Here is a 144,179-nt window from a genome sequence, read left to right as displayed (position 1 = left end):
ACATCCTTCTGAATCTGCCTCGTGTCTTCATCTCTTACTCTCCCTCTACGATTGTTACCCTCCACGCTGCCCTCCAGTACTAAATCCCTTCTTCTAGTCAAGTTGTGCCACAAACTCCTCTTCTCCCCAAATCTATTCAATACCTCCTCATTAGTTATGTGATCTACCCATCTAATCTTCAGCATTCTTCTGTAGCACCACATTTCGAAAGCTTCGATTCTCTTCTTGTCCAAACTATTTATCGTCCACGTTTCACTTCCATACATGGCTACACTCCATACAAATACTTTCAGAAACGACTTCCTGACACTTAAATCTATACTCGATGTTAACAAATTCCTCTTCTTCAGAAACGCTTTCCTTGTCATTGCCGGTCTACATTTTATATCCTCTCTACTTCGACCATCATCAGCTATTTTGCTCCCCAAATAGCAAAACTCCTTTACTACTTTACGTGTCTCATTTCCTAATCTAATTCCCTCAGCATCACCAGACTTAATTCGACTACATTCCATTATCCTCGTTTTGCTTTTGTTGATGTTCATCGTATGCCCTCCTTTCAAGACACTGTCCATTCCGTTCAACTGCTCTTCCAAGTCCTTTGCTGTCTCTGACAGAATTACAATGTCATCGGCGAACCTCAGAGTTTTTATTTCTTCTCCATGGATAGCCTACTCCAATTTTTCTTTTGTTTCCTTTACTGCTTGCTCACTATACAGATTGAATAACATCGGGAAGAGGTTACAACTCTGTCTCACTCCCTTCCCAACCACTGCTTCCCTCTCATGCCCCCCGACTCTTAGAACTTCCATCTGGTTTCTGTACAAATTGTAAATAGCCTTTCGCTCTCTGCATTTTACCCCTGCCACCTGTAGAATTTGAAAGAGAGTTTTCCAGTCAACATTGTCAAAAGCTTTCTCTAAGTCTACAAATGCTAGGAACGTAGGGCTGCCTTTCCTTAATCTAGCTTCTAAGATAAGTCGTAGGGTTAGCATTGCCTCATGTGTTCCAACATTTCTACGGAATCCAAACTGATCTTCCCCTAGGTCGACTTCTACCAGTTTTTCCATTCGTCTGTAAAGAACTCGCGTTAGTATGTTGCAGCTGTGACTTATTAAACTGATTGTTCGGTAATTTTCACATGTGTCAACACCTGCTTTCTTTGGGATTGAAATTATTATATTCTTCTTGAAGTCTGATGGTATTTCCATCAGAATTTCTAAAATCATTGGGGGAAGTGGCAACAAAACGACTATTCACATTGGTGTGTAGATTGTATGAGTCTGGTGACACACCATCTGACTTTCGGGAAAACATCATCCACACAATTCCGAAGACGGCAAGAGCTGGCAAGTGCGAGAATTGTCGCACAGTCAGCTTAACAGCTCATGCATCCAAGTTGCTGACAAGAATAATATACAGGAGAATGGAAAAGAAAATTGAGGATGCGCTAGATGACGATCAATTTGGCTTTAGGAAAGGTAAAGGCACGAGAGAGGCAATTCTGACATTGCAGTTAATTATGGAAGCAAGACGAAAGAAAAATGAAGACACTTTCACAGGATAGGTCGACCTAGAAAAAGCGCTCGACAATTGCGAAATGATGCAAGACGTTCGAAATTCTGTGAAAAGTAGGGGTATGCTATTTGGAGAGACGGATCATATACAATATGTACAACAGCCAAGAGGGAATAATAAGAGTGGACGACCAAGAACGATGTGCTCATATTAAAAAGGGTGTAAGACAAGGCTGTAGTCTTTCACCCCTACTGTTCAATCTGTAAATCGAGGAAGCAATGATGGAAATAAAAGAAAGGTTTAGGAGTGGAATTAAAATTCAAGGTGAAAGGATATCAATGATACGATTCGCTGATGACATTGCTATCCTGAGTGAAAATGAAAAAGAATTACATGATCTGGTGAATGGAATGAACAGTCTAATGAATACAGAGTATGGATTGAGAGTAAATCGAAGAAAGACGAAGGTAATGAGAAGTAGTAGAAATGAGAACAGCGAGAAACTTAATATAAAGATCGATGGTCACGAAGTAGATGAAGGTAAGGAATTCTGCTACCTACGCAGTAAAATAACGAGTGACGGACGGAGCAAGGAAGTCATCAAAAGCAGACTAACAATGGCGAAAAGGGCATTCCTGGCCAAGAGAAGTCTACTAACATCAAATATCGGTCTTAATTTGAGGAAGAAATTTCTGGAGTTGTATGGTAGTGGAACATGAACTGTGGGAAAACCGGAACAGAAGAGAATCAAAGCATTAGAGATGTAGTGCAACAGACGAATGTTGAAAATCAAATGGACTGATAAGGTAAGGAATGAGGAGGTTCTGTGCAGAGTCGAAGAGGAAAGGAATATGTGGAAATAAGGAGAAGGGACAGGGCATCTGTTAAGGCATGAGGGAATGACTTCTATGGTACTAGAGAGAGCGTAGAAGGCAAAAAGTGTAAAGGAAGACAGAGGTTGGGATACATCCAGCAAATAATTGAGGACGTAGGTTGCAAGTACTACTCTGGGATGCAGAGGTTAGCACAGGAGAGGAATTCGTGGCGGGCCGCATCAAACCAGTCAGAAGACTGATGACCCAAAAAAATGCGATTAATCGATCACCGAGTTTGTGTGGGTCAGAGAACGTAAGTGCGCCAGAAAAGTTCAAAATCTTACAGGGAAAGCGTAATTGGAGAAACACTGTGTCATGGTTGAACCAAGTATTCATGGATTTAAACTCTAGTCTTTCAAATGCAATAACAGAAATGAATACTATGAACGCTAGTATTTCAAGTAAGAACGAATGTGTATGATTCCATCAACGATGTCGAGTTGGAGGTAACGATGGATCAGTCTGAATTTAAAGGCTATATAGGAAAGCTTGGGCTGGAGATGGAGGATGCGATGGAGAAAAACCTAACTGATGTACAAACGGAAATTCGAAAACTTTCAGATGAAATGGGCACCGTACTGAGTAAAGTGAAATCAGTAGGTAGTTCAATAGATATGAGAATAAGAAAATTACAGAATAATTGGGTGACAGCGTGGGATAGGCCTAACGCGTACAAAAGTAGAACGAGCTTGAGGCCACGACTAGCAATGCTTTCGACAACTGACCCAAGAGAATTACCGAATGTAAAAACACCAACGCTCAAAGTACACTCCTGGAAATGGAAAAAAGAACACATTGACACCGGTGTGTCAGACCCACCATACTTGCTCCGGACACTGCGAGAGGGCTGTACAAGAAATGATCACACGCACAGCACAGCGGACACACCAGGAACCGCGGTGTTGGCCGTCGAATGGCGCTAGCTGCGCAGCATTTGTGCACCGCCGCCGTCAGTGTCAGCCAGTTTGCCGTGGCATACGGAGCTCCATCGCAGTCTTTAACACTGGTAGCATGCCGCGACAGCGTGGACGTGAACCGTATGTGCAGTTGACGGACTTTGAGCGAGGGCGTATAGTGGGCATGCGGGAGGCCGGGTGGACGTACCGCCGAATTGCTCAACACGTGGGGCGTGAGGTCTCCACAGTACATCGATGTTGTCGCCAGTAGTCGGCGGAAGGTGCACGTGCCCGTCGACCTGGGACCGGACCGCAGCGACGCACGGATGCACGCCAAGACCGTAGGATCCTACGCAGTGCCGTAGGGGACCGCACCGCCACTTCCCAGCAAATTAGGGACACTGTTGCTCCTGGGGTATCGGCGAGGACCATTCGCAACCGTCTCCATGAAGCTGGGCTACGGTCCCGCACACCGTTAGGCCGTCTTCCGCTCACGCCCCAACATCGTGCAGCCCGCCTCCAGTGGTGTCGCGACAGGCGTGAATGGAGGGACGAATGGAGATGTGTCGTCTTCAGCGATGAGAGTCGCTTCTGCCTTGGTGCCAATGATGGTCGTATGCGTGTTTGGCGCCGTGCAGGTGAGCGCCACAATCAGGACTGCATACGACCGAGGCACACAGGGCCAACACCCGGCATCATGGAGTGGGGAGCGATCTCCTACACTGGCCGTACACCACTGGTGATCGTCGAGGGGACACTGAATAGTGCACGGTACATCCAAACCGTCATCGAACCCATCGTTCTACCATTCCTAGACCGGCAAGGGAACTTGCTGTTCCAACAGGACAATGCACGTCCGCATGTATCCCGTGCCACCCAACGTGCTCTAGAAGGTGTAAGTCAACTACACTGGCCAGCAAGATCTCCGGATCTGTCCCCCATTGAGCATGTTTGGGACTGGATGAAGCGTCATCTCACGCGGTCTGCACGTCCAGCACGAACACTGGTCCAACTGAGGCGCCAGGTGGAAATGGCATGGCAAGCCGTTCCACAGTACTGCATCCAGCATCTCTACGATCGTCTCCATGGGAGAATAGCAGCCTGCATTGCTGCGAAAGGTGGATATACACTGTACTAGTGCCGACATTGTGCACGCTCTGTTGCCTGTGTCAATGTGCCTGTGGTTCTGTCAGTGTGATCATGTGATGTATCTGACCCCAGGAATGTGTCAATAAAGTTTCCCCTTCCTGGGACAATGAATTCACGGTGTTCTTATTTCAATTTCCAGGAGTGTATTAAAGCAAAGGTGAAGCAAAATGAACAACAGAGAGATGGCTGCAAAATTGTATGCGATGGCAAGTAAAGTTGCAAAAACAGGGTGTCTGCGAATTCCCGTTGCAAATTTCTGGGACTTGTACGTATTCTGATTGGTTCAAATGGCTCTGAGCCCTATGGGACTTGACATCTGAGGTCATCAGTCCCCTAGAACTTAGAACTACTTAAACCTAACTAACCTAAGGACATCACACACATCCATGCCCGAGGCAGGATTCGAACCTGCGACCGTAGCGGTCGCTCGGCTGCAGACTGTAGCGCCCAGAACCGCACGACCACTGCGGCCGGCGTCACGTATTCTGAATAGGAACCGTTTGAAAACAAAACAGGATAGTGACAGTGGGGAGTCGCTACACCGGATTAGCTGATGTCATTTGGCATTTGTCCCACCTCCGTAACGTGTTTGTGAGTGTTAGAGCAACATGGTTGAATTCACGTTCACAGAATACACCGACATGATCCTTCTGAATGGTGAAGCTCACGGTAATGGAAGAACTGCTCGTCACCTTTATGAAGATCGTTCTCCACAACGTCCGACTCCATCGCATACCCTTTTTGCCAAAATGACGCAACGGCTTCGAGAAAGCGTACCTTCATTGTCAGCAGGCGCGACTGCGGTACTCCACGGAGACGCCGCACACCATAATTGCAAGGGGCCACACTGCGTGACGTTGAGGAGACCCATCAACGAATGCGCGACCAATTTCTTTGCCTGTTAATGAGTAGAATTGTAAAACAAGCGATGTACTGAGTCACACATAGTCAATTACTTACGAAAGTGGTCGCGCTACCAACATGTTTTCAAATGGTTGTACCACGGAAACGATACGTTTCCGGACATGGGCTCCAATACAAAATATGATCTCCTCACTCCTCTTTACAAATGTTTGCGTAATAAATGTAGTATCGGGTGGTGTTTTGCAAACGATGGTAAATATCATCCAGCGAACTTTACTGCTGGATGAAGGGATGGATTTATGCCGGTTATGTTGGATGAGGTAAAGATCAAAATAGTGTAAAAGCGCAGTCCTGGGCGAACTTTTGAGTAGCACTTTTGAGAAGCACTTGAGGCGTGTGAAAAGGCGTTCTTAAGTAAATTATGTAGTAAGGACAGATAAAACCGACCACTGATCGAATTCTTGAATGGAACGAGTTATCGAAATGGACATATATTCTTCGGGAATTTTGCGTGCGAGAACTGGCAGAACTTGTTCGCGTAAGCGGGCAGTTAGGTACCTTAACAGAGATAACTACTCTTAAGAGGACTTTACCAGAATACTTGCAATAGGATTTGGTACATAGTCCGACTCAGTCGATCGACGAGTCTTTAGATTTTGTTGAAAATCTGTAGCTGGCACTAAAATACAAGCCGCAGCAAAATTACAGTAATTGGCAGGGAGGTGGATAGTAAGGAGAGATGCTGCGTGGCGATTGTCATGGACAGAACCTGAATAATAATAATTTTACTAGGCAGATAATTTTCGAAGGGGAAACTTCCAAGATTGAAACATGCTAAACAACGTAAGGGAGCGGAGAGCTTTGGGGGTAAATCAGCAAAGACCACAAATTCGGCAAATAAATAAAAAAAAATACATACCGCCTCGTCTCAGATCTGCAGATGGGAGTCTCACTGGACACTTAAAAAAAAAAAAAAGTCGAGGCTACAAAAATCAACGGAGGTACGAGAGAAGGGGAAATGGTGCTCGAATAATACAGCTGAACTTAATTAAAAGTATAAATAAGTAACGGAATAATGGAAAACAATACAGAAGGAAAGGAGGACGGATTAGAAGTAACAAGATGACTGATAAAGGTCATACGTGGCTAAATAATGTATCTTATACGGAAGAGAAAGTTGATTTTAAGGGAAATAATGTAGGAGAAGGTGGGAAAGTTTTTAAGAGGAAATCAAGAGCGAGAAATTGACAATTGTTCCAGTGATGAGAGAGAAAATCAAAACTGCCACAGGCGGGCTCAGCAAGCCAGTGAAATACGAGATGTTTTTAGAATTTAGGTGTAGTAATAGTAAGTTTAACATGACATGCTTCATTGTAAATGGCTCGACGAAAGAAATTTCAGGCACAGGTATTCTTTGTAAATATAAGTCGTAGCTAAACTGCCAGGAAAAGTGTTTCGAGTTTATTCTGGAGGATGGAAAAAATAAACGTTTGGCGTCATTGGCCGAGAGGCTCCTTACGTGGCAGGTCTGGCCGCCTTGGTGCAGGTCTTATTACATTCGACGCCACATTTGGCGACCTGCGCGCCGGACGGGGATGACATGACGGTGAAGACAACACATCACCCAGTCCCTGAGCGGGGAAAATCCCCGATCCAGCCGGGAATCGAACCCGGGTTCCTGAGGACGGCAGTCTGTCATGCTGACCATTCAGCTATCGGAGCGGATACTTCCGAGGATAAAAGGCATAGAGTAAGGGTCCAGGATATGTTCACTGGCGAGCAACAAGTTCTGCACACGGAAGAGTGGACAGCTGATGTGAAGCAGGACCTACGACAGAACAAATTAGAGATTAGGTGGATCTGAAAGCATCACGAGTGGGGAGAAAGACGAGCTTTGCAAGTTACTTGGGCGGTATGAGAATGTCTCCTTCGGCAAACATTGCAGAATTGTTGATTTTGAATACACTATCAAAGTAAAACAGCTCGATCCTCAACGTGTAAAGCCGTACTGTTTAAGGTGATACTTTTCGGACTCACCATATCTGTAGCAGTATTTGTGAAGGTATTAAGTCATATTGCGAGGTGCCGGGGCTAGCAGTGTATTTAACACTAAATTCTTCTAGAATCTACATGTGTAAACGATGCTCTAAGCCCCCCCCCCCCCCCCTATTCTAACTCCGACTTTTGCTGTTGCACATGGATTAAAAAGAAACGCGAACTGACTGTAATCGACCCTGCAAGTGGAGTAGAAAAGAGTTTGGCACCTGCAATAATTTCATTTGATAAATAAGTTAAATAAAGGAATGTTTCATTAACGTAGTGAGAAATGATAGGGATGCTCTACCGATTAACAGAATGAAAGTTCTGTCCAAAATAACAATATGATTTATTATAACTCAAAATAATAAACAAAAACACATGAAACGTTTACAATACATCAAATTGGCTCAAATTGGATACTCAAATAAATGCTGTGAAGGTGAAGTTGTCCCTAAACTAGATTGTGACATTTATGACGAAGTGGTATGTGGAGCCAATTCCTTGCAACTCAAGTCTTAAGAGAGACACACAGCCAACCCAGCATTAATTGCTGCCACATTAGTGAGAACTCAGACAATGAACACCCAAGACAGATCAAAGCTAGAAAAGACAAACAGGCGCGCTCTGCTGAGCTCGGATTATCACCTAGCAAAATTGCTTGCTTTGCTGGTGCTGCGGACGTACATTACCAAGCTGTCTTCTTAACTGCACGGACACGATCTGGCATACCGGAGGCGATGACTGGTTGCTTCGACGTCCCGTCGTGGTGATGATAATGTCGCGAGTATAGCCCGAAACAAATTATCCTAGCCTGGTTGTTCCAGACTAAAGACTTCCTAGCAATACAAATGCGCCTCTGAGGGAGACGAAGAAGGCTCGCCACACAATCACTGATGGTACAAGCGAAGTCACACAGTAACTCCGATACAGTCAACTTTAGCCAAAACTGCTCAAGACAGACAACATAGGCCTCTTGTACGCAGAACGCTCAATTGCCAATTGTACTCGGAAAGTTACAATTAAATAAAAGTATATTAGACAGCCAACGGAAGGCAGGCTGACCAGAGCAGCGAGAGCTCAGTCTTGTAACCTACTCCGACCGAAAGGCGAGAGCCGACTCCCCACAAGAGCACCCGTACAAACCAAATACAGAACATTCCCGCCACCACGACAGTGGCCGTGGTTAACCGTTCCAATCAGCAGCTCGAAAACCGGCGGAAAATTCCACTCTATTGCTGGAGCACTCTCATTCCACCAATGGAGATTCTTGGCGCCAATTTCTGCGCCGATTTTGCTACGTCACGGAGCTATGCCCTGAGCAAGCCAATCACAGTTACGATTTTGCAGAAAGCGCGGGAATTTGCCCGCCAAAACTGCCTGGGTACACAAGTCATTCCCACGCCTCGCTGGTAGCCCGCCAGAAAGTGTTTTCGCTAAGTTTCTGCGAAGTAACGGAACCTCTAGCCCAGCTGCTACTTCAGGCCCCTGCGAGCGTGTCTCCGCCGCTATTCTACAATGTTGGCGTCTGGAAAGCATTCACTCGACACCCTCACAACCCGTCGGCTTACCCATTCAAGATCAGCGGCGCCCGCCTGTCACCGGACCACCCGGGTGACGAGAGACGCTGCATGGGAAGTCCGCATGTGAAGGAATAGCAACTTTTCACCACATGCAATTACAGAGGAAAATCGTAAGATAGAAATATGAGAGGGGGCTCATGCCACCTCTCAATATGATGGGTGCAGAACTGATGATCAAACAGGTAGCATATGTCGACGCAAGTAACTCTTGGTGCGAGCGCTGTGAAGTAATGGAAGTGGTACTGATAGCTTTAAGACGAGGTGGAATGATTTTGAAACTAGGGAAATGTGAGGTTGTGAGCGATGAAATACAATTCTTCGAGCATAAATTGACATTTGAAGGAATCCTTCCAAGAAGTGGGGAACTTTGGCGATAGCTGACTGCAAGCGACACACCTCGAAAAAGCGGCTCATATTTAGGACTATGCCGGTTCTGTAGGAAATGTGTAGAAATTTTTTATTTCTTTTATGTAGCATAAGAATTGTATCATAGGTTAAGTTCTTCTCATTTTATCAAAGATCACACTGGTCACGCACCACTGAAGAGGAGCTTCACTATTGATCTGACGCTATTTCATACTTTTCGGTATTGCATTGCCTATGCTGTTAAGAGGAGCGATGCAATGTTTCTTGGGATATGGGTGCTCTGTTGTGTCAACAGCCGTTAAGAAATACGTGAAATGTATTCTCTGTTGCGAATACGAACAAAAATCAGCTGTATAAGGGAATGACGACAATTAAAATTTGTGCCGGATTGCGACTGGAACCTGGATTTTCAGCTTTACGCGAGTGATCGCCTTGACTTCTCTGGGTATCCGTGCACGACTCACTGCCAGACTCAGACTTCCATAACGTCATCGTTAATGTGGCACAATATGTACGCGTACACACGCTATGTAAATCCTGTACAGGTGGGGATATTTTAATTGAAAGTCGCTGCCCGATATTGGCGGGTAAATACGACATTGCAGTGTTTGGGTTGTTCAGAAGAACGGTCGTATTTATCCGCCGATATCGGGCAGAGACTTTCAATTAAACTGTCCTCGCCTGTACGGTAACTACATGATATGTGTACAAGTTGTGACGCAGGAACGACTACGCGACGAACGGAAGTTTGGGTGTCGACGTGAGTCGTGCGCGGATAACCAAATGTAAATTAACCGCTCGTGATAAGCGGGCAATACCAGTTCCATTCCGCCACATATTTTCATTGTCGTCATTCCTTTCTACAGCTGATAGTTGTCTATAGTCGCAACTGCGAACACATTTAATGTATTTCGTAACGGCTGTAGTCGCCGCAGTGCATGTTCTTTTGGACATGCATGCATGTCCAGAGGAACTTTGGATCGTAATCAAAAATAACACAGGCACTGCAATATCGTAAATTACTTTTCCGCCGGAGCGGCGACGGTCTGGCCATTAGCTGGAGCGGCACCGACGAATTCCTAATCCAGTGGTGGTTAGCTACCTGATGCAAAGGACTAGTCAGCACAGATAAAATGAGGGAAATTCCATGCTCATTACCAGGTGGAGAAGTATGAAAACACGAATTTCCCTAGCCATCAGTGTTGGGCCCGTGAGACCGCGTCTGCAGCGCCATCTGCTTCCTGTAATGGCTAACGACAAATGTCAACACACAGTAACCCAAGTTCCATACATCGGTATCTGTTTCAAACCCATAAACACGTCGAGTTTTGTGCCTACGAACTACTATTTAGGGACAGCATTGGTTTTCTGTTACCATTTGAAAAAAATTGCTGCAGAATCGCATGGAATGGTTGTGAAAGGTTTCGGCGAACATGGTCTTCGGAAAACACTGTATTTCGAGTAGTTCAAAAAATTCAAAAGTGGTAATTTTGACGCGAGAAACGACGAGCGCGGCAAACCACCGAAAAAGTTAGAAGACAACGAATTGCAGACCTTATTGGATGAAGATGATAGTCAAACTCAAGAGAAACTCGTGAATGTGACGTTGAAAGCCATTTCTCTTCGGTTGAAAGCTACGCGAAAGGTTCAGAAAGTGGAAAAATGGGTTCTACATGAAATGAATGAAAGACAGCAAGCAAATTGACAGACTACTTGTGAAATGCTGCTCGCCAGATACAAAAGAAAGTCGTTTCTCCATCGAATTGTGAGAGGTGATGAAAAATTGATATGTTTTGAGAATCCTAAGCGTCGTAAATCACAAGTGAATCTAGGCAGACCATCGACATCTACTGCAAGACCAAATCGCTTTGGAAAGAACACTATGCTCTGTTTCTGGTGGGATCAGAAGGGTGTCATCGATTGTCAGCTGCTAAAACCACGTCAAACCGTTAACACTGATCGATTCCTAAAGAAAATGATCGATTTAAATCGAGAATTACGTGAAAAACTTCCGGAAAATGGAAAAAAGGCAATACAAAGTCGTATTGCTCCGTGGTAACACCCCATCACACACAGCAAAACGGGCCAGGGAAACGATCGAGGCGTTAAGTTGGGAAGTACTAGAGCATGCGGCTTATTCTCCAGACTTGGCTCTGTCCGATTTTCATCTGTTTGCAACACTGGGACACGCTCACGCTGAACAACGTTTCAATTCGTATGAAAATGTACGAAAATGAATCGCTGACTGGTCCGTTTCAAAAGAAGAACTGTTTGTTGGCATGGCATTCATAGCCTGTCGGAAAGGTGGGAGAAATGTATAAAGAGCAATGGAGGTTATTTTGAATAAAATATTTTTTATCAGTTTCAAACAACAGACGTGTAATTATTGCAACCAAATTCCGGTTTCATACTTCTACGCCCGGTAAGGGAACAGCGAGGAACAGGATTCTTGACCAGAATTAAGAACTCAGGCTCCTGTTACTTTTAAAAGTGAACCAGTGTCAAAACATTAAAGACCCAATAGTAGGAGAGCCATTAGGGAAGCAATGTCCGATCGGTCACGAAATGAAAACCACTGGGAAAATGAAAAAGGTTTCATTTGCAACATTAGCTACACCTTCGAGCTACTTCTGTACACAGTCGCCACTCCGACTTACATGTATTATCGCAGCGTTGTACTATCTTTTCAATAAAGCCTATACTTTCCGCGAACTCTCTATGCTGGTTTACAGCTCGTTGTCTATGACCAATCTCAGACATATTCATTGCCCTGCAGAGTGCGGCCAAGAATTGTGATGAAGAAGGAAACGCATGCCAGTATGTAACATGGGCTGCATGACTTCAGGCGAAATCTGTCACCAGGCTCTCATACTTCGCGGTAGACACTTATTTATCCAGGCATCCTTACATTCTCACCGTACCCTCAGAACTGGGACGACATTATGCCTTGGGGAGATGATAAATTAGGTAATTATCTACACTACATGTATACAATTAGTGTTCTTTCTATCTTTACAGTTGTAGCAGCCGAGTTTATAACATGTGTACTTATACTCCTCGCGGCCTCGTTAGGCATGCCTTGCAATGCAGCTGTAGCTGTCTTTGCCCTTCCCTCTGTCCTCTCTCCCCCCCCCCCCCCCCGCCACCGCCGCTCTCACAACCCCCACCGCTGCCACCCCCATGGTCCTGCTCTGGCATCCGTGACAGACACCATCACTACCACCGCAGCAACAGCCGTCTGGAGTAGGTGTACCCCGCCTTTCAGACTCACCTTAGCCCATGTGATTCTTCTGGGCAGTGGAGACAGGGCAGCAGCCAGCTGGAGCATTGTCCTTCATGACCCCAGCTCAGGTGCTTGCGCTGGGGCAACGAAGACAGGCAGCAGTGTCCTGCTCAACCATTCCATAATCATAGTGTTTCTGTGAGTGGCAGCGTTATTCTCCCCCGTCCTAATAGCGATCAACACCAGGTTGGTAACGTCCAGAGTTAAACTACTTGGTGATTGACGATGATTTCAATGAGCGAATCGCATTTTCGCGAATTGAGAAGCCAGCAGGGGGGGGGGGGTATAAAGACCTGCTATGGTTTGTAAGAGCGTGCTTTCTCCTACTGAATAAAGAGGTCACTCAGCTTCTCAAGCATCTGCGGTACCCCTCTATTAAATGCAGAGCAGTGTTGTGCTCTGAGCTCATGCATCCTCTCAAACAAGTCAGTGCTGTAAAGGAGACCAGCATCGACTACATTTGGGGGAGAAATGGAGTGGTATCATGGAGCAACTCAATCGCTATGTGGTTTGAAGATCTCACCTTGAGTACCATACAAGATAAGTTATTAGTGCAAAAAAAAAAAGAGACGAATTCGTTTTGTTTTGCGAGGTCACTCCTGGCTTGCGAGAGAAATATTAAGCAGAATCCAGATGCACAACTCAGTATGGTAGAGATATTGACGTTCATGGGTTTTATCACTTTGACGGTTTCGAGTTCCCCATTAAACTCCAGGATATGCCTAAATCTGAGGCACAGAACATCAATATATCAATTCATGTTTATACCTTGGATGAGTGCAAGGCAGATGATGGTTAAGTTTTGAACAGAGTCGTTAGACCTGTCCATTGCTGAGAATTTGCAGGTCAGTGGAAGATGCATGTGGTCATGCTGTTATTCTCAGGTGAGGACAATAAGGAGAAAGGTAATCGTCATTGCTGCTGGATCAAGGATATGTCCCACCTTCTGTCCTCCCAATTATCAGAAAATCGTGATGTAAAGCGTATTTGCTTAAGACATCTGAATTATTTTTCCACAAATGATTTTTTATCAAAACATGAAACCAGTAAACTGTAATATGTTATAATGCCTACCGAGGAGAACAAATTCTATAGTTTAAGAATGTCCATTACCAGGAGCCATGCCCCTTTGTAATTTACTCTGATTTTGAATGCCACCTCGCCACTGTAAAACGCTGTGAAGGCGTCCCTACAATCTCACATACCACCTTCACAGAGAAACACGTACCACATGTGGCAAAATACCAAGTCCAGTGTTCATTTGATTCAAGTCTTAACCATCACAAAACATACTTTCGGGATAATCCTGTGATTTTGTTGCTCATTGAGCTTGATAACCTTTAATGGGAGTTTGATAAGCTTTACAGCACCAACATTCCCGTGACCAAGTCAAAGGAGAATAATGATTTGTACAAGGCGGTGGTTGACCATCATATATGCGGGCAGCCACTAGACTGGAAAGTGGAAACTGCTCATAGAGATCATTGTCCCCTAACTGGGAAGTTCTGTGGTGCTGCCCATAACAAGTGCAACTTAAAATATCAATTGCCACAATTTCACAATCTAAGTTGGTATGATGCTCACTCAATCACTGAGCATTTGGTAAAATTTCGTTGTTGAGAACAATCAGGTCACTGTCTTGCATGATAGTGTCAAGGAATATATTTCATTCGCCATATGAATGAAGCCTAGAATTGCCCTCCACTTCCTGGACGTGTTACACTTTATGCATTCACCAATTCAGAAACTTATTGCAACATCCCCTCAGAATAATATACACATCATCTGAGCTGCATATCCTGATGGTCTAAAGTTTCAGCTTGTGTCAAGAAAGTCAAATTACACTTTCTCGTTCAGCTCCTAATTTCCGTGTTATAAAGCCACGATTCTCACATGTGCTGTGGCAACATGCTTAAACTAGACTATTTAAGCCCAGACTAAATACTGATAACTGATTTTTTGAATTGTTCGGGCATGGAAACACGAGAACACGACAGTCCATAAATTGCATGACTTTGCACACAGTAATTAATTTTTGGATTTTCAATGTATTGAAGTAGCAAGAAAAGAAAAAAGGAATCACTGAATGTTATATGGGAACGCTAATATTTATTCTCACCAAGTCACTTCATAAAATACTACAAAATATAATACATTAACAACTCACTTTTAGTAATACTTCGAATAAACTAGAGTTATAATAATATAAATCATTTGTTGTGAAAGTTTTCAGTTCTGTAGTATGTACTGCAGAACATTATTGAGTTTTAGTCATCTCCCACTGTTGTGTTTTCAACTATTACTTTCCAGCTTTTCGGCCAAGATTTAGAGTTGCTTGACCAGTAATCAACCAAGAATGCATCAGCACCTGTATCTCATATGGCACAACAAGAGTACTCACAAAATAAATCTTGCTCTGCCCAAAAGTGACCATAATGGAATGTGCCTACACCTGAAACGAAGAAAATTCTCATAGGTCCACCAATTCATAGAGCAAAACTGGGTCATGAATAAAAGTTACTACACACTAAAATAAAAACATTTTCTAAATATTTTCTCACCTGTTAACAGTTGGACACTTTGGAAAGTTTGGTTGTTGATTTACTCGTTTTTGTTGTCTTAAGGTCCTTCCTGAGTTCCTAGATTTTGAAACAGAATCGACATTCCACGTAGTAAAAGATTAGTTTGGGTACAATCTCAAGGGCATGTTCTGCACTTCAAGCTAAGCCTGAAGCCTTCACTTTCATTTTTTTGATGCTTTCCAAAGAGTCATAGAACAAGTTATCCCAGAAAGCAGATGGAGAAGAAAGTTTGGTACTGAAGGTTTTTTCTGCCTGTAGCAAGAAATTTAACAATGCTTCCGAAGAGTAACACAACTAACTTTGTCCTTGATGAGAACCATAGTCCTTCAAATTTGTGAATAGTGAAAACAGACGATTTTATACTGACTAATTCTTGAGTAAATCTAAGCAGGCACAACATTTAGTGGTTAATGAGGCATGATGTACAATATGTACTATGTTGCGTACAATAAATTTTTTTGCGTTATCAAGAAGACTGTCGTAAGTCTAATTAGCTTTCCACTCAGAATGATTTTACTGGCATTTATGGCAATCAGTTTTCCTTCTGTACTCCCTAGTAATAATTTTTTAAATGACTGTGTATTCCTTCTTAGTCTTCTTTGCCAAGATTCTTATCTCATTGAGATAGGACGTGGGTTTTGTCCCTGATTCACAATTCCCTCCCTTTGATAAAACGTTATTGACAGGCTCGTATATTGACTGGAGCATATGTAAATGTAGAAAGTCTACTGATGAAGGGTGGTCATCACAGGTCAATGTGAAACGTCCCCTTAGAACAATTATACACGACTGTGCTGATAAACCTCTTACACTATTTGCTTTTCAAACAGCTGAGCAAAACTGAACGTACGCAAACATTCACTAAAGTGACACACAATATCTTTAGTGCAACGCAATCTGACTTTCAAAAATCCCTACAAAAGAATGGCCCTGACTAACATTAAACTATACCTTTCACAAATAACTTACCTCACAAAAATCTTCATTACTCGAACTACTGCAATACAGCGAGCGCCACTATTGCCAGCTAAATAAAAGATTCAAACTACAGAAGGCACTAACTACTGATAGGGATAGTTAGCAAATGAAAGATATTAATAGAGAACAAACAGTGTATTTACCTTAATAGTCATAATATATATATATATAGCAGTTCATGACAAATTACAAAACTCCGCCATCTCTCTCCCCACATCCACCACTGCTGGCGGCTCACCTCCAACTGCGCAACGCTATGTGCTGTTCACATCCAGCTGCCGCTGCCCAACACTACAATGGCAGACAACAATGCAAACTAGCCACAGACTGCACACAGCACAGCCAGTGATTTTCATACAGAGCGCTACGTAACGTTGCCAATAAGAAAACATAAACAGCCTACTTACATAGCCCCCATGCTCCCCACAAAAAATTTTACAAATTTTTTTGGGCAGTGGCCAATACAGATTTGAAAATTTTTTTCATAATTACAGTAAGAAAGATATCAAATGCAAACACTTATTAATACAATGTTGGTTAAAAGCTAAAATTTTCTCACAGTCCATAAAGACAGTCCAGATTGTCATCACAGTAAAATTTCAGTGTTTTTTTTTTCTATGTCTGAGCAGTAAAAGACAATGCACATGGAAGTAGTGGATTTCCGTGCAGTCTTGAAGAAGTAGTGTTGTCCTTCCAACTGAAAGACAGTGCTGACTCTTGACATGCTGACAGGTAATGGGCCACAACAGAGCAAACCCACAGCAGAGTCATTCGACGTTTTGAAGAAGATTGGTAGGTAGGTCGTCACAGAGCAGACCCACTGTAGTCCTGGTAGAGAATATGGTATTGGTGGGCCACCAGAGGCGCAGACCCACTGCAGTCCTTGTAGAAATAATGGTATTGGTGGGCCATCAAAGATGCAGACCCACTGTAGTCCTTGTAGAGATGGCCAGCATCCATCTGTTGTGACTGTGCAGGTGCACAATCACCATTGAAGAGTCTTGCAGATAATATAGCAAGTACATAACCACCACTTGTGCACTCACAAATTTTTTGGAATTTTCCTTAGAACCAGCAAAGCTGTTATCCAGTCCCTTGCTGAATTATCAACACAAGTGCAAACACTAACAGTCCCTACTTCTCACATATTGTCCATATACTATGACCAACGGAAACGTGTGCAGTGAAATGTAACTTACAAGTTACTAATATGATGAACTGGTGTCAATTACCATTTTATAACATGAGAATACAATTACAAAGGTACAAAATACATCATTAAAGAACATAACAATACAGATAACATTTGTAGTACAGGCTTTACAACAGAATAGAAATAAACATATACATCAGTGTTACAGGAATTATGACATAAGTAAATACATAAACGATCAGAATAACTTTTGAAACATCAACTTTACACATGAGCATTAAAACAAAACAGAATAAATAATGTCTAAGCATCTTTACAAGGTAAATAACATATTATTAATGCCAATTATATTTGAGGATAACAGTATTCCTCATCATAGTGATTATAGCTTAGTATTAGAAGAAGAAAAAATTCTATGAAACTACACAGAGACAGGAAGAAAACAACTACACAAGGGTACACAAACACATAGTGGGATAACACAAAAGGAAAGGACAGGGTTTGTTTTCAGTGTAACATTTGGTACTGCAGTCCACCCCAAAACTTCATTCCATATATTTTCCTCTTATTTCATCCTTTGTTTCCACCAAAAAAATTCTATCTAAGCATGCTTTCTGTATTTATATGTTTACACATTTCTTACCTCATCATTTATTTCCAAGAAAATCCTACCTATACCTGTACTTTGCTCGTATAACTTCTCAGTGCATTCCTTCAAATTCATTGCAACTCATTCACTTAGAGGCTACCCCCTCTTAAGCTAACTTAAATCTACTGAGCTCAGATGCTAAACTAAGGGACGAGGCAATGCAGCAGCATAAAACAATTAACATGAACAGCAATGACAAAAAAATTCAAATTGGCAAAGTAAGCAACAATATTACAACTGATATAAGGCAATGAGCAGCAAACAAGAAAACTAAATCCGTAGTAAAACTGGCTTAACAGCGTAATACAAAGTCAAATTCTGTAACATTATGCCTGGCAAACAGCAGCACCAAATAACAAAACTTATATCTAAACATGACATAGCTCAAGCAGAAAAAATATTACACTAAAATGGCCATGTCTAATACCTATGTCACATCTTATCACTAGAGTGATGCATCACGAGAACTTACACTAGCAGATAAGTTACCAAATCGTAAAGAAATTATTTATGCAATTCCTGTGAAGGGAAATGTCTATTTATGTGCCCTCATTTTCTTGGAAGTAAATCATAAATTTCTTATTGAGTGGATTTGTAGGCATAAAATAACTATATTAGTACATATATTAAATTTTATTTTAACCAATGCTGCAGTGCAGCTAGAAACTAGATATTAAAGAAAATGAGCAAATCTGTACAAAGTAAAGCATAAGAACATCATTCAGTAGTCATGAGGCATTTCATAAGTTAGTAGAAAAATCTCTCAAGTAGAGAGACAATAGTATTAATCAGGTGTATAGACATAAAAATATTTCTCAACATTTCATTAGGCATTTCAGTAAATATCATAAATTAAGAGCTCCACAGTGTAATCATATGTTTTCAAGTTCGACCATGTCGTTTTTGCGATGCTTTCTACAAAGGAATGTCAACAGCGTGGTTAATGGCCTCTTTTTTTCTCCACCTACTGGCTTTCTTTTGCCAGACGACTACCTCTCAGCTGGGTGCCCACGACGCATTACGTGCAGGTGGTCACTTAACTTTCTTACGGAAATATTTAATACAGCAGTTTCCGCTACAGTGACAGTCTCATATAAAAATATTTCACAAGTCAAGAATTTGCGTTACAAATCTGTAGAAACAAAATGCTATTGATATAACAATGTCCAAAAAAATTTTCGCCGGCATTGTGATACATTCACGCATTTAACACACATTTCATAACTCTTAAAGTACGTTTCTTGGTTTCCAACATCCTTTTCATAAATCAGAGTCCCTAAACACTACTCATTATTCCTTACCTTATTCGTCGACACTTCTTCAATATTTCATCATAACAGATACATAGCATAATCAAATAACTCATATAGCACCAGCTTATGGATCATATACTTACTGCAACAGCATAATACACATAGTCATCGTAGTAATAACATCATAACACCTCAGTCAACTCTCAAAATCGTCGTAGCTTCCTCCAATAATTAAAAAAAATTCTCTGCTCATGTCAAAAGTGTCATCTGCCTCAAACGTACTTTAAAAATCGTGATCCCATACCAAATATATCATTCAAAGTTCTCATAATATCACAATGGGTCTGAAAAAATATGAACAGTGCACAAAGTACAGACAAAATACAATTTCGTAAGTGTGAAGTAATCCAACTCTGTAATTGCTTAAACATGTGTCACTGACGTAGTAAAAAAATGTTTGTTTCTCTGTTAAATGATCAGATAGCTGTGTAATTTATGTGTTAGAGAAATATGGTACCGATGTGTTAAATTGTATAAGCAAATACCATATTAGCTAGGGCTCCTTGTGCTTGCCAAACACATGGTACACAAAGTAGGCGTGTACCCCCCTGAGGTTTATTGTAATTATACCCTCAGGTGTTACAGATTACAGCAATGGAATGAAATGTATCACGGAAAGCTTTCTTTGTAATTCGAAAATCTTTAAAAATAAATGTTTTAAGTACAAAATTAATCACTCAAATACGTGTCCTGTAGCGCTAAACTGTGCGTCTTGTTGTAAGATAATCTCTGTGGAAGTGTCGTAGTTATCGTCCTCCAAAAGCTAAGTTCTGCAGAAGTCAATGTACTGACCTCATGATAAACAAAAGTGAAATGCTTTGCGTATAGATATCTTACTTATTATGCTTATTGCCGTGATGAAGAAAGTACTGTGCTGTAACGTATTGTTGTGCTACGGAAAAGGCTGTCTCATTGTAGCTGTACCACAAAAGTTACTATTAAACATGTTTTACTTTCCAGAAGAATTCAGAAAAACTGTGCAGATATGAAACAGAAACACCGCAAAAGCAACATTGTAAATTGTCACTCATTAGTAGCGTCGTGATAAAATCGTGTAGCTGTCACATTAACTAACCACTGTGTCATCTGTTCGCAATAACAATGCATTCGTAATTTCTGTTTGAATAAGTTCTCTTGGTTCTTGACTGGATATTTAACTTTAAACATTGTTGCATGGTAACAGTTTCTAAAGCATACTAGTAACGTGAAGTGAAACGTTTTATGGCAAAGACAAAGTTAAAAAGCAGATTATCTTTCAATAAACGGTTTTACATGTGAAATGTGGTGTAAACCTTTACTCTTCCTAGTACGCATAGTTTCAACTTCAACGCAATTATCATGTGGTATACGTCGGATTCTGTAAGGTCCATTGTAAACTAGAAAGAATTTGTGACTCAATTGTTTCTTCTTATGTGACAATGAATGAGCTTTAATGAGAACTTTCTGACCAATATATAATTTCTTTGCATTTGCTTTACCGTGTAGTTTTCTCCTTTTGTCTGCTGCAGATTTTATATTTTTAAGAGCCAAATCAGTTATGTCTTTGTGTGGAAGTTTACGTGTATTCGGGAATGGTACAAGCTCTCTGATTCTGTTCGGTGGTTCTTCATTCTTCAGTACAAGAGTAGGTGGTAAAGCAGTGGAATCATGAGGCATTTCATTCAGCACATTTTGAAATAAGTGTAAATATCTGTCCCAATGCTGATGCTTTCTGTGACAATAAAGTCTGCAAAGCTTATTGATTTCTTTCATAATCCGTTCAGACGGGTTACAATGTGGTGAGTACAATGAAATAAAAACAGGTTTGATTTTACGGTTCCGAAGCATGCGTGACCAAACAGCAGATCTGAATTGCGGTCCATTATCTGAAATGACTTTACTGACGTGTCCAACTTCACGTAAGAATTTTTAACAAAGGCGTTGGATACAGACCGTCCAGTGGCATTACGTAACGGTGTGAAAGAAACAAATTTTGAAGTAAGTTCAACAGCGACTAGAACGTACGAAAATCCATTCGATGTTCTGACAAGGCGTCTCAAGAGATCAACAGCAGCAAATTCTTTTAATTTAGAAGGAATAATAGGAAACAACGGAGCACGATGTGGGATAGTAGATGGTTTCGCCTTTTGACAAAGTTTACAAATAGACAAGACTCTTCGAATTCTCTTTTCCATATTGTTAAAATAACAAGTCGTTCGAAGAATATGATAACATTTTTGTGGACCAAAATGTGCGTAGCTGAAATGAATATACCAAATGAGCTTATTAACAAAATCATCTGGAATGCAAAGTACCCATAGCTTGTCATCAACAGTGCAGCGTTTGAAGAGTATGTTGTTTCTAACCAGGTAATAATGCCGAATCTGAGTGTGTGTCTTTTCATGCCATTTGCTTTTGATGTCTTTCCAAATCGGATCTTTATCTTGTTCATGAGCAATGTCCTTTAAAGATGTGGTGATGAAGTTTTCAAAGGCGACTTTCTGAATGTAAAGAATACTGAAATTTTTCTCGAGGTTGCCTTCTGTGTTACTTTTCTCAAGCCCAGCCGGTGCGTGTGACAATGCGTCCGCAACAATGTTCACCTTGCCGGGAATGTAGACTATTGTGAAGCGGAATTCTTGCAGAAACAATGCCCAACGTTTTAACCTGTCATGATTTAATTTTGAAGACATAAGAAATTGTAATGCACGATGATCACTGTATACTTTTACGTGCTTACCAGAAAGAAAGAAACGGAATTTGTTAAATGCCCAAACGATAGCTAAAGCTTCTAATTCAGTAACGGAATAATTTTTTTCAGATTTTGTTAGCACTCGGCTAGCAAAAGCAATGGTTTTCTGAACAGTAGTGCCATTTTCTATGGCTTCTTGAAATAAGTGGGCACCAAGACCGACTTTAGAAGAATCCGTGCTAAGGCAGAAATCTTGTGACAGATCTGGATGAGCTAGTATTGGCGCGTGAAGTAACGCTTCTTTCAAAGAATTGAATTCCAACTGTGCTTGTTCGTCCCAGTTCCAAATAGTATTTTTTCCAGTGAGAGAACAAAGTTTTGGTGTAACTAGAATTTGCATATTCAGAAAACGACGGTAAAAATTTACGAGACCTAGAAAACCGCGGACTTGTCTTTTTGTGGATGGAACTGGAATGGCTCTGATTGCTTCTAACTTTTCAGGATCCGGCTGAATGCCTTCATAAGAAATAATATGTCCCAAAAACTTCACCTTTGACCTACCGAATTCAGACTTTTCCAAGTTAACTGTAATTCCAGATTCTGCAAAAATACGTAACAAACTGTTGAGGATGCGGTTATGCTGTTCCCATGAAGCTTCTGCTATTAGAATATCGTCCACATATAAGGTGATGTGACGTTTTAAGAACTCAGGTAATATGGAATTTAACCCGCGAATGAATGCTGCCGAAGAAATGTTCAAACCAAAGGGAAGTTTCCGAAACTGATAACAAACGCCGAAACAAAGGAAAGCTGTGTATTTTCTGCATTCTGGATGAAGTTCGATCTGATAAAAGCTGGATCTGAGATCAATGGAAGACAACACTTTTACACCATTAAAATTTTGAAGAAGTTCTTCCATCGTCTGCGGCCTGTCTGTTTCAGGAATAATGATAGTATTGATTTGTCTCGAATCTAAGACAAGCCTGATCGATTCATTTTTCTTCTCAACAACATGTAACGGATTGTTGTATGAGCTTACTGCAGGCTCAATAATGCCCTCGTCAAGCATAGATTGTATTTCTGTTCTAACACGGTCCCTATAATGTGCTGGAATTACGTATGGTCTAACACAAAATTTAGTGTGCTCATGAACACGAAATTGGTATTGAAATCCCTTGATTGTTCCTGTTTTGTGAGTAAAAACTGTGGAATGTGCTTGTAAAATCTCAAAAAGGTCCTGCCTATCAGTGTCATTACAATTCTCAATTGTTTGAATTTTATTCTGAATTAACTCATTAATTTCAAATATGCCGTCGATATCATCCCTGTCAGTACTTGCAGAGTGATTGTTAGTGTCTAGTTCCGTAGAAAATTCCGAACTGTTGTCTAACAGAACGTAAAGCCGATTAATTTCCTCATCATGGTTTGAGAGCCAGTCTTCAAATTTCAAAGCTATTGACTTACCTTCTTTCTCTAAACTTATTTCAGCATCGTGAAAGCTTAAGATTGCTTTGTATTCATTCAAAAAGTCTACTCCCAGTATAATTTCCGTCGACAATAATGTAACAATAAGAAAGTTCATAGAGAAGCTGTGGCTTTGGCAAAAGAATTCTAAATTGGTTTGTTGGCGTACATCTACACTTTTTCCAAAGATTGCACCTTGTAATTTAATCTTACGTAACGGAAGTGTGGGGCAATCGTTCGATTTGTTGCATTTGCTAAAAGTTGTTTCACTAATTACAGAAATGGGACTGCCAGAGTCAAGTACTGCCATAAATTTTACGTCATTTACAGTAATGTGAATCACAGGATATGCAATGTTGTTATGTTTTACGTCGTGTTCCTGGAGTAAGATGTCCCTAATGTCTTCCATTTTTACGTAATTACTAGCTACGGCAGCTGTGTCGTCAGTTTCATAAGTACGTCTTGTGGCTGCCAGCGGTGTGAGTCATTGCCTATTGTCTCTTTGTTGGCGCGCGTCGTTATTGGGATTTGGAGACCTAACTTCTACAAATTCACCGTGACGAGAATCCCGCCAGTTCTGATGCAGTTCAGGTCTGTCGTTACGATCATAACGTCTGTCGTCATGTCGGTAGATTCCATAGTTTCTTTCTTGTCGGTCACGTGGTGGAGAATTTCTCCCTGAGTCGTAACTGCACGCTGGACCGTTGCGTCTAAAGTTATTCTGTCTCCCTTGATAATAATTGTTTTGGTTCCCATATTGTCTGTTTCTCTGATTGTTTCTGTGATAGTCATTACCGCGGAGAGGTGATCTTTCCCTGTAATTATTACTACTCTGCCAATGGTTGTCATACGGGTGGTGTCTGTTTTGGTCACGATTTGTGTTGTGAGAATAGCCTTGTCGTGTCCAGTTATTATTTCTTTCATCATGGAATTGCGACGGATGTGACCTGTAGTTGTTGTGTTCCTGTTTTCGCGTTATGCGATTGTCAGTGTCAATTTCTAGTTCTTGTAACAGTCCCTGAAAAGATTCAATGTCGTCTTTGCAACGCCCTGCCAAAATAATATGTCGTAAATGTTCAGGCAGTTTGATTAAGCAAATGCGGATGAGTTCTGAGGGGCTGTATGGGTTTGACAGGTACTGATTCTTGTGCAACATCTCTTCAAAATATTTCTCAAGACTGGAAAATTCAGATTGTTCGAAATGTTTCATCATTATGATGCCATGTTTTACTCGGTCTTGTGTGGCTTGAGACCAATATGCTGAGAGGAAGGCATGATATAAAACTCTACTTCACTGTAACAATCGTGAATGACCGATCGCATTCTTTTAGCAGGTTCATTCTCCATTGGGAGGAAAACAATGAGAGAATTGATGGAGCCACGCTTGTGGATGAATGTCGTTGGCAGAATTCTTAAACGTTTTGAATTTACGTGTAGTAATGAACAGCTTATAGTCAAAATCATCGTGCCGGCGAGTAGCATATCGGTCATTGTTACGTCGTGTCGGCGGTTCCATCTCAAAATTCGGTGTTCCTTGCCAATTTCTTTCATAATTACCGAAATGCCCTGTGTTATTATTTTGTGGCTTTTCTGTATTTCTAAATTCGTCTTCCCGTGTTGGAGTGCGAGTGTCCTCTGAAATATGTAATTCTTGTATTACCTGCGTCAACTGATCTTGTACTTCCCGGATTTCTCTTTCGTACTGTGTATTGATTTGATTTTGATTTTGTTTGAATTTTCTTATTTGTTCATACTCTTCTGTGTCAGTGAAGGCTATGGGTCTAGTGTCATTCAGATCATCATCTACCTTTGTAGATAAGTTAGTGACCTGATCCGAAAGTTCGGCTACTTTCTCCGATAGTGTACTTATTTCCTCCATGTGTCTTTCTGAACCAATTTTCAGGGTATCTACTGCGTCCTTTAAGTTTTCCTGAGTTTTTGCAAGTTTCGTAACCGAATCGGTAGATGCAACTGAGTCAATTTTAGCTTGCAAGGTCTCATGATTTTCATGAACAATAGTTGCAGTTCTTTTATGGCTGCTTCGTGATTCTGTAATGCATTTTCATGACGCGAAAAAATAGGTTGGAAATGCTCACAAATTTGTGTTTTTACGTCATTGCAGACCTTTTGACATTTCGATTCGATGTTATGTAACTCAGTAGTTAAATCTTCACGTGTTTGTTCAAGTGTGGTGTCTAACTTTTGAAGATTTTGTTCCATTGTGTCTAACTTTTTAAGATTTTGTTCCACTGTGTCTAACTGTTGCTGTGTTTGTCTCTGGTATTGTTCCATTGTGTCTAACTTTTGAAGCTTTTGTCCCATTTGTTGCATTAATTGTAATAACAATGCATTAGTGTCTGGAATCTGTTCCTCTACGCTTTTCGGCAGTGCATTTGCACCAGCAACATTCACATTTTGACAAGCAGAAAATGTGTCTTGACTCATTTGAGAAAACGGTGAGGACCCAAAACCTAAGTCTACAGTATTTGCAATATTGTGTTCTGTCATTTCGGATTCTTGAGGGGAGCTGTTGCCGACCGATCGATCGATAATGCTTCCCTGCTCACTAATTGTTTCACTGTCTACACCATTGTTTGCAGCCCGCTCCATTTCCCTATGTACAATTACCAAATTACTACTTTCAACATTAGTTAATTCATTACTCGGTGGCGCTAACACACTGCTTTCGTCTTCACTGTCATTTCTCAGTTTACTTTGGAGCCTAGTATTACGTTTTTCACACGCCATTATTGTCACAATATTTCACACGACAACACAAAAAAAAAACACAATTTGAAGAGCAAAAATAAGAGAACACATTAACATAGAACTGAAAATAATATCTAGTTAATTGCAAGCGCAGCTGCGAAATACTTGGTGCAAATCTACATGCATGCCACAACTGTTTTACTGTGCAACAATGAAAAACCACAACTACCAAGGAAATTCTCTCTATAATTACGCGCTAGCAATAAACAAAAGCTACACTAAATACACAAACTACAAGAAAAAATCAGAAGATTCCAGTGAGGTATCCTAGGCTAAGGGTCGACATATGAAACGTCCCCTTAGAACAATTATACACGACTGTGCTGATAAACCTCTTACACTATTTGCTTTTCAAACAGCTGAGCAAAACTGAACGTACTCAAACATTCACTAAAGTGACACACAATATCTTTAGCGGAACGCAATCTGACTTTCAAAAATCCCTACAAAAGAATGGCCCTGACTAACATTAAACTATACCTTTCACAAATAACTTACCTCCAAAAATCTTCATTACTCGAACTACTGCAATACAGCGAGCGCCACTATTGCCAGCTAAATAAAAGATTCAAACTACAGAAGGCACTAACTACTAATAGGGATAGTTAGCAAATGAAAGATATTAATAGAGAACAAACAATGTATTTACCTTAATAGTCATAATATATATATAGCAGTTCATGACAAATTACAAAACTCCGCCATCTCTCTCCCCACATCCACCACTGCTGGCGGCTCACCTCCAACTGCGCAACGCTACGCGCTGTTCACATCTAGCTGCCGCTGCCCAACACTACAATGGAAGACAACAATGCAAACTAGCCACAGACTGCACACAGCACAGCCAGTGATTTTCATACAGAGCGCTACGTAACGTTGCCAATAAGAAAACGTAAACAGCCTACTTACAAATGATCTAATAATACCAAAATGTCATTGTAGTGGGTCCTGATTCAACTTGGCAGTCATTACACGTTTGGATCCTTTATTCCACAAGTATTCAGTTATTTCTAACATTCTCTGTCCTGTTGCTCCAAGCGATCTCAACGTTGTGTTTGAAGCAAAAGTACTGTCTGAAGTGGTCAGAATATAAGAAATACGCTGCATAATTATATGATGACCTGGATCTTTTTTCATATCGCATGATGGTGCTTTTCAATTCAGAGCATTGAAAACATCGTTTATGTATTGAGTAAATTTTTCAGTTGGCTCACTATCTTCAAATTCGATGATGTCACTTGCTCTAAAAATATGTATAACATTTGCCATGGTGGTATTATACAACTGGAAAGCAAGGCGAGCACTGATTCACTGAAAGGAGGTTGGGTGTATGTGTGCACTAGTCAAATTACTACATGCATTTACTCCAGCAAATTTTGGTGAACTGTAGACTTCATAAACACGTTCATCAAATCCATACCTCATGATGTCAGTGCCAGACAGCGCAATATGTATATCATGAAAGTGGTTATGTATGCATTTCAAAATATGTACTGCATTTGAAAAAGCTCAAACTTTTCTGTTCTCATCTACGGGATTTTGAAAATAGTATTTAGTATTCCCGTACTGCACTGATATTGGCAAATGTTTCCAGGCTTGTTTGTTAGACTAGCTGCCGTCACATGTAAACCCTATAATTTTACAGTCTGTTTTCTCCAGTTGTGTAATACTGAAGCGCCAAAGAAACTGGTATAGGCACGTGTATTAAAACACAGAGATATGTCAAGAGGCAGAATACGGCGCTGCGGTCGGCAACGCCTACATAAAACAAGTGTCTGTCGCAGTTCTCAGTTGTTAGATGGGTTACTGCTGCTACAATGGCAGGTTATCAAGATTTACGTGAGTTTCAACGTGGGTGCTGCTGCTGCTGTTGAAGCTTCGCAACTACTGTTTCACTGACTGAGACCGGTGGTTACTGCATTCGTCTTATATCACCCATGTCATCACAGTCACAGGATCGGTCGTGGCATTCCTGCATCTCTATTGGCCTCCATAAATTTTCAGGGGGGCGTGGGGAATGCTGCGTTCCTATTAGTTGCCGAGGGAAGTGGTTGGGGAGAAAATCCCACATCAAGCACCCTCTGCGACAGTTTTGTGAACTAGCTCAGTCGGTCTGGGATTGTTGGTGAAGCAAACACATGTTCTCTCAGATATATTGACAGAGCATTTCAAAAAAGGTAGACCGTTCCAGCCCAAACACCCATCACAAAGAGTTGCAAATGCATCTTCAACCCATCACGATGCACCACCATTTTTTGCTGAGAAGTATTCTTCTTGTACTCATTTTATCTTTGCTGTCCAATCCTCATGTTGGGAGCCATGGAGGCAGCCTTGAGCTGTGTGCTTACATGTAGTAAACTTCTTAAAACACTCCCTGCTCGTTGCAAGTTGCTCCTCATTTGAACACATTCTGAACAAGATGACTACTCCAGAGCAGATAAGCATCTCGTCTCTTGCTTTTTGGAAGACTGACTGGAATTTTTCCAGAAGATCGATAGTTCCATTTAAGTGATGAAACGTATTCTTCTTCTTATGCTCATGCAATATCTGCACTTTCCAAGACTCAAGCAGGAGCTATGGACACTGTCCTCAGCTGCATGATTATAGCTAATAAAGCTGTTAAACTCCTTCTTGTCCAACACCAACATTTCATCCACTGAACACATCATTCATACAATAAAGTAAAGACTTACAACCATCCTCTCTGGCTGATCCACACGGACTGAGTCTTTTTCCCGCCGATTCACAAGTCGGGGAGTGGGGGCGGGGGAGTCGGGTAGCTCTCTCTGGTGACGGTACTGTGAAGCAGGAATCCAAAATTTGAAAGTCACATCATTTTGAATTTTCTGGCATTTTTTGGATATTCCCAGCATTTTTTAATTTCGACCATTTTCGAATTTAATTAATTTAATTAATTTTTATATCTATTTAATAGCTACGTTGCCACGTCTACACCCCAGGGAGAGAAGGTGGGGTGGGGGGTGGGGCGACCACGCAAGAAGAGCCATCATCTTGGACGAACTTGCTCCCCTACTTTCAAATACAACCGGCATAAAGTTAGGATATCCGTAGCAGCAACTTCACGGCTGATGTCTTTCAGCTCCTGCATTGTGTGTAGATTTGTTTCACAGAGCATGATTCATCGCTCATGATGTAATGGAAAGGGTCTAAGAAAGCATCGTTGGTATTATTCAAAAGCCACATGTAGTAATCTACACGTTTCTGATGCCATCTTCCCATAATTGCTACACCACCGTCACACGATATGGCTTACAAATTAAGACTTTTCAAAATCTGGTCGCCTGTTGGTCCAGTTTACCTGTAGACTTCTTTGACCTCTGAATAATTCTTCAGTGAATGTCTGCAATAATTTCCGGTAATTCTTGGTCGTTTTACATTTTGCACAGATCTGTAGGCGCGCCAATTTTTACACAGACTCTGCATTGCTCTCTTGATGATAATCCTCTATCCGGATACTTGGCCGCAAAAATTGCTCAAGTTTCCTTAATCGATCTTGTTTTCACATATGCTTCCACAATTTCAATTCTTTCTTCTATCGAGAAATTAATTTTGCTGACCCCAAAGAGAAAGTTTAACTTCACTGATGAAATAAATCGAAATGCTGACAGAAGAATACTAACTATCGATTATTGCATAAAACTGTCCATTTTTGTAGCTAATTATTGTAGAAGTCAAAATATTACTTTCGCATTCAAAGGGCAGGCGGGCTACTTCTTAACTGCGCCACCCTAAGTTTAACCAAGAGTCAGGATTACGCGCGATCTTTTTTGACAGAGATTGTACCAGACCGCAGCATTGCACTCTAGCTATCGGTCGCGAGCACTATGCAGCCAGAATCAATCCAGTGTTAAGTTATAACATAGCTTTTGTGTATACCAATGTCAGATCATCAAAACTTCCAAACTGTATCATTACTTTTTATTTCATCCTATTTTGATGTATGAACTGTTTGTGAAACACCTGTGTGGACTTTGCACCCGGACTCTTACTTTAAATTTACGCATTTACGTGAGTGTCCTAAAATCTCGTATCTAACATGTGAACTAATTTCATTTGTCTGATATTTTTCTACTTAGGATGTTTTGTTACTGTTGTGAGTTTGGCCTTTAGTTGCCTCGCCCTCGTAAGGTACGGACGCTGTTCTAATGTGTTCATTATAAAGGTTATTACGTAAACAATAGGCAAGTTTTCTTAAGGTAGTATGAAGTTAAAGTTATTCAGCTATTTTTATTTCTAACGAAACCCATGTCACTTTTATATGATTTTTTCATTTGTACGATGTGTTCTCAGAGGATGGCAGCTGGAACAGAAGCGTCGACGGCACATTCTTAGTGGACGTTAATGACCGAACGCTTATCGTCTTCAGTCATTACTTTTCATTGCGTCTTACGCTATACTCTCCTGACATACTTGAACCTGTCATTTTATTTGTATCTTGCAGGATATTCACGTAAGCTATCCAAAGAACGTTTCGGTCATTCGTCTACTAACAATGGCGTCGTTGTGCGGCCTACATCGGTCGGACACGGGTCCACGAACATTTAATACAATGTTAATGGTGGATAATGTCCCTTTTATGTTGCATTCTCAGCTTCATGCCGAACTCGGTACGAAACATTGGCTGTATTATCGAGCTGAGTGGTACGTATTGCGGACGACAATATGCGCAACAATCATCTGGTGACGCCTACCAGTTTTATTAAATTTATGTTAAGGGGCTCCGGAACGCCCTATACTTGCAATGTTAAAATAACGCTTATAAATTACATCTTTCCTCACAAAGTATTTGAGGTAGGAAGTTGAACTTTTTACAGATTATTTATTGGAATACGGGCTACAACTTAACACAGGGATTTTACAAAATTTTAGTTCAGTTATTAAAGATGATTTTTTTTCAATTGTAATGAAAATTCACAACATTTTTTTGCAATTTTTTATTTATATATTCAAAAATATACAGTTTTTTGGAAAAAGGCTGTGTTAAATTATGCAGAAGGTACTGTGTAACATTTACTGAAAGTTTGAAACAAATATGTTTGGAAGATCCTTAGAAAACATGTAATTAGTATGAGAAAATAAAAGTTTTGGGAATCGAGCGACAAAGATTGGATTAACTTTTTAGTGCATTCCAGGTCCATATGATGGATTATCTTCATCCTCTGCAAACTACTCCTCCAGCTTCCTCTTGTTCCTCCTCCTGTTTACTCTTGCTTGTATTTCTAGACTCTTTACAGCCCTGTCTGCAGCCCGAAGGCGTTCCTTGTCTAAAGCAAGCATCGCTCGTACCATGTTAGAAACTATCTTCATTCCAATATTTCTAAATACCTTGCACCTTACAATGTTGCCATCATTGAAAGTCGCAACAGCATCATACACACCAAAGTGAAGTGTTTCTATTCCAACAAATACAGTCTTGGGGATTCTCGACCATATAACACTATTTACACTTTCATTGGGGTTTTGAGTTTTTTCGTGAATACACTTTTTCAACAGTTCAGGTGATGCTAAGTCTCTGAAAATAGGTTTTATCACCTTCACTATTGCATGAGGCAGACTATGCTCATGAGTGTACACTTCACCAGTTAGCAGTCCTTTGTTATATTTACACCAACTGTCTTCTTTTTTGGGACACAAGCTATGTTGGGGATTTTCATCGGTTGAAGAAGTATGAAAAAAAGAGCCCAAACAGCCTTCTTCATTTCGTCGACACTTTGTGTATTTTGCCTAATAGCCATTCCATAATAGTTCTGTATTTTGTCAATTACACTGTCAGTTAATTACGAATATTTTCGAGATAACGACAGAGTAAATAAACATGAAACAATCGACAATCACACCAACGATATATATTGAACCATCACAGGTTAGCCACAACACATATTTCATCTCACATCATTAAAATCTACCTGATGAACACGGACGTTAATAATAACACCATTTGACAGCAGTTTAACAGCGCCACATTGGGTCACGCCCATGTAGAACACATTTCAAAAAAAATTTAAAAATAGTTGTAGTCTTCGGAATTGAATAAATTATATATCTATTAAAAGGTAATAGTCTGCAGATTCAGAAAACGCAAAAAAGTAAAAATTGAACTTTTCATGATTTTGAGCCTTTCCTGAGCCCCTTAAACCTAACTAACCTAAGTACATCACACATCCATGCCCCAGGCAGGACTGGAACGTGCGACCGTAGCGGTCGAGCGGTTCCAGACTGAAGCGCCTAGAACCGCTCGGCCACACTAGCTAACGGTGGGGTGTCCGGAGGCCAACTGGTAGCCAGCGAACGGGGTGAAACGGGGTTCGTGTTACGCTGGAGAAGAAGCAGTTACAGTCGGGGAGTCCTAAGAACAGTTTCCAAGTAATGGTTTAAACTGAGCGGCAGGCGGTCACACTAAATACTTCAACAGTTGTCGAGACTCTGAAAAATATTCGTGTGATGTGGAACTCAGTCAAAATTCTGCAGCTGAGACATGTTGTCGTGTTGAGCTCTATGTACAGTTAGTATTGGGGAATCTGATATGTTTTCATATTAATGCACTATATCACTGTGGATTTTATTTTATTATTAATGATTTAAATAATTTATGCAGCATGACCACCTTTAATCATTTCAAAGAGTTGCTGAATCAATAAACCAATCATTACTGTAAAAATCTTTTTAGTCGACTGTGACATCATGTGATATCATATATTTTAATTAATCCAACTAGTTGTACTTTATGTTATTTATTATTCGCAGTGACGAGGCCATGTCTAATAAATTAAGATGTATGGTCACTGGCAATTAAGATATATAACGCATTAATGTATTTAAGGCATTCGAGTTACAGGGCTTTGAAGTTGACGTATGTGTCTCACACTCTACAACAGTGAGCCAAAGATCCAATCTGAGCCACACAATGCTCAATACCGCTCTTTCGGTAAGTCGCAATTGGTTTGTCTCATGCGGGATAATCAAATGTGATCTTAATTTTCCTCATTCATCCCACTCTTTTGACCGGAACGTCACAGGGTTCGAGTCCTAGACGGGTACAAATTTCACCTGTTACCACTGATATATATCAATGCTCAAATGCGGCTAAAATTATTTAAAAAAAAACCTTTGAACGACTGATTATAGGGCTGTGGAATAGAAAAAAGTGTCTGTTCGTTCGGACACGTCCAAAACCACAGACAGACACAAACATACACATATATACGGGGTGTTCAAAAAGTCTTTCCGCAGTGCGTATGATTGTTAGCCGCGCGTGCCGTACGCCGCAGTGAATATACCGAAATGAAGCTCAGAGAAATATAAGTTATTAATTTATTGAATATTCATTTTTACTTAAAAAATGTTCACATTAAATGTTGAAAGTGTCCGTCCTGTTGTTGAATACACTATTCAATGCGTCTAATCATGTTTCCAAACACAAGCTGTAACATTTCTTCTGCAACAGAAGCAGTGAAAGTGGATGTTGCAGTTTTCAATTCATCGATGAATTTTGGACGGTTTTTATAGGCAGTTGCTTTTGCTGCACCCCAGAAGAAAAAGTCAGGTAGTGTTAGGTCAGGCGACCGTGAAGGCCAAAGTGCCTGAGAAATTATGCGATCACCAAAAAAGCAGCAAGCAGTGACATTGAAACGCGAGCTGTATGCGCGGTTGCGCCATCTTGTTGAAAATAACCGTTCAGTATTTCACTTAACAAAATGGTTCAAATGGCTCTGAGCACTATGGAACTTAACATCTGAAGTCATCAGTCCCCTAGAACTTAGTACAACTTAAACCTAACTAACCTAAGGACATCACACACATCCATGCCCGAGGCAGGATTCGAACCTGCGACCGTAGTGGTCGCGCGCTCCCAGACTGACGCGCCTAGAACCGCTCGGCCACACCAGCCGGCTATTTCACTTAAGACAAGTTCTCCTATGAATGGGTATAGAATGTCACTGCAGTATCGTTGTGCGTTTATTGTTTCGTTGAAAAATATGGGACCCACAAACCGACGTCTAGAAATTGCAATCCAAACTCCTATTTTCACAGAATGAAGTGGTTCCTCATGAATACACAATGGATTTGCAGCAGTCCACATAGGAGAATTTTGCGAGTTCATGTACCCGGATAAATGAAACCACGCCGCATCAGTGAAAAACGTTTCATAAAGAATATCCCTTCCATTTTGTTGAATAAACTTTCTGAACCATTGTCAATAATGCAGTCTCTTGCCATGATTGGTATTGTTCAGTTCTTGCACGACTGTCCCTCTGTATGGGAAAAGTTATAATTTTTTCCTTACAGCTGTGTGGGACATTCCGACACTAACATCGATTTCCTGGGCGAGTTTTCTTGCTGACTTGTTCGGACTCATGGACATTTTATCGGAAATGTCGAGTAGTTTATCCTCGGGCTCATGGACATTCTATCGGAAATATCGAGTAGTTTATCCTCGGACTCATGGACATTTTATCGGAAATATCGAGTAGTTTATCCTTAGACAAAAAGCTAGGACGACCACTTCTCGGTGCATCTGTCACTGAACCCATACTTCGATATTTGTTAGTCAAATCTCGCACAGTATCGCGATGTGAGTGTGTTGTCTCCGGGAAAGCTGAATTAATTGTTTGACGAACTGAAACTGTGTATTTACCGCCAGCTTTGAACACTTGTTCGACTAAAAACACACGTTCTTCAATGGTTAGCGTTTTAACAGTGGCAAAAACGAAACAACAGAACAAAGGAACTAAACTTAAATGTTCACGTCAACGTGTAAAGACACACACCAACGATACTATTGACGCTTGCTGAGATAAACTAAACAGTGGAATGTTGGGAGAGTCCACTTGAAGGGAAGTAACCCAGGCAGGCGAACAATCATACGGAACACGTGGCTAACACTCTACGGCACTGCGGAGAGACTTTTTGAACACCCCGTAGTTTAAGGTTTGCCTGAATGCCTGAAATTCCTTAAAAGTGCAAGGGATGCATAAACAGCAAATGGTTCAAATGGTTCAAATGGCTCTGAGCGCTATGGGACTTAACTGCTGAGGTCATCAGTCCCCTAGAACTTAGAACTACTTAAACCTAACTAACCTAAGGACATCACACACATCCATGCCCGAGGCAGGATTCGAACCTGCGACCGTAGCTGTCGCGCGGTTCCAAACTGTAGCGCCTAGAACCGCTCGACCACAACGGCCGGCCATAAACAGCACAGTTTAGATTTGCGGCACACTGCTCAAGCAAACAATAGGCGGAACTTATATTAAAGGCCGCCTCTAAGCGGGGTTTCTTTACTTAATTTTTTTTATAAATCACGTACAGTTCAGATACTTGTAGTCGCGTGAGGTTAGCTGTTGCAATGAGAATGCGAAAAAGCATTACAGTTTAAAAACGTAAACACTAAAACTAAAGTTATGGCCAGAAGCAAATCTTAGGAATTTTTTCTTGCAACAAACTTCATTAGCATACATCAAAACAGGCGTCCAACTGCCACTGATGCGTGATAGAATCTATATCTAGCCAAGGACTTATATCCAGCCTGCAGCTTTTTGCTTCTGCACTGTTCCATTCCTGGTCGCCCAGCAACGGACCAGGGGGATACCTAGCGTAGATACTATCGATACTATAGTTCGATTACATTTAATTGATAGTTGGGGTCTGTAGCCGGCAACTACGCATGCTGGCCGGGTAAACACATACGCAGCCGAGGGCATCTCGCATGTCCCGTTAGAATCGCTAGGGAGAATGTACCTTATGCTATTCTGGGAAGCATTACAACAGATTTCTATAGTGCATTCAGTGGGAGACTTGGCTCTTATTTACATAAAACTGTGACGTCAGTATAACACTGACAAACTTTTATCTGCGTCTACGATGGTGAGTTGCTCGGCAATTCGGTCTTCGCTGGACCGCAGGTAGTAAGGCATTGCGCCAGCAACAGTAAACACGTGTGCGTGGCGCAGAGACGTCTCGCATATGGGACCGGCGTGAGTGCGCCGGCCAGAGAGCATGCATTGGAGCTCTCTAGGGAACAATTCGTTGATACATCGTGGTCAAATATCTTACTGATAGTTCGAAAGTGTTTCATAGTGCAATGAGTGTTTGTGTGCTGCATTATTTTCGGCTGTTTAAGCGTTGTGAGCTTTTTGCATAGCGTTACACATGAATTATTTTTTTTACAATTTTACGAGTAGTGGATGTGTCTGTTGCATTATTTTGTGAACATGGCTGTGGGCTGTGCAGAGCATTATTTCAACAGTTTGTCATTAGTGAGCATCTTTCCATAACTCTTTACAAGCATTATTTTGACAATTTACGAGTTATTTTCGTGTCTCTACATTAGTGTACTGCATTATTTCGGTGATTTACGAGTAGTTTTCAGGTCTGTAGGCTGTGCAATGCATTATTTCGATAGTTTACAACTAGCAAAGCGTGTTTGCAGAGCATTATACTTGCATTATTTTGACACTTTACGGGTTGTTTTCCTTTCTGCACATCAGTGTACTGCATTATTCTGGTGATTTACCAGTGGTTTGCGGGTCTGTAGGCTATTTACTGTGACCCCAAACACATCAGGGTGAGTGTTTTGTATCACTGTAATAAATATACTATGTGAAATCGAACCCTGAAACAAACTGTTCCAAAATAAATAAAGTACACTCCTTCCTCACTCCAGCAGCTGGACACAGGCTCAAGTTCTTTTCTCACCATTTTTCCCCAGACCACCATGGGACGACAGTGCCCTCTCGTGGCAGTACTGTGTACTAGGTCAGTTGGACTCCAGACCTCATGGTGAGCAAACTGGATGGAGCTACTGCCTATAACTCAAATTGTCTAAACAAACACTGCATGCAGAATAAAGACTTATGTCCATTCTATCCGGCAACCCAGCACAGGGTGAGTCCTTTTCCTGTCAATTCCAAGGAAGAGGTGGTGGCCGGACGACTTAGGTTAGTGGAGGTAGCCCAAGTGACCATTTTTCCAGCCATTTTCTCTGTGAAGGTAGCCCTTTCCAGCCATTTTCTTAGGCTAGTGGAGGTGGCCCAAGTGGCCTTTTTTTTCCACCAAAATTTGAACTTCCCGCAATTTTTATGTGGAGGGGGTGAGAGGGGGGAGAGGGTTAAGATAGTGGAGGTGGCCCAGTTGACCTATTTTCCCACCAAAATTTGAACTTCCCACCATGACATCATTGCGATGTTGCCACTTCTATCGCTGCCATCTTGGATCCAACATCTTGAATAAATTTGGCAACAATGCATAGTGGGGCCATAACACTGCTGTTCTACCACTACCAGCCACAACACGTGTGCCAACTATCAAGTAATTTTAATCAGACTACATTCGTTCTTACACGTCACAATCATTTGTGGATTGTTAAATCATACTATGTCAGCTGTGCACTATCTTGTAGTTTTAAATGGATTGTCTTCTAAGGAAGAGTTGTATTAAATGCCAATGGGTTCAGTGTCAAAATGTTTTTAACTTTTAACTGGTTTTTGAAAAACTTCTTTGTGTGTAGTAGAGTAATAATATAATAGATCGTAGTTTGTTGCTGTGGTCACCAGTTCAAAGACTGGTTTGATACAGCTCTCCAAGCTACTCTATCCTGTGCATAACTCTTCATCTACAAATAACTACTGCAACCCTCATTTTGAACCTGCTTGTGTACTCGTCTTCTGGTCTCCCTCTGCAATTTTTACCCTCCCCCCCTTACATTTCCCTCCAACACTGAATCCAAGATTCCTTGATGCTTCAGAATGTGTTCTATCAACCGACCCTTTCTTTTAGTCCAGTTATGCCACTAATTTGTTTTCTTCCTAATTCTGTTCAGTATCTCCACATTAGTTGTGTGATCTGCTCATTTAATCTTCAGCATTAATATGTGGCACCACATTTCAAGGGCTGTTTTCTTCTTGTCTGATCTCCGTATCATTCATGTTTCAGTTACTTACAAGGGTACACTCTAGACAAATTTCTTTAGAAAATAATTCGTAACACTGGTAAGGTTGTTTCGCTGGGAAGCCCTTACGCATCCTACATACAGTCCCGATCTCTCCCCGTGCGTTTTTCCATATTTTTGGAGCCTCGAAGAAAGACATTCGTGGCTGTCGATTTGCTTCGGACGAAGAGGTGCAATTTTGGTTTCGTAGGCAACCGTAAACACTTTTCCATGAAGGCACTGATTGTCTTGTTTTATACTGTGGAAACCGTATTAACAGGTATGGCGATTATTTTTGAAATAATAAACAGTTTATTTACTTTTTCATCTGTCTCGTTTCCGTTTGCATGCCCCTTATAATTACACTGAAGACCCAAAGAAACTGGTATGCCCGGATATTATCTTGTAGGAGCCCCACGAGCACGCAGAACACGACGTGGCTTGGACTCGAATACTGTCTGAAGTAGTGCTGGAGGGAACTGACACCATGAATTCTGCAGCGATGTCCATAAATCCGAAAGAGTGCGAAGGGATGGAGATCTCTTCTGAACAGCACGATGGATGGCATCCCAGATATGCTCAATAATATTCATGTCTGGGGAGTTTGGTGGTCAGCAGAAGTGTTTAAACACAGAAGAGTGTTCCTGGAGCTATTCTATAGTAATTCTGGACGTATGGAGTGTCGCACTGCCCTGCTGGAATTGCCGAATGGATATGAATTGATGCAGGTGATCAGATAGGATGCTTACATACGTGTCACCTGCAGGGTCGTATCTAGACGTATCAGGGGTCCCATATAACTCCAACTGCACACCATTACAGAGCCTCCACCAGCTTGAACAGTTCCCTGCTGACATGCAGGGTCCATAGATTCATGAGGTTGTCTCCATACCCGTACACGTCCATTCGCTCGATGCAATTTGAAGCGAGACTCGTCCGAGCAGGCAACATGTTTCCAGTCATCAACAGTCCAATTTTGGTGTTGACGGGCTCGGGAACGGCGTAAAGCTTTGCTGTCATCAAGGGTACATGAGTGGGCCTTCAGCTCCGAAAACCCATATCAACTATGTTTCATTGAATGGTTCGCACGCTGACACGGCCGAGCATTAAAATCTGCAGCAAACTGCAGGAGGGTTGCACTTCTGTCACGTTGAACGATTCTCTTCAGTCGGCGTTGGTTCCGTTATTGCAGGACCTTTTTGCGGCAGTAACGATGTCGGTGATTTGTTGCTTTATCGGATTTTTCTAATATTCACGGTACACTCGTGAAACGGTCGTACGGGATATCTACCTCGGAGATGCTGTATCCCATCGCTCGTGCACTGACTATAACACCAAGTTCAAACTCAACTGGGCCAGACACTTGTCTTATACAGGTGTTGCCACGACAGCGCCTTATTCTGCCTGTTTACATGTCTCTGTATTTGAGTACGCATGCCTGTACCAGTTTCTTTGGCGCTTCAGTGTAGATCAGGAAATAAGACACTAAAAATAGTCCATGTGTTTTGCTATTTGGGCAGCAAAATAAATGTTGATGGCTGAAGTAGAGAGGATACAAAGTGTAGGCTGGCTACAGCAAGGAAAATATTTCTGACAAAGTGAAGGTTGTATGCATGGAATATAAATTTAAGAGTTAGGAATCTTTTGCTGAAGGTATTTGTATGGAGTTTAACCACTATACGAAAGTGAAATGTGGATGATAAGCAGTTCAGAAAAGAAGAAAAGAGATGCTCTTGAAATGTGATGCTACAGAAAACTGATAAAAATTAGTGCCATAAACGGAATAATCAGTGAGCAGGTATTGAATCGAACTGTAGAAAAAATAAATTTATGGCATACCTCGACTAAAAGTTGAGATGAGTTGTCATGGCATAGCCTGAAGCGTCATTGAATCGTCAGTTTGGTAATGGAAGGAATTGTGTTTAAAATGAAATATTGGAGGAAGACGTAACATGCAGTAGTTAGGTAGAAATGAAGAGGCTTGTGCAAGTTAGACTGGCGTAGAGAGTTGCATCAAACCAGTCTTCAGACTGAAGATCACATCAAGAATAATATGAGCCGCTGAAAGCAAGCTTCGGACTGTGTACATCTACATGAAAGGTGTGCAGAAATGTAAGGTGTGGAAGCGTTGGTGCACTTTCGAACAACAGAGGAATGACTTGGCGTGAGCGGTGGTCTGATGCGAGCGCGCCAGACAACGGAACATGTAAATTAGTTACACCGTTTGGGTTCTTATGATCATGTAACGCCAAACGGATTTGGAAGATAACACATTTTCAAATCAGTTCTTACAAATTTTGAGTTCAGCTTCTAATTTCTACGCAGCCTCTCTAGATTCCGGCGAGGTAGAACTGTTAATGCATACAGACAGGTGGGCACATCTGCAGACGTGGGTTGTTTACCTTGAATTCGGCCACCTACGGAGTAGTTCTCCGCCCATTCAGAACGGGTACCTTGGGTATTCGCAGCGCGAAACGCCATTAATAGTCCCTCCATTGTATTCACAGCTGCGCACACTGCAAGAACTCTTTTAACATTTAGGGCCAGTCTACAAGGACGTTATGAGTTCTGAACATCTACATCAACAAATATGCAGCGAAACCTCTTTTCGGGACATACGTCATTCAGTTTATCGAAAAACATGCTAATCTGAAAATCAGAAAATAATTACAATGACATGGATTAAACACCATCAATATAAATTATTGCATTTATTTTCATGTAAATACACAAATAATACATAATTGTCACATACATTTTGAATTATTTGACCAGGCGATTTACATCGATGAAGTAAAACGGTTTTTGTCTCGCCAGAAAAAGAAGCAACCTATTAAAAGGGTTCGTATCACACATGACTGAAACCGCCGCTACGCGAAGTTTCCGCCCACGATTATCGCTGTTGAATGAACCAGCGCCAATTTTTTTCGCGGAAATTGTGGTTGGTATCCCTGCCACAGTAAGATGTTTTTCGTCTGGCAGCAGTGTTCTGTTTCGTCCGTGTGTGATACTGTCCGGAAACTGTGTAGTACGCGTCATCCAAATGATTCATCGGGACAGAAAATTGACGTGGGGAAATAACCTGTCTCCACAACACAAAATCTCCAAATTATTAAGACTGTGCGTTGAAGACAGAATATTACAACACGTTTTTTCTTTGCACCAAAACAATCACATAACATCGTTACCTTCTTTCGTAAGTTCGTCTTAACATTCGACAACGGTAAGTAGAAAAGTGCTATAAGCATATGGAATAATGAGATAGGCTGGTTGCAAGAGAATTCCAAAAGTAACAGATTTATGTCGCATGTGTGACATCCAGTTTTTATTTGGGGTGCAACTTCATTCATCGCGATGCCGCGACTGTAATCCCTTGAAGTAGTGTGACACCTTTCCAGCGACTATTCCAATCCCGAAAATTATACGGGTAATTCACTATTATATTCCTATTTTTATACAACTATTATTTACTTATTAACAGTGTTACATGATTACTATAAGTTCTGTTGTGTACTATTGTCCTTGCCATTTCATATTTCCATATAGGAACCAGCATTAGTAACACACCGTTGCAGTCGGAGTGCAACGTTCCTGAGAAACCATTGCAACATATCGTTTGCTACCTGCCGACATTCTTCCCTTAATAGCTCCGTCTAAAGTGTTCAAGTCACGAAATTTTCTGGCATATGCTTTCTCTTTCAAATATCCCCAGAGGAAAAAATCCAATGAGGTCAAGTCTTTGACTTCTCTGTGGCTACTCAAAATTACCGCGACGTCCAATAATGCGGCCTGGAAAAGGATTGCCAAGCCATTCTCGCGGAATCAACGCAAAATGGGGAGGTGCACCATTGTGCACAAAATGCACATTGTCCACAGCGTCCAGGTTAAAACAATGGGATGATCAAAAGTTTCTTGCATATGCATATACCTATAAGACTATCATCATAAATACCAGACCACTCCACATCACAGTGTCAACGGAGGACGTGACTGAAATTTTTCAACTGTAAGTCCAGGACTGTTGTTACTAACACACCAGTAACGACAGTTCCGGTGATTTATGAACCCGACCACACGTAACACGGCTTCGTCTGACCTCAAAATGTTGATCAGGATTTCTGGTTCTTCTTCCAACATTGCAATGTGGATTCAGCAAACTCCGTCCTAACATCACAGTCTTCCCGTGACAATACTTGGGCAAAGTGTGGTTTCTAAAGTCTCCAATCGTTCTTCTTCATTATCCGTCTGACCAAACCATGTGATAAAACAGTGTCCCTCTGATATTGTCTCAGGACTTAATGGGACTTCACGCAAAAGCCACAGCAGCACTGGCTTTAGCCTCTTCAGTGAGAACTCTCTTTCGGGATGCAGCACCCCTTTGGTGGGTAAGCGAAACGGTACGCAACAAATTCGCATGTGGTCTCTATTATTTTCACGTTGAGACTCGCGTGTCTTCCCCTCTCCCGTCCCCACCGCCGTTGTACCACTACAGGCGACTTCCGTACTTCCACCCTAGCTGCAATGCAAGCACGGTCAGAAGTATGTAGTCTCTGCACCATATTCACTTAATTTGTGGTTATAATTGCAACAAGCAACAAATACGTAACAATTACATACTGTCATAGAATAGAACATAAAATAATGGTAGACTGATTGATCTTAAATCGTTCGAGACAGAAAAGCAGTAAAATAAAAATAGGAACATAATAATGGATCACCGTATGGAACTGAGAAAATCGAATAGAGATATTTGACGGCTGAACTTGTTTCCTCCCGACATACCAAATAAACAATTACTTTATCCAGCTGCGTTATTGCCTCTATATAAATCAACGCTTTTCAGCAATTATGCAGCGCATCTAATTTTTTGTCCATGGACACTATCATCTTTTTTCCATTTTGATTTCACTGTACACGCGCAACAAATGGAGGAAGTACAGTACTGTACAATTTGATGTTAACGGAAGATCCGATCCGTGTACGGCAGTTGGTTGGATTCAAATGTAATGACTGCTTGTTGTCGTCGATTGTTGCTACTGTTACTTCCGGAGTATCAAATACTGTACAGTTAATGGGAATAAAAGATCCGGGTGAACCGGCGCTCCAGACTGATGTCCGGATAAAGAAGTTCATGTACTCGGCAAGCCACTGTCCAGTAGATGTCGAAGGGTACTTCGCACCTGTGTTGACTGTTTTTTGTCCTATCCCATTTACGTATTGAGAGAGGAGAAAGTCTATATGCCACAGTACGTGCCCAGATATCTTACTTTCATGATCCCTGCCCGAGATATCCGCTCGTGGCAACGGAATTGCCGCGCAGCCTTTCCAATCCAAGTTCTCTAAATTCAGCCAAGAGTCTTTCGCAAGAATATCACCCGTTTGTATTGCTACAGTCTACCCGTATATACCCCAATATTTATACCACATTAGGGAGTGCGACTTGAGTTTTTGCACAAGACGCAGTTTTCGGATTACGATTTTTTTCTACAATCACTTCAAATGTAGACCTCAGTTCAGAAAATGGTTGGGCACCTGCCCTGTATGAACTCATCCGAATCTTAAAATAATTTTTTGTAATCCCTTGATTATCTGTTTCGCCATACAGTTGCAATCTCGTCGACTTTTAATCATTATCTCATTAAGGAAATTTGTATACACGGTTGCTGTTTTTCTGGACAATCAGAAGAATGGTTTTATAATCAACACGTTAATCTATCCTTTGGACATGCATCAATGTCCGGAGAGCCGGCCCCTGTGGCCGCGCGGTTCTAGGCGCTTCAGTCCGGAATCGCGCTGCTGCTACGGTCGCAGGTTCGAATCCTGCCTCGGGCATGGATGTGTAAGTCTAGGGGACTGATGACCTCAGATGTTAAGTTCCATAGTGCTTAGAGCCATTTGAACCATTTGAATGTCCGGAGAAAAATTGCATCGTAATTCAGAATAACACAGGCACTGCAGTATCGTATTTATCTGCCGACACCAGGCGAGCAACTTCAAGTAAAATATCACCCCTGGACGAGAATATATATAATGGATGTACGAGTTCGGGTTGTAGACACGTGGTTGACATATGACACGTTGGGTCTTGCCGTAAGTCGTGCTCGGCTAGCCACATGATAATGCGAGTAATGCGACCACCCGCGATAAGCGGGAGATCAGGGTTCGAATCCTAGTCCGACACAAATTTTCATTGTAATTCCATTGTATATTGCTCATGGTTATCCATATTCGCAACTGCGAATACATTTGATTTATGTAATGAGTTGTGGTTTCAGCAGGTTGCTGCCACCTGTTACATTCAAATCCCGCGGATCAACTAACAATGGCCATCAAAATCGTGTGACTTAACCCCTTGCGACTTTTTGTTATGTGGAGGTTATCCTAAGTAGCTGGTGTATGTCAATAAACCCGGAAACATCTTCGAGGTAGGGGAGAAATTCGACTTGTTGGCGAAATAGAAGTGTCTGCATTTAATGCCTTATATTTAATATAAAACAGTACTTTAATGTAACATAACAGTAATTTACGTTTGATTCACCTCCTCCCCCTCCACAAATGCCATATCTTTGCGTCAATGCACTGTAGCACCTCTGACATTCATCTTCTTTGCAAACTGGGTATCTATTTTCATGTGCTATGAATCAAAACATGTGGTGCACATTGAAAATTCGTTTTGTGGCTGAAAGAACGTGTTTTACAATGCAGTGCAACTTTTGTGACTGTGAAACATCTTTGGGAACATATTTCATTGCAAGAAAACTGCTAATACAAATGCGCCAGATGGACATTTCACTAAGATGCTTTTCAACATAGATATGTAACGGAACCACACATTTGTAAATTGTAAATTATTGTTTATCCTAGGGCAACTCCCGGAAAACAGTGTATAATCTGTATTGACGAAAGCATGAAAAAATCGTCTGATGATGTAAGAAATTCGAAACCAGTAACAGTACTTTTTGAATAAAGTAGCTTAAGATCAGTTTGTAACTGGTTGCTCTACACCATCAACAATTTATTTTATATTACAACCATGGTCTCCAACCACGTGATATATGACAAAACTTATTATTTATGTCATTGCTTAACATTGTACATATTGCCATCTGTCGACCAACGGCTACAATCCGTCTTTCAAGATTACTCTCGCAGTCGGTATTTGGCAACATTAGGTGAACTACATATTTTCATGAAACAGAAGAGGGTACTCGTCTTGTGGGAGTGGGGCGAAAATCATAGCTTGTTAGCGTGAAAAAAAGATATATAAAATACAGGGCATTTGTAAAGTCACTTTCCATTTTCCGCTTGAACTCTTTATTTTGGACTACGAACAACAAAAACATCCATAATGCCACTTCTTGATACAAATGTAGTTCATTTCACTGTAATAATCCAGTAAATGTAAGTGTAAGTAAAATCAGTTGTGTAACTCGAAACGTCCTTGCTGACATAGCTGGCTGGTGTTATTTGTTCCAAACTTCCAAAACTGTGGTTTTTTAATTGTTGATGATTACTGATTTTCCCTTGACGCACCTCGGACTTGAAACATCCCGAAGTGAGAAAGTCCACTGAGGTCAAATCGGGTAAGAGGGAAGCTGAAAGGTATTGGCGATGCACGGTCAATCCAGCACCCAGGAAAAGAGGCATTCAGGTAGTCCCACACGCAGTCGATCAATAACATCTCTTTTTTCTTCTGTTGTGTACATTCTCTTCTACCACACTAAAAAAAAAAGAAAACTCAAAATGTTTCGCTAATACAGAAATGGAAATCAGCGTTTGGCGTCATTGGCCGTGAGGCTCCTTGCGGGGCAGATACGGCCGCCTTGGTGCAGGACTTATTACAGCCGACGCCACATTGAGCGACCTGAGCGCCGGATGGGGATGAAATGACGATAACAACACCCAGTCCCTGAGCGGAGAAAATCTTCGACCCAGCCGGGAATCGAACCCGGGTCCGTAGGACGGTAACCCGTCACGGTGACCACTCAGCTATCGGGATGGACCCGCGAAGACAGACGTGGTGAGGGGCTCCATAAACACCCTGTAATTTTGTGAGTGCACATTACAGACCCCTCACAGTGCGATCCAAGAAAGTTCAATAGTGCCACTAATGTTCTCAGTATAAATAAACTATTTATCTGATAAGATCAGCAGCAATACGAGATTGTTCACTGACGATGTTGCAGTCTACAAGAAAGTGTTACCGTTAGACGATCGTACAGTGTTACAGAAAGTCTTGGTGAAAGTTATCGCTTTAAGTAATGAATGCCACCTCTCCTCAGTGTAGATAGCTGTAAGATGCCTGTAACAAAGGGAAAGAACCTGATACTACCATTTTGCAAGATTAAAGGTCAAAGACTTGAGCAAGGGTAAAGCTAAGAAGCGATGTGAAATGGTACAGTCACGTAGAACCTGTATCAGGAAAGGGGAACGGAACACTTAAGACTTGCTGGAAGGGCTGTGGGAAAATGCAGTGCACCTACTAAGAAAATCGGATACAAGACTCGAGAGCGATCAGTTCTGTTGCTCCCAATCCTTATAAAGTCGGCATGACAACCGAAAACGAATGACTTTAGAGACGCGATACTCTGATCATATCAGATCGGGATAGCCGTCAGTAAGCCCAAGAGAAATGCTCGGTGAACTTAAATGGGAATCCTTGAAAGAAAGAGGACGTAATAAATTATGCTATCACCATCGTAGGCGTCAGGAGAATAATGTAAGAGAGATGAGAGCACATACATAGGAATATGCAGTAGACAGAATTTTCTCTCTCTCAATACGCAAATGGAAGAGAAAAGAAAACTAATATTATTAGTACGACGCACAATCCGCTGTGGCCTGTGCAGAAGCTTGTGGGGTTGGACATAAACGTGGAAACACTGCGAGAAACGCTTGTATGAAAATAGTGCGGATGCTAGGTAAGTCTCCATGTTGCGTTGTCGTATCTGACCACAAACGGCACCTGTGCCACGTCCATTATACGTTTCAAGTAGGGGTCGTGGTCAGAAGAGTGATCTGTGTAGTTGTGGGTGCATTAGGCTTGAGCTAAATGGATGCGAGCGTGGGCAGATTGTGGTGCTCGTATGGCGGTTGCTTCCGTAACCGAGGGAGCCAAAGCGTTTGGTGGTTCAAGATTTATACTGCATATAGGGAAAGTGGTAAAACAGCATCTGCTAAGTGATAACGCAGACAAAATTGCGTGTTGAGTGCTCGTGACAGATGGTCATTGAGAAAGATTGCGACGAAAAATAAGAGGACGACAGCTGCAAAACTTACTGCAGAGCTCTGTCAGCAACAAAACGATCCGAAGGGAGCTCCACAAGGAGAGAAACGAATTGGAATTCCAAAAGTACTTATCAGTGATGTAAACATGGTGCCGAAGCCATAAGACCTGGACTATAGAATAATGGAAGAAAATCATTTGGTCGGATGAAGCTTGTTTCTCACTGTTTCCAACATCTGGGTGAGTTTACGTCCCAAGAATGAATGATGGCGATTCTATGATGATTTGGGCGGCCATATCATGGTATTCCATGGGTTGCTCTGCAAAGTCGCATTACTGCCAGCGATTTTGTGAGCATTTTGGCTTATCAGTTTCATCCCATGGCACAATGTTTGTTCCAAGACTACAGGGCCCCTGTTCGTATAGCGCGCGTCGTCCATGACTGGTTTTGTGACGACGAGGATAAGTTCTCACATATCCCTTGGCCACAACAGTCACCATATACCAATACTATTCAGCCTTTGTGGTCTACTTTGGAGGGTGATCGTTATCCAAGGTCGCGTCCTCCATTGTTTCCTAAAACTTACATTATGTTGTAGAAATAATGGTGTAAGTTTCCCTTGAAAGCGACGCAGGACCTTTATTTATCCACTCTGAGACGACTGCAAGCTATTTTGAACGGCTATGTGGTTTCCTACGCCGTATGATGCTATTGACAAGGGATTTCAGATCGATTCCGTATTTCTGGATTTCCGGAAGGCTTTTGACACTGTACTACACAAGCGGCTCGTAGTGAAATTGCGTGCTTATGGAGTGTCGTCTCAGTTATGTGACTGGATCTGTGATTTCCTGTCAGAAAGGTCACAGTTCGTTGTAATTGACGGAAGTCATCGAGTAAAACAGAAGTGATTTCTGGCGTTCCCCAAGGCAGTGTTATAGGCCCTTTGCTGTTCCTTATCTAAATAAACGATTTGGGAGACAATCTGAGCAGCCGTCTTCGGTTGTTTGCAGATGACGCTGTCGTTTATCGACTAATAAAGTCATCAGAAGATCAAAACAAGCTGCAAAACGATTTAGAAGAAATATCGGAATGGTACGAAAAGTGGCAGGCCACCTTAAATAACGAAAAGTGTGAGGTCATCCACATGAGTGCTAAAAGGAACGCGTTAAACTTCGGTTACACGATAACTCAGTCTAATGTGAAAGCCGTAAATTCAACTAAATACCTAGGTATTACAATTACGAACAATTTAAATTGGAAGGAATACATAGAAAATGTTGTGGGGAAGGCTAACCAAAGACTGCGTTTTATTGGCAGGACACTTAGAAAATGTAACAGACCTACTAAGGAGACTACCTACACTACGCTTGTCCGCTCTCTTTTAGAATACTGTTGCGCGGTGTGGGATCCTTACCAGATAGGACTGACTGAGAACATCGAAAAAGTTCAAAGAAAGGCAGCACGTTTTGTATTATCGCGAAATATGGGAGAGAGTGTCACAGAAATGATACAGGATTTGGGATGGACATCATTAAAAGAAAGGCGTTTTTCGTTGCGACGGAATCTTCTCACGAAATTCCAATCACCAACTTTCTCCTCCGAATGCGAAAATATTTTGTTGACACCGACGTATATAGGGAGGAACGATCACAAATATAAAATAAGGGAAATCAGAGCTCGTACGGAAAGATATAGGTGTTCATTCTTCCTGCGCGCTATACGAGATTGGAATAATAAAGAATTGTGAAGGTGGTTCGATAAACCCTCTACCAGGCACTTAAATGTGATTTGCAGAGTGTCCATGTAGATGTAGATGTACCGTGTGATCAAAAAGTCAGTATAAATTTGAAAACCGAATAAATCACGGAATAATGTAGATAGAGAGGTACAAATTGACACACATGCTTGGAATGACATGGGGTTTTATTAGAACCAAAAAAATGTCCGACAGATGGCGCTTCATCTGATCAGAATAGCAATAATCAGCACAACAAAGTAAGACAAAGCAAAGATGATGTTCTTTACAGGAAATGCTCAATATGTCCACCATCATTTCTCAGCAATAGCTGTAGTTGAGGAATAATTTTGTGAACAGCACTGCAAAGCATATCCGGAGTTATGGTGAGGCATTGGCGTCAGATGTTGTCTTTCAGCATCTCTAGAGATGTCGGTCGATCACGATGCACTTGCGACTTCAGGGGTGTTGTGTGCTGTCCTTAGGTTAGTTAGGTTTAAGTAGTTCTAAGTTCTAGGGGACTGATGACCATAGATGTTAAGTCCCATAGTGTTCAGAGCCATTTGAACCATTTTTTTGCGACTTCAGGTAACCCCAAAGCCAATAATCGCAGGGACTGAGGTCTGGGGACCTGGGAGGCCAAGTATGACGAAAGTGGTGGCTGAGCACACGATCATCATCAAACGACACGCGCAAGAGATCTTTCACGCGTCTAGCAATATGGGGTGGAGCGCCATCCTGCATAAACATCGTACGTTCCAGCAGGTGTTTATCAGCCAGGTTGGGGATGATGCGATTCTGTAACATATCAGCGTACCTCTCACCCGTCACGGTAGCAATTACTGACGTTTTGCTGTCCAGTGCCATCTGTCGGACATTTTGTGAACTTTTTTTTTTTGGTCCCAATAAAACCCCAAGTGATTCCAAGCATGTGTGTCAATTTTTACCTCTCTATCTACATTATTCCGTGGTTTATTAAGTTTTCAAATTTATACTGACTATTTGATCACCCTGTAGATTGGGCACAGCAATGTGCTGTCTTTTTTATGTTTCTGTATTTTTGTCCAGTACCTTTACATGTAGGTTGTTCTTTCAGGTGTTCATAACAACGTGGTCCATTACTGAAGTGGAACGACCGGTATTATCTTCCTCTGCGCTATGTTTGTGTTCTTGTGTGCTTTATATTGTGAACGACGGGTAATTTATATAAGAATATCCAAGTATCGTGAAACAGTTTGGTTTCGGTCATACGGATGCGAGAAATATTTGTAAAAGATCGAGACACTGGATCGATGCCTTTATTCGGTCCCGCCGGAGGTTCGAGTCCTCCCTCGGGCATGGGTGTGTGTGTTTGTCCTTAGGATAATTTAGGTTAAGTAGCGTGTAAGCTTAGGGACTGATGACCTTAGCAGTTAAGTCCTATAAGATTTCACACACATTTGATGCCTTTATTCAGTCAAACGCATTTCCTCTACCATCTGTTGGCAACCTGCAGAGTTGGCTTGTTTTCCTCCGGTGTGACGTCACCAGTAAGCATTCCGTTGCGGCCACAACGACCTCCGCTCTGTCAAGGTTACCTGCTCGTCACGCACAGATGGCGACGCGACACCGTTATGGCCTTGCGCTGAACTGTCAGGGATCTGATGAGATTCTAACCCCCGCAATCGGGAGAATAAGAATACCTCTAACGAGCACGTGTATGAAAGGACTGCGAAGCGTACTTGTCACAGATGTCGCGCATACGGAAGGGCAGAGAGCTGGTGAAAGATAAGGCAGTCCAGTGAGTAGCGGAGGCTGCGGCCCCCGGCAGTAAGGGGATATTGCTCCAGCCGTAGCGGCCTCGCCGGTGCACGGTCCGCGGCAAAAACTAGCAGCAGCGACCGCTGGCCTTGAGCGGGACGCCTTGGAGCGACCTCGACAGCCCAGCCAGCTGCCACACAAGTGCGCACACCAGCTGTGCCCTGTTATTATCTGGTTACTCTACGTATATGGTTTCATCCCAGACATTAGGGTGAGACTGGGAATAGGAGGGCGGTTCAAAAAGAATCCGACTTATATTTATAAAATCAATCTTTATTCAGACGCAGTTGTTTGGCACTAGTCACCTTCAAAATAATCCCTTTCAGACTCTTTTTCAGTTTAGGGAGAAGCCAGAAGTCTCGCCGTGCTACGTGTGGAGCGTAGGGTGACTAACAAACCACAAAAGTGCAAAAGTGTCGTGTTTCACCAAAATAACTCTGAATTCCGAACGATGAGCGGGTGCGTCATCGTGATGGTGTCAACTGCCCGCGGCCGTTCCCGTTTCACTTCTCCCGAAGGTTATGCAGAGCCTCTTGCTCGTACTTCTTATCGGCATTAGTACCTTCTTGGGCGTACTCGTGCCGCGCGGGATTAGCCGAGCTGTCGCCGGCACGGTAGCTCAACCTGTTCGGTCAGAGAGCTGGTTGGCCTCTGTAATAAAAAAAAACTGAGTGAAACGATGAACACGATGAACAACGAACTTGAATGGATGTCACGTGACGTCCGCAACGACCAAACACAACGAACAAAATGCAAAAAAAAGAAAAAAAAGAAAAAAAAAGCGGTCTAAGGCGCTGCAGTCATGGCCTGTGCGGCTGCTTCCGGCAGAGGTTCGAGGCTTCCCTCGGGCAGGGGTGTGTGTGTTTGTCCTTAGGATAATTTAGGTTAAGTAGTGTGTAAGCTGAGGGACTGATGACCTTAGCAGTTAAGTCCCATAAGATTTCACACACATTTGAACATTTTTGGATGTACTCGTGATTGAACTGATAGCAATTATAATACTGATTATTTTTAATACGTACGGCTATATAGTAACAGTATATAGTGACCGGATATTGTTGGCTAAAGTTCACTATTGTTATGCTCTTCAGTCCAGAGACTGGTTTGATGCTGGTCTCCATGCTACTCTATTGTGTGCAAGCGTCTCCATCTCTGTATAACTACTGCAACCTACATCCCTCTGAAACTACTTACTGTATTCATCTCTTGGTGTCCCTCTACGATTTTTACCCTCTACGCTGCCCTCCAGTGCTAAATTTGTGATCCCTTGATGCCTCAGAACGTGCCCTACCAACCGATCCCTTCTTCTAGTCAAGTTGTGCCACCGTTTCCTCTTCTCCCCAATTCTATTCAGTACCTCCTCACTAGTTACGTGATCTACCCATATAATCTTCAGCATTCTTCTGTAGCACCACATTTCGAAAGTTTCTACTCTCTTCTTGTGAAATTAGTTATCGTCGATGTTTCATTTCCATACATGGCTACGCTTCATACAAATACTTTCTGACAAGATTTCCTGACACTTAAATCTGTACTCATGTTAACAAATTTCTCCTCTTCTGAAAAGCTTTCCTTTCCATAGCTACTCTACATTTTACATCCTCTCTACTTCGACAGTCATCAGTTATTTTGCTTCCCAAACAGCCAAACTCCTTTACTACTTTAAGTGTCTCATTTCCTACTCTAATTCCCTCAGCATCACCTGATTTAATTCGACTACATTCCATTATCATCGTTTTGCTTTTGTTGATGTTCATCTTATATCCTCCTCTCAAGACACTGTCCATTCCGTACAGCTGCTCTTCCAGCGTTTCTAAAGAAGAGAAATTTGTTAATATCGAGTACAGATTTAAGTGTCTCTGACAGAATTACAATGTCGTCGGCACTACTCCAACTAATTAAGAGCGTTCACCAAACGTTGGGTGTAACTTGCAGAAAGTAATTGGCTTTTGTAGGCTGCGGGTCACTTAAAAGGTATACTGTAAATAACTTAGTTAACTACCAACACAATCAATCAACACAGCTCAGTGCCTGTAATAGTATGCGATTACCTTTAATATACAGTCAAATTACATTCAAAATTTCCAATCTCAAACCGAAAGGCAAAGATTAAATGCAGTTCCGAGTTTTTCACTTCATATCACTGACGGTGGCAGACAACTATCTTACCCATTATTTCCTATATTCCTTCTATTATCTTCTAAATTGCTAAAATTTTTACTTAACAACATCCGTTTCCTGTAAGGAATTTGCAGCTTATATTTTACTTAATTTTCTTTGTAATTTGCAAGTGTTAATTAGATTTTTCTTTGCTGAAAAATTTGCTTGTTAAATAGAACAGTTTGTGTTATTAGACTATGAAAATTGTGAAACTGGCGACTTGTTTTAAAATACTGGGTAACAGATCTTTAAATAAGCAATAATCGGAAACAGAAATCCACCCTTTTGTATGACCCACAAACAAAGGCTGCTCCGTCGTAAATTCTACTAAAAGAGAATGAGGGACAGCGAAGGAGAGAAGGAAGGAAGAAAGATAGCCTTGAACAAACGCCACGTTGAGGAGGACATTAAATACGGAGTACAAACTCTGACTGGGGACGTTTCCGCGTTTCCTGTTCAAATGAACCATCCTGGCGATTTAAGAAAATTGCAGAAAACCCAAACGTGGTTGGGTGGACAGGGATGTGAACTGCTGTCCTCCAGATTGAGAGTCCACGTGTAAGCAGTGTGCTACCAGACTTTATACCTGTTGTACGACGATATGGGGACTTCTGAACTTTTAGGGCAAATATTATACAGGTAATAGAACAGTGGCTCCCAGCTTTTCGTAAACCGTCAGCCCTGACTGCAATCAGATATTAGCTAGCAACCCCGCCTACCCCCCGCCCCCGTCCTACACCCACTCACACACACACACACACACACACACACACACACACACACACTACCCCACTCCACGGCATCACCAACTTCAGCGCCTACCTAAACTTGAGAATGAAAAAGAATTTTCCTTGAAGACTTTTATTTCTAAAATGATGAAAGATGAGTTATATTTTCTTCCTGTTTATTAAGCTATGAATCAATGAGACGATTGGTACTGCTTATGACTAAGAACATCCCTTGTATTTGAGTTTTCATCTGCCACTACACATCATAAATCCATTCCGTCCTTGTTACTATTTTTACTGTTATCATACTCAAAAATCTACTTTCACACCTTCACATCCACAAATCTTGAATGCCACAATAATTTCTCTTGTATATGTAAATGTGGTTGTAGGTGAAGTAGTTGCCGCTAGGTAGAGAAGTAGTTCAAAAATGGTTCAAATGGCTCTGAACTCTACGGGATATGGTAATGTGGGGCTAGATTTCCTAGTTTCGGCGTCGGAAGTTAGTTTTGATTTGAGTCAAAATGGAAAACGGTGTCCACACACATATATAACTTAATACCATGCTTACTCTATGTCTCAGCAATTATCTTCCTGAAAACACCCTTGCAGCCACAGTTTCCAAGTACGTTTTATCGGCTTTAATTATATGTAAATCATATGCAGTTAAATTATGTAAATCGTATGCAGGCACTTTGCTACATCCACAGTCGAGATAGCTATCGTACTACGAGTAATTATCACAGTGAAGCACGAAGTCTACTATTCTCGGACACATACAGGAAGATACGAATATAATATAAGATAATATATACGAATATAATATAAGATAATATGTAAGATAATATAAGTCGTTTCAGAGTAGTAACAAATGTCATTCGTACTACACCCAACTCTATAATGAATATGATCGCAACTTAATATAGTTATGTTTTAACCGAAAATCTATATTTCGACATTTTGTTAGGAAATGTATTTAAAGTAAAAATGGTTTGTGGAATTTTATCGTTGACATTGCTCTGTAGACTTGCCTAAATATATTGAAATAAGAAGAAACTGCTTACTGTCTTTGATGGTAATCCATCTGTCAAATCGAAAATCTGTATTTCGTATGCTATGTTATTACACGCTGGTACAAAGATGTGTAAACTTGTTTTAAAGGTTACTGTAATTCCATTTTGTGTGAAGGAATAGGACTGTGGCTAGTCGAAGACTTGAAGAGAATAAATAGTAATAGCCGTAATTTTATTTACTAGTTTTTTTTATTACAAGTTTCGGTGCTTTGTTGGCAGCATGTTCAGCCCCCATACGCGGAACTAGATAAGTCATCTAGTCGTTTATGTTATTATAGGGATCAGTGCATCCAGCTGGTTTCCCTAGACTTCTTCTCGTTCTACGGAGAGGTGCAAAGGCACCACATCTGCGGAGAATAGGTCTACGGAAACCAGTTGATACAGTGGTCCCGGCAATAACACAAAGATCTAGATGACTTGTCTTGTTACATATAGAGGGGCCTTAAGATGGTGCCAATGAGACACGGAAACTGGCAACTAAATAAAATTATTAAATAAATTTACGGCTGTTGGTGTCTATATTCTTCAAGTCGTGTTTTAACTGATAAATTGTCAACTAACATTGTAACAGAACAATACGACTTAAGCGCTTTAGAAATACTGCTTGCTAAATCGCTGATGTTCGACGGGGTCGAAGAGATTGTGAGTGATATTGCTTTCGAGGTATCTAGTAGTATATCGGTGAAGACGTTAAACCTGCAGCACGCGTCACCCTGCATTTGCACACACTGTGCCACGCCGCGGGCCATGCCACTTGCCACGTCATTCCGGATGGCGCCCTGTCTACATCTTACCGTAGTGTACAGGTTAAAGAAAGATAATCCTACGTTGACAGCATATGCAAATATAAAGAAAGCTTTGACAATGTTGACTGGACCACACTTGGAAATTTTATCGGGGAACAGGGATAAAATACTGGGCGCGGAACGCAATTCACAACTTACACAGAACACGGCTGCATTTATGAAGTTGAAAAGAGGGTGAGACACGGTTGCAGTCTATGCTCGATATTATTCCACAGTGTAAAAAAAAAAAAAAAAAAAAAAAAAAAGCTGATGACACTGTCAGATACGGCAAAGAACTTGGAAGTGCAGTTGAAATAAATGAATAGCGTTTTGAAACCAGGCTATAAGATGAATTTCAAGAAAAGTAAAACAAGGGTAATAGCATGTCACCGAATTGCATCTGACGATGCTGAGGGTGTTAGATCAGGAAACGAGGCACTAAAAGTAAACTATGAATTACACAATGACTGACATCAGATATCTGTATGGTGCGAAAAGCGGGAATGGACCTTGAACAATAAAATCCGTGAAGACTTACACCTGAGTAGAACAAGAATCCGTTAAATGTTGGTTACACAAAAGAATACAAATGTAAAGGTCGTCGAATCAACTAAGTACGTTGTAATTACGATTATAAAGAACATGGAAAATGTTGTGGAAAAGCGAACCAAAGACTGTGTTTCATTGGTAGAACACTTAGAAGATGCAACGAATCTGCTAAAGGAACTGCTTATGTCCGTTCTCTGCTAGGGCATTGTTGTGTGGTGAGCGATACGTAACAGACAGAATTGAGGGATTACATGGGAAAAGTTCAAATAAGAGCAGCTCGTTTTGCATTATCGTGAAAAGTGGTGAGAGTGTAACGGATATGATACACGAGATGGTGTGACAGTCATTAAAATAAAGGCGTTCCTCGGTACGGCGAGATCTTTTCACAAAATATCAGTCACCATATTTGTGCTCCGCTGCGAAAATCATTGACGCGTGCGTGAATCAAACGGCTTAGGTTTCCTGTTAGACTATCAGTTCGGCAACTCGGTGGCACCCGCCCAGTTTTATAGAGAATTTTAAAAAATACCTGTTCTGAGATAACCGGTGATGTAGTCTTAGCTGCACGCAGGCAAGCAACCCCTAGACACCCCTCTGATCCACGATACCTGCTAGAAGACGGCTAGGACTACATCACTGGTTGTCCCAAGTGAGGTCACAGGAACTTTTGAACTGTGGCCTTTTCTTCGAATATGTTGCTATCTGAAGCGTCGTTGAGCCCGAGGATGACATCGCAAGAACCCACGCTTTTGCACCATTACAGAGGAAAATTGTAGGCAGGTTTGATCCAAAATTCAAACTCCTGCGCACACTGCGAGACAGTTACGAGGTTTCAAGAATGTTATCCTTTAAATGTGTTACATCGTGTAGCTATGGTGGATATATTTGAACGTGTAGAAACAAGCGTGGTTAAGGAACGCCAGTGGCAGTAGCAACCAAGTCATGGTGAACATGCATATCACAAAAAAGTAGTGTGGGCGCAAGGTGCACATAGCACATTTGTGGGCGGGACGAATGATCAGAAAGAAGTGACACAGAATACATTTACGGTACTTATATTCTTGTTAAGTGTTTTCAGGATTGCAGGGGTAACAGCTGGCGGTCCCAGAAACATTCAGCTACAAAATTAGACGACCAGATCGAACAGAATTTTATAGAACCTTCTGAAATCAACATTAACGAAAAGGCAGCTGGACTGCTACATCTAACAAAATGGATATAATACAAACATAACTGACCCCCTTATGCAAAACTGATGCTATGTAATCACCTATCGTAAATTTACGACCACTAAAAGAAAAAAAAATATTCGCCTGCATGTCTTTCCTAGCCACGACCTCGTATCTAGTTGCACATCTCATTCAAAGGGCTGGCATCTAGCGAGCAGCTTCAGATGAAACCACAGACCGGCAAAGGCGCATCTTTTATTGAAGCCTGGCGCTATCTTACCACACCAAACGTCAAAAAGTTCGTGTATGGTACTACTACGATTTTCTGAAGCGAAATGAAGTTGTAAGGTTGACGAGGTAGTCTAAAGATGTTTTGCGGTTGAGATAATATTTGCATACTAGTTGAGTTTAACAAACATTGTAGACTCGTGTTATGAGAAAGAGACTGACTGTAGTTTTCGAAAGAACACTAAAATGAAGAAAGACACTTTTTATTAACTTTAAATAGATCATTTTCCACTTATGGGTACACTTTCATAACGAGCCTACTATTCGAGGAAAAGAAAAGCTGAAGAGATTAGATTAGATTAGATTGGAATAGTACTTGTTCCATAGATCATGAATACGACACATCGTAATGATGTGGAACGTGTCAGGTTAATAAAAGGTGTCTATACAAGATATTACATTAGACAAAATATTGCATGACACTCAATAATTTTTTTTATTGTGGAGATTGGGAAATTACGCACTTACTGAATCCAAAAATTGATCCAATGAGTAGAAGGAGTTGCCATTAAGAAATTTTTTTAATTTCCTTTTAAATGCTATATGGCTATCTGTCAGACTTTTGATGCTATTAGGTAAGTGACCAAAGACTTTTGTGGCAGCATAATTTACCCCCTTCTGAGTCAAAGTTAGATTTAACCTTGAGTTGTGAAGATCATACTTTCTCCTAGTGTTGTAGCCATGTACACTGCTATTACTTTTGATTTCGTTCGGATTGTTAATAACAAATTTCGTAAGTGAATATATACATTGTGAGGCTACAGTGAAGATCCCTAGCTCTTTAAATAAGTGTCTGCAGGATGATCTTGGATGAGCTCCAGCAATTATTCTGATTACACGCTTTTGTGCAATGAACACTCTTTTACTCAGTGATGAGTTACCTCAAAATATGATGCCATACGAAAGCAGAGAATGCATACACCTAGAAATTTTGAATATTCTACCTTAGCTACCGATTTCTGATCGAAGTCTATATTTATTAATGGGGTCATTCCATTTACTGTGTGGAACTGAATTTATTCGAAATTGGCATCAGATTAACAAATACAGTAACACCACTAAAGTACACGACTCGTTACCGTATGTATCACAACACAATGAGAAATAAAGAATAACGCAAGTCTTTTGCACTTACATTTTTTAAACCTTTCATAGACACTAAAATACGAATGAAGACTACTAACGCTTACCGAACATAAATGACATTTCGTTCATTGTTGACCTTGTAAGCTACATTATATTGTCTGAACAATTTCTGCAATTCATTTAAAATAACATGTAACACTATACTTCATTTTTTGTCCTTAACTATTCCATCAGTTTACTTTTCCGTGGCGACGGATCTGCTGAATCAGCCTCATAACAACTCGACGATGAACTGTTACAGCCCTCTTACAGAATTTTATCGCCAGCATATTCATGAACAGGAGGATTAATTGATCATCGTATTGTGAAAATACTATGGATACATAGGGAGTACAGAGCGAACAACTCCGCCACGAATTCCTCTCCTGTGCCAACCTCTTAATCTCAGAATAGGATTTGCAACTTACGTCCTAAATTGTTTGCTGGATGTATTCCAATCTCTGTCTTTCTCTACAGTATTTGCCCTCTACAGCTCCCTCTAGTACCATGGAAGTTATTCCCTCATGTATTAACAGACATCCTATCATCCTGTCCCTTTTCCTTATCAGTGTTTTCCACATTTTTTTCCTCTCCGATTCTGCACAGAACTTCCTCATTCCTTACGTTAACAGTCCACCTAATTTTCAACATTCGTCTGTAGCACCACATCTCAAATGCTTCGATTCTCTTCTGTTCCGGTTTTCCCACAGTCCATGTTTCACTACCATACAAGGCTGTACTCAGAAATTTCTTCCTCAAATTAAGGCCGGTATTTGATATTAGTAGACTTCTCTTGGCCAGGAATGTCCTTTTTGCCACTGCTAGTCTGCTTTTAATGTCCTCCTTGCTCCGTCCGTCACTGGTTATTTTGCTGCCTAGGTAGCAGAATTCCTTAACTTCATCTACTTCGTAACCATCAATCCTGATGTTAAGTTTCTCGCTGTTCTCATTTCTACTATTTCTCCTTACCTTCGTCTTTCTTCGATGTACTCTCAGTCCATACTCTGTACTCATTAGACTGTTCGTTCCGTTCAGCAGATCATGTAATTCTTCTTCAGTTTCACTGAGGATAGCAGTGACATCAGCGAATCGTATCACTGATAACCTTTCGCCTTGAATTTTAATTTCACTCCTGAGCCTTTCTTTTAATTCCATCATTGTTTCTTCGATGTACATATTGAACAGTTGGGGCGAAAAGCTAAATTCTTTTCTTACACCCTTTTTAGTACAACCACTTCTCTCTTGGTCGTCCACTCTTATTATTCCCTCTTGGTTCTTGTACATATTGTATATTGCTCGTCTCTCTCCTGTTTTTTCTCAGAATTTCGAAAATCTTGCACCATTTTACATTATCGAACGCTTTTTCCAGGTCGACAAATCCTATGAACGAGTCTTGGTTTTTCTTTAGTCTTGCTTCCATTATTAACTGCAATGTCAGAATTGCCTCTCTCGTGCCTTTACCTTTCCTAAAGCCAAACTGATCAACATCTGGCGCATCCTCAATTTTCTTTTCCATTCTTCTGTATATTATTCTTGTAATCAACTTAGTTGCATGAGTTGTTAAGCCGATTGTGCGATAATTCTCGCACTTGTCAGCTCTTGACGTCTTCGGAATTGTGTGGATGAGGTTTTTCCGAAAGTCAGATGGTATGTCGCCAGATTAATACATTCTACATACCAACGTGAATAGTCGTTTTGTTGCCGCTTCCCTCAAAGATTGCCGGCCGCGGTGGCCGAGCGATTCTAGGCGCTTCAGTCCAGAACCGCGCGACTGCTACGGCCGCAGGTTCGAATCCTGCCTCGGGTGTGGCTGTGTGTGATATCCTTAGATTAGTTAGGTTTAAGTAGTTCTACGGTCTAGGGAACTGATGACCTCAGATGTTAAGTCCCATAGTGCTCGAAGCCATTTGAACCCCCCAATGATTTTAGAAATTCTGATGGAGTGTTATCGCTCCCTACGGCCTTATTTGATCTTAAGTCTTCCAAAGCTCTTCTAAATTCTGATTCCAATACTGTATCCTCCATATCTTCTAAATCGACTACCGTTTCTTCTTCTATCCCATCAGACAAATCTTGCCCCTTATAGAGGCTTTCGGTGCATTCTTTCCACCTATCTGCTCTCTCCTCTGCAATTAACAGCGCAATTTTTGTTGCACTCTTAATGTAATCACCCTTGCTTTTGATGTCACCTAAGGTTGTTTCGTCTCTCCTACATGCTGAGTCTGTCCTTCCGATAATTATTTCTTTTTCGATGTCTCCACATTTTTCCTGCAGCCATTACGTCTTAGCTTCCCTGTACTTCCTATTTATTTCATTCCTCACCGACTTGTATTTCTGTATTCATGATTTTCTCGGAGCATTTTTGTACTTCCTCCTTTCATCGATCAATTGAAGTATTTCTTCTGTTACCCATGGTTTCTTCGAAGTTACCTTCTTTGTACCTATATTTTCCTTCCCAACTTCTGTGATGGCCCTTTTATAGATGGACATTCCTCTTCAACTGTACTGCTTACTGATCTATTCCTTATTGCTGTATCTGTAGCCTTAGAGAGCTTCAACCGTATCTCGTAATTCCTTAGTACTTCCGTATCTCACTTCTTTGCGTATTGATTCTTCCCGACAAATGTCTTAAACTACAGCCTACTCTTCATCACTGCTGTATTGTGATCTGAGTCTATGGCTGCTCCTGGGTACATCGTAGAATCAGTATCTGATTTCGGAATCTCTGTTTGATCGTGATGTATACTTCCTCCTCTTGTGATTCCTAAACAGAGTTTTCGCCATTACTAAATGAAATTTATTACAGAACTCAATTAATCTTTTTCCTGTCTCATTCCTTGTCCCAAGCCCATATTCTCATGTAACCTTTTCTTCTACTCCTTCCCCTACAACTGCATTCCAGTCCCCCATGACTATTAGATTTTCATCTCCCTTTACATACAGTATTACCCTTTCAATATCCTCATACACTTTCTCTATCTCTTCATATTCAGCTTGCAACGTCGGCATGTATACCTGAACTATCGTTATCGGTGTTGGTTTGCTGTCGATCTCATAAGAACAACCCTGTCACTGAACTGTTCGCAGTAACACACTATTTGCCCTACCTTCCAATTCATAACGAATCCTACTCCCGTTATACCATTTTGGGCTGCTGTTGATATTGCCCTATGCCCATCTGACCAGAAATCCTTGTCTTCTTTCCACTTCACTTCACAGACCCTTACTACATTACTGGCCATTAAAATTGCTACATCAAGAAGAAATGCAGATGATAAACGGGTATTCATTGGACACATATATTATACTAGAACTGCCATGTGATTACATTTTCACGCAGTTTGGGTGCACAGATCCTGAGAAATCAGTACCCAGAACAACAACCTCTGGCCATAATAACGACGTTGATATGCCTGGGCATTGAGTCAAACAGAGCTTGGATGCCGTGTACAGGTACAGCTGCCCATGCAGCTTCAACATAATACCGCAGTTCATTAAGAGTAGTGACTAGCGTATTGTGACGAGCCAGTTGCTCGGCCACCATTTACCAGACGTTTTCAGTTGGTGAGAGATCTGGAGAATGTGCTGGCCAGGGCAGCAGTCGAACATTTCCTGTATCCAGAAAAGCCCGTACAGGAGCTGCAACATGCGGTAGTGCATTATCCTGCTGAAATTTAGGGTCTCGGAGGTATCGAATGAAGGGTAGAGCCACGGGTCGTAACACATCTGAAATGTAACGTCCACTGTTCAAAGTGCCGTCAATGTGAACAAGAGGTGACCGAGACGTATAACCAATGACACCCCATACCATCACGCCGAGTGATACGCCAGTATGGCGAAGACGAATACACGCTTCATATGTGCGTTACTGCAATGTCGCCAAACACAGATGCGACCATCATGATGCTGTAAAGAGAACCTGGATTTATCCGAAAAAATGACGTTTTGCCATTTGTGCACCCAGGTTCGTCGTTGAGTACACCATCGCAGGCGCTCCTGTCTGTGATGCAGCGCCAAGGGTAACCGCAGCCATGGTCTCCGAGCGGATAGTCCATGTTGCTGCAAACGTTGTCGAACTGTTCGTGCAGATGGTTGTTGTCTTGCAAACGTCCCCATCTGTTGACTCAGGGATCGAGACGTGGCTGCACGATCCGTTACAGCCATGCGGATAAGATGCCTGTCATCTTGACTGCTAGTGATACGAGGCCGTTGGGATCTAGCACGGCGTTCCGTATTACCCTCCTGAACCCACCGATTCCATATTCTGCTAACACTCATTGGATATCGACCAACGCGAGCAGCAATGTCGCGATACGATAAACCCCAATCGCGATAGGCTACAATCCGACCTTTATCAAAGTCGGAAACATGATGGTACGCATTTCTCCTCCTTACACGGGGCATCACAACATTGTTTCACCAGGCAACGCCGGTCAAGTGCTGTTTGTGTATGAGAAATTGGTTGTAAACTTTCCTCATGTCAGCACGCTGTAGATGTCGCCACCGACGCCAATCTTGTGTGAATGCTCTGAAAAGCTAATCATTTGCATATCACAGCATCTTCTTCCTGTCGGTTAAATTTCGCGTCTGTAGCACATCATCTTCGTGGTGTAGCGATTTTATGGCCAGTAGTGTATATCTAGATTGTGCATTTGCATCTCCCTTTCCAGATTTTCTAGTTTCCCTTCCACGTTCAAACTTCTGACATCCCACGCCCCGACTCGTTGATTCTTCAATCTTTTTCTCATGGTAACCTCCCCCTTGCCAGTTTCCTCCCAGTGATCCGAATGGGAGCTATTCCGGAATCTTTTGCCAATGGAGAGATCATCATGACACTTCTTCAATTACAGGCCACGTGTCCTATGGATACACATTATGTGTCTTTAATGCAGTGGTTTCCATTGCTTTCTGCATCCTCATGCCGTTGATCATTGGTGATTCTTCCGTCTTTAGCGGCAGTTTCCCGCCCCTAGAACAAGAGAATGCCCAGAAACTCTGTCCGCTCCACCACCCTCTTTGAAAAGGCCGTTGGCAGAATGAGGGTGACTTGTTATGCCGGAAATGCTTATTATTAATCAAAATTTAAGCAGCGGTAGGATTCGAACCTGGGGCCGAACCAAAGACGCTACCCCTAGACCAAATCTGAAATGTATATATAATTACGAGATAAGTAACAAAAATAACATAACTAACAGCAAAGTGGTTGCTTCATTGATTAGAAACACATCATTCAGTCACGTCTGTCAAAAACAAGTATGTTAAAATACTTAAAATAGACTACGGTATTTAAACATTGGTGGTACTTCGGGTAAGACAGACTGTAACGTAATTATTTACACTTACATACAGTACAAAATTAAGCAACACTGTTTTATCACTGCACTGAAAAATAATGCAGTACGAAGCTTTTTGTATATGCCCTTTCCAATTTTAAAGGATAACACACCCGGAAAGGTAATTTGGAAGATTAGGTTTAGAGGAAAAGTCATAGAAACTTATGTATAAAAATGATTATCATATAAAAGTTGATAGGTAATTAACGTTTTTGAAAACTATATAATATAATCTTTCTCAATTCGAAATTTTTCAAAATGTCCCACCACCATTAATTAATTTTGGAAAATGAAAACTTTTGTTACAACATACATTAATCAAGCTTTCGAACGACATACATCCAAGTCTAATAAAGCTGGTTTCTGATATACCATTTCTGGAAAATATGCTGTACACACCGTGCTGTCAAATTATTTCTAAATGATGACTATTATTCTAATCATTTATTTTACTTGTGTTTATTTTAAGCTGGTATTTTACGTTTTACATTCAAGTTTTTATTTTTTACTTTACCTTCTCACTTACATATATTTTATTAATAGGAAACAATAGGAACTCATTGTTATGATACAAAATCATTAAAATAATGATGCGCATAAAATGAACGAAATTTCTTCACATAATATACACGCTGGAGTAAACAACATAAAACAAAGTTCGGAAGAATTTCAATTGGTTACAGCTGATCATCTAAATATCACTATTTGTATAAGACATATTTGAGTAGATTGGTAAGCCTTGGCGAAGAGAAATGATTAATGTACTAGTGACTGGTACAAAGTGCTGCGCATTGATTACATTGTTTCTCAAATGGTGATTGACATCACAATAATTCAAAAGAACTAATCTGACAATCTTCTCACGAAGTTCTTCCAGCATCGAAAGCCTTATACACCAACAGCTGTACCTGCGACGTCGAGCCCTTGCGGACCCCAAAGGGCTCACCAGATGAACGAGTTCCTTGTCTTCGGGTACGACGCTCTAAACTATTCTTTCATTTTGACTGTCTCAAGAACCTAACAACATTACAGCTTTTTCTCCCCCACTGGAAAGAAAACATCTTTCAAATATCTTTTAACCTGGTCAGAGGTTTGTTTACCAGATTTCGATGCTGTCACAAGGACATATGAGGCATCAAAAAGAGGTTACCAATACAAACTCACCATTAGTTTCTTTTAAAACTATATAAAGGCGGGTGGTCAGTGTGAAAAACTCGTTTTGAGCGCCGTATCCAAGAACAGGGAACTTGTTCATCTGGCGATCCCTAAGGAATCGACGGCGCAGCAACAGCCTTGGTACATACACGGCTTTCGATGTTGGAAGAACTTTGTGAGGAGCTTTTCAGATGTGGTTCCATTGAATGATTATGATGTCACTCTCCACTTGAGAAACAATATAATAAAGCTATAGTCACTAGTATACAATCAGTTCTCTCCGCCAAGGAGCCGGCCGTTGTGGCCGAGCGGTTCTAGGCGCTTCAGTCTGGAACAGCGCGACCGCTACGGTCGCAGGTTCGAATGGTGCCTCGGCCATGGATGTGTGTATGATGTCCTTAGGTTAGTTAGGTTTAAGTTGTTCTAAGTTCTAGAGTATTGATGACCTCAGATGTTAAGTCCCATAGTGCTAAAAGCCATTTGTACCTTTTTTTTCGCCAAGGGTTAGCAATGTACTGATGTATGCCTGATACAAATAAGGATAATTAGAGGATCACCCGTGACAGTTTGAAATCTTGCTCAATTTTGTTCTTTATAATGTACACCGTCATGTGTATTAGAGGGAGAATTTTTGTTCATTTATAATGTACACCGTCATGTGTATTAGAGGGAGAATTTTTGTTCATTTATAATGTACACTGTCATGTGTATTAGAGGGAGAATTTTTGTTCATTTGTAATGTACACCGTCATGTGTATTAGAGGGAGAATTTTTGTTCATTTATAATGTACACCGCCATGTGTATTAGAGGGAGAATTTTTGTTCATTTTATGTGCATGGTGTCAAAAAAGTTGTTTTAAGCATTTCTTCACAAATTATCACCATTGTAATGATTTGGTATCATAATAATGAGTTGCTTATTATTTTCAATTTACATCTACATGATTACTCTCAGTTAAGTGCCTGGAAGAGGATTCATCGAACGCCCTTGAAGTTATTTCTCTACCGTCCCACTCAAGAACAGCTGCGGGACAAATGAACATTTAAATGTTTACGGAAGAGCTCTAATTCCTCTTGTTTTACTATTTTGATCATTCTTCTCCATCTAGGTGGGCACCAACAAAATATTTTCACTTTCTGAGAGGGAAACTGGTCATTGAAATTTCATGACAAGATCCTCCTCAACGGTTCAAATGGTTCTGAGCACTATGGGACTCAACTTCTGAGGTTATTAGTCCCCTAGAACTTAGAACTAGTTAAACCTAACTAACCTAAGGACATCACAAACATCAATGCCCGAGGCAGGATTCGAACCTGCGACCGTAGCGGTCTTGCGGTTCCAGACTGCAGCGCCTTTAACCGCACGGCCACTTCGGCCGTCTCCTTCTCAACGGAAAACACCTTTGTTTTAATGATTGCCACCTCAATTCTAATACCATATTCGTGGCGCTCTCTCCCCTATTTCACGACCGTACAATAGGATGTGCTCTTCTTTGAACTTTTTCGCTGTCCTTCGTCGATACTACCCGATGCAGATCCCGCACCGCACAGCATTACTCCAGAGAGGGCAGATAAGCGTAGTACAAGCAGAGAAATTATCTGAGCGCCTCCGACGTTACCTGAGTGATACCATTCCAGGACGTAGGATTGAAATAGGAGGAGCAGAAGAGGGAATTCATCGTCGGTGGCCTCCCAGATCTCCAGACCTCACACCTTGGACTTTTATCTGTGGGGTAACGTAAAAGATCCCCCTTTGCCTGACACTCTCGAATGTCTGCGACATCGCATTGTTGAAGCTGTGAATTTGATAGCGAGAGACAAGTTGCTTCATATTTTGCAGGAAGCGAGCCACTGCTTTAATATTTGTCGTGTAACACATGGTGCTCACACCGAATGCATAAACATTCATAAACATTTGAACCTTTCTCTCTCCAGGAATGTTGGAATTGTGTTTCTATCTTTTGTAGTTTCTAGGGTGTAAATGTTTGAAATCTGTTCCTCTTTTTGTTTGTGGAAGAGAATGAAGAAATAGAACCAAGAAGAATTAAATAAGGTGGCTTTGTAAGAATACGTATGCAAATACCTCGACTTTACATCGTAATGGATGGTAGGAACGCACCCGTGCGATTTGCAATTATAAATAAGTCAGCTTCTCGGTAGAAGGAATGGTTTTAATTTATTTAATGCATTATCGTTTTGGGGACAGCCAGTCAACGCTTCAGATGAACCTTGAAATATACATCTAATCGACGTCAGGTAATATTTTTCTGGATGAGAGCTGGCTTTCATCACCGAGCAACAAACGAGCTAGACTCGCGTCCACATCGCGACACAACTTTACGTCTCAGTGTTGTGTGTATTATGCGGCAAGCTGTTAGTTATTTTCAGTACAATTCCCGAAATCAACTGTGGGCCATCTCGAACATATAAACCATCCGATCAAATTATCGGGACACCCCAAGGTAATGCAGAATTTGCTACTAGATGTCACTAGACGCAGACTCTTCAGATGAAATTAGGAGGGTTGCGTTGTGTTGTCGTGGAGAAGCAGTCGTAGAATGGGTCGTAGTGACTCGAACATGGAGTGGTCATTGTAACAAATCCATCATGGCATTTCAACCTTTCCAAAGCTGCCCAAGTCGACTGTTGGTGATGCGACTTTCGTATGCAAAGGAATAAACAGAACTCTTCCAGGGCCAAGGAGGCTCCCTCTACTGGCAGAGAGGTGCAAAAAATCGCACGAAATAAGTGGAAGGAATCACTCGTGAGTTTCGAAGTGTTACCAGCGGTCCAGCTAGCACAGTAGATCTGCGTAGGGAGTTAAAAGGACTGGGGTACGATGGTCGACCAGTTCCTTATAAGTCACACATCACTTTAGTCAATGTTAAGCGATGCCAATGCTAAGCGACACTTGACTTGGTGTAAACAGTGTGGAGTAGGTAACTGGAAACGAATAATTTGGAGTGATGAATTGGGCAGTCAGACAGAAGGGTTTAGGTTTGGCGAATACGTGGAGAATGTACCTGCCATCATGTGTAGTGTCAACAGTGACATACAGGCGGAGGTGGTGTTACGGTGTGGAGGTGATTGTCGAGATTGAGATGTGGTCTCCCTATTGAGCTTAAGGAAACGCTAAATGCGAAAGGACATGAACAGAATATAGAAACAGTTCGGAGCCGGTGGCTGTATCAGCATGAGAATGCACCCTGTATAGAGTAGCGTCTGTGAGGCAGTCAATTGTGGACAATAACATTCCTGAAATGGACTGGAGTGCCCAGAGTCCCGAACTGCACGTATGGGAACATCCTCGAATTCGCTCCAGATCCCAGCGTCTACCATCTCTACCTTCTACAGTTTCGTATCTTGAGGAAGAATAAGCTGCCATTCCACCACAGACTTAAAGACACATTATTGAAAATATCTCCAGCATAGTTCAAGCCGTCATGAAGGAGAAAGGTGGACACCCACCAGAATAATGTCCACTACTAAGATGTCTGGATGCTTTAGATCAGGTAGTGTACTTCGGACGATGCAGACAGCGAGCACCTGCAGGCACATTGGGTTCGTGTGCTCAGAGTTCTGTACTGAGATAGTACAGGGATCACTGCACACTACACACATGCATCCGACGGTCGGTTATAAAGGTTTGTCGATAGGCGGTATCGCAGACTGGGGGTCCCAGCGGTCAAGGATAGGGACGGCACGACTGGTGTGGGCTTCTTTGATAGCCGTAACGTGGATGGCGCCTCCTGCCGGAGGGAGAGGGCAGGTCCATCCAGTCTGCAGGCGGCGCCGGCAACTACGGCAGACACACTGCTCACTGCTCACTGCTCACCAGCCTCTGGACACTCCAAGGTAAGGGCGCTGGCTGGCTAACCGCTAGCTGAGGCTGCGTGCAGACCGGTCTGCGAAACTAGTCGTGTGTCGTGCGCTCTGAGACAGGAGCAAAACACTTTCAGATCCGGTAAATATTTTCATAGCAAGGGCATCGCAGGAGGCGACTGGGAAACAAGAGGTGTTCCATAGCTTTATTGGTTTACTGCACGGGCGGCGGCTTACGAGCACTTCGCCCACCCGAGGAGAGATATCAGTCATCGTCCACATTACCAGTGAATGACACCCTTCGTTTCTTTCCGCATTCTAGGAGCGATGTTTTTTTCTACGATACGCTGCTCAGTACTCCATTTTGGAGTGTTTCAGTATTAGGAAATACTTTTAGTGTTTCTCTTTTGTAAATAAGGTTAGAAATAGAAAAAATAAGCGTGTTAAAGGCTGCACCCAAAATTCAAGCGCGTAGTTGTCATAAACATACTACCAGGAAAAAAGCACGTGCCTTAAGCTCGCGACGTCGGGAATGGGGGATATACGAAAGATTTGGAAACATCACGAACACAGCACATTACCATGCCTAACGCGGCTTAAGGGGAGTTAGAACGAAAAAAAAGGTCATATTATCGGATTTTTATCTCATTATAAAATTTGCAATTTTCCGAATAAAATGATGTATATATCACTTATAAACTCTCATGGGAAGTGGTTTACTTAATTTTTTTAAAATATAATCTACACCGGTTGAAAGTGTTAAAATTTTTACGTGCATTACTTCAAGATCTAATAAAAGCGGTAATTTTTATATAGAAGGCTGTGGATTGCTGTGTTATAAAGGTCATGTCCAGAAGAGCATGGGCACCACGTTGAGGAAGTTAAAACAAAGTTGGAGAGACAAGAAACTTTCTGATGGTAAAACCATAAGAGGCAGGCTGACAGACAAAATGATTGATGAACTACAGCAGTATTATGGAATGGCCATTAGAAATAATACTGAGGATTTGTTGAAAATGAAGCAGGCAGTATGGGCTACCTTGGTTCAAATGGTTCAAATGGCTCTGAGCACTATGGGACTCAACTTCTGAGGTCATTAGTCCCCTAGAACTTAGAACTAGTTAAACCTAACTAACCTAAGGACACCACACACATCCATGCCAGAGGCAGGATTCGAACCTGCGACCGTAGCGGTCTCGCGGTTCCAGACTGCAGCGCCTAGAACCGCACGGCCACTTCGGCCGGCATGGGCTACCTTCTTCCACAGACTGTCAACTCATGAAAAACCAGTACACCACCCTCCTGGGCCTGATTCATGGTGCAATTACCGCAATGCCCAGTACTCAAACAGTTCATACATCCATAAACATTCCATCCCAGTTGCAGTCATGGATATCATAAAGATATTTACAGAGACCTGGTTCAAACTGTTCAAATAGCTCTGAGCACTATGGGACTTAACATCTAAGGTCATCAGTCCCCTAGAACTTAGAACTACTTAAACCTAACTAACGTAAGGACGACACACATCCATGCCCGAGGCAGGACCGCACCGGTCGCGTGGTTCCAGACTTAAGCGCCTAGAACCGCTTGGCCACTTTGGCCGGCTAGAGACCTGGCAAATCCTGAATTACTGAAGAAGTGTCTGCACGGTCAGACTAAAAATCCCAATGAGTCGTTCAATAATCTTACCAAAAAAATGTTTTTGTTGGAATGAACACACTAAAGTGGGGGGTCAGTGAAGCTGTTATTGCTTTTAAAGTACATAACATTGGCAGGGCGAAATTGCATCAGAGAACTTGAACGGATGGACAAGGTTCACATTGATAAAGCAGAGTATGCAGCACAATAGGCCACTAAGGAGTCCAGAAAGAAAAAAAGAAGAAAAACTTGGAAAAGATGTAGAGGGTGATATACAGTATGGTACAGGGTGCTTCTGAGTACTGTTGTTGTTGTTGTTGTCTTCAGTCCTGAGACTGGTTTGATGCAGCTCTCCATGCTACTCTATCCTGTGCAAGCTTCTTCATCTCCCAGTACCTACTGCAACCTACATCCTTCAGAATCTGCTTAGTGTATTCATCTCTTGGTCTCCCCCTACGATTTTTACCCTCCACGCTGCCTTCCAATACCAAATTGGTGATCCCTTGATGCCTCAGAACATGTCCTACCAACCGATCCCTTCTTCCGGTCAAGTTGTGCCACAAACTTCTCTTCTCCCCAATCCTATTCAATACTTCCTCATTAGTTATGTGATCTACCCATCTAATCTTCAGCATTCTTCTGTAGCACCACATTTCAAAAGCTTCTATTCTCTTCTTGTCCAAACTATTTACTGTCCATGTTTCACTTCCATACATGGCTACACTCCATACAAATACTTTCAGAAATGACTTCCTGACACTTAAATCTATACTCGATGTTAACAAATTTCTCTTCTTCAGAAACGCTTTCCTTGCCATTGCCAGTCTACATTTTGTATCCTCTCTACTTCGACCATCATCAGTTATTTTGCTCCCCAAATAGTAAAAATCCTTTACTACCTTAAGTGTCTCATTTCCGAATCTAATACCCTCAGCATCACCCGACTTAATTCGACTACATTCCATTATCCTCGTTTTGCTTTTGTTGATGTTCATCTTATATCCTCCCTTCAAGACACCATCCATTCCTTCAACTGATCTTCCAAGTCCTTTGCTGTCTCTGACAAAATTACAATGTCATCGGCGAACCTCAAAGTTTTTATTTCTTCTCCATAGATTTTAATACCTACTCCAAATTTTTCTTTTGTTTTCTTTACTGCTTGCTCAATATACAGATTGAATAACATTGGGGATAGGCTACAACCCTGTCTCACTCCCTTCCCAACCGCTGCTTCCCTCTCATGCCCCTCGACTCTTATAACTGCCATCTGGTTTCTGTACAAATTGTAAATTGCCTTTCGCTCTCTGTATTTTACCCCTGCCACCTTTAGAATTTGAAAGAGAGTATTCCAGTCAACACTGTCAAAAGCTTTCTCTAAGTCTACAAATGCTAGAAACGTAGGTTTGCCTTTCCTTAATCTTTCTTCTAAGATAAGTCGTAAGGTCAGTATTGCCTCACGTGTTCCAGTATTTCTACGGAATCCAAACTGATCTTCTCCGAGATCGGCTTCTACTAGTTTTTCCATTCGTCTGTAAAGAATTCGTGTTAGTATTTTGCAGCTGTGGCTTATTAAACTGATAGTTCGGTAATTTTCACATCTGTCAACACCTGCTTTCTTTGGGATTGGAATAATAACATTCTTATTGAAGTCTGAGGGTATTTCGCCTGTTTCATACATCTTGCTCACCAGATGGTAGAGTTTTGTCAGGACTGGCTCTCCCAAGGCCGTCAGTAGTTCTACTGGAATGTTGTCTACTCCGGGGGCCTTGTTTCGACTCAGGTCTTTCAGTGCTCTGTCAAACTCTTCACGCAGTATCGTATCTCCCATTTCATCTTCATCTACATCCTCTTCCATTTCCATAATATTGTCCTCAAGTACATCGCCCTTGTATAGACACTCTATATACTCCTTCCACCTTTCTGCTTTCCCTTCTTTGCTTAGAACTGGGTTTCCATCTGAGCTCTTGATGTTCATACAAGTGGTTCTCTTATCTCCAAAGGTCTCTTTAATTTTCCTGTAGGCAGTATCTATCTTACCCCTAGTGAGATAAGCCTCTACATCCTTACATTTGTCCTCTAGCCATCCCTGCTTAGCCATTCTGCACTTCCTGTCGATCTCATTTTTGAGACGTTTGTATTCCTTTTTGCCTGCTTCATTTACTGCATTTTTATATTTTCTCCTTTCATCAATTAAATTCAATATTTCTTCTGTTACCCAAGGATTTCTACTAGCCCTCGTCTTTTTACCTACTTGATCCTCTGCTGCCTTCACAACTTCATCCCTCAAAGCTACCCATTCTTCTTCTACTGTATTTCTTTCCCCCATTCCTGTCAATTGTTCCCTTATGCTCTCCTTGAAACTCTGTACAACCTCTGGTTCTTTCAGTTTGTCCAGGTCCCATCTTCTTAAATTCCCACCTTTTTGCAGTTTCTTCAGTTTTAATCTACAGGTCATAACCAATAGATTGTGGTCAGAGTCCACATCTGCCCCTGGAAATGTCTTACAATTTAAAACCTGGTTCCTAAATCTCTGTCTTACCATTATATAATCTATCTGATACCTTTTAGTATCTCCAGGGTTCTTCCATGTATACAACCTTCTATCATGATTCTTAAACCAAGTGTTAGCTACGATTAAGTTGTGCTCTGTGCAAAATTCTACCAGGCGGCTTCCTCTTTCATTTGTTAGCCCCAATCCATATTCACCTACTACGTTTCCTTCTCTCCCTTTTCCTACACTCGAATTCCAGTCACCCATGACTATTAAATTTTCGTCTCCCTTCACTATCTGAATAATTTCTTTTATTTCATCATACATTTCTTCAATTTCTTCGTCATCTGCAGAGCTAGTTGGCATATAAACTTGTACTACTGTAGTAGGTGTGGGCTTCGTATCTATCTTGGCCACAATAATGCGTTCACTATGCTGTTTGTAGTAGCTTACCCGCATTCCTATTTTCCTATTCATTATTAAACCTACTCCTGCATTACCCCTATTTGACTTTGTGTTTATAACCCTGTAGTCACCTGACCAGAAGTCTTGTTCCTCCTGCCACCGAACTTCACTAATTCCCACTATATCTAACTTTAACCTATCCATTTCCTTTTTTAAATTTTCTAACCTACCTGCCCGATTAAGGGATCTGACATTCCACGCTCCGATCCGTAGAACGCCAGTTTTATTTCTCCAATATATATTTATTATTATGGATGATAACGACATCCTCTTGAGTAGTCCCCGCCCGGAGATCCGAATGGGGGACTATTTTACCTCCGGAATATTTTACCCAAGAAGACGCCATCATCATTTAATCATACAGTAAAGCTGCATGCCCTCGGGAAAAATTACGGCCGTAGTTTCCCCTTGCTTTCAGCCGTTCGCAGTACCAGCACAGCAAGGCCGTTTTGGTTATTGTTACAAGGCCAGATCAGTCAATCATCCAGACTGTTGCCCCTGCAACTACTGAAAAGGCTGCTGCCCCTCTTCAGGAACCATACGTTTGTCTGGCCTCTCAACAGATACCCCTCCGTTGTGGTTGTACCTACGGTACGGCTATTTGTATCGCTGAGGCACGCAAGCCTCCCCACCAACGGCAAGGTCCATGGTTCATGGGAGGGGGGGGGGGGGGTACTAAAAATAAAAAATTAAACATATATTAAGTGAGTTACAGTCTTTTGAAACTTTAGAAGCCGTTTCTGAAAATTTATGTTTCCTGTTGCATTTTTCCTTAAATCTGAGAAACTACTTCGAGTAGAGTATTCAAATTTTCAGGGAGTAATAACATACATATCTTGAGTTTACTGAACTAAAAGAAGAACATAATGTTATGTATAATTAAAATTACTTAGGATAACGTACAAAAAAGTACACAAAATTTTAACCATGTAATTAAAAAAATTGTTTTCCAGCAGTGGCTGAAATGTAATTATTGTAGTTCAGTAGACTCATAGGATACAGTTTAAAGTCCTGTAAAAGTTTCATGTCAGTGGCTACAGTGATTTCTGAAATACAGGGAAGCCTAGTCACTAAATTTAACATTATTGGGGTAGGGCGTTCCAACTCCCCTTAAGAAAACTGCTGGCATTCAAAACAGCTTCCAGATGTCTCGGAATGGATAAATACAGGTCCTGTATGGTTACAGGTGAATCTTATATCAGTCATCCTGCAAAATAGTGGCAATTTTGGGTAACGATGACGGAAGTGGATAGTGATCATGCACTCTTCTCTCCAAAATAGATCACAAATCCTCAACAATATTGAGATCTGATGGCTGTGATAGCCAGGGGAGATACGACAATTTATCCTCGTGCTCATAAAACCAGTTCTGGACGACGCGATCTGTGTGAACAGGGGCCCTGTTGTCGTGGAACGCAGTATCACCACTTGGGAACTAACGTTGTAACATGCCATGGACCTGATCAAGCAAAATGTTCATGTATTCTTGCAATAATGTGAGCTTGCAGAATAACCATGGGGCTTGTGGGATACCAAGATATATAGCTACAACTTTTTCCAACTCATATAGCGAATGGTGCAGCAACCAGTCTTGCAATCATGACTGTTTGTATCTTCACACGTAATGGCTGCCCAAATCGTCATGGAATCCCAGCCATGTTTCATTCTTGGAACGAAAAGAGTATGAAACAAGACTCACCCAACCAAATGACATTCTTCTGTTGCTCCATAAACTAAAACTCCGTCCGAAGAGGCTTTGATGGCCCAACGGTACCGACCGGCCGCCGTGTCATCCTCAATCCACAGGTATCACTCGATGCGGATATGGAGGAGCATGTGGTCAGCACACAGCTACCCCAGCCATATGTCAGTTTACGAGACCGGAGCCGCTACTTCTCAATCAAGTAGCTCCACAGTTTGCCTCACAAGGGCTGAGTGCAGCCCGCTTTCCAACAGCGCTCGGCAGACCCGATGGTCACCCATCCAAGTGCTAGCCCACCCCGACAGCGCTTCGAAGAACTGACGGGAAACGATGTTACCATTGCGGCAAAGCCGTTGGCTGTACTGCTCCATAATACTGATTTATGGCTTCGACTCCGTGTTTTCCTGTTACGGGCATTTGAGTAGTGGTACCGAGCGAGATGGTGCCGCGGTTAGCACGCTGGAGTTGGATTCGGATGGACGACGGTTCAAATCCTTCTCCGGCCATCCTGATTTAGGTTTTCCGTGATTTCCGTAAATCGCTTCAGGCAAATGCCTAGATGGTTCCTTTGAAATGCCACGGCCGGTTTCCTTCCCCATCCTACCCTAATCCGAGCTTGAGCTCCGTATACAGGTTGTTACAAAAAGGTACGGCCAAACTTTCAGGAAACATTCCTCACACACAAAGAAAGAAAATATGTTATGTGGACATGTGTCCGGAAACGCTTACTTTCCATGTTAGAGCTCATTTTATTACTTCTCTTCAAATCACATTAATCATGGAATGGAAACACACAGCAACAGAACGTACCAGCTTGACTTCCAACAATTTGTTACAGGAAATGTTCAAAATGTCCTCCATTAGCGAGGATACATGCATTCATCCTCTGTCGCATGAAATCCCTGATGGGCTGATGCAGCCCTGGAGAATGGCGTATTGTATCACAGCCGTCCACAATACGAGCACGAAGAGTCTCTACATTTGGTACCGGGGTTGCGTAGACAAGAGCTTTCAAATGCCCCCAAAATCTCAAGAGGGTTGAGGTCAGGAGAGCGTGGAGGCCATGGAATTGGTCCGCCTCTACCAATCCATCGGTCACCGAATCTGTTGTTGAGAAGCGTACGAACACTTCGACTGAAATGTGCAGGAGCTCCATCGTGCATGAACAACATGTAGTGTCGTACTTGTAAAGGCACATGTTCTAGCAGCACAGGTAGAGTATCCCGTATGAAATCATGATAACGTGCTCCATTGAGCGTAGGTGGAAGAACATGGGGCCCAATCAAGACATCACCAACAATGCCTGCCAAACGTTCACAGAAAATCTGTGTTGATAACGTGATTGCACAATTGCGTGCGGATTCTCGTCAGCCCACACATGTTGATTGTGAAAATTTACAATTTGATCACGTTGGAATGAGGCCTCATCCGTAAAGAGAACATTTGCACTGAAATCAGGATTGACACATTGTTGGATGAACCATTCGCAGAAGTGTACCCGTGGAGGCCAATCATCTGCTGATAATGCCTGCACACGCTGTACATGGTACGGAAACAACTGGTTCTTCCGTAGCACTCTCCATACAGTGACATGGTCAACGTTACCTTGTACAGCAGCAACTTCTTTGACGCTGACATTAGGGTTATCGTTAACTGCACGAAGAATTGCCTCGTCCATTGCAGGTGTCCTAGGTCTTCCCCAGTCGCGAATCATAGGCTGGAATGTTCCGTGCTCCCTAAGACGCCGATCAATTGCTTGGGATGTCTTCCTGTCGGGACACCTTAGTAATGGAAATCTGTCTCGATACAAACGTACCGCGCCACGGCTATTGCCCCGTGTTAATCCATACATCAAATGGGCATCTGCCAACTCCGCATTTGTAAACATTGCACTGACTGCAAAACCACGTTCGTGATGAACACTAACTTGTTGATGCTACGTACTGATGTGCTTGATGCTGTACTGTAGAGCAATGAGTCGCATGTCAACACAAGCACCGAAGTCAACATTACCTTCTTTCAATTGGGCCAACTGGCGGTGAATCGAGGAAGTACAGTACATACTGACGAAACTAAAATGAGCTCTAACATGGAAATTAAGCGTTTCCGGACACATGTCCACATAACATCTTTTCTTTATTTGTGTGTGAGGAATGTTTCCTGAAAGTTTGGCTGTACCTTTTTGTAACACCCTGTATAATGTCCTCATTGTCGACCGGACGTTAAACACTCATCTCCTACTCCTCCTTGAGTAGTGGTTTAGGAAATCCAGCTCACCTTGAAATTCCCTGCTTATGGAGCTCCCTTCGTGTTGATTTGGTGCTGACAGAATTCCCAAGCGCTACATTCAGTCCTGCGCTGACTTTTGCAGCAGCCACTGTCTTATAGGTCGTCACAACTCCCTTCGACGGCCGTCCATCACGACCAGTCAACAAACAGTTTCGTCCACTTTGTAACTTAGGGGATGATGTTTTTTCGCATTCCCTGTATTCGGTAGAAAACTCCGATGGAGTGGCTCTCGAAGCAGCAAACACTTCGGCTGCCTTGTTTACCGTATCACTCACCATTCGAGCACCAACAATGCTCCCACGCTCGAATGCACTTAGCTCCACATAATGCACTCACAACTATACAGAACACCTCTCTGACCACAACAGACATTTGAAACGTATTAAGGACACTGCACAGGTACCTGTTGTGATTATTACAAGAGTGCAATCGACTGGCTTGTCTAGTATTTGTATCTATGTTGAAGCATGGATTTCTCGTGATGTTTACATATTTTTATCCAACCCCTGGACACTTCCAATGGTTTTGACAGACAGTTTAGGGGGCCAGCCCGGCAGTCGTCTGACGACCACCGCCGTAAACATCGCCACCGGGTTGTCAAAGCTCTCTGTCAACCACTAGTCCTCAGTACACGATATAAATGCTCACTTGTACTGTAAAATAAGTTAAACAACCAGTTTATGATGCCAGAAATCCATTTTCAAGATTCCTACAGCAACATAAAATCTACTGTTACCGAAATTAAACTGAAAACTCTGCAAGAAAACTACTTACCTAAACCAGCCGGTAGAATGCTTGCAACAAGTGGTAAGTGCCTACTGTAGTGAAAACCACTATTGCTGTTGTCGTGCTCTTTAATCCAGAGACTGGTTTGATGCAGCTCTCCATGCTACTCTATCCTGTACAAGCTTCTTCATCTCCCAGTAACTACTGCAACCTACATCCTTCTGAATCTGTTTAGTGTATTCATCTCTTGGTCTGCCCTCCAATACTAAACTGGTGATCCCTTGATGCCTCACAATATGCCCTACCAACTGATCCCTTCTTCTAGTCAACTTGTGCCACAAATTTCTCTTCTCTCCAATTCTATTCAATACCTCCTCATTAGTTATGTGATCTGCCCATCTAATCTTCAGCATTATTCTGTAGCACCACATTTCGAAACCTTCTATTCTCTTCTTGTCTAAACTACTTACCGTTCAAGTTTTACTTCCATACATGGCTACACTCCATACAAATACTTACGGAAACGACTTCCTGACACTTAAATCTATACTCGATGTTAACAAATTTCTCTTCTTCAGAAACGCTTTCCTTGCCATTGCCAGTCTACATTTTATACCCTCTCTTCTTCAACCATCATCAGTTATTTTGCTCCCTAAATAGAAAAACTCATTTACTACTTTAAGCGTCTCATTTCCTAATCTAATTCCCGCAGCATCACCCGATTTAACTCGACTACATTCCATTGTCCTCGTTTTGCTTTTGTTCAAATGGTTCAAATGGCTCTGAGCACTGTGGGACTTAACTTCTGAGGTCATCAGTCCCCTGGAACTTAGAACTACTTAAACCTAACTTACCTAAGGACATCACACACATCCAAGCCCGAGGCAGGATTCGAACCTGCGACCGTAGCGGTCGCGCGGTTCCAGACTGTAGCGCCTAGAACCGCTCGGCCACACCGGCCGGCTTGCTTTTGTTGATGTTCATCTTATATCCTCCTTTCAAGACACTGTCCACTCCGTTGAGCTGCTCTTCCACGTCCTTTGCTGTCTCTGACAGAATTACTATGTCATCGGCGAACCTCAAAGTTTTTATTTCTTCTCCATTGATTTTCATTCCTTCTCCGAATTTTTATTTTGTTTCCTTTACTGCTTGCTCAACATACAGATTGAATAACATCGGGGATAGGCTACAACACTGTGTCACTCCCTTCCCAACCACTGCTTCCCTTTCATGTCCCTCGACTCTTATAACTGCCATCTGGTTTCTGTACAAATAGTAAATAGCCTTTCGCTCCCTGTGTTTTACCTCTGCCACCTTCAGAATTTGAAAGAGAGTATTCCAGTCAACGTTGTCAAAAGCTTTCTCTAAGTCTACAAATGATAGAAACGTATGTTTGCCTTTCCTTAATCTATTTTCTAATATAAGTCGTAGGGTCAGTATTGCCTCACGTGTTCCAAGATTTCTATGGAATCCAAACTGATCTTCCCCGAGGTCGGCTTCTACCAGTTTTTCCATTCGTCTGTAAAGAATTCGTGTTAGTATTTTGCAGCCGTGCCATATTTTACTGATAGTTCGGTAATTTTCACATCTGTCAACACCTGCTTTCTTTGGCATTGGAATTATTATATTCTTCTTGAAGTCTGAGGGTATTTCGCCTATCTCATACATCTTGCTCACTAGATGATTAGACCTTAATTCAGTGTAGGCTACAGGCTGTATGCCAAATGAGCAAGGACCAAGGTGCAAAGCGATGAATACGTCTCCGTTGTAGTTACTGTGCAACACCTCCGCTCTACAAGCCGCTCAAGTATACCGGGTGGTAACAGCGGGGCTGTAAACGAGAGGGATGCGGCTGGATGTGTACAGCATTAGGAACATATTGCAGGTTTCTATTTGATCACCTTGAGTTTTCTAAAATCGATGTTCGTCTCGTAGTGTATCATACACGGTCGTGGTTCGTTTATGAAGAGATGGCTGAAACTTATCTGTCTACTTTCCAGCAAAGAGCACGTAAATTCGTTTTAAAGGGGTTCATTAATTTATTCAGCGTTGTAAATCTTGCCACAACACTGTTCAAAATACAATCACAAACCATTACACAACATTCCACATACTGACTGCTTCGTAAGTCACGGACGGAAACCCATTAATTATAATGTCGATCACAGTCCCATATCGCTGAATCAATATTAACGATCAATAATAACTATTCTTGGCAGTCAACTGGGCTCTGCTTCAGATTAATAATCGTGACCTGTGACCTCACACACGTTTATCGTAAGCGGTAGTGGAGTATCTGTCTCGCGCTTTTTGACCAGTCATCGGCCCAGAAAAGCAAAACTGTCATATTAGGTCATTTTACGATAAGCCACTGAGAAGTGGATTGTCACGCTTTAGTCAGCGATCAAGACGCAATAACGACCCAGTGAGCTAGCCACAGTCTTGCTTGAAACGTATTGCACAACATTAGGGTTTGCCCTGAGCCAAATTTGTAATAAACATTACAACTGGCTACTGGGAATATGGCTAAAACTACATCGACATATATTGATGGTATATAACCTAGCTAACAAAATGGACTGTTTATTATGCTTTTGTAACAAGACATACATTTTACTGCTGTTAAATAAGATACGTGCACATACTTCAGACCTTAAAAAATTAGTAAAACTTAGAAAAACTCTAGACTGAGGGACTGGAAGAATTTAACTTAAGGTTATTTGATTAGAAAAGAAAAAAAGAAGGAAGTTACAATAGAATATGTAAGATCCTACGACTAGTGCCATTCCAGATCGATTAGTGGACTTCTAGCAACTCGCTCTTATGTGGCGTACTGATAGTGATTGACTGACTGCAGGAAACCATGTCTGAAATAACGGGGAGTCACTCCCCTAAGTCTGTCTACTATGATATGCTATTGCAAAGTCATTGTAGTGTGCTGTTTATGTAAATGTATTTCATTTTTATCTGTTTCCAGTTTGACTTGCCTGTTGTATACGTAGCCGTGAGTTCTGCACCTACGACCTAGATAATAAATGCTTTGATCTCTCGGTACTATTTATCCACTGCAGCTATTACAGGTTTAATGCATCTTCTTAGGGCATAGCATGGCTCGGTTATAGCTAGTTGGAGTCTTGAGATATTACTCTTTGATGTCTTTGTTTGCCGGCTGTTAGCAGTCTGTCTGTTGGTTATTAATATGATGGTGCGTGCTCTATTTCTGCTACAATGTGACGCTCATTCATTATGAATAGTTATTGTTAGAGTCTGTGCCGTCGGCTGATACTCCCACGAGCCTGCCTCTCACATGTACTTTCTTGTTTCTAATACATTCGTCATATAATGTATGAGATGAACGGTCAGCAGCTCTGTTCAGGCTTTGCCTATTGCTGGGGGTGTCTTACGCATTCGTACACATCTTTTGTGACATTTGTTTTTCAGGAAAGCGCGCAATGTAGAAGTATACGCTAAGGTGCACCAGGCTGCACACGAGAACACTCTACACCCTGATCGATGTCCACTCGCTGATGATGCACAGTGTATGCACAGTGTCCTGTCAAAAAATGTACCAATCCACGATTGAGGTCTGCGTAGAACATGTTCAACCGAATGTCGGAGGAAAAGAAACATGCTATACGTTGCCATGAATTAACTCGCCACTGTTTTGCACGCTAGTTGTCCGTTAAATCTTCCTCTTTAATTTCGATTACTTTTCCCAGTCTGCCCATCTGCAGTCAGTCTGCTCATCACAGCTCCCTGGCGGACTGCTTGGTCGATCGGGTATGTTACGAGTACTAAGCACAGTGCTTCTGCTGACACGATGTCAGCCTCTGATAATGTCAGCAGACAACGGATCTGATCGTTGTGAGGCAGGGTCTTCGTGCCCATGTACTTTCGGCGAGGAATACCATTGATTCAAACAAGGCACAGTTATATATTTGTGTACCACGTAATGAAAATCTATAAGGGATTTTGCTGAAGCGTGCGAGTTAATTTAAAAAAATTTCTGCTCTATCATTTGCTTGTTAAACGTCAGTCGATCGCCAATCTATATCCCTAACTATTTGGTTACACCTTATTTAGGAATGTTTCCATCGTGCAGTTTTATAATCGAGTCTCCCTGCAGTTTTCCTTTTAGAAATATGTAGACTGTTTTGTCTGGGGTCACGGTGAGGGTGTTTTTCAGGCACAAATACCACTGACTTTGTTTTCTGGTTATCTTCTAGAGTTCGCTGACACCTCATTCAGCTGATCACCAGCGTACGCGACAATCCCATCAGTGTTATGTCCTCATCCGTTTCATTTAGGTGGGGCACGACTGAATGATCCAAATAGTTCGGCCCTCATACTGATCCCTGCGGGCATACATTTCTGATTCTCTTGACCATTTTCAGTTCTGGCTCCCGTCATTCAACTACTCTTATAATTGAAGCCATTTCATGGGAACCGTGATCTCTGTTGTTATAAGTATACGAGTACAAACACCGTCATTTATTAATGGCTACCCCTTTCAATATGTAGTGCAGTGAGTTAGTTTTACGTCACTGATGAACTGTTCTTTGCTGCGCCATGCCTGACGATGGTCTACATCGCATATTGAAACCGGTAGCCGTTAATGAAAGAAGTTGTGATCGAGAGGGTATTTGTTAATTTATTCAAGTACTCTGTAGTTGCAGACCGTGGTCTACAAGACTATTGTATAGATTCGGTGGTACCCGCAAATCGCTAACATCGCGAGCGACCAGAGGTTTTCAGATGTCCCTGAGATGCCTACGTACTTGAGGTTGACATTTTGTGATAATTGGAATTTCCTGTTAGTTGCATAGTCAACCGACTTATTTTTTACGTAACACGAACTTGTGAGGGCTGAGTCTCAGGACCAGACTGCCAGCCTGTACTCAGTTACAAAGAAGCTGCTCCTGAATCTTAGCCAAGGTGTCGATCAGGTGAACTGGCTTGTACGACTTCAGATTGGCCTGTTGTTTGTCCGATTTCTTGATGATAACTTTGTTTGCTAATTTCCAGGCTGCGGTACTCCTCCCAGTCAGGTCTTTATTTATTACATCCGTTAAACACGAGATAATCTGTGGTGTACCTCATTTAAAGGTCTCGGAGCGAATGATATCTGGGCTTGGAGCTTTTCTCATTTTAAATTTTGCTATGTCTTACGCCGCTTCTTTTTGTGCGAAAGACCAAGTGACATTCTTCGCTGTGTATTCTGCTCCATCAGAGCTCTTAAATTGGTGTGATGTGGATCACCTGTGTTGTGTTGGCATCGGAGAGAAACAACTAAAGTATATGTTCCGCTGTACTTCTCCATCTTTACTTGACACTTCCGCCAATCCGCCTAAGTGTGGCTAGCACAAACGCTGCTTTTGCACTCTCCGTCATAAGGTTGTAGGTGCTCCCCACGTCTGTCTCTTAATTGTGTTTGAATATACTGGTCCCACTTTGGTCTGTTTGTGCACAACAGCAGGTCCTTATATAATGAGGTGACAAAAGTCATGGTATAGCGATATGAACATATACAGATGCGATAGTATCGAGTACACACGTTATGAAAGGGCAGTTCATTGCCGGAGCTGTGATTTGTACTCAGGTGATTCACATGAAAAGGTTTGTGACATGATTATAGCCGCACGACGGGAATTATCAGACATTGAACGCGACTGGTAGTTGGAGCTACATGGTACATTCCATTTTCGAAATAGTTAGGGAAATCAATACTTCGAGATCCACAGTGTCAAGAGTGTAATTACCTCTCACCAAGGACAAAACAGTGATCGATGGCCTTCACTTAACGACCGATGCAGTGGCGTTTGCATATAGTTGTAAGTGCTAACAGACAAGCAACACTGCGTTAAATAACCGCAGATACCAATGTGGGGCGTACGATAAACGTATCCGTTAGGACAACGCAGGCCAAATTTGGTATTAATGGGTTACGGCAGAAACGACCGACGCAAGTACCTCTATCAACAGCACATCACCTGCAGCGCCTCTCCTGGGTTCGCGATCACATCGGTTGGACCCTTGACAACTGGCAAACTGTGGTCTGATCAGATGAGTCCCGATTTCGGTTGTTAAAAACTGATGGTGGTGTTAGAATGTGGCGCACACGAAACCATGGATCTAGGTTGTCAACAAGGCACTGTGCAAGATGGTGGTGGCTCCATAACAGTATGGAACTGAACCGATCATTGACTGGAAATGGTTATGTTTGGCTACTTGGAGACTATTTGCAGCCATTCATAAACTTCTTGTTTCCAACCCCAACGATGGAATTGGTTTGAAGCACATTCTGGAAAGTTCGAGCGGATGATCTGGCCACCCAGATCACCCGAGGTGAATTCAAGCGAACATTTGTATGACATAATCGAGAGGTCAGTTAGTGCACAAATCCCTGCACCGACAACACTTTCGCAGTTATGGATGGCTATAGAGACGGCATGGCTCAATATTTCTGCAGGGGACTTCCAGCGACTTTCGAGCTATTGCACCACGTCGGGCAAAAGGAGGTGAGACACGGTATTGTGAGGTATCCCATGTCTTTTGTCACCTCACTGTATTGTCGCATCGCTTTCCTAAGCTATTTTAGTCGTATTTGTCTTTGTCTAGCAGTTACTATAGTTTCTGGTAATATCTACATTTGGTTCGCGAATCCCTTTTGATTGTCTTAAGTTACTTCATCCAGAGTATTTTCTTTTTACTCTCACCTGTTATATTTGGGAATATTTTGTTTTCTGTCTTCGCATAATCATCGTCAGTGTATGTATATTTTAATTACGCTGTCTGCTATGTGGAAAAGATAGTGCGTGGTTAGAAAGTTCTGTGACTTCTGTCAGTCTTCTTTACTGCACAAGAACAGCTATTGTGCATTTCTTATGCAGTGTCTGTGGCAATGTTTGCATTTATGACATTATTATCGCTGTGCGAAGTTCCATCACGTACCTGCCATAGTCTGGTGGCTTTTCGTCTGTTTCTTCTTTGTTAGTGTTTGGTGAAGTTTGTTTTTGTCGTGTCTTTTGTGGTCTACTACACCTGGCTTCATGCACCTGACTGCGTTCTGCCAAGTTATCGTTTACAACGTTTTATTGGCCACTGTGCATATCGTGGGAGCTGCAGTCATTGTTCTCCTGTGGAGACTAGTGTCCTGTGTGTGTAGTGTTGCCTTGAGAATGCTGATACAAATCGTTCTAGTGAAATGTGTCGGCTACTCTTCGTCGTGTCACAGTCTGTTTCTCAGTGTCGTTAGTCTTGCAGTCCGCCTAAGCCTTCTGACACACGCTTCGTGCTAACTGATGTTCTGTTGCTTTGAATGTTCATCTTTGTCTTCGGTCTTGGAACGATTTGAGCCGTGTGTCTCCAGTAGAAGGATCTCTTCTGCGTCAGTCTGTTGGTGTTCTTCTGTGCTCGATTTTATAATGTAGGATAGTGTTGGTTGGGCATCTCGCGTTGATCGTTTCGCTCTGCTACACTCGCACACTTCATTTTTACTTACACGTTTCCTGTTGATAGTCCTCTAACCATAAAGCTAACTTTATTTGAGTAAGTGTAGCCTTGCATTAGGGCGGAGGAGCGGACAGAAGTTCAGGAAACCCTCTTGTCCAAGTGGTGGGAAACTGCCCCTAAAGGCGGAAGAACCACCAACGATCAACGGCGTGAGGATGCAGAAGGCAATGGAAACCACTGTATTAAAGACACATAAGGTGTACCCACAGGACATGTGGCAAGTAGATGATCTCTCCATTGGCAAAAGATTCCGGAATAGTCCCCCATTGGCATCTCCGGGAGGGGACTGCCAAGGGGGAGGTGACCATGAGAAATACATTGAATAACCAACGAAAGGATAACGTTCTACGAGTCGGGGCGTGGAATGTCAGAAGCTTGAACGTGTTAGGGAAACTAGAAAATCTGAAAATGGAAAAGCAAAGACTCAATCTAGATATAGTAGGGGTCAATGAAGTGAAGTGGATAGAAAACAAGGATTTCTGGTCAGATGAGTAGAGTAATATTAACAGCAGCAGAAAGTGGTATAACGGGAGTAGGATTCGTTATTAAAAGGAGGGTAGGGCACAGAGTGTGTTACTGTGAACAGTTCAGTGACAAGGTTGTTCTTATCAGAATCGACAGTAAACCAACACCGACAACGATAGGTCAGGTATACACGCCGACGTCGCAGGCTGAAGATGAAGAGATACAGAAAATGCATGAGGATATTGAAAGGATAATGCAGTATGTAAAGGGGGATAAAAATCTAATAGTCATGGGGGACTGGAATCAGTTGTGGGGGAAGGAGTAAAAGAAAAGGTTACAGGAGAATACGGGCTTGGGACAAGGAATGAGAGAGGAGAAAGACTAACTGAGTTTTGTAACAAGTTTCAGCTAGTAATAGCGAATACTCTGTTGAAGAATCACAAGAGGAGGAGGTATACTTGGAAAAGGCCTGGTGATACGGGAAGATTTCAGTTAGATTACTAAATGGTCAGACAGGGAATCCGAAATCAGATAATGGATTGTAAGGTGTACCCAGGAGCAGATGTAGACTCAGATCACTATATAGTAGTGATGAAGAGTAGACTGAAGTTTAAGACATTAGTCAGGAAGAAGTGGGATACCGAAGTACTAAGGAATGACGAGATATGGTTGAAGTTCTCTAAGGCTACAGATACAGCAATAAGGAGTAGCTCAGTAGGCAGTACAGTTGAAGAGGAATGGACATCCCTAAAAAGGCCATACCAGAAGCTGGGAAGGAAATTACATGTACAAAAAAGGTAGCTACGAAGAAAACATGGATAACAGAAGAAATTCTTCAATGGATCGATGGAAGGAGAAAGTACAAAAATGTTCGGGGAAACTCAGGAATACAGAAATACAAGTCGCTGAGGAATGAAATAAATAGGAAGTGTAGGGAAGATAAGACGAAATGGCTGCATGAAAAATGTGAAGAAATCGAAAAAGAAATTATTGTTGGTAGGACTGACTCAGCATACAGGAAAGTGACAACTACCTTCCGTGACATCAAAAGCAAGGGTGGTAACATTAAGGGTGCAACGAGAATTCCATCGGTAAATACAGACGAGAGAGCGGATAGGTAGAAAGAATACAATGAAAGCCTCTATGAGGGGGAAAATTTGTCTGATGTGATAGAAGAAGAAACAGGAGACGATTTAGAAGAGATGGGGATCCAGTATTACAATCAGAATTTAAGAGAGCTTTGGAGGACTTAAAATAATATAAGGCAGAAGGGATCGATAACATTCCATCAGAATTTCTAAAATCATTGGGGGAAGTGGCAACAAAACGACTATTCACATTGGTGTGTAAAATGTATGAGTCTGACGATGTACTATCTGAGTTTCGAAAAAATGTCATCCACACAATTCTGAAGACTGTATGTGCTAAGAAGTGCGAGGATTATCGCAGAATCAGCTTAACAGGTCATGCATCGAAGATGATAACAAGGATGATGTACGGAAAATTGGAAAATATGACTGAGGATGTTGTTAGATCACTATCAGGTTGGCTTTAGGAGAGTTAAAGGCACCAGAGACGCGATTCTGACGTTGCAGTTGAATTAAAGACGACTGTGCAAAACTTTTTGAACGCCATTTGTACATCCAGAAAATAGCTGAGGACGTAGACAGTGTCATCTATAGTAGTAACGTTTCTATTCAGTACTTGTTCTGTGCGGTGGCCCAGCGGTTCTAGGCGCTTCAGTCCGGAACCGTGCGACTGCTACGGTCGCAGGTTCGAATACTGCCTCGAGCATGGGTGTGTGTGATGTTCTTAGATTAGTTAGGTTTAAGTAGTTCTAAGTTCTAGGAGACTCATGACCTCAAATGTTAAGTCCTATAGTGCTCAGAGCCATTTGAACCAATTGAACTTGTTTCGTCAACACTGGGGGCAGCCCTTCCCGCATCGACTTCGGCTAAGCATCCAGAAGTCGTTGGCATACAGCCGCGCGATCCCAGCAACCGATCTGGTCGAGGACGATCACCACTTCTTGTTCAGTGTGTTAAGATAGAAGTTGACAACGTGATCGGCAGGGATGTGTTCTACTTCAGTGTGTCGCGCTCACTGTGACCCTCGTGCATTATGATAATGAACATGTATATGTGACGTGTCTGTCTAAATATTCTGCCCTTAGACCCTTTTCTGCCATTTACATTGTAGGGAAGCAGCCTACTCACGCCGTAATAAATTCACATCAGTCTTTCCATTGTGTGCCAGCCAGTCCGCTGTAACCAGCTCTGACGTCATGAATGTTGCGCACTACTTTAAAAATCAAGTAAATAACCTGAAACGGTTCTAGCACGTCAGGAGTAATACTAAATCAATATGTGTTGAATGTCAGTTCAATAACTTTAACCATTTTCAAAATTTGGACGTTTTTCTGTAAAAATCATTGGCGCAACAGAAAAGAGCTAGAGACTTAAAAATTTATATTTAGATTCCTTTTTCATAATAATTTAATAGAAACAGTACTCTGGATCTCACAAATTAAGATTTTAGTTGAAATTCATGATTTTCTGGTTTTTGTCTTAAAATTAAGGAAGCAGGATAGATTAAGTAGGCTAATAAATAAGGCTAGGATGTTTATATTTAAGTAGAATGAAGATCCGCTATAATCATAAAGATGTGAGAAATTTCAATTGAATAACTACATAACTATAGCGATAGCGTATCTCCAAAGGGCAAGTTCAGAGCTCGTCTACTGCGTGTAGTGTAATTAAATTAATTCTCTCGCCCAAAATATTTTACTTAGCCACGTCAGACCTTTATTATGATTACTTACCTGTGTGCTGAATGCACATTTAAATTGAGAGCTTCATCGGCCATCAGCAAAAGGAGCTATGATTTATTCAATGACTTAAAGTGGTGCATTACTAGCCCAGCGGCTAGTTGGGAGAGCCGATTTGATCAGGCGTTCCCTTAGCCGTCCGCACTGCGGCTTTATATTTAAGAACGCTGCGCGAGAGAAGGAAGGCCCCAGTTCTCTCCAGATGCAGATTAGCACACCATTTGTGCCGGGAGTCGCGTTGCGTCGGTATCAATGCTATAAACAGCCTCGGATGCCGTATTAAGTTACTCGGGATACGCGTAACCATGAAATCGTTTTCGAGTGAAGTGTAAATTCTGGGATGACTTTAATGATATATCTTCAGTTTGCGTATGTCGTATTTTCACGTGCCGTCGCGGGATAAACATTCTACCATTATTTAGCGTGGCGTTTGATGGACATTATCATCAAATTATGGCGAGCATTCATTTAAACCTTTAACTTGGACAGTTATAGTTGCATCAGCGCATGAGACTCTGAACTGCTCTGTTAGTCAGATTATGTGGATTCTTTTTTTTCATCTGTGACTTTCAGAATATAACGAAGCTTTTTTTCACTATCGTTTTTGATTATGAATCCCAGACAATCTCCTAATTCCTCAGAGCTATAAGCTGTAGCTATAAGTATTTTTCTCAGATGAAGTGGGCACTAGGAATTCTAATTACAGGCTTCACGTTTTGCTAATCACTTTCTGGTTGCCAATATTGTAGTTAGAGAGCCAGTGTTGAGAACGGCAAAAGACAGCATAAATAATAGGAACATTTAAAGAACAATAATTCTACCCGCCGCCCCATATATGGTGCATCGGCCGGGAAATGAATCTCTTTTCTACATTACAATACAAACCACATTTAATTAACAATTAATTACATTCAGCCGCCCCACAACATGGTATGCACGATAAGTTTTAGGATTTCCTACAGTCAGATTTTTTCGGGGTTTGGTTTGCTACAGTTCTACATCTTCATACACACTCCTCAAAACACCGTATGGTACGTGTCGGAGGGTGTCTTGTACCGCTACTAGTCATTTCCTTTCTTGCACCACTCGCAAACAGAGCGACGGGAAAACGACTATATACATGTCGCCGGCCGGAGTGGCCAAGCGGTTCTAGGCGCTACCGTCTGGAACCGCGCAACCGCTACGGTTGCAGGTTCGAATCCTGCCTCGGTCATGGATGTGTGTGATGTCGTTAGGTTAGTTAGGTTTAAGTAGTTCTAAGTTCTAGGGGACTTATGACCTAAGAAGTTAAATCCCATAGTGCTCAGAGCCATTTTGTCTATATGCCTCTGTACGATCTCTAATTTTTCTTAACTTCGTGGTTCTTCCGCGAAATGTACGTATGCAGCAATAGAATTATGTTGTAGTCAGCTTCGAATGCCGGTTCCATAAAGGTTCTCAATAGTGTTAATCGAAAAGTACAACGCCTTACATCAAGGTATTCCCATTTGAGTTCACTAAGCGTCTCCGTAATACCGGTGACAAATTTAGCGGTCCCCTTCTGAATTGCTACGATGTCTTCCTGGTGGGCATCCCAAACATTCGAGCAGTACTCAAGAATGGGTCGCAATAATGTGCAATCCCCGGTCTCTTTTACAGGTGAACCATATTTTCCTAAAGTTCTTCCAATAAATCAAAGTCAATCATTCGCCTTCTCTACTTGTAACCTTACGTGCTCGTTCCATTTCATATCACTTTGCAACGTTACACCTAGATATTTACGCACCGCAATACTAATGTTCTATTCGAAAATTACGCCATTGTTTTTCTACTCATCCACATTAACTTACATCTTTCTACATTTAGCGTTAGTTGCCATTCACCGCAGCAACTAGAAATTTTGCCTAAGTCATCTCGTATCTTCCTACAGTCACTCAAGGGTGACCCCATACACCACAGAATCGTCAGCAAACGGCCGCAAATTGCTCCTTACTCAGTCCATTAGATCCTTTAGGTATATAGAGAATAAAAGCGGTCCTATCACTCTTCTATGGGACCCTCCTGACGCTATCCTAGTGTCTGATGAACACTTGCCATCGAGGACAACGTTAAACATGACGCGTTCCACATGGTTCACAAATATGTTTGCTATGGTTCCCGACTCTGGAAATCCCCTTGGTAATCCTGCACTTTATAAATACACTCCTGGAAATGGAAAAAAGAACACATTGACACCGGTGTGTCAGACCCACTATACTTGCTCCGGACACTGCGAGAGGGCTGTACAAGCAATGAGCACACGCACGGCACAGCGGACACACCAGGAACCGCGGTGTTGGCCGTCGAATGGCGCTAGCTGCGCAGCATTTGTGCACCGCCGCCGTCAGTGTCAGCCAGTTTGCCGTGGCATACGGAGCTCCATCGCAGTCTTTAACACTGGTAGCATGCCGCGACAGCGTGGACGTGAACCGTATGTGCAGTTGACGGACTTTGAGCGAGGGCGTATAGTGGGCATGCGGGAGGCCGGCTGGACGTACCGCCGAATTGCTCAACACGTGGGGCGTGAGGTCTCCACAGTACATCGATGTTGTCGCCAGTGGTCGGCGGAAGGTGCACGTGCCCGTCGACCTGGGACCGGACCGCAGCGACGCACGGATGCACGCCAAGACCGTAGGATCCTACGCAGTGCCGTAGGGGACCGCACCGCCACTTCCCAGCAAATTAGGGACACTGTTGCTCCTGGGGTATCGGCGAGGACCATTCGCAACCGTCTCCATGAAGCTGGGCTACGGTCCCGCACACCGTTACGCCGTCTTCCGCTCACGCCCCAACATCGTGCAGCCCGCCTCCAGTGGTGTCGCGACAGGCGTGAATGGAGGGACGAATGGAGACGTGTCGTCTTCAGCGATGAGAGTCGCTTCTGCCTTGGTGCCAATGATGGTCGTATGCGTGTTTGGCGCTGTGCAGGTGAGCGCCACAATCAGGACTGCATACGACCGAGGCACACAGGGCCAACACCCGGCATCATGGTGTGGGGAGCGATCTCCTACACTGGCCGTACACCACTGGTGATCGTCGAGGGGACACTGAATAGTGCACGGTACATCCAAACCGTCATCGAACCCATCGTTCTACCATTCCTAGACCGGCAAGGGAACTTGCTGTTCCAACAGGACAATGCACGTCCGCATGTATCCCGTGCCACCCAACGTGCTCTAGAAGGTGTAAGTCAACTACCCTGGCCAGCAAGATCTCCGGATCTGTCCCCCATTGAGCATGTTTGGGACTGGATGAAGCGTCGTCTCACGCGGTCTGCACGTCCAGCACGAACGCTAGTCCAACTGAGGCGCCAGGTGGAAATGGCATGGCAAGCCGTTCCACAGGACTACATCCAGCATCTCTACGATCGTCTCCATGGGAGAATAGCAGCCTGCATTGCTGCGAAAGGTGGATATACACTGTACTAGTGCCGACATTGTGCATGCTCTGTTGCCTGTGTCTATGTGCCTGTGGTTCTGTCAGTGTGATCATGTGATGTATCTGACCCCAGGAATGTGTCAATAAAGTTTCCCCTTCCTGGGACAATGAATTCACGGTGTTCTTATTTCAATTTCCAGGAGTGTAGAATTCGTCACTGAATTGGAAATAGTTCTGTTCTGTTGTTAACTCTAACAGCTAGATTGTTTCTTTGATGCACTCATGTGGAAGTGCACTGTGTGTCTTAAGATTTTGTTTTATAATGTTTATTGTTTTATTTATTGATATAGTGGAAAATACAAGGTGATATTTTTCCACCGTGTACAAACTGTACGGATTGATCTATGAGAGGATAGGTAGCAAAAGAGGTCTAATGAACTTATGTCCGGAATAGAGACCATTTATTCAACTGCATTTCGTTACAGAGACTGCGGTCTAATATGCGCTGTACCGTGCAGCCACATTTACAGTATGGTTTCCTTCCAGAGGGTGGTGCTATTCCTCATACATCATGGCCTAGCGCCCTCTCCTGCCATAGTAATTGGTAATATTTGGTCCGATTCACCTCTCTTGCTGACTCCTCTTGTAGTGAATGTGATACAGCGTTGTACACAATGGTTCCGTATTCGAATCGAGAGCTTGTCGACACGGTGTTTACTTACGGAAAGGCAAATAGCAAGGGGCAGAGGGCAACAAGGTTGTATCAGGAGAGCTATCCCCGTCGACAACACTGTCAATGTTCGCAACAGAGTTTCACCGTTTGTCTGAGACAGGGTCGTTTCAGGAAGAAGGAAATCATGAGGAACATACTCGGCATGTTCGGACACACACGACTTGGAGGAAAATGTGATTAACACTGTGGAAAGCGACCGCCATGTCGCTACTAGGCAGCTGGCCCGCCAGTACAGGGTAAGCTAGACGACCGTGTGGAACATTGTCCGTGACAGCTGTTACTACCCTCATCACTTACTAGCGACAGGCTTCCCACAAAGGGAGCAATTATGTCACTGGTTTCTTCACAAGGCAACCACGATTCCGGGATCTGTGTCATCCATCCTATTCACAGATGAGGCCACCTGTACCCGGAGTGGATCTTCAGCTTTCATAAACGTCATCTGTGGGATAGTATGCATATTCCTTGGACGAGGGGGGTCCAGTTGCATGGCCTGCTTGTTCACCGCATCTCAACCCGAGCGATTTATGATTATGGAGCCACCTCAAAAGTATCGTGTATGCAGAGCCCATTCCAGATGTGGAGACACTGTACAGCGTAATCGTGCTGCTTTGACACTACTCGGATGGAGCCTGGCCGATGTGAATGCGGGGCATACACGTGTGCGGTGAGGCACCTGGAAACAATTTTCAACGCATATTGTAACTGTGGCTGCATTGTATATTGCATATTAGATCTTTTTTGTTGTCCACCTCAAATGACAGGAAGGGGGCTAAGTCTGAAAACTGTATATATTTTAAGTACCGAAACAATTTTGTGGTATTTTTCATAGTTGTGTGGTAACCCAGAGTAGTATAGCAGGCTAACACTAAAAATTTGTTAGTTTTTCACTGGTAACGTCAGAAGTCAAGCCACCTGAGTCAGTAAGTGCAAACTGCCAGCTAGGAAGAAACACTAAGCAGGCCGAGGTGAACATGGAAGTGATTGAGACACACGGGACAGGCCAAGCGCACCAATATACAAGTGAAGCATAATGAGATCATAGCAACAGACAAAATGGTTCAAATGGCTCTGATTACTATGGGACTTAACTTCTGAGGGCCGGCCGTTGGTGGCCGAGCGGTTCTAGGTGCTTCAGTCCGGAACCGAGCGACTGCTACGGTCGGAGGTTCGAATCCTGCCTCGGGCTTGGATGTGTGTGATGTCCTTAAGGGGATACGGAATCACCTATCCCCGCAATGTTAATATATGCCTACTATAGGGAACATTTTCTCACAAACTACTGGAGACAGAGAGGTAAAAATTTTACTATATGTGCATTCATATGTTACAACAATACTGAAACAACAGTTTATTGTCAAAGTATTTTCTTACAGAGATATTGTACATTTATTTTTAAGTAAATTTTTTCCATCGCTTTTTACTAGACTATCACCCCTATGTCTTTTGTAAATCAAGTAATTAAAAAATCGTTGTTTCAGTATGTAATAGGGACCTATGTCACAACGTCATAAAAATTTCAGACTTCTAGGTTGACCAGTACCTGAGATAATGTTCCTAGATGAAGTAAAAAGTAAACTTACGGGAAACGGAGAAAGAAGATTAAAACATTCCTGATCCGTAGCTAATACCCCCTTCACAGTCTTCATAATCATCTTCAAGTCTTCTTTTGGCACCCCTCTGCACCTGTCTTGCTTTTTTCACTAATGTCTTGATTATATTATCAGCATGCCTTAGTCTGTGCTGATCTAAAAAGAACATAGCACGTACCGTACGGGAACCAACACACATACCCAACTTTTGAAGGACCTGGCATTTAGTTATATTTCCAAGATTGAAGGTTGCCACAGCATCATACACACCAAAATGTAGTGTATTAATTCCGACAAACACTGTTTTTGGGAGACGATGCCATATCACACTATTCAAGCACTCGTTGGGGTTCTGCGTTTTTCCGTGAAGACATTTCATCAGAAGACTTCTGTCAGCCAGATCTCTGAAAATGGGCTTTATTTCTGCCATGATGGCTGATGGTAGACTGTGGTGGTGAATGTATTTCTCTCCTGTTGTTAGTCCCCTATTGTATTTACACCAGCTGTTTTCACCTTTGGGGCACAAACCATGTTGTGGATGCTCATCCGTGGATGCGTAGTGGAAATATAAAGCCCATATAGCTCTCCTCATTTCTTCAAGATTGCCTGTATTTTGCCTGATTGCAAGGCCATAGCAGTTCTGAATGTGGTCTATTATGGAATCAGTCAATCTTCCTCTGCCATCCAAGGTTTTCCCATCATCTAGTTTTTTCCCTTTCATAACTGATTTTAACCTTCTCAGCCTGGCACCCATTCTCTTCTGCACATGTCCTATACATTCAAGTTTGCTTATATTTACACTGTTCCCATATGGTTTGCTTTCCAAAACTTCTTTGAATGCTTTAGAGTCACCATCTCCCAGATATTTGACATAGCGAACATTATACCACTGTGAAGAGCGATGAAAAATTTTCTTCACCCCAGCAACCTCCATGCCACCACTACTACCATAATAATTAGCAATACAGTCATCACTGTGTTCATTTTTCAGCCTGCCTGTGCACCTACAGTATTTAGACATTATTGCAACATCAATAACCTTGCCAGTATCAACACTAGTTGCTGTTACAACACCATTGTTGGAGGTGTGGCCCCTTTTCTGCCACGTGCCATCAAACGCCACTGTGAGGTCACGACTGCCGTCATTTTCTTCCACTGCTTCTTCCACAGCAACCTGCATTGACTTCTGTGCTACATCTTCAACTGCAGATCCTAGTACATAATTGTAAGCTTCAAACTTTGAAGGTGCACTTGGAAGATTTAGAACACCACATAGCATATCACCAGCTGCTTTGCCCTTACCAATTGCTCGCAATCCATAAACTAACCTAATATTTACACTATAAAGTTCAGTTTTCTTGTATCCATTATTTACAGTTACTGAAACCGAACTTGGAAACTTACAGCTGTATTTACAAACACTGCATATTAAATTAAACTGGGCAGCCAGGCCAACATGGGATTCTACTTTCAGAGAAACGTTTCCATGACATTTTTTGCAGCACAAACTGTTTTCAAGAGCTTCACACAATATATTCGTATCAATGAGTTCAAAAACTTCATTCCCTCTATCAAGTAAATTATATTTCTCTTCCAAATCTCTTAGTTTTTTATGAGAAGCACTGTTTTCATTTGGTGTAAGTTCGTTCGGCAAATCAGTAATAAGTGGATTCACATTTTCCAACAGTGATGATGATGAACTGCTTTGCTTTGCTAATGAATCATTATTTCTTTTCTTTTGCCAGTTCACACGCTTTTTAAATACTTTTGCTTTAGCTCTAGGCATTTTCACTGCGAAAAATGAAGCACTAAATACGAAATAACTCAACAACAACTACTTTCTTATATCACACTGTTTACAAAACAGTCCCGCCACAAAGTCAAAGAGTAACTTGAGGAAACCAGAGAGAAACATTTTCGGGCAACTAGTGTATAAATAGTCGCTGGAAACCGGGATATTTGAATTCATGTCACTTTAAAGGTACTGCCAAAAAGTTCATGGTCAGCCACGAGAGACGTGTATAACTAAAGCGCAATACCCGATCTCACAAATATATAAAAATAAAATAGTTATAATTGTAGTAGAGCTATGTATGATACGTCATTTTAAAGAGGAAACATGGCAGAATATAATACGCCAATAAAAAAAATTCGATTTTTTAACCCAAAATCCGATTCCGTATCCCCTTAAGTTAGTTAAGTTTAAGTAGATCTAAGTTCTAGGGGACTGATGACCTCAGATGTTAAGTCCCATAGTGCTCAGAGCCATTTGAACCATTTGAACTTCTGAGGTCGTAAGTCCCCTAGAACTTAGACTACTTAAACCTAACTAACCTAAGGACATCACACACATCCGTGCCCGAAGCAGGATTCGAACCTGTGACCGTAGCGGTCGCGCGGTTCAAGACTGTAGCGCCTAGAACCGCTCGGCCACCCTGGCCGGCAGCAACAGACACATATTGTTATACTGCTGACAGAGCAGAATGACACAAGAAAGTTCAGTTAGCACACAAGCACACAACAGTAACTATTCAGCCACAGCTTCTACAGCAAATGATGTTTGAAAGACAAAGTTATGAAAATCTCATGGCACTAGGAGAGCAGAAGACATGAGAAGATTAGTAAAAATGATGACACTACTATACTTACCGCAGCAGAGGCATGAAAAGCGCCATTATAAATACTACATCTTTGTTGAGGTGCGTTTACAGCTGTGCACTTTGTGGCTTGTCGCCGTGCGGCTGTAGCTTGCCCCAAACGGAAGTAGAGGCGCTCCGTGTGAAGACAGGTGTGAATGGAATCAGTGTCACGTACATGAAGTGGAAGAGGTACGCAAGCTACACGCGTGCCTCTATTTTCGACTGGGGCAAGCATGGCGACTAGGTGCAAAGCACCCACATGTAAAAGCGCCTTTAATCTTACTCTCAGTTGCAGCAGTCCCATGTTACAGGGTAGGCAATGCCAGTCGATTCTCCGCACATTTAATCGCCTACAATCATCTATGGAGCCACACGTCTCGATGGAGACACCCTGCCACTGTAAGTTACAGCAACAACTTCTGAGTCATGGTGTGCTGGCCTACTGGACGCTTGACCATCACGGCCATGAAGCTCTACACAATCCACCATAGTGAGGGCGAGCCACAGTTACTGCTCGTCCATTCTTCCAGCCAAAATCGATGCTGCCGTCCTCTGTCTCTTAACGCAGGCCACTGGTCGGGCTGTGCACGACAGTGAGAAATTCATATGAATATGAAGATGGTGTCTGTTCTTTCGGACACACACACACACACACACACACACACACACACACACACATATATATATATATATATATATATATATATATATATATATATATACTCCTGGAAACGGAAAAAAGAACACATTGACACCGGTGTGTCAGACCCACCATACTTGCTCCGGACACTGCGAGAGGGCTGTACAAGCAATGATCACACGCACGGCACAGCGGACACACCAGGAACCGCGGTGTTGGCCGTCGAATGGCGCTAGCTGCGCAGCATTTGTGCACCGCCGCCGTCAGTGTCAGCCAGTTTGCCGTGGCATACGGAGCTCCATCGCAGTCTTTAACACTGGTAGCATGCCGCGACAGCGTGGACGTGAACCGTATGTGCAGTTGACGGACTTTGAGCGAGGGCGTATAGTGGGCATGCGGGAGGCCGGGTGGACGTACCGCCGAATTGCTCAACACGTGGGGCGTGAGGTCTCCACAGTACATCGATGTTGTCGCCAGTGGTCGGCGGAAGGTGCACGTGCCCGTCGACCTGTCTCTGTCTGGACTGACGATGCTATTTTTGTTCTGTTTCGTAAGCTTCCAAATGGCCCTATATGGCACTATACTGAAATGTGTTCTTCAGTCTATTGTAGGATACAATTCGTGTTGAAACAGTTCCAGCACTTCATTATTTTCTTTTTGTGCTTATGTGCTTAAATGATTGTTTTATAAAGAAAAAAATGGCTCAGTCGGGTAGAGCGTCTGCCATGTAAACAGGAGATGCTGGGTTCGAGTCCCGGTCGGGGCACACATTTTCAACTGTCCCCGTTGATATCTACCAACTCCTGTAAGCAGCTGAAGGTCTGGATTTCATTGTAATTTCGTGAGAAATTCAGTTGCGGCTGAAGGGCAAATCTCCAGGGCACAAGTCCTAATCAGAGGCTGTTGTCCACTGCTCTCCAATGAGGGCCGTCCATGCCACTGCTGCGAGCCACTGACCGAGCCATGATGTAACGATCGCCACATGAGCCTTCCAGAACGCAGCAGAACCTCCGAGGACGTGCTCTCGCTTCTGCTTACTGGGTTCGCACTCCCCTGGCCGGTGTCTGATTAATAAATATTTTGTTGTGACCAATTTTTTCTTGACACTCTTGACGTGAACAAGGCAACGGCCTTGCCGCAGTGGATATACCGGTTCGCGTCAGATCACCGAATTTAAACGCTGTTGGGCGTGGCCGGCACTGGGATGGGTGACCGTCCGGGCCGCCATGCGCTGTTGCCATTTTTCGGGGTGCACTCATCCTCGTGATGCCAACTGAGGAGCTACTCGACCGCTAGGCTCCGGCCACAGAAAACCATCATAACGACCGGGAGAGCGGTGTGCTGACCACACGCCCCTCCTATCCGCATCCTCAGCTGAGGATGATACGGCGGTCGGATGGTTCCGAAGGACCACTTGTGGCCTGAAGGTGAAGTGCCTGACGTGAAAAGATCCTCCTCGCTACACCCTGCTTGGCTCTGTCGTGATACCAGTAGGGTCTGTGTCTCGAGCCCTATATTTCTATCCCCTTGTAATTTATCCTTTTGTGGGAATATTTTCGAGATACATGTCCCGCAACTGAGTATGTGGGAGCGCTTCTATGATTCATATTAACGTTTGGTTAACGTCGGAGGGAAGATGCACTGTAACAGTTTTCTTTTCTCATTGTGTTCTAGTGTTTGTTCGGTGTCTTTCAGAGTGTTTCTAACTTGCGTTTGGTACCTGTTAATTGGACCTGATATCAGTTTTTTTATTTTATTTTTGTGACGAACTTTAGTGTCTTATTGATTTATTGTACTTTATCCACGAGGACCACTTTATCCGGTTTTGTGATGATGGCTTTGTGTTCTTCTAGTTTCTTTTTACGTTTTGTTAATGTTGTGGAAACTGTGTTGTTTTGGTTTCCCACGTTTCCTTTCATCTACACTACTGCCCATTAAAATTGCTACACTAAGAAGAAATGCAGATGATAAACGGGTATTCATTGGGCAAATGCGTTATACTAGAACTAACATGTGATTACATTTTCACGCAATTTGGGTGCATAGTTCCTGAGAAATCAGTACCCAGAACAACCACCTGTGGCCGTAATTACGGCCTTGATACGCCTGGGCATTGAGTCAAACAGAGCTTGGATGGCGTGTACAGGTATAGCTGGCCATGCAGCTTCAACACGATACCACAGTTCATCAAGAGTAGTGACTGGCGTATTGTGACGAGTCAGTTGCTCGGCTACATTTGAACAGATGTTTTCAATTGGTGAGAGATCTGGAGAATGTGCTGGCCAGGGTAGAAGTCGCAAATTTTCTGTAGCTAGAAAGGCCCGTACAGTACGTGCAACATGCGGTCGTGGATTAGCCTGCTGAAATGTAGGGTTTCGCAGGGATCGAATGAAGAGTAGAGCCACGGTTGCGTAACATATCTGAAGTGTAACGTCCACTGTTCAAAGTGCCGTCAGTGCGAACAAGAGGTGACCGAGACGTCTAACCGATGGCACCCCATACCATGACGCCGAGTGATACGCCAGTATGGCGATGACGAATACAAGCTTCCAATTGCGTTCACCGCGATGTCGCCAAATACGGATGCGACCATCATGATGCTGTAAACAGAACCTGTATTCATCCGAAAAAATGACGTTTTGCCATTCGTGCACCCAGGTTCGTCGTTGAGTACACCATCTCAGGCGCTCGTGTCTGTGATGCAGCGTCAAGGGTAATCGCACCCATGGTCTCCGAGCTGATAGCCCATGCTGCTGTTAACGTCGTCGAACTGTTCGTGCAGATGGTTGTTGTCTTGCAAACGTCCCCATCTGTTGACTCAGGGATCGAGACGTGGCTGCACGATTCGTTACAATAATGCGGATAAGATGCCCGTCGTCTCGACTGCTAGTGATACGAGGCCGTTGGGATCCAGCACGGCGTACCGTATTACCCTCCAGAACCCACCGATTCCTTATTCTGCTAACAGTCATTGGATCTCGACCAACGCGAGCAACAATGTCGCGATACGATAAACCGCAATCGCGATAGGCTACAATCCGACCTTTATCAAAGTCGGAAACGTGATGGTAGGCATTTCTCCTCCTTACACGAGGCATCACAAGTACGTTTCACCAAGCAACGCCGGTCAGCTGCTGTTTGTGTATGAGAAATAGGTTGGAAACTTTCCTCATGGGAGCACGTTGTAGGTGTCGCCACCGGCGCCAACCTCGTGTGAATGCTCTGAAAAGCTAATCGTTTGCATATCACAGCATCTTCTTCCTGTCGGTTACATTTCGCGTCTGTAGCACGTCATCTTCGTGGTGTAGCAATTTCAATGGCCAGTAGTGTATATTGTTGTGTTTTTGATTTCACTGCTTACTATCTCTTTCGTCAGACCAGTTTTTACCTCTGTTAATTCATTTCTTTTCATCTATATGAGAATGATCTGACTCAGCTATGGGATTTTATACGTATTTTTCATCTATTGCTCGCTGATATTTTGTTTCAGACCTGTTTCGAGCAGTTTTATTCCTTATGTATGCAGCTCAGTGTCAGGGAGATATAGCAGTCTCTTTTTTCGTTAGACTGGATGTAATTTGTAGCTGTGTTCAGTGTTTGTTTAACTTCTAAAGCTGAAATGTTTCTTCTTTGGAGTTTTTCATTTTTTTATATCAATGTATATGTATGACTTTCAACCCTGCTAAGAAATTGGGAGAAAACAGCGCAAACGACATAGGTGGCAGGAGGTCAGCAGCATGTGGTCACCTGGCCTGATCGTGGAGTTGGTTGACTGCAAATTGCCAAACTGTTTAATGGTCCTGCGTGTGCAGCTATGGACCCGGCAGCCGCTTCCCAGTGGGCGGCTCAGACAGCCAGCATGTGCCCCGTGGGCGGCGCCGCCGGCGCGCTGTTCGTGCAGCTGCTGGCAACGCTGGTGAGGGCGCAGTGCCTGCTGTCGGAGCGCAGCGCCTACCCGCCGGACACGGCGCTCCCGCTGCCGGAGTACGACTTCGTGGTGGTCGGCGCCGGGTCCGCCGGCTCCGCGGTGGCCGCCCGCCTCTCGGAGAACCCCGAGTGGAAGGTGCTGCTGCTAGAGGCGGGGGGCGACCCGCCGCCCACCTCCGACATCCCCAGCTTCTACCCTCTGCTGGCCAAGACTGAGGTGCGTATCACCTGAGCAGCACCAGCTACTTTGCATAAACACAGAGGTTCCGAAAGACTGCACCCAGGAACGTATTGCGTTGTTGCGTAAATTGGTAACATTCTCCATCAGATTTAAATATGGTTCAGGTGACTTTGAACGCTATGGTACTTAACATCTGAGATCATCAGTCCCCTAGAACTTAGAACTACTTTAACCTAACTAACCTAAAGACATCCACACACATCCATGCAGGAGGCAGGATTCGAACCTGCGACCGTTGCGGTCGCGCGGTTCCAGACTGAAGAGCCTAGAGCCGCTCAGCCACAACGGCTGGCCATTAAAATTGCTACACCAAGAAGATTACGTGCTACAGACGCGAAATTTAACCGACAGGAAGAAGATGCTGTGATATGCAAATGATTAGCTTTTCAGAGCATTCACACAAGGTTGGCGCCGGTGGCGACACCTACAACGTGCTCACATGAGGAAAGTTTCCAACCTATTTCTCATACACAAACAACCGTTGACCGCCGTTGCCTGACGAAACGTTGTTGTGATGCCTCGTGTAAGGAGGAGAAATGCGTACCATCACGTTTCCGACTTGGATAAAGGTAGGATTGTAGCCTATCGCGATTGCGGTTTATCGTATCGCGACATTGCTGCTTTCGTTGGTCGAGATCCAATGACTGTTAGCAGAATATGGAATCGATGGGTTCAGGAGGGTAATACGGAACGCCGTGCTGGATCCCAACGGCCTCGTATCACTAGCAGTCGAGATGACAGGCATCTTATCCGCATGGCTGTAACGGATCGTGCAGCCACGTCTCGATCCCTGATTCAACAGACGGGGACGTTTGCAACACAACAACCATGTGCACGAACAGTTAGACGACGTTTGCAGCAGCATGGACTATCAGCTCGGAGACCATGGGTGCGGTTACCCTTGATGCCGCATCACAGACGGGAGCGCCTGCGATGGTGTACTCGACGACGAACCTGGGTGCAGGAATGGCAAAACGTCATTTTTTCGGATGACTACAGGTTCTGTGTACATCATCATGATCGTCGTATCCGGGTTTGGCGACGTCGCGGTGAACGCACATTGGAAGCGTGTGTTCGTCATCGCCATACTGGCGTATCACGCGGCGTGATGGTATGGCGTGCCATTGGTAACACGTCTCTGTCACCTCTTGTTCGCATTGACGGCACTTTGTACAGTGGACGTTACATTTAAGATGTGTTACGACCCGTGTCTCTTCTTCATTCGATCCCTGCGAAACCCTACATTTCAGCAGGATAATGCACGACCGCATGTTGCAGGTTCTGTACGGGCCTTTCTGGTTACAGAAAATGTTCGACTGTTGCTGTGGCCATCACATTCTCCTGATCTCTCACCAACTGAAAACGTCTGGTCAATGGTGGCCGAGCAACTGGCTCGTCACAATGCGCCAGTCACTACTCTTGATGAACTGTGGTATCGTGTTGAAGCTGCATGGGCAGCTGTACCTGTACACGCCATCCAAGCTCTGTTTGACTCAATGCCCAGACGTATGAAGGCAGTAATTACGGCCAGAGGTGGTTGTTCATGGTACTGATTTCTCAGGATCTATGCACCCAAATTGCGTGAAAACGTAATCACATGTCAGTTCTTGTATAATATATTTGTCCAATGAATACCCGTTTATCATCTGCATTTCTTCTTGGTGTAGCAATTTTAATGGTCAGTAGTGTAAATACAACAGATACAAATAAAAGAGACTTTAGTTATCAATAATATATTCTCCTTCACTATTTACCACAGTCTGACAACGAAGAGGTAAATTTTCGATTCCGCGGCTGTAGAAATCACGTGGTTTTGAGGCGAAGAACTCGTCGAGCCATGTTCGGAGCGCATTTTCACCCACAAAGGAAGTTCCTTGAAGGCTGTTCGACAGAGAGAGGAAAAGGTGAAAATCTGAGGGCGCAAGATCATATGTTTTTATTTGTTTGTTAATTTGTGAGTGTAGCAGACTGCGCGGGGGGGGGGGGGGGGGGGCGTTATAGTGGAGAAGCATCACCTCACGCAGCCTTCCTGATCGTTATTCTTGGATTGCGTGTAGAACACATCTAAATTGTTGACAATAAATGACAGCAGTGATGGTTATACCTCGTGGAAGCTATTCGTAGTACACCACAGCGACGCTGTTCCACCAGATACATAACATTCTCTTTTGCTGATTCGCGCAAGTCTTCATAGAGGGAGTTGCTGCGTTGGTTAGGATCAACCATTCCTTTCTTTTTCTTATCTTAGCATAAAGACACGATTTCTTGTCACCGGTAACGATACAGGATATGACTAGTCAGCGTTGTTCACGATCCAGCTGATGACGAGCAAGCAGAGATGCACATACAGCCACCCGGTGATTTTTGTGATTTTGACGTAGAGTATGCATTACCCATACTCCCGATTTTTGAACCTTCCTCATTGCACGCAAATGTCGCACGATGGTGGAATGATCAGCACTACATCATATTTCCCATTTCTCGATACACTGATGTGGGTCATTGTGAATTAATGTATTTAAACGATCTTCTTCAAACCCCGATGGTCTTCTTGAACGTGGAGAGTCAGTAATGTTAAAACGATCCTTCCAAAAACGAGAAAACCATTCTCTCGTGGTGTTCGGTCCTGTAGCGTTATCCTCACCACGGCGCAAATTTCTGCCTCCGCTGCTGTCACCCCTTTAGTGAATTCAGACAGGAGAATATGTTGGAATGTTCCGATTTCTCCACTTGGCACTCCATTTTCTAGTGTCCACAGCTCCACTCACTATTTTCAGATGACAAAATGGCGCCGGCCGTAGTGGTCGAGCGGTTCTAGGCGCTACAGTCTGGAACTGCGCTACCGCTACGGTCGCAGGTTCGAATCCTGCCTCGGGCATGGAAGTGTGTGATGTCCTTAGGTTAGTTAGGTTTAACTAGCTCTAAGTTCTAGGGGACTGATGGCCTGAGAAGTTAAGTCCCACAGTGCTCAGAGCCATTTGAACCATTTTTTTTGACAAAATGGCAACATATAAACTCAAATAGCAACAGTGAATTACAGATGAAGAAGACAATCGATAAATAAACCCACAACAACTGGAATAGCAAAATGCGAAACAAAAATTCTACGACCTTATGAACCAACCTAATACTTCAGTAACTGATTTCCTGAGTTCGTGTGCATGACGGTGGCCAAGCTGCGGTCCGCACCTCCTGAGTCAGGTTGCGTCTTGGAGGGCAGGCTCTGAGTCTTACCTTTAAAGTCCTTCAATAGCTGAGGACCGGAAGTGGAAAATGTTCGATGTCCCTTTCTCCCACAGAACGTGTTTTCACTACTATTGCGTTCTCTGTAATCTGTTGCATCTTGCTAGACTTGTTCCACGTGTCGAATCAAGGAGAAAATGTTTCAAACATTCATTACTAGATGGGGCCTGGTGCTTATACCAAGCAGTGCTTCACAATGGAGTTCCAATTGCCATACATCAGTGACTCCTACATTTAGTCTGGAATGATTTGAGGAGAAAACATACAAGTTTTTGGTAAGTAAGGGCACCATTTTGGGTTGTGACTGAAATGTTGCAATTGTAGGGAAGCGAAGTCTTTGTTGCACAAGGTTTCCACAAGATTCTTGAGATAACTATAGCTGTGAACTCTTTATCTGTTCTTCCAATGCATATACACTACTGGCCATTAAAATTGCTACATCAAGAAGAAGTGCAGATGAGAAACGGGTATTCACTGGACAAATATATTATACTAGAACTGACATATGATTACATTTTCACGCAATTTGGGTGCATAGATCCTGAGAAATCAGCATCCAGAACAACCACCTCCAGCCGTAATAACGGCCTTGATACGCCTGGGCATTGAGTCAAACAGAGCTTGGATGGCGTGAACAGGTACAGCTGCCCATGAAGCTTCATCACGATACCACAGTTCATCAAGAGTAGTGACTGGCGTATTGTGACGAGCCAGTTGCTCGGCCACCATTGACCAGACGTTTTCAATTGGTGAGAGATCTGGAGAATGTGCTGGCCATGGCAGCAGTCGAACATTTTCTGTATCCAGAAAGGCCCGTACAGGACCTGCAACATGCGGTCGTGCATTATCCTGCTTAAATGTAGGGTTTAGCGGGGATCGAATGAAGGGTAGAGCCACGCGTCGTATCACATCTGAAATGTAACGTCCACTGTTCAAAGCGCCGTCAGTGCGAACAAGAGGTGACCGAGACGAGTAACCAATGGCACCCCATACCATCACGCCGGGTGATACGCCATTATGGAGATGAATACACGCTTCCCATGTGCGTTCACCGCGATTTCGCCAAACACGGATGACACCATCATGATGCTGTAAACAGAACCTGGATTCATCCGAAAAAATGACGTTTTCCCATTAGTGTGCCCAGGTTCGTCGTTGAGTAGACCATCGCAGCCGCTCCTGTCTGTGATGCGGCGTCAAGAGTAACCGCAGCCATGGTCTCCGAGCTGATAGTACATCCTGCTGCAAACGTCGTCGAACTGTTCGTGCACATGGTTGTTGTCTTACAAACGTCCCTATCTGTTGACTCAGGGATCGAGACGTGGCTGCACGATCCGTTACAGCCATGCGGATAAGATGCCTGTCATCTCGACTGCTAGTGATACGAGGCCGCTGGGATCCAGCACGGCGTTCTGTATTACCCTCCTGAACCCACCGATTCTATATTCTGCTAACAGTCATTGGATCTCGACGAATGTGAGCAGCAATGTCGCGATACGATAAACAGCAATCGCGATCGGCTACAATCCGACCTTTATCAAAGTACGCATTTGTAAAATGTAATGGTACGCATTTCTCCTACTTACACGAGGCATTACAACAACGTTTCATCAGGCAACGCCGGCCAACTGCTGTTTGTGTATGAGAAATCGGTTGGAAACTTTCCTCATGTCATCACGTTGTAGGTGTCGCCACCGGCGTCAACCTTGTGTGAATGCTCTGAAAAGCTAATCATTTGCATAACACAGCATCTTCTTCCTGTCGGTTAAATTTCGCGTCTTTAGCACGTTATCTTCGTGGTGTATCCATTTTAATGGCCAGTAGTGTAACTAACGGCTTTGATTTTGAAGATAGTACCAATTTTTTTTCAATGTAGGCGTGTAAGATGTCAAAATACACCATGAGCGAAGTGTATCGTACTCATTCGTCTCGAACCAGTTTTAAAAATTCTTACTCTGGAACAGAAAACTCGAAAAATTTCCACGTATTGAAAAGATGAAAGTCCATAGCGGATGTGAGCCATGCCGCACTTCATTTGAAAGAGCAGCGATGCTAACCAGTTGCAGTCAGAAAGTCGTGTTGACGATGTTGCCATTTCTTCGTTAACAGCATAGGGATTTTTACGGTATTCATTGCAACATCTGATGAATGTCTTGTCTAAGAAACAGATTTCAGTATTGAGACATATTTTTCTTGAATTCAATTTTGTTGCTCTCTTACAGTGAAGTGGAAGACTTGACTTATTATCGTTCGAGTATCTACATAATCTCTTAATTCCCATCGTAATACAGGAATTTAAAAAAAATCATGTATTTGTTTAAGGCAGACATATTCTGATTGAAACTGTCGATACGATTAACGTATCAGTCGTAGAAACTTAACAAAATTAAAGAAACTTCGCAGTCATACAAACTGTCAATCAAACGTCTCGCATTATTTACATATACCGCCAATGAGAGACAATCAACAACTGTTGCGCCTTGTTCGACAGAAAGCCTATGATCGTGAGGTACTTGGTTAAAACGTAAGTTTATCTTCTAACAATTAACACCTCAACTATTTCCATATTGCTCAAGTGAAGTGAATATGTATTTAAGAACGTCCGCTCTTGACATTCATGGCCGAGCGGTTCTAGGCGCTGCAGTCTGGAACCGCGCGACCGCTATGGTCGCATGTTCGAATCCTGCCTCGGGCATGGATGTGTGTGATGTCCTTAGGTTAGTTCGGTTTAAGTAGTTCTAAGTTCTAGGGGACTGATGACCTCAGATGTTATAGCCCATAGTGCTCAGAGCCATATCTTCACGCACAAATTGCTTGTTATGACCTCACAAATACTAAAGCTAATTCTAATTTGTTTCCCTAATATGAAACTCCGCGCGATATTCACTTTTTCATAAACACAGTTCATTCATTTGTCACAGTCCACTGATGCTTTTCCCTTTGTTGACGATTAAAATAACGTATAACTTACGAACCGTCACACTTTTCTTTCACTTTCTCCGCGCACACGCCTTTAATTTAAGAGTCCAATAAATAATGTCCTTCAAACGAGATGTAATTAGAATCTGCCACAGAACAGCTCACGGATATCCTAGGCTCTTTCCCAAATGTTGAATCTCCCGTACACAATCTCTCTTCCACCTTCTGTCTTATACTCTCTGGACATCTTTCCGTAGTCTATAAATAATTTCTACGTACACAGTATTTCAGGGAATAGTTCTGCGTCCCACACTAACACAATGCCCGCTCCATCCATGAGAACACCCTTCATTACGTCGTCAGTTTCTCAGAATAGTTCCAGTTCAATTCCTTCTCGTTACAGTCCTTCCTTCGATCCCCATCACCTTGCGTCACATTCTAAGCTTTAATTCAAACGACGTTACTTCTTCTTTACATTACATGACCGTCCCCACATCAACGGACTTCCTTCATCCTCAACCCCAGTATCAACTGTCTCTAATCTCGTACGTCGATTACAAAACACTGGTATTTATTTCTATCGAACGGGCATAATATAGATATCTTAAAATTTACATCGCATAAATCTGCAAGGAAAAAATACATTTACAAATAATGGTTCAAATAACAATATTAATTCATTAACACTTTGTTTCGTACGTACAAAGATCTAAATAAATATGCAATAAATATACACTGGAAAGACAGTTAACAAACAGAGAATATCGTCAAATTAACGCATACGTAAAACGAAAATCTCCATCTTATCATAGCTTCGTTTCATGTATGCTTTTATTTGTCCCAATAGACCAAATATTTATGGTACCCAAATCTCCTGACGGCGATATAGTGATCTGTTACTTTGCTATTATATCAAGTCCAATATGTTTTGTGTTGTTGAAGCCTTCCGCGACACTCTTTCCAACGGTACAGAAAAAGTAATGGATTCCATAAAAAAAGTGAGTGTCGTAATTCGAGGGCTACAAACGTTAAGGTTACTTGCGTACGTCAGACAGTTTGCCGCCCTGTACGGTATAACTCAGCGAAAACCGCGCCTCCATATATTTACTCGCTTTGAGTATATTTTTGGCGAACGGCTCACCCTGTAGGGTAGTGGTCGTCCCACGTTGTAGTTTGACAGCCGATACTGACGCTGTGGAACGGCACGCGGGCCGCATGTGTACCGTCATTATTATCAATTAGTAGCCTACCTAAATTAGTGTGTTACGAGCCACCAATAGACTAGCTACAGCAAGGGTGCGATAGGCCGCCGGTCCCCGAGTACTGATCGTTAAAAGTCGGCACCATTGCAAAAATATTATTAATGTCGACTATTCTTTGTTTCAGATTGCCACCACACTCAGCGACCAAAAATTGTGACATAACCGCCTGGCGAAATTGCATTGTCTGTGTGAGCAGATGATTAACTGTTTCACAACCTTGGAACACTTTTCAGAGAGCCCTGTAACAGATGTCTGATATATTTTCTTTTTCTGAAATTAGAAAAATTGCTCCGGAAAATTAAGATTTTCCCAAATGTAAAAACATCGTTGAAGGTATAGCATGGCCATGTGCTCGGGAACAAGTATTCTATTGAAATTTAAAAGCAACGCAGTAGAGAAAATCTTGTCAGTACTGTCATAGAATTTTCCTACTACACACAAATAACAAATGAAATCAAATTAAGTAAAAGTACTATCGAAAACCAGTTACAAGTTAAATACATATTCGAATAGATTTCGGGATTGCAGCCGCTCGTCGTAAACTTCACCCCAGTAATACAAGTGGGCACCTGCCAGTCATCTTCAGGTGAGCCACTGGAGACTGACGGAGAGGTTTTTCTTTCTTTATTTTCTTTGTTGGATTTCGGCAGGAGCACAATACGCCGCTCTGCAGCCTACAGAAAAGTTAAAAAACAGAATCAGGAGATATCATAACAATAAAAGCAGGCGATAAAACGGCGACTGTTAAAAACGGAAACATGGCGAAAGAGTTGCGAAGAAAATATAAAAACAAAGGGTCGGTGACGCTCATGAAAACACTTAGTACATAGACAGGCACAATTAAAAAAACACGGCGACGGTCTGGTTTCTGTTTGAACAGTTAAAAACACACCAAGCGGCAGTATGGTGGCCTATCGCAATGCTTAAAAAGGGGGATGCATAACAGAGACACTCAAGGAAACACTGCGCTATAGAGTATGAAGGTATTTGGGGGGGGGGGGGGAGGCAGACCCGGACAGATGAGGGGGAGGGAAGGGGGGAGGAGAGTAAAAGAAAGCGAAAATAGGGGGAGCCAATGGAGGGAGAGGGCAGAGAAAAAGGGGGGGAGCAGAGCGGACACGAGAAAGGAGTGGGGAAGACAGTGGAGAGGAAAGAAAAAGGACTCAGGGGGGGGGGGGAGAGAATGAAGTCAAAGAGTGGGTAGGTGGAGAAAAACAGGATGGAAGGGGGGGGAGGTGAGGATCCTAGTTGATAAGAGGGGTTAATGGAAGGGGAGAGGGCATCATCTGGGAGGGGGAGTTGATGGAAGCCACCCCGGGAAAGGAGACGAAGGGTGTGGAGATGGAGGGGAAGGGGGACACAACGGTGAAGGTGGGGCAGTGGGCAGGGCCTGGAGAGGAGAGGAGCAACCAGGGGATGAGGGGGATCAAGGCGGCAGGAGTTGTAGAGGACACAGACATGTTCGAGGAAAAGGAGCAGACGGGGGACAGGAATTAGGCCATAGAGGATCAGCGTGGCGGACAGGAGGCGTATACGAAAGGCGAGGCAGAGTGCACGGCGCTCGAGGATCTGGTGGGACTTATAGAATTTGAAGGGGGGGGGGCGGATATCCAGGGGGGACTGCTATAACAGAGGATGGGACGGATTGAGGATTGGTACGTGTGGAGGTGGAGACATTCACCACTCCGCCTTATATAGTACTGTCGCGCATGTGTCACGGTGACAGAAGGTCCACACCGCCCGGTGGCAGCGCCCTCGATAGTGGAACTGCAAGGATCTGCTGTCTTCGGCATTGCCGCTCGTCGCAGTTATCGTATTATTCTGGTGTCTTCGTCTAGAGCAAATCTCGGAGATGACGGGATTCTTCGCATTATCTAGCTGGTAGCCACTGTCACGGTTCATTAGAGTTTTCGCGACGCTTATTTCAAAGGATTCTTTTATAATGGAGTCCCGAAAAGATGTTTCAGTGGCGAAATTTAATGTTTTGTCATACTCCATTGAATGTCCGTTGGAGATGCAATGTTCTACAACTGCAGACTTGCTGGCTTGCGGAAGACGAACGTAAAGTTTATGTTCAGTGCGAGGTTCTTAGAGTGTGCTTGTTGTTTGTTCTCTATAGGCCATACCACACTGACAAGGTATTTCGTAAATTCCCGCCTTACGAAATAACAAATTATCCTTCACTAATCCCAGCAGGTCCGAAATCTTAGATAGTGGCCGGAAAATGACTTTCATCTGAAAGTTGCTAAGGATTCTTACTTTTTTGAAGGAAATATTTCTAACGAAGGGAAGAAAAGCTACAGATTTTGCTGACGCGTGCTCTTCTTTATCCACTTTCCGGTTCTTGGTTCTAGCTGAGAATTCCCTGTTGATTTTCCGAGCTGAGTATCTATTGTCTCTGAACACTATCATTAAATGCCGGCCGGGGTGGCCGAGCGGTTCTAGGCGCTACAGTCTAGAACCGCGCGACCGCTACGGCCGCATGTTCGAATCCTGTCTCGGGCATGGATGTCTGTGATTTCCTTAGGTTAGTTAGGTTTAAGTAGTTCTAAGTTCTAGGGGACTGATGACCTCAGAAGTTAAGTTCCATAGTGCTCAGAGCCATTTGACCCATTTGTCATTAAATGTGCAAGCTCTTTAGATAAACTATCTGCATCTGACACTGTATGCGCCCTGTGTACAAGAGTTTTAAGCACAGTCACGGTTTCGGATGAGTGATGGCAACTCTAAAGGTGCAAATACAAATCAGTGTGAGTGGGCGAATGGTAAGCAGAATGCCCCAGAGAACCGTCACTCTTCCATCTAATCAAGACATATAGGGATGGGAGACAACCATCTTTCTCTAATTCCGTAGCAAATTGCATATTCGCATATTCTCATAATGGAGTTAAGACGATGTAAAAAGTCCATTTACTTATCTCCCCCGTGGAGGAACACTACGAAAGTATCATCCACGTACCTCTGAAAAACAGTTGGTTTAAGAACTGCTGATTCAAATGCTCTTTCCTCAAAGTCCCCCATACAAAAATTAGCCACCAGGGGAGACTAGGCGCTACCCATGGCGGCACCGTAAGTCTGTTCAAAATATTGTTAGTTAAACATAAAATATGTTAAGTAAAGAGTGTGCCGAAACAAAGCAGTGATGTCCGACTGAAACTGTTTACCAATCAGTGCCAAGGAATCAGCAGACATACCTTTGTAATAAGAGATACTGCATCAAAACTCACTAAAATATCCGAACTATTTAGGCCACAGTCTGATGATGAAATCGGCAGAGTACCTTATATGATGTGCACATTTGCCAACCAATGATCTCAGCAAGAAAGCAAGATGTTTGGCTAAATCGTTTGTTGGGGCGTCAATATTACTTACTATTAGTAGTAAAGGAATAACTTCTCTGTGCACTTTAGGAAGACCATACAGCCTTGGTGGTACGCTGCCATACTGTCTTAACCACTTGATGGTCTCTGGAGGTAACGAGGAAGAATTCAGGAGAGTACACGTCTTTCGTTGCACACATGTTGTAGAGTCGTAATCAATCTTTCTGTACAGACAGACTTTTAACTTCAAGCTGTGAGTTAATAAAATACTATGACCTCAGTTTTAATGTACTGAAATATTCCTATTTTGGAATGAAATTTGAACCAAAAGTGAACATCGCAATCGGTCTAACTTATAGGTCGTACGTTGTAGTTGTCAAGAATATTCTTATAGCACAACAATAACGAAACATATTTTCTTGTGGCATCGTTCGAACACGTAATACTCTTTGAGCAAATTCGTTCCAGAGTGCTGTCCAGGGAGAATGGATCAAAGCTCGGTTGGTAAATGCCCAAGTACTGATCCGGAGTCTGGACTTCGATCCAGTCAGTGCTGAGATTTTAATACCGGTAGTCACTTCTTCCATCTCTAGAAACATTTGTTAGTGGAAAATGACGTGCAGCTTCATGGTTCGCAATGATCGCTAAATTGCAGTTTCCTTCATAACTGGCTGGGTGAAGGCAGCGGAGTACCACCTTCTCTAAAATCATTCCAGGTAAAGCACTGTAGTGCCACTAAACGCTGTCTTACGTAATTCCTGCACCAAAGAAAACGAAGGAAGTATTCGAGAATTCGAATCAAAAACAGCTGCCAATGTGAGCAAGTATACATCCTTGATGTAGCCTTGCAACTCAAATAACTCAATAAAGGCTAGTCTTACGGTCCAAACTGTATAGCAATTAGATTCCTTTCGGAGTATGCTGATATGATAGTTCCATACTTAGCAATCATATAAAACCGCTCGCTCGTACCTAACGACTGGAAAGTTACATAGATCACAACAGTGCTTAAGAAATGAAATAGGAGTATCATACAAAATTATAGACCTACATCACTGACAGCGATATGCGACAGGATTTTGGAACATTATGAATTATTTAGAAGATAACAAGCTATTGAAACACAGAGTCAGCACGGATTAAGAAAAGATCTCTCGTGTGCAACACAACTAGCTCTCTATTCCCATAAAGTAATGCGTGCTATGTCGAATTGATGCGATGTTTCTAGATTTCCAAAAGGCTTTTGATACCGGTCCTTACAAGCGGTCCCCAATTAAATTTAGTGCTTCGGAGTATCATGTCAGTTGTACGACTGTTTCGCGATTTCCTGTCGGTAAGGTTATAGTTCGTAATAACTGACGAAAAGTCATCGAGTAAAACAGAAGCAACATGTGGCGTTCTCCAAGGAAGTGTTACAAGCCGTCTGCTGTTCCTAATCTATATAAATGGTTTAGGAATAAATCTGTGCAGCCCTCTTTGATCGTCTGCAAATGACACTGTCTCTTACTGTCTGGAAAAGTCATCAGAAGATAAAAACCAATGGAAAAGTGGTTTAGACAGTAGATCTACGAGGTGGCAAAAGAGGCAGTTGACCACAAAAAATGAAAAGCTGGCTCATCCACATGAGTGCTGAAAGGAATTCAGTTACATGGCAAATCACACAAGTCTAAAGGTAGTCAATGAAACTATATACCTATGGATTACAATTAGAAGTAACTTATACTGTAACGATCAGACAGATAATATTATGGGGAAGGCGAACCAAAGACTGGGTTTTTTATTGGCAGATCTCTACTAACGAGAGTGCCTACACTACGGCTGTCCATCATCTAAATGGTTAAAATGGCTCTGAGCACTATGGGACTTAACATCTATGGTCATCAGTCCCCTAGAACTTCGAACTACTTAAACCTAACTAACCTAAGGACGTCACACAACACCCAGTCTTCACGAGGCGTCCATCATCTGCTCTAGTGTTCGTGTGGTACGGGATCTTTACCATATAAGATTGACGGAGGGAATTAAAAAAATACTCAGATTCAGAGATTAGTTCATTTTGCACTACCGCGAAATAGGGGAGAGAGTGTCACAGGGATGACAACGCGAGTTGAACTGAAAATAATTGAAACAAAGGCGTTTTTCGTTGCAGTGAGATCTCACGAAATCCGAATTGCCAACTTTTTCCTCCAAATATGAAAATATTCTGTTGACAACTACCTGCAAAGGAAGAAATGGTCATCGTAATAAAATAAAAGAAATCAGAGCTCACGTGGAAAGATTTACTGTTTGTTTTTCCCATGCTCTGTTCGAGAGTGGAATGGTATGGAAATAGTGTGAAAGGGGTACTTATGTAGGTATTACTCGTAGCTTTGGCATCGCGGTCGCGAAGTAGGACCGAGGCAATGCCAGATAAGTTTTACAGTTTGACAATATTTTATGGATTTGTAATTTTAGCTTGACGATGTCCACTATGGACAAACGGTAGATACTGTTATTCTGAAGAAGGTTGGTTTATCCCGTCTGAAACCTAGGTAAATTCTAGGTAAACGGTGCAACTGAGGCTGTTAATTATTAAAATTAAAATTAATATTTATACACTTGCTGACAGGGCCACGAAATATTGAAGATATTTATAGCCATGTAAATGTAATTCTGTTGGTAACAACCTGTGGGCTGATGAGAGCTTTACCTCTATGGAGGGATAAGGTAGTTGACTAGAGCAGCAGGAAACGACACACGGATCTGTCAACAAACAAGTCACCTGACCCAAGAGTTCACGAGGTGCGGCTGCCCTGTTGTATAGTCTGTCGGTAAACTGAAGAGCGAGCGAGCGAGTCCCCACTCTGCCTACCCAGCTACGTCACGAGGCGCTTCTACAGGCTGTTTCACAACATAGTACCGGCCCTGCCGTGGCGCGCACTTTAAATCTGTGGCGACGTCGTGTACAGATACGTCTCGGCAGCGTTTAGTTTTAGACAAATGTGTTAAGACCATAAAGAATATAAAAGACGATAGCTTTCTTCCGAAACACAACATTATATCAACAACATCTGTCGGCAGCTGAGGGTTTCAGTTAGTCATCATTTACAACATTATAGAGTAAATAATATTAACATAAGAAAGAAAGTCAGGACTCTACGACAAACATAGAACCGAATGCCTGTTTATGTGAATGTATGTTCGTCTATTGCTATTCGTAAAACGAACCCCATATAATGCAAGCAATCTGTAGAATTTAAGGATTGATCTTGCTTTGTGTTTCTACTAAGAGGTAGAAGTTTTCTTTGAAGGGCTGCATTGAAACTTAACACTTCTTACAGCTTAAAAAGTACCAGGAATTTATAATTTTGTTTGTTGTATTAGTTCAATTTGAACTACTTTTTGCCACTGTCTTTGTAAACATGTCTGGAAAGTATGAGTACAATGTTATGCGTATTGGGTATTTACTCTTTTGTCAGCTGTCAAAAAGGTTACATGTATTTTGGTAGCATCAACGATTATTTGTTCTGTAAAAAACCGGATTAGAGAATCTGTATTAAATTTTTTATAAGAATGGAATAAAGCGTATGAAAATTTTAGAAATGTTAAATATTACTTTTGGTGAGTCTGTTATGAGTAAACCAAGGGCATACAAGTGGTATAAACATTTCAAAGTAGGCCTTAAAGGACAGCGATTTTACAAGCGTGGATGAGATTAAAAATGCACAGTTAAGAGACCTATAAACTATCCCAAGGAAACAGTTCCTAAAGTGTTTCGGGAATTGGAAAAAGACTGGCATAAGTGTATAGTATGTAATGGGGAATATTTTGAAGAGGACAACACTGATGTTGATTGACAAAGTTCTTACCAAAAAATAAAAATTAATGTGTGAACGCACCTCGTATGACAAACCTCTTACTTAGATGTCCAGAATCGGTGTACATGTTCCGAAGGAAATTTCAGCATTGTTTAGAGCAGCTAATGCGCACATACACTCCTGGAAATTGAAATAAGAACACCGTGAATTCATTGTCCCAGGAAGGGGAAACTTTATTGACACATTCCTGGGGTCAGATACATCACATGATCACACTGACAGAACCACAGGCACATAGACACAGGCAACAGAGCATGCACAATGTCGGCACTAGTACAGTGTATATCCACCTTTCGCAGCAATGCAGGCTGCTATTCTCCCATGGAGACGATCGTAGAGATGCTGGATGTAGTCTTGTGGAACGGCTTGCCATGCCATTTCCACCTGGCGCCTCAGTTGGACCAGCGTTCGTGCTGGACGTGCAGACCGCGTGAGACGACGCTTCATCCAGTCCCAAACATGCTCAATGGGGGACAGATCTGGAGATCTTGCTGGCCAGGGTAGTTGACTTACACCTTCTAGAGCACGTTGGGTGGCACGGGATACATGCGGACGTGCATTGTCCTGTTGGAACAGCAAGTTCCCTTGCCGGTCTAGGAATGGTAGAACGATGGGTTCGATGACGGTTTGGATGTACCGTGCACTATTCAGTGTCCCCTCGACGATCACCAGTGGTGTACGACCAGTGTAGGAGATCGCTCCCCACACCATGATGCCGGGTGTTGGCCCTGTGTGCCTCGGTCGTATGCAGTCCTGATTGTGGCGCTCACCTGCACGGCGCCAAACACGCATACGACCATCATTGGCACCAAGGCAGAAGCGACTCTCATCGGTGAAGACAACACGTCTCCATTCGTCCCTCCATTCACGCCTGTCGCGACGCCACTGGAGGCGGGCTGCACGATGTTGGGGCGTGAGCGGAAGACGGCCTAACGGTGTGCGGGACCGTAGCCCAGCTTCATGGAGACGGTTGCGAATGGTCCTCGCCGATACCCCAGGAGCAACAGTGTCCCTAATTTGCTGGGAAGTGGCGGTGCGGTCCCCTACGGCACTGCGTAGGATCCTACGGTCTTGGCGTGCATCCGTGCGTCGCTGCGGTCCGGTCCCAGGTCGACGGGCACGTGCACCTTCCGCCGACCACTGGCGACAACATCGATGTACTGTGGAGACCTCACGCCCCACGTGTTGAGCAATTCGGCGGTACGTTCACCCGGCCTCCCGCATGCCCACTATACGCCCTCGCTCAAAGTCCGTCAACTGCACATACGGTTCACGTCCATGCTGTCGCGGCATGCTACCAGTGTTAAAGACTGCGATGGAGCTCCGTATGCCACGGCAAACTGGCTGACACTGACGGCGGCGGTGCACAAATGCTGCGCAGCTAGCGCCATTCGACGGCCAACACCGCGGTTCCTGGTGTGTCCACTGTGCCGTGCGTGTGATCATTGCTTGTACAGCCCTCTCGCAGTGTCCAGAGCAAGTATGGTGGGTCTGGCACACCGGTGTCAATGTGTTCTTTTTTCCATTTCCAGGAGTGTATTTTAAGCAATATGTCTTAGAATCAGGTGAGTAGTAACAGAGATAGAGATTTAGCGACAGAATACATTTAAATGCTGCTGTTCCACAAGCATCAAAGGTTTTACGTGATGGTGAAACTGTCTATAACGATGGATTTCTTCCAAAGTTATTAGTTTTCTTTCGTGACGATTCCAGTACACGACCCAGCTTATTTTCGCGTTCCTTCCTTATGCATCCTATTGTGGCGAGGCTGACCCTTGCATAAAATTGCAGCCGCTTGATTTGGACTGGTAATATTAGCCAACAGTTCTTTTTGTGTCGCCTCTTTAACACACGTTATATTAACATTAGAGACGATTGAACGCTAGCCGGCCGGTGTGGCAGTGCGGTTCTAGGCGCTTCAGTCTGGAACCGCATGACCACTACAGTCGCCGGCCGCGGTGGTCTAGCGGTTCTGGCGCTGCAGTCCGGAACCGCGGGACTGCTACGGTCGCAGGTTCGAATCCTGCCTCGGGCATGGGTGTGTGTGATGTCCTTAGGTTAGTTAGGTTTAAGTAGTTCTAAGTTCTAGGGGACTTAGGACCTAAGATGTTGAGTCCCATAGTGCTCAGAGCCATTTGAACCATTTGAACCACTACAGTCGCAGGTTTGAATCCTGCCTCAGGCTTGGATGTGTGTGATGTCCTTAGGTTAGTTAGGTTTAAGTAGTTCTAAGTTCTAGGCGACAGATGACCTCAGAAGTTAAGTCGCATAGTGCTCAGAGCAATTTGAACCATTTGAACACACGTTATAATACTCGTAACATTAGAGACGATTGAATGCTCGTTACCCCGCAACACCTCCTCTTCTTCATATTCTGTACATTTTCTTGCATTGCTAGGAGATTATCCATCACTTCTGGATACCGAAGTATATCAGTGAGTATACAAAGTTAACTGACTGACACTGACAGCACGCCGATCTACGCCGATAGACAGGTAAGGGGCAACTGATTTTGGGTGCCCCTGTAGGCCGGTGGCAGGGTTCTTCCAGGAAAGGCCACTTCCCCCACCAAAAGCGCTGCTCGCTCTTGAGTTTACAGACGGACTATACGAGGCTTGGTCGTGTTGCAGGTGGACTGGGCCTACCTGACCGAGCCAGACGGGCGGTCGTGCCTGGCGTTCAAGGGCGGGCGCTGCCCGATGCCGCGCGGCAAGGCTCTGGGCGGCACCAGCGCGCTCCACGCCATGATCCACATCCGCGGCAGCCCTCAGGACTACGACGCCTGGGCCGCGCTGGGCAACGACGGCTGGGCATACCGGGACGTCCTCCCGTTCTTCAAGAAGCTGGAGGCTTTCGACGAGAAGGAGCTGAAGAGGAGGCCGCACACCGAGTCGGTCCACGGCCGCGACGGTGCCATCCGGGCTACAAAGTCAGAGTTCCCACTTTCCTACATGGTCGCTCTGGAAGAGGCTGCCCGGGAGCTGGGGTTCAAAATTATCCAGGACTACAGTGCCGAGCCGAACCTGGGGTTCGGACACGTACACTACAATATCGAGAACGGGACCAGGTGGAGTGCCGCTCGTGGGTACCTAGCGCCAGCCAAGGATAGGAAGAACCTGCACGTCGCCAAGTCCGCATACGCGACGAAGGTGCTCGTCGATCCGAATACAAAGGCGGCGTATGGTGTACAGTTCGTAAAAAACGGCGAGGTGAAGGAAGTTAGAGCTAAGAAGGAGGTTATCGTTTCGGCAGGAACTATCGACACCCCTCACATACTGATGCACTCGGGAATAGGACCAAAGGACCACCTGGAGGAGTTCGGCATAACTGTAATAAAGGATCTGAAAGTCGGATACAATCTACAGGATCACCAGGTTTACACTGGGCTCTACTACACGAGGGAGCCTCCGCCGAAGAAGTCGCTCGAGGAAGCCGCCTTCGAGTACCTGTTGAACAGGACGGGGTTCCTGTCGGCCAGCAGGACCAGCACGTTTACAGGATTCGTCCGGACGGATCAGGCGCCTCCCAACCGAGTCGGGCTCCCGGAGGTGGACTCGCCGAGCTACCCGGACGTGCAGATGCACTACTCGTACGTGGAGAGAGGGCAGTCGGGCGCGCTGGCCGAGTTCTACAACTACGGGGAGGAGGCGGCGGCGGCCCTGGCGCGGCTGACGGAGCGCGACGACGCGCTGCTGGCGATGCCGACGCTGCTGGCGCCGACGAGCCGCGGCCGCGTGCGTCTGGCCGGCGCCGACCCGCGCCTGCGGCCGCTGGTCGAGGCGGGCTACTACGCCGACCCGCGCGACCTCGACAACCACGTGGCCGGCGTCGCGGTCGCGCACCGCGTGGGCGCCACGCGGGCGATGCGCGCCGCCGGCTACTCGGTGCGCGACCTGCCGCTTGCGGCGTGCGCCGACCGGCCGCCGCTGACGGAGGACTACTGGCGCTGCGCGCTGCCGCACCTCGCGACGACGCTCTTCCACCCGGTGGGCACCGCCAAGATGGGTCCGGCCGGCGACGCCGACGCCGTCGTAGACCCGCAGCTGCGCGTCCACGGCGTGCGCAACCTGCGCGTGGCCGACGCGTCCGTCATGCCGCTGATCGTGCGCTGCAACACCAACGTGCCAGCCATCATGATCGGCGAGAAGTGCGCCCACATGGTCGCCCAGCACTGGCGCCGCCGCGACGACGCTCACCCGCTCAAGGAGGAGTTGTGAAGAGACAACCTTTCCCGTATGCCAGTCGAGATAACCGGTTCACGTAATGTGGTCCGTATTCAGACCATATACGTAGTGACACAGTAACCTATCTTACAGCTAATCTACAGCGTGTTTCATATTTCATGTTACACATTTCTAAAGGTTGTAGAGGCCACTTTAGGAGATCAGTTTTTACATAGGAACTCATGTTCTGAAACGTAATACTAAGACACTACAGAGCGTCAAAGTTAATAGGTGCCGGTGTCTATACAAGGTGTTACAAAAGGTACGGCCAAACTTTCAGGAAACATTCCTCACACACAAAGAAAGAAAATATGCTATGTGGACATGTGTCCGGAAACGCTTACTTTCCATGTTAGAGATTTATTTTATTACTTCTCTTCAAATCACATTAATCGTGGAATGGAAACACACAGCAACAGAACGTACCAGCGTGACTTCAAACACTTTGTTACAGGAAATGTTCAAAATGTCCTCCGTTAGCGAGGATACATGCATCCACCCTCCGTCGCATGGAATCCCTGATGCGCTGATGCAGCCCTGGAGAATGGCGTATTGTGTCACAGCCGTCCACAATACGAGCACGAAGAGTCTCTACATTTGGTACCGGAGTTGCGTAGACAAGAGCTTTCAAATGCCCCCATAAATGAAAGTCAAGAGGGTTGAGGTCAGGAGAGCGTGGAGGCCATGGAATTGGTCCGCCTCTACCAATCCATCGGTCACTGAATCTGTTGTTGAGAAGCGTACGAACACTTGGACTGAAATGTGCAGGAGCTCCATCGTGCATGAACCACATGTTGTGTCGTACTTGTAAATGCACATGTTCTAGCAGCACAGGTAGAGTATCCCGTATGAAATCACGATAACGTGCTCCATTGAGCGTAGGTGGATGAAACTAAAATAAGCTCTAACATGGAAATTAAGCATTTCCGGACACATGTCCACATAACATCTTTTCTTTATTTGTGTGTGAGAAATGTTTCCTGAAAGTTTGGCCGTACCTTTTTGTAACACCCTGTATACAGGATGAAAAGTATTTAAACCGACAAACTCTGGGAGGTTGCAGGGGGCATCAAAACAAATATTTTTCCCTATTGTCATTTTTCCCTATGAGGAGTATTTAAACCGGTGGAGGAAGATTTCTCTGGCGGCAAATTAATTAAACCAACAAACACTTTTCCATTTTTTATGACCAAGAGACAACACATTAACACAGCCCAATTTCAATTACAGTAGATTTTCAAAAATTGACACGTAAACAAAGGTTACAAAGTCAGATCATGTTCTGTCTGACACGGGCAAAAACCCCGGGAGTATCCTGAATCGTTCCTGCTGCTGCTACTATCCGGGCAACCAGATCCTCTTCTGATGCAACAGGGGTTGCGTAAACAAGGTTTCGCATCTCTCACCACACAAAAAAGTCCAGAGGGGACATACCTGGGGATCGAGAAGGCCATGGTACAGGACCACCTCTGGCAATCCACGTTTCTGGGAACCGTCTGTCCAGGAATCGACGCACACGACGACTCCAATGTGCCGGCGCCCCGTCATGTTGGAACCGCATGCGTTCTCTTGTACGGAGCGGGACGTTTTCCAGCAATTCTGGCAATGATCTGGCGAGAAAATTGTAATAGTACCTGCAATTTAATGGCCTGGGTAGCAGATACGGCCCAGTTAAACAGTGCCCAACGACACCGACCCACACATTAGCAAAGAACCGCACTTTATGTTCGCCAGTAACTGTGGCATGTGGGTTATCCTAACTCCAAACGTGCGAATTGTGCATGTTGAAGACTCCATCAAGCCCGAACTTTGCTTCATCGGTAAACAACACAGAGGATGGAAATGTAGGATGCATTTCACAGTTTCCCTGGTACCACTGCGAAAACTGTGCTCTGGGTGGATAATCAACTGGTTCCAGGTTGTGGACACGCTGTAAGTGAAATGGACGTAACAAATGCTCTCGAATGACTGTTCTTACATTCGTCTGATTCGTCCCGATGTTACGTGCAATTGCACGAGTGCTGATTGAAGGATCCCGCTCCACATGCTGCAAGACATCTTCCTCAAATTGCAACGTTCTTACCGGGCGACGGCGTCCCTGTCCAGGTAATCTGCTAAATGACCCGGTCTCACGCAGACGTTGGTACACAGCAGCAAAGGTCGCATGATGCGGGATACGGCGATTACGATATTGTTGTTGATAAACCCGCTTTGCAGCTCGTCCGTCGTGTACGCACCAACCATATCAGTGTACTCACTCCAGGTATATCGCTCCATTAGTAAACAGAGATAATGCTCTGTTACACTGGTGGACAGCAGTTGCCTACAACTGAAGAGCGTAATACGCCCTCTAACAACTGAAGAGCGTAATACGGCCTCCACCGGTTTAAATACTCCTCACAGGCAAAAAATGACATTAGGGAAAAATATTTGTTTTGATGTCCCCTATAACCTCCTAGAGTTTGTCGGTTTAAATACTTTTCACCCTGTAAGCGTGCATATACAGGGTGATCTCGTGATGATATTTCAAACTTTCTAAGATAAAGGAGAAGGATTAATGTATCAATTTGAGGTAAGGGCCCCTGTTGGTTGGTTAATTTGGGGAAAGGGGACCAAACAACGAGGTCATCGGTGCCAAGTAAGGGAGTCGAAATTTACAAGCGAAAACCGTTCTGATATCTCTGACAGTGGAATTCATTTTTCGGTACCGTTGCTGTTAAGATTGTAGGGTAGGCAGCTTTCAGAGGTGGTAGTATGGACCAAAAGAAGAAAAAAAAGTCCGTTAAACATGGGCTCTAAAATTCATACATTAAGAACTATGAGCATTTCTTCAATAGATGCACTGGGACAGAATCAGGACATCGTATACCGTATCCTATACTTGAGACGAATCCAGAAAGTTTACTAATTTGTGAATCGAACGTAACTAGGGGTAGAATTAAATTGTGCCTCCACATGAAAGCACATTGTCTGTTTTTCACCAACACGGAGGACCATCTTACTATCGCACTTTTGTATTATTTTATACTTCTGATATGTGGAGTTCAAAATCAAATACACCTCTCCCGAAGCAGTTCGATGCAACTCTCAAAAGTTCTAGAGAAAACAAACTTGTAAATTTTCCGGCCTTGTTTACTATGCTAAACGAACAGTGTGTCTCTCTAGTAGCGTGCTTGTTCGCTGCATGGAGACCTGGGTTCGATTCATGGTGAATTCAAATTTTTAAACAAAAGGCACACGTTCTATGAGCATTTTACGTGAAGCATAGAATGAAAAGTGGTAGAAATAATATAGTTTGTAAGTTTTTTTCACTATAAACTCTTGGTTAACAATCTTGTATAAAAGACAGGTAACTAAGAATTTTAATGAAAACTGGATGTTTGTGTGCAGTATACAGTTAGAAATAAGGAGACTTGGATCCCTCATAAAAATGTCTATTAGATGTGTTAATTAACACATATTTCATAAATTTAATATTTAAATGACGCAGCTATTCGAACTGAACACAAAAAACGAAAAAAATAGTTGTCAGTTCTTTTATTTTCAAGAACTGATGCAGTCGCACGGACTAGTTCGAGAAGTATGTGTATATCGTACCTCGAAAAATTTGGCGTTCTTCTTTTGTTTTCGATTTCACCAAACATAAACGAACGGACTAGTAACGAGATATAACCGCTTCTGCTTTTTGACGAAAGTCAGAGTATGTGACAATGAGTCACATTGTCTATATAAGTGCCTGTGTGCAGATTATTATCTCTAACATCTTTGCATTTCCGGTGTGGCTTCGATTCCAATATACGGAGTAAACCACTATCAAACTCGTGATTGACTGACGACGGATTTCTGACCGGCAATTAATCACAGAGCTAGTTTAAACGCGGCTTAACCTCGGTCACAGGGCCTTGCGTATTTCGCTGGACTCGGCTACGGGTTTCTCTCCTAACAATTGTCATGTGCGTTTTCCCTGGTGTTTCAACAGATATTTGCAATTTTGTTATTGCTCGAGTCGCCCCAAACAATTACTGCTCGTCACACGTTTCTTGCAACGCTCAATGGCAACGGAAAGCGTCGGTTTGTTTCCCAGTATAAGCAAAATGATGTACCAAGCGTAATTGCTTCTGTCCACGCGACAGAGCGATACAAAATCAGTCTAGTGCGATATTCGTTTTATCGATATGTGTTACCGTAATAGGGGCAGTAAACCGAAAGAATAGTCAGTACTCACTAGCAGCGACTGCATGGCGTTAAGCAGTCAGCGCGGGTCGCTACTGGAATACTGCTTATTCTTCCTATTTTACAGCCCCTGATAGTACATACTGACAAAGTCATATCGCACTAGACTAATTTCGGACCGCTCTATCGAATGGATACGAAAAGTTCCACTTTACAAATGATTTTAATTGTTGCTGGCAACACTGGTCGTCGCGAGAAATGTGATAAGCAGTATGTGTTTGGGCCGACTCTACATATACCTGGTCTAAATACACCTGCTCGAATAGCTTAATGCGCCAAACCGAACCGAATGCGGTTTTAAGAAAATTTTTAATTTTCCACGCTTATTTAGGCAAATCCTGATCTCATCCCAAATCTCCGCCTCGCGAAGTACAACACAAAAACAGCTAAAATGCTATAACACACAGTTAAAATGTAACACACTTCACAAACAAATGGATGGTACTCGCGACTTCCCTCCTTGACGACCGTGGCAAAAAAAAAAAGAAAAAAAAACATAGAAAGAGCAGATCTCATGTATATAAGACTGGGAAACTGGCAGTGTTTCTTTGTTTCTGTAAGATGGGAACTGTGTAACTATGAGTACGTTTCAACGTGTCAGACTGTGTCGGAGACCGGTAATCTTGAAATAATAAACAGCTTTCGACACATTGGTACAAGGGAAGAGTTGTCTTTTTTTTATGTTCAACCTGACGCTATAGGGGATGTATGAAATTCCATTTTCACAGACCAGTGACATTAACTAGTCCCGAAGACAAAGCGCTGTTGTTCTGTCACTAGATAAGTTCAGTAATTTTTATCGTCAATAATGTTCGACACGCTCAGTGTGTTCCTAGTATTAGTTATTAAACGTAAGGCTTTCATATTTTGTACCTGGGTTGTGACTCAACCACCGTTCAATATTTGCAGAAAGTCGTATTTATGTACCACCAAGAGCTGCTGATAAAATAAAACTTTATTTTCTATCTGTTTTGATTTGTGTCATAAATATTCATAATTCATTTAGCTTTGGGCAGCATGAATCTGTGAAGAAAACACAGAACACTCCTCTTACTCGATTCTGCTTTAAATATCGACAGCTAAAAATGTTCAGTATACTATACCTATGCATCGTCTTGTAAAGAGTAGGGCTGGGCAAACGATACTACAGTTCGAACGCGCTCGACATTGCCCTGTACACCGCAGCGTTCGATACCGTATCGAGATTTTTCGAACAACCACGTGACATTTGACTCGTGCGGTGCGAGTGCTAGGGTTACGCAAGAAACAACGATTTAGCCACAACCATAAGCTATGGCTGTGCTTTAAATTCTACAGTTTCGTGAAATACTGTAAGAAATAGTACCATACATCTTCCTGTAATTCACTTTCCTCATTTTCTGACATTTCATGTTCTGTACCTTAATCATGTCCGCTTTCAAGTATACAGTCCTCTCTTCAGTGTATGACTGAACTTCACACAAACAAGTGATGAAATTCATGTCCTTAATAAAGAGGAGCCTTAGCAACTAATAATCCTGAGCTAATAACTAGAATCAAAACGGATACAGGGATTAGTGAACACAGGGTTGTCGTAGTCGTAGCGAGGTTGAAAATTAAAACTCTCAAATCTTCCAAAAATAAGCGAAAAGTATTCGTGTTTAAAAAAGCAGATAAAAATTCGCTTGACGCCTTCCAAATTAACAATATACTGGTAAGTTTAGACTAGATGTGGCTTGAATTCAAAGAAATAGTATCGCCAGTAATTGAGAGATTTATACCAAATAAATTAACAAGCGACAGAGCTGATCCCCCCTGGCACAAAAAACGGGTCAGAACACTGTTGCAGAAACAACGAAAAAAACATGCCAAATTGAAACGTACACAAAATCTCCAAGACTGGCTGTCTTTTAAAAAAGCTCGGAATTTAGCGCGGACTTCAAAGCGTGATGCTTATAATAGTTTCCAGAACGAAACTTTGTCTCGAAACCTGACAGAAAATCCAAAGAGATTCTCATCGTGCATAAAGTATGTTAGGGGCAAGACACAATCAATGTCTTGTCTACGCGATAGCTCTGGAAATACTATTGATTAAAGTGCTGCTAAAGTACTACTAAACACGACCTTCCGAAATTCCTTCACCAAAGAAGAGGAAGTAAATATTCTAGAATTCGAATGAAGAACAGCTGCTAACATGAGTAACTTAGAAGTATATATCCTCGGAGTAGTGAAGTAACTTAAATTACTCAATAAAAACAAGTTTTCCGATGCAGACTGTATGCCAGTTAGGTTCCTTTCAGAGTATGCTGATGCAATAGCTCCATACTTAAAAATGACATACAACCGTTCGCTCGACGAAAGATCCACACTCAAGATCTGGAAAGCTGCGCAGGTCACACCAATATTTAAGAAAGGTAGTAGGAATAATCCACTAAATTACAGGCCCATATCGTTAACGTCGATATGCAGCAGTATTCTGGAACATATACTGTGTTCGAACATTATGAGTTACCTCGAAGAAATCGGTCTATAGACACACAGTCAACATGAGTTTAGAAAACATCGTTCTTATGAACCACAACTAGCTCTTTACTCGCATTAAGTGTTGAGTGCTATTGACAAGGGTTTTCAAAAAATGTCTCTGAGCACTATGGATTTAACTTCTGAGGTCATCAGTATCCTAAAACTTAGAAATACTTAAACCTAACTAACCTAAGGACATCACACACATCCATGCCCGAGGCAGGATTCGAACCTGCGACCGCAGCGATCGCGCGGTTCTAGACTGTAGCGCCTAGAACCGCTCGGCCACCCCGGCCGGCAAGAGATTTCAGATCGATTCCGTATTTCTAGATTTCCAGAAGGCTTTTGACACTGTACCTCACAAGCGGCTTGTAGTCAAATTGCGTTGTTATGGAACATGTCTCAATTAGTCCTGTCAGATTCCTGTCAGAGAGCTTACAGTTCATAGTATTCGACGGAAAGTCAACGTGTAAAACAGAAGTGATTTCTGGCGTTCCCCAAGGTAGTGTTATAGGCCCTTTGCTGTTTCTTATCTATACAAATGATTTAGGAGAGAATCCGAGCAACAGTCTTCGGTTGTTTTCAGATGATGTTGTCGTATATCGCCTAGTACAGTCATCGAAAGATCAAAACAAATTGGAAAAGTATTTAGAAAAGATACCTGTATGGTACGAAAATTGACAACTGACCCCAAATAATGAAAAGTGTGAGGTCATTCACATGAGTGCTAAAAGGAATCCCTTAAACGTCGGTTACACGATAAGTCAGTTAAATCTAGAGGCCGTAACTACAGTCACGAACAACTTAAATTGGAAAGCACACATAGAAAAATGTGGGAAAGGCGAAGCAAAGACTGTGTTTTATTGCGCAAGAGGGATCCTCAGCAGATGGGATTAACGGAATACATTGAGAAAGTTGAAAGAAGAGCAGGACGTTTTGTATTACCGAGAAATAGAAGGGAGAGTGTTACTGACACGTTTTGGTGTGGACATCTTTGAAACAAAAGCGTTTTCCGTTGCGGCGGAATCTTCTCACGAAATTTCAATACCAACTTTCTCCTCCGAACGCAAAAATATTTTTTGACGCCGAGCTACATAGGCAGGATCGACCATCATAATAAAATAAGGGAAATCAGAGCTCGCAGGAAAGATATATAGGCGTTCTTTTTTTCCGCGCCCTGTTCGAGACTGGTATAATAGAAATTATTATGAACGTGGTTCGATGAACCTTCTGCCAAGCACTTACGTTTGATATTCAGAGTATCCATGTAGATGTATATATAGATGTGGGTGACATGAGTGATCGACTAAGCTCTCGGTCTAACATGCCACGGAACGAAATTTTTTTGACTAACTATGAACTTAAACGAAATTTTCTGTATGCAAAGGACTGAAACTGTAGATGCGGTGGATGGATGTTGTTTGTAATTTCGACAGTCCCTTGAGTATGAGTTCAGGAGGAACCTGCGGACGAGATTTGCTGGCTGTCCGTAAAGATTAGATGTGGGATTTCTGCTGATGAATTCACTGTGCTGATGTTGCTATTGCTGTTTATACTACGTCGTTCGGTGATAAATCATCCAACGTGACTGCAACATAATGTGGGAGCTGGAATAAAGTACTGATGTAAAACTGTCATTGCAGGTAGTTTACATCCCAACCGATGTTGGGTGGCGTAGGTACAACACATTGGGAATGGCTGAAAGCACTGGTGACGGCTTCTTCCAGTGTGCTACATTTACATTTGGCCCCAGCACTACCGCATACTCAATGAAGTGTCCATGAACTTTAATTCCAACAATCGCCAAAGGCTGGTTCGAAAAGGCTGACAGGAATTTACTGGATTATTTCTCCTACGTGAATGAAATAAGGAACTTGAAGCAGCTTGCTCTGTGCTAAAATGTAAATTAATGCGGATAGGTAGGGACAACACTCATACAATGTTCGAAAAGAGTGCTAGTGTTGTGCTGCCAGACGCAGTCACATCGATTAAATATTCCGGCGTACGTTACAGGGCGAGATGAAATGGAACAAGCACATAAGGTCGTTTATACGGAAGGCAAATGGTCGAGTTCGGTTTACGAGGTGCATTCAAGTTCTAAGGCCTCCAATTTTTTTTCTAATTAACTACTCACCTGAAATCGATGAAACTGGCGTTACTTCTCGACGTAATCGCCTTGCAGACGTACACATTTTTCACAACGCTGACGTCATGATTCCATGGCAGCGGCGAAGGCTTCTTTAGGAGTCTGTTTTGACCACTGGAAAATCGCTGAGGCGATAGCAGCACGGCTGGTGAATGTGCGGCCACGGAGACTGTCTTTCATTGTTGGAAAAAGCCAAAAGTCACTAGGAGCCAGGTCAGGTGAGTAGGGAGCATGAGGAATCACTTCAAAGTTGTTATCACGAAGAAACTGTTGCATCACGTTAGTTCGATGTGCGGGTGCGTTGTCTTGGTGAAACAGCACACGCACAGCCCTTCCCGGACGTTTTTGTTGCAGTGCAGGAAGGAATTTGTTCTTCAAAACATTTTCGTAGGATGCACCTATTACCGTAGTGCCCTTTGGAACGCAATGGGTAAGGATTACGCCCTCGCTGTCCCAGAACATGGACACCATCATTTTTTCAGCACTGGCGGTTACCCGAAATTTTTTTGGTGGCGGTGAATCTGTGTGCTTCCATTGAGCTGACTGGCACTTTGTTTCTGGATTGAAAAATGGCATCCACGTCTCATCCATTGTCACAACCGACGAAAAGAAAGTCCCATTCATGCTGTCGTTGCGCGTCAAAATTTCTTGGCAACATGCCACACGGGCAGCCATGTGGTCGTCCGTCAGCATTCGTGGCACCCACCTGGATGACACTTTTCGCATTTTCAGGTCGTCATGCAGGATTGTGTGCACAGAACACACAGAAATGCCAACTCTGGAGGCGATCTGTTCAACAGTCATTCGGCGATCCCCCAAAACAATTCTCTCCACTTTCTCGATCATGTCGTCAGACCAGCTTGTGCGAGCCCGAGGTTGTTTCGGTTTGTTGTCACACGATGTTCTGCCTTCATCAAACTGTCGCACCCACGAATGCACTTTCGACACATCCATAACTCCATCACCACACGTCTCCTTCAACTGTCGATGAATTTCAATTGGTTTCACACCACGCAAATTCAGAAAACGAATGATTGCACGCTGTTCAAGTAAGGAAAACGTCGCAATTTTAAGTATTTAAAACAGTTCTCATTCTCGCCTCTGGCGGTAAAATTCCATCTGCCGTACGGTGCTGCCATCTCTGGGACGTATTGACAATGAACGCAGCCTCACTTTAAAACAATGCGCATGTTTCTATCTCTTTCCAGTCCGGAGAAAAAAAATCGGAGGCCTTAGAACTTGAATGCACCTCATACTAGGAGGATCGTAGGGAAATGTAGCTCATCTATAAACGAAACAGCGTACAGAGCTCTTGTGTGACCCATTCTTGAACACTGCTCGAGTTTTCAGGTTCCCTATCATCACGGGTTAAAGGAAGACTTGCAAGTAATTCCGAGGAATGCTGCTAGATTTGTTAGCGGTAAGTTCGGTGAACACTGGAGTACTACAGAGGCGCTTCGTGAACTCAAAAGGGATCCTTTGGAGGAAAGACGACATTCTTTTCTCAGGACTTTTCATGAAACACTACTGAGAAACTTATAAACCGATATTTGCGCCACAGTGCTGAAAGGGTCTACCGCTACCAACACATATCTTCCGTAAGGACCACGAAGACAAGAAAATCAAAGTGCACGTGGTCTAGGGCTAGCGACTTTGATTAGTTAACAAAGCGTCCTCGGTCCCGGGTTCGAGCTCTGCCACTGCTTGAATCTTGAGTAAAATTCTTCAACAATGGCGGCCGAAGACTTCTAGCATAACAATCATACTCATCCTGCCAGCGACCTTGTCAAACAGGGCGGAGGAGCGGGGAGAGATTCAGTGCACTCTCTTATCTTCGGAGTGAGAATCTAACCCTAGAGGCGGAAGAATCAGCAGTGATATGAGGATGCAGAAGGCAATGGAAACCACTGCATTAAAGAGACGTAACGTGTATCTACAGGACATGTGGGCTCTAACTGAAAAAGTGTCACGATAATACCTCCATTCGCAAAAGATTCCGGACCAGTCCCCCATTCGGATTTCCGGGAGCGGACTGTAAAGGGGAGGAAACCATGAGAAAAAGATTGAATAAACAAATAAAGAATAACGTTCTACGAGTTGGCACGTGGAATTTCGGAAGATCGAATGTGGTAGAAAATCTGAAAAGGGAAATGCTAAGGTTCTGGATAGTGGTGGTCAGTGAAGTGGAATGGAAAGATGACAATGATTCCTGTCCGATGAGTATAGGATAATATCAACAGCAGCAGAAAATGGTATATCGACAGTAGCAATCGTTATGAATATGAAGGTAGGGTAGAGAGTGAGTTAGTGTGGACAGTTCAGTGGTAGGATTGTTCTCACCAGAATCGGCAACAAACCAGCACCGACAACAATATTTTAGTTATACATGCCAATGTCGCAAGTAGAAGGTGAAGAAAAAGAGAAAAATTGTATGAGGATATTGAACGGATAATCCAGTACGTAAGCAGAGATGAAAATCTTAATAGTCATAGGGGATTGGAATGCGGCTGTAGGGAAAGGAGTAGAAGAAACGGTATTCTGGGATTGGTAATAGGGATGTGAGATGAGAAAAACTAATTTAATTCTGTAATAAATTTCAGCTAGTAATAGCGAATACTCTGTTCAAGAATCACAAGAGGAGGAGGTATACTTGGAAAAGGGTGGGAGTTACAGGAATATTTCAGTAAACTTATGTTATGATCAGGCAGGGATTGCTGAATCAGATATTGGATTACAAGGTATCCTTTGGGGTAGATATAGACTTAAATCACAATTTGCTAACGATGAAGAGTAGACTGAAGTTTAAGAGACATTTTTCTTTTGAGTCATCAGTTTTCTGACTGGTCTGATGTGGTCCGCCACGAATTTCTCTCCTGTGACAACATCTTCATCTCAGAGTAGCACTTGCAACCTATGTCCTCGATTATCTGCTGGACGTATTCCAATCTCTGTCTTATTCTACAGTTTTTGTCTTCTATAGCTCCCTCTAGGACTATGGAAGCCATTCCCTGATGTCTTAACAAACGTCCTGTCATCTTGTCCCTTCTCCTTGTCAGTGTTTTCCGCATATTTCCACATGTTTCACTACCATACAATGCTGTGCTCCAAACGTATATACCAGAAATTTCTTCCTCAAATTAGGGTTCAAATGGTTCAAATGGCTCTGAGCACTATGGGACTTAACTTCTGAGGTCATCAATCCCCTAGAATTTAGAACTACTTAAACCTAACTAACCTAAGGCCATCACACACATCCATGCCCGAGGCAGGATTCAAACCTGCGACCGTAGCGGCCGAGCGGTTCCAGACTGTAGCGCCTAGGACCGCTCGTCCACCCTGGCCGGCTCAAATTAAGGCCTATGTTTGATACTAGTAGACTTCTCTTGGCCTGGAATGTCCTTCTTGCCAGTGCTAGTCTGTTTTCAATGTCCTCTTTGCTCCCTCCGTCATTGGTTATTTTGCTGCCTAGATAGCAGAATACCTAATTTTCATCTACTTCCTTACGATCAATCCTGATGTTAAGGTTCTGACTGTTCTCATTTCTGCTATTTCTCATTCCTTTTTTCTTTCTTCGATTCACTCTCAATCCACATTATGTACTCATTAGACTCTCCATTCCATTCACGACATCATGTAATTATCCTTCCCTTTCACTCAGGATAGCAATGTCATCAGCGAATCGTATCATTGATAAGCTTTTACCTTGAATTTTAATTCCACTTCTGAAACTGTCTTTTATTTCCATCATTGCTTCTTCGATGTACAGACTGAACAGTAGGGACGAAAGACTACACCCCTGCCTTACATCCTTTTTAATCAGACCGCTTCGTTCTTGGTAGTTCACTCTTGTTATTCTCTCTTGGTTCTTGTACATATTCTATATTACTCGGCTCTCCCTGTAGCTTGTCCTGTTTTTTTCTCAGAGTTTTGAACATCTTGTACCATTTCATATTGTCGAACGCTTTTTCGTTGTCGACAAATCCTATGAACGAGTCTTGATTTTTCTTTAGTCTTCCTTCCATCATTAACCGCAATGTCAGAATTGCCTCTCTCGTGCCTTTACCTGTCCTAAAGCCAAACTGATCGTCATCTAACACATCCTAAATTTTCTTTCCCATTATTTTGTATGTTACTCTTGTCAGCAACTTGGATGCGTGAGTTGTTAAGCTGATTGTGCGTTTATTTTCGCACTTGTTAGATCTTTCAGTCTTCGGAATTGTTTGGACGATATTTTTCTGAGAGTGAGAAAATATATTGCCAGACTCATACATTCTACACACCAACGTGAATAGTCGTTTTGTTGCCGCTTCCTCTAATGATTTTAGAAATTCTGATGAAATGTTGTCTATCCCTTGTGCCTTATTTGATTTTACGTCCTCCAAAGCTCTCTTAAATTCTAATATTGGATCCTCCATCTCTTCTAAATCGACTCCTGCTTCTTCTTCTATCATACCAGACAAATATTCCCCCTTATAGAGGTTTTCAGTGCTCTCTTTCCATTTACCCTCTCTCTCCTCTGCATTTAACAGCGGAATTCCTGCTGCACTCTTATTAGTGTGACCACATATGCTTTTAATTTCATCGAAGGTTGTTTTGACTTTCCTATACGTTGAATCAGTTCTCCCGACAATCGTTTTTTTTTCAGATTTCCACACTTTTTCATGCAGCCATTTCGCCTTAGCTTCCCTGCAATTCCTATTTTTTCACTCCGCGGCGACTTACGTTTCTGTATTCCTGATGTTCCCTGAACATTTTTGTACTTCCTTCTTTCGTCCATCAACTGAAGTGTTTATTCTGTTACCCATGGTTTTTTCGCGGTTGTCTTCTTTGTACCTATGTTTTTCTTTCCAACTTCTGTGATTGCCCTTTCTACTGCTTACTGAGCTACTCCTTATTGCTTTATCTATAGCCTTGGAGAACTTCAGGCGTACCTCGTCGTTCCTTAGTATTTCTGTATTCCACTTGTTTGCGTATTGATTCTTCCTGACTAGTCTCTTAAACTTCAGCCTACTCTTCATCACTACTGTATTGTGATCTGAATCTGTGTCTGCTTCAGGGTAAGCCTTACAATCCAGTATCTGATTTCGGAATCTCTGTCTGACCATGACGTAATCTAACTGAAATCTTCCCGTATCTCCCGGCCTCTTCTAGTATACCTCCTTCTCTTGTGACTTTTGAACAGATTATTCGCTATTACTAGCTGAAATTTATTACAGAACTCAATTAGTCTGTCTCCTCTCTCATTCCTTGTCCCAAGCCCATATTCACCTATTCTCCTGTAACCTTCTACTCCTTCATATACAACTGCATTCCAATCCCCCATAACTATTAGATTTTCATCTTCCTTTATGTATTACATTACCTTTCAATATCCTTATTTACTTTCTCTATCTCTTCATCTTCAGCTTGCGATGTTGGCATGTGTACCTGAACTATCGTTGTCGGTTTGGTGTCGATTCTGATAAGAATAATCCTATCACTGTACTATTCACAGTAACACACCCGCTGCCCTACCTTTCCATTTTCAACAAAACCTACTCCCATTATAACTTTTTGGGCTGCTGTTGATATTACCCAATATTCATCCGACCAGAAATCCTTGTCTTCTTTCCATTTCACTTCACTGACCCCTGCAATATCTAGATTGAGCCTTAGCGTTTCATTTTTCAGGTTTTCTAGCTTCCCTACCACGTTCAGACTTCTGACATTCCACGCCACGACTCGTAGAACATTATCCTGTCGTTGTTTATTCAATGTTTTTCTCATGGTCACCTCCCCTTTGGCAGTCCTCTCCCGGAGATCCCAATGGGGGACTATTACGCAATCTTTTGCGAATGGAGAGATCATCATGACATGTTTTCAATTACAAGCCATATGTCCTGTAACACGTCACTTGTCTTTAATGCAGTGGTTTCCATTGCCTTCTACATCCTCACGCCGTTGATAATTGCTGATTCTTCCACCTTAGGGGTAGTTCCCACCCCAAGGGCAAGAGAGTGCCCTGAACCTCTGTCCGCTCCTCCGCCCTCTTTGACAAGGCCGTTGGCAGATTGAGGGTGACTTCTCTTGCCGGAAGTCTTCGGCCGCCAATGCTGAGTATTAATCAGAATTTAAGCAGCGGCGACGACGACGTTTTGTTTAATAGTCAAAGACGCTATCCCCAGACCACGGGTATCGCACCGTGAAGACACTAGTCAGGAGGAAACAATGCGCAAATTAATGGGATACGGAAGTACTATCGAATCAAGAGATACGCTTGAATAACTCTGAGGCTATAGATACCGCTATAAGGAATAGCTCAGTAGCCAGTATAGGCGAAGAGGAAAGGACATCATTAAAAAGGGCAATCACAGAAGTTAGAAAGAAAAACATAGGTACAAAGTAGGCAACTGCGAAGAAACTCTGGGTAATAAAAGAAATACTTCAGTTGATCGACGAGAGAATGAAGTACAAAAATGTGCACGGAAATTCCCGAATACTGAAATAAAAGTCACTTAGGAATTAAAGAAATAGGTAGTGCGGGGAAGCAAAGACGAAATGGCTAGAAGAAAAATGTGAGGAAATCGAAAAAGAAATGATTGTCGGGAGGACTGACTCAGCTTATAGAAAGGTCAAAACATCTTTGCGTGAAATTACAGACAAGGGTGGTAACATGAATATTGCAAGGGAATCCCACTCTTAATTGCAGAGGAGAGAGCGGATAGGCGGAGATAGTCAACTGAAGGCTTCTATGAAGGAGAAGACTTGCCTGATGTGGTAGAAGGAGAAATAGAATAGATCGGTAAGAGATAGGGGATTCAATAATAGAATCAGAATTCTGAATAGGTCTGGAAGACATAAAACCAAATAAGGCAGAAGGAACAGAACCATTTCATCGGAATTTCTAAAATTATTTGGAGTCGTGGCATGCACCTTTACTGTATGGTTAATGATGATGGCGTCCTCTTGGATAAAATATTCCGGAGGTAAAATAGTCCCCCATTCGGATCTCCGGGCGGGGACTACTCAAGAGGACGTCGTTATCAGGAGAAAGAAAACTGGCGTTCTACGGATCGGAGCGTGGAATGTCAGATCCCTTAATCGGGCAGGTAGGCTAGAAAATTTAAAAAGGGAAATGGATAGGTTAAAGTTAGATATAGTGGGAAGTAGTGAAGTTCGGTGGCATTAGGAACAAGACTTTTGGTCCGGCGAATACAGGGTTGTAAATACAAAATCAAATAGGGGTAATGCAGGAGTAGGTTTAATAATCAATAAAAAAATAGGAATGCGAGTAAGCTACTACAAACAGCATAGTGAACGCATTGTTGTGGCCAAAATAGACACGAAGCCCACGCCTACTACAGTAGTACAAGTTTATATGCCAACTAGCTCTGCAGATGACGAAGAAATTGAACAAATGTATGATGAAATAAAAGAAATTATTCAGGTAGTGAAGGGAGACGAAAATTTAATAGTCTTTGGTGACTGGAATTCGGTAGTAGGAAAACGGAGAGAAGGAAACGTAGTAGTTGAATATGGATTGGGGGTAAGAAATGAAAGAAGAAGCCGCCTGGTAGAATTTTGTGCATAGCATAACTTAATCATAGCTAACACTTGGTTCAAGAATCATGAAAGAAGGTTGTATACATGGAAGAACCCTGGAGATACTGGCAGGTTTCAGATAGATTATATAATGGTAAGACAGAGATTTAGGAACCAGGTTTTAAATTGTAAGACATTTCCAGGGGCAGATGTGGACTCTGACCACAATCTATTGGTTATGAACTGTAGATTAAAACTGAAGAATCTGCAAAAAGGTGGGAATTTAAGGAGATGGGACCTGGATAAACTGAAAGAACCAGAGGTTGTACAGAGTTTCAGGAAGAGCATAAAGGAACAATTGACAAGAATGGGGGAAAGAAATACAGTAGAAGAAGAATGGATAGCTTTGAGGGATGAAATGGTGAAGGCAGCAGAGGATCAAGTAGGTAAAAAGACGAGGGCTAGTAGAAATCCTTGGGTAACAGCAGAAATATTGAATTTAATTGATGAAAGGAGAAAATATAAAAATGCAGTAAATGAAGCAGGCAAAATAGAATACAAACGTCTCAAAAATGAGATCGACAGGAAGGGCAAAATGGCTAAGCATGGATTGTTAGAGGATAAATGTAAGGATGTAGAGGCTAATCTCACTAGGGGTAAGATAGATACTGCCTACAGGAAGATTAAAGAAACCTTTGGAGAAAAGAGTACCACTTGTATGAAAATCAAGAGCTCAGATGGAAACCCAGTTCTAAGCCAAGAAGGGAAAGCAGAAAGGTGGAAGGAGTATATAGAGGGTCTATACAAGGGCGTTGTACTTGAGGACAATATTATGGAAATGGAAGAGGCTGTAGATGAAGATGAAATGGGAGATATGATACTGCGTGAAGAGTTCGACAGAGCACTGAAAGACCTGAGTCGAAACAAGGACCCAGGAGTTGACAACAATCCATTAGAACTACTGACGGCCTTGGGAGAGCCAGTCCTGACAAAACTCTACCATCTGGTGAGCAAGATGTATGAGACAGGCGAAATACCCTCAGACTTCAAGAAGAATATAATAATCCCAATCCCAAAGAAAGCAGGTGTTGACAATTGTGAAAATTACGGAACTATCAGTTTAATAAGTCACGGCTGCAAAATACTGACGCGAATTCTTTACAGACGAATGGAAAAACTAGTAGAAGCCGACCTTGGGGAAAATCAGTTTGGATTCCGTAGAAATACTGGAACACGTGAGGCAATACGGAACCTACGGCTTATCTTAGAAGCCAGATTAAGGAAAGGCAAACCTACGTTTCTAGCATTTGTAGACTTAGAGAAAGCTTTTGACAATGTTGACTGGAATACTCTCCTTCAAATTCTGAAGGTGGCAGGGGTAAAATATAGTGAGCGAAAGTCTATTTACAGTTTGTATAGAAACCAAATGGCAGTTATAAGAGTTGAGAGGCATGAATGGGAAGCAGTGGTTGGGAAGGGAGTGAGACAGGGTTGTAGCCTCTCCGCAATCTGTATATTGAGCAAGCAGTGAAGGAAACAAAAGAAAAATTCGGAGCAGGTATTAAAATCAGTGCTTCGGTAGCTCAGATGGTAGAGCACTTGCCCGCGAAAGGCAAAGCTCCCGAGTTCGAGTCTCGGTCGGTGCACACAGTTTTAATCTGCCAGGAAGTTTAAGAAATAAAAACTTTGAGGTTCGCCGATGACATTGTAATTCTGTCATAGACAGCAAAGGACTTGGAAGAGCAGTTGAACGGAACGGATGGTGTCTTGAAGGGAAGATATAAGATGAACATCAACAAAAGCAAAACGAGGATAATGGAATGTAGTCGAATTAAGTCGGGTGATGTTGAGGGTATTAGATTAGGAAATGAGACACTTAACCCTTTGTTGCCTGACGGTACTTAAAAGTACCAGTAAGTTTCGACTCTCATTATTTTCTCGTGGTGCAGTTTTGTGATCTGAGAGCCTGTCGGTACGTAACAGTAACTCTGCTCTACTGTTTCATAGATGTTATTGTGCAATACATAGACCTCTCTGGCGGTCAGAGCTTGTCAGAGTTTTTCGCGCGCTGCTGTGAAAACAGAAGATTGTATGTGCTTGTTTCCATGGTGTTGCCTGAATTTGTGCGCAATTTATTGAAACTTCCGTTGAGTTTCCCATTGCACGTACTTATCTTCTTTGTTTTTTTATAATAGTTTGAAGCATTACATTACATGTGAATGAGATAAAGTGGAAGATATAAGGCGGACTTATTAGTACCGTCAGGTTGTGTGAACACTTTATTGTACCAACAATGCGTTACCTCTCACTAGTTGTTCTGTCCACTTTTTCTCACATAGAAATCGGTAAATACATTTGCCTGTGGAGCAATTAGAACAAACAGGAAAGGTTTGCCAGGCAATTTACCTAAAGAAAAATGTCTAAATCAAATCACAGAGAGTCATCTTTAGACCTAACAGTATTTCAATGGAAGGAAAATAATGTAGTGTATTTTGCGTCAAACTTCCATGGCACTGAACAGAGCGTAGTGACAAGAAAACAGAAAGATGGAACTAGTATGACTATACCATGTCCAGTTATTGTATGTGATTACAATAAAAACATGGGTGGTGTGGATCATGCAGACAGATTACGTTCAACTTATGGTCTTGACAAGCGATCAAAGAAATGGTGGCACCGTTTCTTCTGGGGAGCAATAGAAATTGCTTTTGTCAATGCTTACGTCATTTTCAGTGATCTACATGGGGCACTGCCACTGCTGGAATTCAGGCGTGCTGTGGCACTAGGGCTAATGAATGAACAGCAAGTGCCAAATCTCAAAAAGAGAAACTCTGGTAAAGATGAAATAACTCTCCCAAATAGAAGGAAGGATAACTTTTCTGTTCCGAAGGATGTACGTCATGGCAACAGAGGAAACCATTTTGTAGTGTTCAGTTGTAAAAGAGGACGATGCGAAATGTGTGCGAAAAATAAAATTCAGCCGAGACCATATTCACAATGTAGTACATGTAAAGTGTATTTGTGCTGCAATGAGAAAAAGAACTTTTTCCTACAATTTCATGATGTATCACTAAATATGTGATATGTATATCAAAATGTCAAAAATGTATAGCTAAGTTACTATGTATTGTGAAGTTGCTCTAGAATAAATCTACGTGAAATTTAAAAAAAATTCAGAAATATCATATTTCTGTTAATTAATTTTCTAATGTAAAAATATTTAATATTTATGTGGAATAAAGTACAACTTATAAAAATTGGAGCATTTTTCTGCGCATGTTGTGATTCTGTCCATGGAGTCTGACAGTACTTCTGAGTACCAGGAGAGAAAAAAGTTGTGAAAAATAAAATAAAATTTTACAAAAAATCCTACCCTCATTTGAGGCCACAATAGCATAAATTCTGCAAAGAAAATGTTAAAAAGTAAATTTTTTCTTATGTCAGGAAACAAAGGGTTAAAGTAGTAAAGGAGTTTTGCTAATTGGGGAGCAAAATAACTGATGATGGTCGAAGTAGAGAGGCTATAAAATGTAGATTGGCAATGGGAAGGAAAGCGTTTCTGAAGAAGAGAAATTTGTTAACATCGAGTATTGATTTAAGTGTTAGGAAGTCGTTTCTGAAAGTATTTGTATGGAGTGTAGCCATGTATGGAGGTGAAACATGGACTATAAATAGTTTGGACAAGAAGAGAATACAAGCTTTCGAAATGTGGTGCTACAGAAGAATGCTGAAGATTAGATGGGTAGATCACATAACTAATGAGGAGGTGTTGAATAGGATTGGGGAGAGGAGAAGTTTGTGGCACAACTTGACTAGAAGAAGGGGTCGGTTGGTAGGACATGTTCTGAGGCATCAAGGGATCACCAATTTAGTATTGGAGGGTAAAAATCGTAGAGGGAGACCAAGAGATGAATACACCAAGCAGATTCAGAAGGATGTAAGTTGCAGTAGGTACTGGGAGATGAAGAAGCTTGCACAGGATAGAGTAGCATGGAGAGCTGCATCAAACCAGTCTCAGGACTGGAGTGTAGCCATGTATGGAAGTGAAACATGGACTAAAAATTGTTTATACAATTTAATGAAATTACATTAAAAAAAATAATCAGTTACCTTTTTTAAATTTGTTTTTAGTTAATTTGCCTTTCTTTCCTTCTGTACGTACGAACTTTGTTGTAGAACCTCTTATTTACGTGTGGTAATAAAAACTCATTTACACAGAATTAAGTACATTTAAAATTACGTGAATTCATATTAACTGATTAAGAATATTTAGTTGAGAATTAAATCCTTTACATAATTCGGCCTTGGCACACATTTTCTAAATGCAGTGGTTTTTTTAAAATATTTACTGAATACCTTCCCGGCGTTAGCTATGGAACACAAGACTGTCTCTATTAGCAGAAAATGGTTAAATATTGCCAAGCCGACGTTTAATTATCATTGATAAAACACACTTCACTATACATTTAAGTTATCTGAAAGAACCAAAATTGTTAAATTTCAACGTTAACTATCCGCCTATGAATGCACAAATGTGAAACTAGTAATAAATGCCGTCAGTCTCAGGATCGCTGTAAAAGAAAAACATTTTCTTAATTCACTGCTAATTTTTATCTGCTCCCGATTTACGGGTTTGGTTAATTTTTCTTAGCGGAACAATTTTTTAAATGTGCCGCCGCTGCAAATCGTTCGGTCGCGGCACAGCCCAGCAACACCGCTAAAAATGCTGAAAATTCTTTAAAGAAATATTATAGATGACATGGGCAAGCTAATTTACATTAATAATACACACTTCTGATAAATTATAATGTATTTAGACCACAACAATAATTCAACTTACATTAGTTTGTAATTTCTCCTCTAATGGCGGCTAAATCTAGATACAGACAAAAGAAGTCTACCCATTCATAAAATGCTACGTCACAGGTTCCTCTCACTTTCAGCTCTCCAGGAAGACGACAAAGAATACACACTACGTGGTGCTTTTTATACTACTGCTGACGATTAACATCTCTTTGTAATCTTACAACATTATTTTCCTCCGTGGCTGAATTTTACATTTTTGTTAACGCAGATATTGACACATTTCGCAATTACATTATGAGTATAGAAATATTACAATCACAAATGCATCGAGAATATTACTACAGAAAATATTACAATAATAACGAATGTCCTTTACACAAAATTAAATAATATTCTTTGTTAAATAATTACAGTATATACAAATTGCTTCATAGCGGCGCATAATGTGCAATTAAATTTTAGTTTATTAATAGTGTGAGTGTTGCCAGGGAACGTTACATTGCCCCCTGGCAGCATTTGGCACAGAGTTTCTATACTTTGACACAATGGTGCCAGTAACGTTCTTTACAATTCTGTATTTTTTAATGGAATGGCTCTTTTAATTAGTCCCAGGGTTATATATGTTCATGGCTCCCCCATTTGGGCGAAGGCAGACAGGAAACCTGGGCAAAACTGTGCCGGAGCCCAGCCATCCCAGTTGGTTCATGATTAATCTTGTCTCTTTAACAGTCATTCTTTTGAATTGATTTAGCAGTTTGTCATCAACGGTTACATAATATCACAGTCACATACAGTTCAACGAAAGTTTTTTGTGTGTGATTAACAACTCGTTATTATTAATTTTCCGATATACTGCAAGGTCACTTGTCCTAGGATATGTCACTTAGTTTTTTGAAATCATTTAGCACAACGTCATTTTTCATAATGTTCCCACTACCTACGTGTTACAAATCCATCTCCTACACTTGTTAGTGTTCATTTTCCCTACCGAGCGAGGTGGCGCAGTGGTTAGCACACTGGACTCGCATTCGGGAGGACGACGGTTCAATCCCGTCTCCGGCCATCCTGATTTAGGTTTTCCGTGATTTCCCTAAATCGTTTCAGGCAAATGCCGGGATGGTTCCTTTGAAAGGGCACGGCCGATTTCCTTCCCAATCCTTCCCTACCCCGAGCTTGCGCTCCGTCTCTAATGACCTCGTTGTCGACGGGACGTTAAACACTAATCTCCTCCTCCTCCTCATTTTCTCTTGTCAATTTACGGGTATACATAATAAAAGTTCAATGTTTATCAAAAATGGAGTTCATTGACATGTTACGCAGTTTGTGTAAATATTTTGGAAAATGTCAATAATGCTGTAGTTGGGGTGAGCGGTGCGGAGTGATTGTTGAGCGGCGCTCGGCGCGGCGCTTCGGCTCCGTGTAGGTCACCGCCCCCGGTGTTGACAGTTACGGCGCGGAGAGGCGTGTGGCTGTCTGGTCTGCTACGGGCTGCTGCGGCCGCTGCATGGCTGAGGTAGCCGGATGCGCGTTGTATATCAGGTCGCCCGTGAGACATCTTGCAGTGCTCCAGCAAAAATGCAACAAGTTCACAAACAGTGTACTATCCTTATGGGCATTTTTCCTGCTGTGGGAAAAAACGCACACAGTTATTGGCAGTTATTATTCAGTAGGCCTTCACTAGTCTGGTTTGCACAATGTTTCGTTGTCACAGTAACACGTTTTATGGGCACACAATATTTTTTCACCATGTCATGACTTGTCATTAGTCACACGCAAGTTTTCACCTTAGGACAAAATGTATCTCTGTAGTCAATG

The 144,179-nt window shown here is 42.7% G+C and overlaps 1 protein-coding gene and 1 pseudogene across 1 annotated transcript; both read left to right on the top strand.

Annotated features, from left to right (window-relative positions):
* The first annotated feature begins 68,958 nt into the window (after window positions 1-68,958).
* Window positions 68,959-124,868, top strand: LOC126171099 (glucose dehydrogenase [FAD, quinone]-like). The gene is made up of 3 exons (XM_049920778.1): window positions 68,959-69,079; window positions 101,977-102,308; window positions 119,564-124,868. Exons 2-3 carry the CDS (start codon window positions 101,979-101,981, stop codon window positions 121,148-121,150), a joined length of 1,917 nt encoding a protein of 638 aa, XP_049776735.1. The 5' UTR covers window positions 68,959-69,079; window positions 101,977-101,978; the 3' UTR covers window positions 121,151-124,868.
* Window positions 99,287-99,404, top strand: LOC126097777 (5S ribosomal RNA; annotated as a pseudogene).
* Window positions 124,869-144,179: the final 19,311 nt, after the last annotated feature.

This window comes from Schistocerca cancellata, chromosome 1 (genome assembly GCF_023864275.1).
Source record: "Schistocerca cancellata isolate TAMUIC-IGC-003103 chromosome 1, iqSchCanc2.1, whole genome shotgun sequence".
NCBI classification, from domain to species: domain Eukaryota; kingdom Metazoa; phylum Arthropoda; class Insecta; order Orthoptera; family Acrididae; genus Schistocerca; species Schistocerca cancellata.
The sequence above is the reverse complement of the archived record's forward strand: the minus strand, read 5'-3'. Positions and strand labels throughout refer to the sequence as shown.

Coding starts and splice junctions, on each gene's coding strand:
- LOC126171099 (XM_049920778.1), top strand. CDS start 101,979: ATGGACCCGGCAGCCGCTTCCCAGTGGGCGGCTCAGACAGCCAGCATG. Junction 102,309..119,563: donor CTCTGCTGGCCAAGACTGAG/GTGCGTATCACC, acceptor GTCGTGTTGCAG/GTGGACTGGGCCTACCTGAC.